The sequence below is a fragment of the Phocoena sinus genome, chromosome 3 (assembly GCF_008692025.1).
Source record: "Phocoena sinus isolate mPhoSin1 chromosome 3, mPhoSin1.pri, whole genome shotgun sequence".
NCBI classification, from domain to species: Eukaryota; Metazoa; Chordata; class Mammalia; order Artiodactyla; family Phocoenidae; genus Phocoena; species Phocoena sinus.
In genome coordinates this window covers 77,708,920-77,853,098 of record NC_045765.1, presented here as the reverse complement: position 1 = coordinate 77,853,098, position 144,179 = coordinate 77,708,920, and the positions used below count along the sequence as shown (strand labels likewise).

General features: G+C 39.9%; 3 protein-coding genes and 1 long non-coding RNA gene across 8 annotated transcripts; all 4 read right to left on the bottom strand.

The window, feature by feature from the left end:
* Positions 1–9,609: 9,609 nt before the first annotated feature.
* Positions 9,610–33,267, bottom strand: FEM1C (fem-1 homolog C). Of its 4 annotated transcripts, none has more exons than XR_004349290.1 (4): positions 31,254–31,419; positions 29,685–30,402; positions 19,492–19,634; positions 9,610–14,277 (listed from the first exon to the last, which is right to left on the bottom strand). XR_004349290.1 is itself a non-coding variant. In XM_032627506.1 (4 exons), the coding sequence occupies exons 3-4, from the start codon at positions 30,226–30,228 to the stop codon at positions 12,971–12,973; spliced, it is 1,851 nt and encodes a 616-aa protein (XP_032483397.1). In that variant the 5' UTR covers positions 30,229–30,402; positions 31,748–31,887; positions 33,123–33,267; the 3' UTR covers positions 9,610–12,970. The 4 variants fall into 4 exon arrangements, 3 of the variants coding, with proteins under 3 accessions (XP_032483397.1, XP_032483395.1, XP_032483394.1); XM_032627506.1 differs by lacking the exons at positions 19,492–19,634; positions 31,254–31,419 and adding exons at positions 31,748–31,887; positions 33,123–33,267; XM_032627504.1 differs by lacking the exons at positions 19,492–19,634; positions 31,254–31,419 and adding exons at positions 31,748–31,859; positions 33,123–33,267.
* Positions 33,268–45,586: 12,319 nt separating this feature from the next.
* LOC116750385 lies at positions 45,587–68,824 on the bottom strand. 2 transcript variants are annotated; one of them, XR_004349004.1, is made up of 3 exons: positions 66,904–68,824; positions 66,242–66,454; positions 45,587–46,024 (listed from the first exon to the last, which is right to left on the bottom strand). It is a non-coding gene; the product is annotated as an uncharacterized LOC116750385 (long non-coding RNA). The 2 variants fall into 2 exon arrangements; XR_004349005.1 differs by having other exon boundaries at positions 66,242–66,373.
* Positions 68,825–81,575: 12,751 nt separating this feature from the next.
* On the bottom strand, positions 81,576–96,173 carry TICAM2 (toll like receptor adaptor molecule 2). The gene is made up of 2 exons (XM_032626112.1): positions 96,091–96,173; positions 81,576–83,029 (listed from the first exon to the last, which is right to left on the bottom strand). The coding sequence occupies exon 2, from the start codon at positions 82,972–82,974 to the stop codon at positions 82,267–82,269; it is 708 nt and encodes a 235-aa protein (XP_032482003.1). The 5' UTR covers positions 82,975–83,029; positions 96,091–96,173; the 3' UTR covers positions 81,576–82,266.
* Positions 96,174–107,347: 11,174 nt separating this feature from the next.
* TMED7 (transmembrane p24 trafficking protein 7) lies at positions 107,348–129,373 on the bottom strand. Its single transcript, XM_032626113.1, has 3 exons — positions 128,824–129,373; positions 123,538–123,783; positions 107,348–113,707 (listed from the first exon to the last, which is right to left on the bottom strand). The coding sequence occupies exons 1-3, from the start codon at positions 129,016–129,018 to the stop codon at positions 113,471–113,473; spliced, it is 678 nt and encodes a 225-aa protein (XP_032482004.1). The 5' UTR covers positions 129,019–129,373; the 3' UTR covers positions 107,348–113,470.
* Between the last annotated feature and the right edge of the window lie 14,806 nt (positions 129,374–144,179).

Here is a 144,179-nt window from a genome sequence, read left to right as displayed (position 1 = left end):
ATATTGCTCACTCTTCAATGGCAAGTTTGTATTATTAATCTTTATATCCCCACTCACTGCAGGGTCAATGAATTTACTGACTGTGTGAGTTTACATGATAAATTACTCCCAAATTTATTTCCCTTCAGTCCTAAGGACTCTCTCCCCTAAACTTTCAGTAGATTGGTAGGCTAGAGAAGTTTAAACTTTGATCTCATGTCATTGTATGCAGATGAAGTATTGGGGCCTAAAGAAAAGCCAGTGCATTCAATATGGATCCTATAAGGTGTTATGGTGGTTACCAGCTACTCTCTTATTTTGGCTTTTAGCACAAATAATTAAGGTGTTTCAGTATTTAAACACAGAGAATAATTTCCGGTTTTTTTTTGATTTTTTTTTTTTCCACGGCAAGCCGGCCTCTCACTGCTCTGGCCTCTCCCGCTGCGGAGCACAGGCTCCGGACGCGCAGGCCCAGCGGCCATGGCCCACGGGCCAAGCCGCTCCGTGGCATGTGAGATCCTCCTGGACCGGGGCACGAACCCGTGTCCCCCGCATCGTTAGGCGGACTCCCAACCACTGCGCCACCAGGGAAGCCCAATAATTTCCTTTTAATAATTTCCTTTAATTTTCCTTAAAAAGATAATTAAGACTCTTTCCTAACCTTGCTCCCATTTACTTCTAACGATCCTCAAACATCACTTCATTTTTAAGGCCTACTCAAAATATCAGAAGATGAATTTCACCAACAGACATTCTGATTCTATTTCAGTAATCTCAACTTATAAATTTAACATTAAAAAAAGCTAGAGAATCAGCAAAAGCAGTGAAAAGATACTAGAGTCAGCTTTGTTGAACAATCAGCTGAGACAGGAAGGAGAGAACAATTTTAGTTAGAAACAGGTTAAATGTATATACTTTTACTTTAAAACTTTATACATTATGTCTTTGAAACATTTCCCTGTTTTTTTAAATAACAATTCTTTTTTTAAAAATTTATTTATTTAATTTATTTATTTTTGGCTGTGTTGGGTCCTCCTTGCTGCACGCGGGCTTTCTCTAGATGCAGCGAGCAGGGGCTACTCTTCGTTGTGGTGCACGGCTTCTTACTGTGGTGGCTTCTCTTGTTGTGGAGCATGGGCTCTAGGCACATGGGCTTCAGTAGTTGCAGCACGCAGGCTCAGTAGCTGTGGCTCGCTGGCTCTAGAGCACAGGCTCAGTAGTTGTGGCGCATGGGCTTAGTTGCTCCATGGCACGTGGGATCTTCCTGGACCAGGGATTGAACCTGGGTCCCCTGCATTGGCAGGCAGATTCTCAACCACTGTGCCACCAGGGAAGCCCCATTTCCTTGTTTTTGATGGTGAGCTATAGCTTGTAGTCAGAACTTTACTCTCTTTGATGCTTATTACACAATAGTCATTAAAAAAGTTTTGTTGGGGTTAAAAGGTGCTGCCTTAAGTAATCTTAGAAAATGGTGTTTTGACTAAATACTGTAAGGCTAACAACAGAAATAGAAAAAAAGAAATATACATAAGCACTGTACTTGTAGGTAAATTTCTCACCAGGATCCCAGGTTTAGCAATTCTAAAGCGACTTTAGGTAATAGGGTTGAAAAAATAAGTAAATAAATTGTAGATAAGGGGAGTTAGGTTTGTCACTTACAGAGAAAGAAGCCACAAATAAGCAAAGGGAGAAGGCTGTAATGAATCCTGTAGTGCTAGACTGGGAGTAGGAGATGTCAGTATGAACTCAGATTTATTTTAAATACATACAGATACAGAAATAATTATAGGTATGTGTATTTACATGTGTTAATATACGTTCAACAAGTACATCCAAAATCAAATCTTGGATTCTAAATACCATTCTCCAACTAAAGCAACAGGGCTCTAGGGACTTCCCTGGTGACGCAGTGGTTAAGAATCCGCCTGCCAATGCAGGGAACACAGGTTTGAGCCCTGGTCTGGGAAGATCCCACATGCCACAGAGCAACTAAGCCCATGTGCCACAACTACTGAGCCTGCGCTCTAGAGCCGCAACTACTGAGCCTGCGTGCCGCAAATACTGAAGCTCACGTGCCTACAGTCCGTGCTCCACAACGAGAGAAGCCACTGCAATGAAAAGCTTGCGCACCGCAGAGTAACACTTGCTCGCCGCAACTAGAGAAAGCCTGTGCGTAGCAACGAAGACCCAAAGCAGCCAAATAAATAAATAATTTTTTTTTTTTTTTTTTTGTGGTATGCGGGCCTCTCACTGCTGTGGCCTCTCCCGTTGTGGAGCACAGGCTCTGGATGCGCAGGCTCAACGGCCATGGCTCACGGGCCCAGCCGCTCCGCGGCATGTGGGATCGTCCCGGACCGGGGCACGATCCTGCATCCCCTGCATCAGCAGGCAGACTCTCAACCACTGCGCCACCAGGGAAGCCCAAATAAATTTTTTTTTTAAAAAAAAGCATGTTTAAAAATAAAAAAGCAACTGGGCTCTAGAGAAATGTATGATTCTAGGGCTGGGACAGAGAAAATACAAGATGAGCCTAGAGTATATTTATAGAAAGTAAGGAAGGCTAAGGAGGAAAAGTGGGGTCATGTCAAAATACCATGGCTCCCAATGGCCAAAGATGAAACAACCCGAGCAAGAAAACAAACAATTATAGTATTTAATTATAATACACAAAAATAAAATATAAATCCATGATCCTATACTAAAAAATGATTGATTGAGGGAGACGGGACAAATCTTCCTTCCATTAGAATTCCACATGGATACCCCTGTCTAGGAAGAGGAGCGTAATTACTCTCCTCTTCGAACAAGGGCTGGACTTAGCAACTCACTTGCAAAGAATACCCTATGGAATAGAAAAATATAACTCTCAAATAGAGAAAGAAACCCACCAGATACCATCTCAACCAAGTGATCAAGGTTATTATCATCAGTGTGGTACTGTTGGTATCATGTACCCTTGACATGATGTAAGGAGAAGGGCACCTCACCTCTGGTGGTATTCCTCCCCAGAAAATCACAATCCCAATAAAATCACGAGAAGATATCAGATAGACGCGAACAGAGGAACATTCTACAAAATATCTGACCAGCACTCTTCAAAAACGTCAAAGTTTAGCAAAGATCAATAAAACTAAAAGCTGGTTCTTTGAGAAGATAAACAAAATTGATACACCATTAGCCAGACTCATAAAGAAAAAAAGGGAGAAGACTCAAATCAATAGAATTAGAAATGAAAAAGAAGTAACAACTGACACTGACACACAAAAGATCATGAGAGATTACTACAATCAACTCTATGCCAATAAAATGGACAACCTGGAAGAAATGGACAAATTCTTAAAAATGTACAACCTGCCAAGGCTGAATCAGGAAGCAATAGAAAATATGAGCAGACCAATCACAAGCACTGAAATTGAAACTGTGATTAAAAATCTTCCAACAAACAAAAGCCCAGGACCAGATGGCTTCACAGGCGAATGCTATCAAACATTTAGAGAAGAGCTATCACCTATCCTTCTCAAACTCTTCCAAAATACAGCAGAGGGAGGAACACCCCCCAACTCATTCTATGAGGCCACCATCACCCTGATACCAAACCAGACAAAGATGTCACAAAAAAAGAAAACTACAGACCAATATCACTGATGAACATAGATGCAAAAATCCTCAACAAAATACTAGCAAACAGAATCCAACAGCACATTAAAAGGATCATACACCATGATCAAGTGGGGTTTATTCCAGGAATGCAAGGATTCTTCAATATATGCAAATCAATCAATGTGATACACCATATTAACAAACTGAAGGAGAAAAACCATATGGTCATCTCAATAGATGCAGACAAAGCTTTCGACAAAATTCAACACCCATTCATGATAAAAACCCTCCAGAAACTAGGCATAGAGGGAACTTTCCTCAACATAATAAAGGCCATATAGGACAAACCCACAGCCAACATTGTCCTCAACGGTGAAAAACTGAAAGCATTTCCACTAAGATCAGGAACAAGACAAGGTTGCCCACTCTCACCACTCTTATTCAACACAGTATTGGAAGTTTTAGCCACAGCAATCAGAGAAAAAAAGGAAATAAAAGGAATCCAAATCGGAAAAGTAAAACTGTCACTGTTTGCAGATGACATGATACTATACACAGAGAATCCTAAAGATGCTGCCAGAAAACTACTAGAGCTAATCAATGAATTTGGTAAGGTAGCAGGATACAAAATTAATGCACGGAAATCTCTGGCATTCCTATACACTAATGATGAAAAATCTGTAAGTGAAATCAAGAAAACACTCCCATTTACCATTGCAACAAAAAGAATAAAATATCTAGGAATAAACCTACCTAAGCAGACAAAAGACGTGTATGCAGAAAATTATAAGACACTGATGAAAGAAATTAAAGATGATACAAATAGATGGAGAGATATACCATGTTCTTGGATCAGAAGAATCAACATTGTGAAAATGACTCTACTACCCAAAGCAATCTACAGATTCAATGCAATCCCTATCAAACTACCAATGGCATTTTTCACAGAACTAGAACAAAAAATTTCACAATATGTATGGAAACACAAAAGACCCCGAATAGCCAAAGCAATCTTGAGAACGAAAAAAGGAGCTGGAGGAATCAGGCTCCCTTACTTCAGACTATACTACAAAGCTATAGTAATCAAGACAGTATGGTATTGGCACAAAAACAGAAATATAGATCAATGGAACAGCATAGAAAGCCCAGAGATAAACCCACGCACATATGGTCACCTTATCTTTGATAAAGGAGGCAGGAATGTACAGTGGATAAAGGATAGCCTCTTCAATAAGTGGTGCTGGGAAAACTGGACAGGTACATGTAAAAGTATGAGATTAGATCACTCCCTAACACCATACACAAAAATAAGCTCAAAATGGATTAAAGACCTAAATGTAAGGCCAGAAACTATCAAACTCTTAGAGGAAAACATAGGCAGAACACTCTATGACATAAACCACAGCAAGAACTTTTTTGACCCACCTCCTAGAGAAACGGAAATAAAAACAAAAATAAACAAATGGGACCTAATGAAACTTCAAAGCTTTTGCACAGCAAAGGAAACCATAAACAAGACCAAAAGACAACCCTCAGAATGGGAGAAAATATTTGCAAATGAAGCAACTGACAAAGGATTAATCTCCAAAATTTATAAGCAGCTCTTGCAGCTCAATAACAAAAAAACAAACAACCCAATCCAAAAATGGGCAGAAGACCTAAATAGACATTTCTCCAAAGAAGACATACAGACTGCGAACAAACACATGAAAGAATGTTCAACATCATTAATCATTAGAGAAATGCAAATCAAAACTACAATGAGATATCATCTCACACCAGTCAGAAAAGCCATCATCAAAAAATCTAGAAACAATAAATGCTGGAGAGGGTGTGGAGAAAAGGGAACACTCTTGCACTGCTAGTGGGAATGTGAATTGGTACAGCCACTATGGAGAACAGTATGGAGGTTCCTTAAAAAACTACAAATAGAACTACCATATGACCCAGCAATCTCACTACTGGGCATATACCCTGACAAAACTATAATTCAAAAAGAGTCATGTACCAAAATGTTCATTGCAGCTCTATTTACAATAGCCCAGAGATGGAAACAACCTAAGTGTCCACCATCGGATAAATGGATAAAGAAGATGTGGCACATATATACAATGGAATATTACTCAGCCATAAAAAGAAATGAAATTGAGCTATTTGTAATGAGGTGGATGGACCTAGAGTCTGTCATAAACAGTGAAGTAAGTCAGAAAGAGAAAGACAAATACTGTATGCTAACACGTATATATGGAATTTAAGAAAAAAAAATGTCATGAAGAACCTAGGGGTAAGACAGGAATAAAGACACAGACCTACTAGAGAATGGACTTGATGATATGGGGAGGGGGAAGAGTAAGCTGTGACAAAGTGAGAGAGTGGCATGGACATATATACACTACCAAAGGTAAAACAGCTAGTGGGAAGCAGCCACATAGCACAGGGAGATCAGCTCGGTGCTTTGTGACCACCTAGAGGGGTGGGATAGGGAGGGTGGGAGGGAGGGAGACGCAAGAGGGAAGAGATATGGGAACATATGTATATGTATAACTGATTCACTTTGTTATAAAGCAAAAACTAACATATCATTGTAAAGCAATTATACTCCAATAAAGATATAAAAATAATAAAAATAAATAATAAAAATTTTTAAAAAATAAAATAAAAGAGAAAAAAATATTTCTTTTCTAAAATCCAAACAAAAACAAAAAACAAAAACATCAAGGTCTAGGAAAACAGGACTGAGATACTGTTAACAGACTAAGGGAACACAATGACTATATGCAATGTGGTGGCTTAGATTTCATGCAGGAACAGAAAAAGGACATTAGTGGAAAACTGTGAACTCTAAATAAAATCTATAGTTCGGTTAATTGTTTTATACCAATGTTAATTTCTTGGTTTTGACAAACTAAGTTTTGATAAACAGGTACCGTGTATGTGAGACGTTAACATTAGGGGAAGCTAGATGAAGGGTATACAGGAACTCTCTGTACTATCTTTGCAACTTTTCTGTAAATCTAAAATTACTCCAAAATTTTTTAAAGTTTTGGAGTATTCATAGAAATAAAAATATTCTACAACTTTTACTAGTTTGTATAATTCATCTGTAAAATAAAATTTTCATAATTCAAATATATCAAGACTTGTTCAAAGTCAGTGATGTAGAAAAAGAACTAAATATGAGAAATATCAGCTTATTTTTAAGATTATAGAAAAATCAGAAAGGTTTAAATGTATTATATAAGCTCTTTATGTGTAACTAAAGCTTCCATAATTTCTTTAATAAGTTGTATTTAGATGAATAGAAGCTATCCTAACATCAGCTATTTCAGAGATAAACAGGAAGGAATTGTTACCTACTGACAATGCATGTGGACTTATTTTGCTAATTGATTTTTTCGTGAAGATTACCCTGAAAGAGCATGGAGAATATGCCTAATTTTCCCTTAATACTCCATTATAAACAGGTCACACTCATCTAAATTCATCCTTGACCTAATTCTATTTTTCGAATTTTAGCTACCACCTATTGCTTTAAGAATTTGTCTTGAAAGAACTTAAGGTTTAAAACAGAACAACAACAAAAAAAGAAAACACCTAAGCATTAACCATGTATAACTGAGAGGTATGAGATAGGTGGTTTTCTTTTACTTTCGAAAAGCTTCTACAGTGAATAGAATAATCATTTGACACAGTGTCTGTTACTGCAGGAATTCAGTATTATTGACTGAATACTGAACTGGTATTACTTCTGCTATTAAAGAATCAAGGTGATCGATCGGAGCTGCCCTTAAAGGAGTGGGACGTACCCGAGCTGGGGCGCCGAAAGCCTGTGGGCAAGAGGCCCCCGTGGGGGCATCCCTGGTGGCGCAGTTGTTGAGAGTCCGCCTGCCGATGCAGGGGACACGGGTTTGTGCCCCGGTCCGGGAAGATCCCACATGCCGCGGAGCGACTGGGCCCGTGAGCCATGGCCGCTGAGCCTGCGCGTCCGGAGCCTCTGCTCCGCAACGGGAGAGGCCACAACAGTGAGAGGCCCGCGTACCGCAAAAAAAAAAAAAGAGGCCCCAGTAGGAGCTGGTGACCCCCAGGAAGTCTAGGGACAAGGGAATTTCTGCCTACCCTGAGTCAGTCCTTTCCACATGGGTGAGGTCCATCCACGGAGCAGCGGGAACAGTCTGTGAATACCAGAGCTCTCTGTCTCTGCGGTTCTGGGCGGCTTCCATCGCAGCGCCTGCGCAGTGAAGCTCCTCAGCCCTATACCAGCGCCACGTGGATGCGAGGCTCACGTCGGCCTGGACATCTCCGAGAACAAGTGGGCCCACCTGTGTGACATCAGGACCACCTGTTCTCCGTGCAGAACCGACTAGAACCCAACCTCGACAGCTCTCTGAACACACATGCTCCTAAGTTCTAGAAATACCCACAACCTGTAAGTAACCTGCAAGAAAGTCTAGTTAAAGCAGGTCTCCCTGTGAGAACCCTGACTCCAGCTGTCCAGCCTCTTTCACTGTTGCCTTGGTTTTCCCTTAGATGGTCTGTCCTTTCTTTGTTATCTTAAGCTGTGGTGTCATTTTAGTTTTGTTTTTCAATTGTCTTTAGTTAATCCCTTGTAATGAATATGTTAACTACATTTTGTTTAGAAAAAGAAAAATCAGGTGCAGAGTTTTTGAACTAGGTATTATCACAAGTATCCTTTATAACTTTATAATCTACAAACCCATTCGTTTATATGGATGAAAGGATTTTAGAAATAAGTATCAATCCTAGGATCAATTGGTACTATAATGTAAACAAGAGGGGAACCTGCTATTAACAAAATTTTCTTTTGGAAAAGGAAAAAATTAAATTAATAAAATAAGGCTCAAATTATGTCTAAAATAAATCAAGTAGACCTCACTTTAGAAGAGACATTACTGGGAAGTTTTGTTAATGTTTTTATAATAGACTATCTTTTTTTAATTCATCTTTGGCAATGTGAAATACTTTAAACCACTCCACTCCTTGACTTACAAATCCCTCTTTAATGTGAACATATGTATCTGAAGTGTATCCCATTTTAAAGTTTCAATTTTTTAAGGCATGGAACTGTATTGTTTTATTTTTAAATCAGACATTCTATATTAAGAAACTAAATTGAGATAATTATTAAAAGCTGAGTTAATTTAGGGAGAGACAATCTTATTTAAAAAAGCCTTATAATAAACAAAACGTAAGGTAACATGGCACACAGGAACCAATTCACAATTCCCACAACCCCATATTACTCATGAAAGAACATTCTAAATGTGCAGAAATGGAGGGGAAAAAAAGGATATAATAACTTTTTTTTTTCTTGCTCAAATCCTTAAAAATATTCTTAGCCTTATATATTTGCTAAGATTTCCTTTTAAATATTGGTGGTGGTAGTTGGGAACAACCATAGCACCAAGGGTAAAGAAGACTAACGCTTCAAAGGGTCCTGTGAAAACTATGACAAAGCCTGTATTTGTTATGGATAAGTTAATGATTCAAAAGGGGAAAGCCCATACAATTGAATATTTCAATTTATGCCTGGAGTTTAGAAATTATGCATTTTCTGGATCTGTTAAAACTTCTTATATTAGGAAACTTACAGATAAGGAAAAGACAAGGACTACTTACATTTTGCAATTTAAAAGTGATGAAAATAAATTCATAAAATTTACCTTCATAGTAATATATTTATGATATACTTCTGATACTTAATATCAAACTCAGTTAAAAAACTGAGTTAGACCAGTTAAAAAACAAGAGTTAAAAGCAGTCCCTCTCCCATGCATCCCACAACAAAAATCTTCCTGTATCTTTAGTTTCTGTGCTCTTTACTGGAAAAAAAAATTAGAATAAACTACATAAATCATCTTTGTTTTTTACATACTAGTATAATAATAAATGCTAACTCGTGAGTTCTAACTGACTATAAATTACCAGTAGGTGTTTTTGAGAAAGGAGTCCACTATCATATGCCTTAAGATAACATCAGTCAAGTATTGAGTTAATAAGAATACACTAGTGTTTGGCGCAAATTTAATTTTATTAAACCTTACAATGAATGTTGTGGCATATCATTTTCCATTGTGTGACAGTTTATTGGCTGGCATCTGAATACAGTACTTTTTGGAAAAATACACAATGGGAATTGACAAAAGGGAGAGAAACTAGTTGCTTAGTGATGTATGAGGGCAAAAAGAAAAAGATGACAATCAATTAATTTTAGTTTTCTTAGTAACTAAAATGGTTAAAGTTCCAAGCAATAATGCTGCTGTTACAGTGCACAGGAAAATGGTTATTATCTCATCCGGCCCCCACAATTCTGGGGAAATTAAAAGGATTATTATACCTGTAAAATTCAACCTAAGGCTTCTGCTGGGTAATATTATTTTAAGGAGCTACTTTTTCAAACATAACCTCAACAGTTTTCCCAAGTCACAGGAGATGGGGGCCTCGAAAACATTATACATTAAGTCACTTTACAAGTGAGCAGTCACTTAACTGCAAAATCATAATGGGCACCAAATTACCTTTGGTTGATTTGGGCTAATGTCCCTGTCAGATTTATGGATAAGAAAATGACTATTTTTAAAATCTGTAATCCACTTGTCTTTATAATGTAGACTGGCATCTAAATAAAATGACCATTTCTTTTACAGAAATGATCAAGAGTGGAACATCTAAAATTCAGCAGGCCTTAACAGGGGATTTTTATGGAAATGCAACCAAAACTTATACATTAGCTCCAGCCAACATTACCATACTACAGTGTACAGTTGAGAGTGAGAGTACAATTAGCTCATTATTAAATTACTCATCTGTTGGTTAAAAAAAATAACACAAACTTAAGTTTTTCTTTAAATTCAGTCTCACAATTTTGTGAATACTTCCTGACAAAGGCCTTAAACAGTGTCTGAGGGCACATTTATGAAACAACCTCCTCTAAAATAAAATGGACAATTTTGAGCTTTTAAACTAAGTGATTTTTCAAGAGCTCCTAACATCATTTGGGGAGATGGCAAATAGAGAACTGTATCTTAATTGAAATAAGGCATTTCAGTTATCAAGACTGAGGAATAGTTCTAAGTTATCTATATTCAGTGGTGGGAAAATGCTATGTAAAGAAATCCTTATTTTATACTAGAGTTGCACAATTCAAATTCACCTATAAAATAGTGTGAGATGTGCCTTACTATAAGAGCATGTAAGCCCTCCTACACCCTCCCAAAAAAAGGAATATTATATCACTTAAAATCCAATTGCTCACCGTTCACCCCAAAATTATTGAGATCAACTAATGTAGATTTACTGTGCTTGCAAAATTTTCCTTTCTTTAAAAAAAAAAGGCTGTTCACGCATATAATTCTTATTCCAGAAGGTCAGAGGCAAATGATTTCAAAAATTGATATCTGATATTTCTAGAATAATTATCTGAATCACAAACTATTCTTAATTTATGTGGCAGTTCAAATATTTCATCAAATTTTCCTATAGTAAACAAGATATTAAAATCTCTTCATCAAAAGGTTGCAGAGCAACCATTTATATCCAAATCACCTTTTTCAATGGTGAAGTTAAATATACAACCTAGTAAAATGAGTAAGGATATCTTTTAAAAAATTAAACTTCAATTATTTAACCAGAAAGTAAGTCTAATGCTTTTTTGTTTATTTACTATTCTTCATTACAAGTTTTTTACTAAGTAAAGATGAAATAAACCTAATGTGACTGTTTGCAATGATGACTCCTTAAATACCCCTACATCAACCCTCAGAATAAAATGTTAACACAAAAATCCAAGTGATCAGGCTCATTAAACTCACAGGTAAACTGAGTTTTTCCTCAAACCAATAAGGAGCTTTTTATTCAGAACAATTTCATTAAGACATTTGCAGGGCAAATATGCCATCATAAATTTTATTCTGAATAACAATAAAGTGCTGAATAATAATTACCTGAATCTTTTTTAGTACTTTTCACTTATTTTTTCTTAAGTTAAAAGAGCCCTTTCTGTGGCATTAGCAAAGCTGTGAAAAAAAAAATCAAAAAAAGAAAACAAAGAAGGGAGGGAGAGAGGAAAGAAAGAAAAGAAAGGAAGAGAGAAAGAGAAAGAAAAAGAAAAGCTAATTTTCAGTAAGGGAAGAGGAAGCACTGCAACCTTTTGTGTTTAATTAGGGTGACAAATAATTGAGACCAAAGTAATTCATGCAAGTTATCTTCAAAGGTATACTTAAGCTTGAAGAAAGAAGGAACACTGTTACTGACCTCTGATACTATGGCAGTAAATTGCATACTAAAAATACCTTAATTATCCTAGATGCCTAGATCTGGCTTGGCAAGCATCATGCCACTGACATGCTTCAGCTCTTTTTTGTAAATAAAAGTGATTTGCAGTTCAATTACTGAATAGTTCAGTGTGACTCATTAAGCTGTGTGATAAAACTTTGAGGTTAAATTTAAGCAAATTCTCTATACCTAATCACATCATCAGCACAAGCAGGACAATGCTGGCGCAGCATGAAAGGTGGGTCACTTTATAAAAGATTCTTCCTTTTACTGCATGATATATTAAGACGACAGACCTAAATTTCAACTGGGTTAATGAGTTAGAATAGCTTTGTTTCCCAAATTTAGCACACGATAATTTCAGTGGATTAGAGAAAGAAACTTCAGATGTAAAGAAAAAAACAACAAAAAAGCTTGAGCTCTGGTAGCTAACCTGTAGCTCTAAAAATTGTCATGCTACAAGAGTACTTTCGTAAAATAAACTTTGTAACATACTTAGCAGTGTTTCAGAGTTGAAGGTGACCAACTGCTGCATAGAAAATATGCTAACATACAACAGTCAAGTTGAAGCCAGTGCATAGAGAAGATAAAGCACTTATGGTAACTGCAAATGGTAACAAGTCCATAAAGTTTGTACAACCTAACATGGATCCATAAGGGGAAAGAAACTGATAAGTAGAAATGGTTAAGTTAAAAATGAGGTGGAAACAGGGGAGAAGCTCAGAGAAGAGAAGGAAGAAGCACAAAAAAGACATTCAATTGTATAAAATTCACAAACCAGAAAAGTATAAAGACACCACTGAAAAATGGTTAACTCTGTCCCAAACACCCAACAGCAAACAAAACCAGAATGGATAAGCCTTTGGCAGACAATTTTAGAAATCTGAATATGAGATTACATTTCTCAATAATTCACAAACAATATATTATATGGTATATTTATATTAAATACTGGGAAACCAGTCCTGTAAATTTGATGCTTACAATGCTTTAGCCAATGAGAGCACGATGAAATCAAGCTAAATGAATGCTGGTGTTACCACAACAGTGCTCATTTATGAAACAACTGTTACCAAGTCGTGCTTCAACAGTCAAATTATCATCTATGAAGTGAAACGAAGGTCTCTAGCTTTTCTGGGATATGCCCTTTATAGTATATTCTATGATTCACTATGACACGAGCAGCTAGACACTGCAATGTGGTATGATTTATAGGCTGGATCAAATTTTTAGCTATTTCCTTCTCGTCCAGCAAGTCACTAGCAGTTTGTTTGTGCAAGTTTGTGGCATCAAAATGTGCACCTGATTTAATAAGGAGATTCATGATGTCTGGATGGTTGTTCAGAGCAGCGATATGGAGGGGACTGTTGTCATCCGAGTCTCTGACGTTCACATCAGCACCACATTCTATCAGTATCGCAGTAACTTGCAGAGATGGAAATTTACAAACAGGGTACTGCCCTACACAGGTAGTATTCTTGTCCACAGCCAGATGAAGAGGGCTGAAGTTATTCTTTCCCCTTGGATGCAGCTTAAGAAACCTGTATATAGTTTGCTTTTTGAAATGATCCTGTTCTAGAGTACAAGGAACTTTTTCTAATATGCAAATCAAGTGCAAAATAATGGAAAGAGCCTTATTTAACTGTAATGGGTCTGCTGGACACTGAGTTTGTTTGATCGCTCGCTCTATTTCAAGGACACTTTTGCACAGTATGCCCATAAGATCATCAAATGTAACAGTGGTTCCCAGACCTTTAGCCCTATACTGTAGCATAAAAGAGAACAGTTCTGCAAAAGATAATAAGCTGCTGGCGGTCATCGGGCTTAGAGGGTCCAAATTGTTCTGCTGCATATCCAAAGCATACTTCCATAGGTTGATGCATCGTTTGAAATTTCCAGAGTCTGCATAGACAGCACCTCTATATCTAATGTAGTAAGAGGTGTCAGGATGAGAAGGACCGAGAATACGTTCTCTAATTAATAGTGCCTGCATTCTCATCTCATCAGGATCAGCAATAAGACCTTCTAGCTCTTCTGCGCTGTTTACCTCCTTGGCATAATCATAAGCCATTATTAGTGTCTGTGGTACTGGTTTGCTAATTATATTAGTCCTATCACTGTACCTCATGTTCATTGCCTTTTTCCAGTATTTCAAAGCCCCAAGGAGATCTCTTTTTTTGTCTACAAATGTGGCTCCCAGAAGCTCTAGAGCATTGATCCTTTCTGTCTTGCTGGTCTGTGCATGGTGAGTCAGGAAATCCACAATATTTGTATGACCAGTCACACTTGCTGAGAGGAGGGGAGTCATTCCATAACCATCCTTTTCCATCTTGGCACAATACATAAGAAGCATCTTCATGATGTCCAAACTTCCAGATTCTGCGCAATCATGCAATGCAGTATTACCTTAAGGAGGAGGAAAAAAAAGAGATAACATATTTGAGGGACCAGGATATAATGTAATACATATGTATACTTTAGAATCTAAAGAAAAGCAGGCAGCTCCAAGCTGCCCTCAATGGGACATACTTTAATTTGATTACAAATAAGAAAAAAATGATCCCCAGCACCTAAAGCTAATGTCTGACACACAGCAGGGGGAAAAAATATTGGTTAAATTCTTTGAATAAACGAAATGACAAAATAAGGCATGAAAAGATATTCAAAGTCACTAAATGAAATTCAAAATTAATCCACGGCCTCTTGATATTTTTCAGTAATGTTTTCAAGTGTATATTCTACAACTAAAAACTGATGAAATGAAATTAACCAGCTATTTACAGTTTTGCTGACAGTCACTTAACTTTCTGGGTCAGACTCCACATTTATAAATAAGAAATCTAGTCTGTAACACCTAAGGGTCTCCAATTTGATTCTAAGAGCCAGAAATTATTTTTTCAGTATTTCTGATTACCAAGTGAACCTCAACTGTTACAAAAATCTTGGTAACAAAGTACAATACTTTCTTCAAAAAACTCACATAAGAAAAACAAGTCCACTGAAACCTAAAAAATATGTGGGTGGTTCAACATGAACTTTAAAAGGAGACATCTGAAGTGTCCTTTCATAATGGATTATTTCCCACTGTAATTTAATTTTCTTAAACATTCTTTTTAAATGTACTAAATGTTCTAACACCGTCCGATTCTTCCCACACATGCATTAAAACTGACAATAGACACTGGCACATTAGTAAAAGGCTGTGTGGATGGAACATACTAAGACATAATCACTCATTTTAGCTACCTAAATTTAATCTAAACATTCTACTAATGATCAAAACAGAAATTATCATGCAGACCTTTGATATCTACATACAATGTTTACAGAAAATTTCAACAGTCTTATTAGGCATGTGTGTGAAAAATAACTAATATAGCTGGCTGAGACAGCTATCTTTAGAAAGACCTGCTTGCAAGGATGGCCCTGGGCTGGCATCTAGAATGTTGTCTGGTAAACAGTTCCAAGATATAAAACTTTCCCTAAATGATAAGGGTGGCTTTTATGCTGACTACCTGCTTTCCTTCTGGGACTCTGGAATTTTGCGTATGTGCTCAGCAGAGGGTGCCTTTGTGACCAGTGCCCAATAAAAACCTGGACATTGAGTCTCTAACCATTCTCTAATCAACCAAAATGGGTTTCCCTGGGCAGGAATATTGCACACATGTATTTATGTTGCTAGCGGAAGACAGCTCTTTGTGACCTCACAGGAAGGAGAGAGCATAAAAAAGCCTGCACAAAGATTCCTCTAGGCCCCAACTGTGCCTTTCCTCTTATGATCCAGGTACATGTCCTTATTATACCACTGTAATAACTCTTAGCCATGAGTACAACTGTATGCTAAGTTACCTGCAAACATGGGGGTGGCCTTGAGGACCCCTGACATAGGATGTGTACTAGAAAGTTGTTTAAACCTGAATACTTCATGTAACAGGTCTACAGATAAAATTCCAAAAAGCACAAGTTGTAATACATTAGGGCTTTAAATCTCTTCACAAGTTTATCCTGTTTATTAGTCTTCCATGATATCTATAGGGATTATATTAAAAAATCTGGATATGTTGTGACCCAGGATTCCAGTGGTCTACGATGGAAGGGTGTCTGATAGAATGTTTTAGCAATGTGTATGGTAACCAACCACTAAGAGAGCCCAGAACTTCTGACTACTAATGTTCATTTGCTCAAAATAATTTCAATTAAACATGACTACTACTAAGTATATTTTTAAAACTCTTTTGAATTATGGATCCCTAATATTCCCATTTTCTCTAAGAAATAGACAATATAATAGAAATATAAAGAGAAGGCTTAGATGGCATTCTTCTCTATTCAGAATAATAAAATCAAGAAAAAGAATGCAGCAAAGCCAGTTTTTTAAGTAACTGAATTGACATATTAGAAAAATGCAGAATATATATATTTTGAATACACCATATACTGAAAAAATGTTCTGTTTTGTTTTGTTTTTTGTTTTAAAGGAATAAGAGACTCTCACATCTAGTATTGGCAGAGGTAGCATGATTACCCTCCCAATCAGAACCAGAAAAGCTGAAAACTGCATTTAAAAAAAATCTGTATGACCGCCTGTAAGAGCTCACAGGGAGACAACATCCAGGAGAATAAAGAAAATTAGTTAAGTAAAGTCCAGAATTTGGGGAAGCTTTCCCCAATGACCTCTACTGATTCTGGAATAGGCAGCTAAAAAACTGGGCAGAGCTTTTGACCTTTCAGAGCTAGAGGAGAAAACTGGAGTCCAAAGCCCATTAAGAAATCCCTATACACTTTAGGTTATAGCTCTGAAGGGCTGCTCTCTAGGAGTTAAGGTGAAGTGCAAAGAAACCAGCGTTCAGAGGCACTGAAATGCAAGTTAAAATCATCTTTATATTGAATTAAAGTAATCCAGAACTGCTAGTATATATGTAATCAAAAGCCAGAAGCAAATACAAATACTACTTAGATGAAGATATTATCATACAAGAGCTCAAATTATCTTTATATATTCTTCATATATAATGTTTGGTATCCAATCAAAAATAATGGACAGAAGAGAAAACAAGGAACCACAGCACAAAAACCAAGGATAAGAGCTAAGAGAAAAGCCCAACAGAAGATCTAGATAATACAGTTATCAGACACAGACTTTAAAGTAATAATTATGCTTAGAGTATTCAGATATTTTTTAAAAATTTGAGAATTAGACAGAAAACTGTGAACTACAAAAAAGAACCAAATGGACATTCTAGAACTGAAAAACTCAATGGGTGGCTTTAAAAGCAGACTACACATAGCTGAATAGAGAATTAGTGAACTAGAAAATTAAGCCAGATGAAAATACATAGAAAGAAGCATGCAAGTGAAAGAATGGAAAAACAGGAGACTATAGAGACAGAGGAAACGATGTCAGAAGGGATAACATGCTTAAAACCAGAATTATAGACTAAGAAAATAGGCCCAAAGCAATATTTAAAGAGACAAAGTTTGAGAATCTTCTGAAGCTGATGAAAGATTAAGCATAAATTTAATAAGTTTTATAAACAACAAGGATAGACAAAAAAAGCCACACCGAGGCACTCTACAGCAGAACCGTTAAAAACTAAGGACAAAGAGAAAAATCTTAAAGCCAAAGAATAGGTGGACATGACCTGCCAAAGAACAATTAGACTGACAGCAAAGTTCTAATCAGAAACAAGAGAAGCCTTAAAGCACTAAAGGAAAATAAATGCCAACTTAGAATTCTGTGAAGTAAAGGACCGTTTCAGGTGAGAAAGAAAAGATGAGCCACGTGGAAGCCTAGAAAGGAGAGTATCAACATTGACAGAAAGGGTAAATTTGTGAGATATCTAAATAAATATTGACGTTAAAAATAATATCTTGTAACAGGGTTTGAAACACATATAGAAGAAAAATGCTTGACAGCAATAGCATAGAAGTAAAGAGGGTAATTGGAGTTGAAGTATTCTAAGATTTCTGCCTTACTTGGAAAGAGGTAAAATAAGAAATTTATGTTAGCCTTTGATAAGTCAAAGTAGTACTATCTAGAGTAACCACTAAAATAATAGAGGGTATGCATGCATATAATTACTATATCCTCTAATATAGAGAAAAAATGAAAAATAATCCAAACAAAGACAGAAACAAAGCAAAACAGGTAGACAAATAAAAATCAGTAAGTAGCTAGGAGATTAAAGCCCAAATATATAAGTAGTTACATTAAATACAAGCAAACTAAATGTTCCATTAAAAGACAAAAACTGTCAGACTGAAAATACAAACACACATAGAACTCGACTACATGCTGCTTACAAGAGAAATACCTTAAATGTAAGGATAGAAAAAGGTTTAAGTGAAAAGATGAAAAAATATATATACTTTATGCAAAAATTAACCATTACAGATAAACATTTTATAATGACATAAAATTCAAAACAACAGAAAGATATAATTCCAAATTTGTTTTCACCTAAAAACAGCAAAATAAATAAAGCAAAAATCAACAGAACTACAAGGAAAATCAGATAAATCCACTCATAATACATTTGAACACACCTTTTTCAGTTTAGGAGACCAAAACCAATAAGGATATTGAAAATTAAATGAACACTATAGAATTTAGTTTTTTTCTAAGGACACATGGAGCATATACAAATGCTGACTACATTCTGGGCCATAAAATGAGACTCACACAAATGTCAAAGGACTGAAATCACTGAGTATGTTCTAAGTCCACAATACAAGTTAGGTTCTAAGTCCACAATACAAGTTAGATTAAAAACAAGCGGGAAAAAAAAAAAAAAAAACCTAGAAAAATCTCCACATATTTGAAATTTAAAAATATACTTTTAAATAGGCCACAGGTCAAAGAAGGAATCCCAATGGAAAGCAGAAAATATTTTTATCTGGATGGTAATAAAAATGTTAAATAAAAAAATCTTGTGGGATATGGCTAAAACTATGCTTAAATGTACATTAGAAAAGAATGGCTTTTTGAAAAAACAGCTAAGTTTCCATCTCAAGAACTTATAGGGGAAAAACAATATATTAAACCTAGAGAGACTAGAAGCAAATAATAAAAAACAGAAATAAATGAAGAGAAAAGGTACCAGTATGCTAGCACGGCATTTTTCCCCTAAATTGTATTAACTATTGCGAACTTATATTAATAACTATGCAAAGTAGAGAAGATAAACTTGTTCTACAAACAGAAACCAGAGAAACTGGTAGTAAAATAAAAACCCATGTCTCCCAATTGCCATTTCAGTGTATTGCTCATTACTAAGGTCATATTTTAAATGCTAGTCATACTACACTCCAGTGAATAAGTTATTTCTAATATAAACCAAGCATCATAATAAAACTTCCACCAATCATATTACTTTCCAGCTCAAAAGCTTTCATGCTTCCTCTAAAGAAATAGCTGAAAATCTTTAAGATTTCAAAATTCTACAGCATTGATTCTCAAAGCACTATCTGTGTGAGGATGAGAAAGCAACAAGGCAGAAATCTATAGTTTTAGAAGGCATGTCATGTGAAGTAAAGCTTAATCTTGGTAGTGGGAACACACATAAGAAGATATACTCTGGGAAATAGATTTTTAAAAAGAGAAATATTTCCCTAACCTACCTCTCTAGCCTCATTCGTTGTCATCTCCAGTATGAATGCTGCTCTGTGAATCTAGCCCAGGAGCCAGCAAACTTCTTCTGTAAAGGGTTAGATAGTATTCCAGCTTTTGCAGTCCATAAGGTCTCTGTTGTAATCACTCAACTCTACCATATAACAAAAAGTATCCATAGGCAATTGGTTAAATTAATGGACATGGCTGTTTTCCAACAAAACTTTACTTATGGACATTGAAATGTGGCTTTTGTGTAATTTTCACATGTCATGATATATTACTCTTCATTTGATTTTTTTTTCAACCATTAAAAAATATAAAAAATATATCTTAGTTCTCAGGCAGTACAAAAACACGGGGTGGGCAGGATTTGACCTCTGGGCCAGAGTTTGCCAACACCTTCTCTAACCCAAAAGACATCATCAATACCAGCCACACACAAGGCAAAGAAACTGCTTAGGCTTCCCATCACTGTATTCTAAGTTACCTCTCCCAGTTCCTGGAATAGTCCCACTTACTTCCACCTCCATGCCTCTTCTCTTAATTTTCCTGTCAATATACTCTTTCTTCTTTGCCTTTTTAACTTCTTCTTCTCCAAGTTGCACCAGAAATTTCAGCTGCTCAAAGAGGCCTTCTTGGTTATACTATGTCAATTTATCATTTTGAGAATGCCTGGTGAATAAATGTTTCATTCATCCTGGTAAGTACTCATGTTATATCTATCTACTATTATAATCTTACGTAATACCTTACATAATATGTTAGTGCTTCACAAATAGGTTTTCTTACCTAAACTGTCTATTCCTAAAGTACACAGAGGCTATGTTATATTTCCTTTATATCCCAGATAGCAGTTAGCACAATATCAAAGCTAAGGTAGATTCTTAAATTTTTAATACTTGATATCACAAGAAATGATTCAAATAAGGACAAAATAATTTTAAAAACTAAAATCTTAGGGCTTCCCTGGTGGCACAGTGGTTAAGAATCCACCTGCCAATGCAGGGGACACAGGATCGAGCCCTGGTCCAGGAAGATCCCACGTGCCGCAGAGCAACTAAGCCCGTGCACAACTACTGAGCCTGCGCTCTATAGCCCATGTGCCAAACTACTGAAGCCTGCATGCCTAGAGCCCATGCTCTGCAACAAGAAAAGCCACCGCAATGAGAAGGCTGTGCACCACAATGAAGAGTAGCCCCTGCTCGCCGCAACTAGAGAAAGCCTGCGCACAGCAACGAAGACCCAACGCAGCCAAAAATAAATAAATAAAATAAATAAATACATTTAAAAAAAAAGTAAAATCTTAGCAGGAGGGGATCACCTTTATTATTCTAACAGGTTAAGTATATAACCGCCACACTTTCATGCCCTGGAAGCCCTAAAAAACTTCTGAATTATAACCTAGACCATTACTTAAAAGTTAAGAAAACAGAGGTCAAAAAAAAACCCCAATACAAAAGCATAATTTTACAGCAACTATGTCATGTCTCCAAGTGTCTTTACATAGTATATTTTGATAAAGTTGTAATCAGAAAATATACAACTGTTTCCTGCTTTTCACCTACATCTTAGTCATTTTGTCATGTTCCATGTATATAGTCTACATGAACTATTTACACAGATACTACATAATCACTCTTAATGGCTTTATGGTTAAAGTTCAAGTAAGGAGGCATGTCATAATTTACATAAACACTTCTCTGTTGATGGACATCTGCATTCCTTCAGAATTTTCACTATTAAAATTAATGCCTAAAAAACTGTAAGGACAGATAACAGACCAGTGATTGCCAGAGGGTGGGTGCTGAGAGAATGGTTAACTGCAAAGGGGCATACAGGAAGTTTTCATTCCACCTCTATTGTAGTGGTGGTTAAATTACAGTTTATGTTTTTCAAAACTTAGGGAACTGGGCTTCCCTGATGGCGCAGTGGTTGAGAATCTGCCTGCCAATGCAGGGGCACGGGTTCAAGCCCTGGTCCAGGAAGATCCCACATGCCGCAGAGCAACTAAGCCCACGCGCCACAACTACTGAGCCTGTGCTCTAGAGCCCGCGAGCCACAGCTACTGAACCCGTGTGCCACAATTACTGAAGCCCGCACGCCTAGATCCCATGCTCTCCAACAAGAGAAGCAACCGCAATAAGAAGCCTGCGCACCTCAACGAAGAGTAGTTCCCACTCACCGCAACTACAGAAAGCCCACGCGTAGCAACGAAGACCCAACACAACCAAAAAAAAAAAGTAATTGTGGTGATGGCTGCACAAATCTGTGACCATACTAAAAATCAATGATGGGTGTTTTTTAAATGCGTGAATGGTATGTGAATTATGTCTCAAAGCTGTTTTAAAATCGAAGTATTTGTTTTTAGTAAAGTATAAGTTTTGACTGATAGAAACAGCAATTAAAAGGTTTTTTATCATAACAGATATGTCTGGAAATGCACAAAAACTACTTATTGTAACAGGGAACAGCCAATTTTGACTCCATGTTGGATCTGTTTCTTTGACTTTAGCCTTTACTTTTCGTTGCTTTTGTTTTTATAATCATACATAATTGCCTGCCTCAGGGAACCCTACCCACCTGTGAATCGCTGCAAGAAAAAAGAAATTAACACATCCCCCCTCCGGGAGGCTGGCCATTCCAGAGATGTTCTACAAGACTGATGGCCCTTTTAAATTTACTTCCTCCCCACCTCTCCCTCTCTATTCTGCCTTTTTACTTTACTTCCGATTCTGTAAAAAAAAACTGGCATCCAGACCCCATAAGGTGGTTTTTTGGGGGACCCTAGTCTGCCATCTTCTCAGTCTAACAGCTTTCCGAATAAAGTGGTACTCCTTGCCTCAACACCTCGTCTCCCGATTTGCTGGCCTGTCGTGCGGCGAGCAGAGCCAGCTTACACGACAGCTCCAGCTCGCTCATCATCTCTCCTCTTTAGCCTGCTGTGCTTGGCATCCATTCTTCTACCTTGCAGCTGGGGCTAAGCCGAGTCTTTAAGAGAGGTCCACCTATAAACATGGGGGCCGGGGGGGAGGGGTGCAGTTCAACTCCATAACAAGGCTGATTCCAAGCATTTTACTCCTGGAATAGCTAATTGGTATGTGTTAAGGGAGCAGGCGGGAAGGGGTAAAGAGGAAAACTTTAGGATATCAAAGGAGCACTAGAAGATTCCTCTGCTCAGAATATTTTCCTTCCCCATGTATGCTGTAACACCAGAGATACTCAAGGACAAGAGTTTGAAAAAAAAAAAAAAAAAGGATCAAAAATAGGATAGGGGGCTTCCCTGGTGGCGCAGTGGTTGAGAGTCCGCCTGCCAATGCAGGGGATAGGGGTTCGTGCCCCGGTCCGGGAAGATTCCACATGCCTCGGAGCGGCTAGGCCCGTGAGCCATGGCCGCTGAGCCTGCGCGTCCGGAGCCTGTGCTCCGCAACGGGAGAGGCCACAACAGTGAGAGGCCCGCGTACCGCAAAAAAAAAAAAAACTACTGGTATCAAGATTACCACGTGCCTTCCCCTCATTAATTCTTTATATAAGGCAGTGAGCTAGGAAACACAGAGAAATTTAACAATACAGGTCCTTGAGCTCAATACAAAGTTAAATGCTAATAAATGCTCAAGATGCATTTATGTGACTCAAGGGGGATGAGGACTTGCCTTTGAAATGGGTCTTGATAGCAAGCAGTAATATCTGAGCTAAGGGATCAGGACTAAATTCAACTAATAATAGTATAATTTGATGAAAATTACACAACATAAGTTGATGAAAACATCAACATTACAATTCAGATTTACATTCTAGTTCAGACTCTCTATTCAACTGCAGCTCTACCCAAAGGTAGGGAAAAAAGAGGAAAAGAGATATTTTAATCAAATTTGCATCCATGTGACTTCTTTACCTGGGCCTCTCCCCAACTCTTCCACCTCTATCTTCCAACACATGCATTCCCGATGTCTCAGTAGCATACATCTTTAGAATGCCATGGGCTTCCTAAATTTTCTTTTAAACAAATTTAATTTAATCAATGTGATTAAAATCTCATAAAGATGAACTCAGTGAGGGAACTACATGTAGCTAAAAGATCAATAAGTAAAACTTAACCACTGCCTTAAGTTTGTGTTGCTGGGGATGACTTTGAAATAACAGTAGTGTTCAGGATCTACTCATTTTCACCATCTTCAGTTCAATCTTGTGAGGACACAGTCTACAATCCAATCTTCAGGGACAGAGGAACACAATAGATATTTCCCTACTGCACTCAATAGACACATCATCTACAGTTTAGCTTCCCCAACTAGGATGCCAAGTTTCCCTGAAGACACAGAGAAAGTGTGCCAGGAGATACAGGAGGGAAAAGGATGAACAAGAAAAGAAACAACTTGCAGGAGCAACTTGATCTGGGATTAAAATGTTAATGAATTCAACTAGTTAAACATTATTATTATAACAAAATAAGTATGGAATGTTACAGAGTAGAAAGAAATTTTAAATCCCTCTCTTTCACTCTTCTCTGCTACTAGGTGTGTTCTGAGGTAACCAAGAGCTGAGCTAGAGTTCTCAAAGAAGAAAAACAGAATTTCAGCTTCCAACACTCTCAGTCCTGAAGTATACAAATAAACTACCTACATGACAATAGTCATTGTCCATTCTCTTAATACCAACCATTCTTAATTTACAGTGGAGATTTTCTTACATGAAATTCCTTTGGATTTACAGTGGATAAGAGAAAAAAAGGATTTCTTTTTTTTTAACATTCTCTTGATTGAAATACATCTATACCCTAAACTGCCTATACTATAGGAGAGAAAGAATGCCTGGGGTTTGCTTCAAGCTACTGCAGAGAACAAAAGGAGGGAGAAACATATTTTTTAACATATATTAGCAAATGTGAATAAATGTTGAAGCAAGGTGATAAATACATAATGGTTCAAAGTATTCTTCTCTCTTTCTCCACTTACATATAAGTTAGAAAACTTCCATAATAAAGAGGCAAATAGGGGCTTCCCTGGTGGCACAGTAGTTAAGAATCCACCTGGTGGGCTTCCCTGGTGGCGCAGTGGTCAAGAATCCACCTGCCAATGCAGGGGACAGGGGTTCGAGCCCTGGTCTGGGAAGATTCCCACATGCCGCGGAGCAACTAAGCCCTGTGTGCCACAACTACTGAAGCCCGCACGCCTAGAGCCCGTGCTCACAAGAGAAGCCACTGCACTGCAACAAAGAGTAGCCCCCACTCGCCACAACTAGAGAAAGCCTGTATGCAGCAACGAAGACCCAGTGCAGCCATAAATAAATAAATAAGAGATTTATTTATTTTTAAAAACGAGGCAAAAAACTGCCTGATCTAGCTCTCTCAAACCCTTTTAAAGCTAACCATATTTACGAGCCTACATGGTTTTCTCCCTTTTCTAAACTCCTATAGAGTTCTACCTGTACCACGCACTTCACAATCACTGTCTTAATGTCTTCATGTACGTATTTCTGTACTACAAGGACCAGAAAACACAGTTCTTGCCATCCGAGAGCTTATAATCTTTCCTCTCCTAAATGCAACACATTCATTCAACAAACTCATTTACCAATTGCCCCCTGCGGGCCAGATTACTCTTTCTAACACATGGATACAAACACCAGGTCTCTAGCCTCAATGAGCTCACAATGTAACAGAATTAGAATGTACTAAGATGGGTTTCTCTAAAAAAAAAAAAAACAAACACCTCAGTCATTCCTCTGCTGAAAACATTCACCGACTTACCTACCACTGCATAAAGAATAAAGTCAAACTCCTTTACCTGGAAGTCAATGTCCTTTTATACTCTAGCCCTGACTGCCCTTTGGTCCAAATATGCTACTTTCCAATTTCTGTACCCTCCAAGCATATTTCTCAATGTGCCTTTCCTTATGCCATTTCCTACGCCTTAAAAACTGGATCAAATCCCTTCTGCAGATCTCAACTCCAACAATCCTTTCAAAGCCCAGTTAACTCCATGAGGCCTTTCCAGTCAGTACACTCTTCCAAAATCCTATATAATGAATTTATACCATTCCTTTAGCGGTGAACAAATGCGATGTGCTGTATCTTTTCAGAGCCTCCACAATGTCCAACACACTATCTGGCCTACAGAAAATGCACAGGAGTTATCCTATTACTGATTTACTTCATTACCTTGGTATCTAAAATAACTGACCCATGCGTGAGGACAGCCTGTCCTCTGGGGCCAGTCTCCCCACTCCCAACTCAAAGAGCTGTTCTACGTAGGTCTGTAGTACTCAACCAATCACTTGCAGGTGCTCAATTTCCAGTCGAATTTGGGTGTAAAAGCAGAATTGAGGGTTTAAGTAACTTTTCCATAGATATGCAAAGTCCTATTATGAGTCAAAACATAAACAAACAAACAAAAATACCCTCAAATATAAAAGAACCAGGGCTTCCCTGGTGGCGCAGTGGTGGACAGTCCGCCTGCCGATGCAAGGGACACAGGTTCATGCCCCGGTCCAGGAGGATCCCGCATGCCGCGGAGCGGCTGGGCCCGTGCGCCGTGGCCGGGCCCGTGCGCCGTGGCCGTTGAGCCTGCGCGTCCGGAGCCTGTGCTCCGCAACAGGAGAGGCCACGTCAGTGGTAGGCCCGTGTACCACAAAAAAAAAAAAAAAAAAAAAAAAAAAAAACAAAGAAAGCCAAAGATGACTATAGCCGTGAAGTACTGAGATCAGTGTTATGGCCCTAAGATGGGCTTGTCTAATCACTCCTGAATAGCAACCAACTTTCCTGTCTCAAAAATGAACTGTTGTGTTAAACTGCAGCAGCATTTCTAAATATCTCAGTTTTTCTCCCCCTTTTGAATGGCATGGGAAAAAATGGAACCCACTGTCCCCTCAGGTAATGAGTTAGTTGGGGATAAAGCATTTCCAAAAATCTAAAACAAGAAAGCACTACTGCTGCGTTTACCACAGTGTGGTTTAAGTATCTGCTTATGAACCTGTCTCTCCAAACAAGCCATGAGCTCCTGAAGAGCAGGAAATCAAGGACTGGATATCTTGTCTTACTCATCTTTGTATATCCTAAGTCAAACAGTCTGGCACACTCAAGGGACTCAATAAGTGCTCTCTTGATTAATGAATGAATTCCACCTTAGGTTAAAACATGTTCAAAATGCCAACAGCCTGTTAAAAAGTAATGGAAAGAGGTTAGATAATATATTCAAATGTCAACTGCCTGTTAAAAGGTAATGGAAGGTAGAAGTCACATGCATTTTATATTTAAGCAAACCAAGCATAATATACTGACATTTTCCTTCTTCAGAACCAGTTCCAACAGTTTACATATAAAATTTCTTAAGAAATTATTCCATTTTATCCCTCATCCCATCAGTCTTTTCCATTTTTTGCATGGGGGTAAAAATGTGGGGGAAAAAAAAATCCTTTCTTGACACTCTACCAGATCCTTCTCCAGTGTTCCTGCCTCAGTTTCAAATAGTTCCTGTTTTTTTATTACCCCCCAAACCCATAAAATAAAAAAAAAAATCTGAAAAGTCGATGAGGGAGTAATTATCAAAGAATGGAAGCTTCAGGACCAGAGTGGGGGGAGGTACATACGTACTTTAATCTGCCCCCAATATTTTTTAAGACTCACTGTCAAATTTAAAAGGCACTATGCAAAAGTTAAAGTACTGCACACAAAGTGATATATTATATATACATATACTACACACGTATGTATTATGTGTATATATGTATGTATATAAAACTGAAGCTATATGAAAACAATTTTTGGTATAAATTGTTTTCTCTTATGTGTACTTCTTTAAACAGCATAAATACTAGATATTGATACTGAGGTTAAAAAAAAAAAAACCTCTAGAATTAGCCAGAAGAGGGAGTATACACATCCTCAAGTACAAAACTATATGATGATGGTGTTAAAAGGTTTTATTACCTCTGAAATAGCAAAAGTAATCAAGTTAAATATTGTTCACAGTTTACTAAGGGAAAATGCTCACTAAAATTTACAGTATAGTTCTCCCATACATTATATCTCTAGAAGTATAAAGAACTTTGAAAAAGAGAAGGAAAAATAGTACCAGTACTAATCTCTCCAGTGACCTAAGTTTAAAACATGCCCCAATTTGATTTAAATACGTGAGTTTATCAACAATCTCTACATCATTAGGCTGATGAATAAAAAGCCCAAAACAAACTAAAAATTCAACAAGCCTAAACATGCAGCCATACCTTTTAACCCTTTCTCTTCTAGGTATGATTTCAAAGCATTCCCAATACTAACATGGTCAATTAAGCAGTAATTTGTTCTTTTAAAACAAACATTCTTTAAAACAATGGTGATTGTTTAAAAAAAAGAAAGTCATGCTGTCCTTTTACCCAACACCTACATCAAAGATTATCAGAAACAATAAATCATTCATAAGAAAGAATGTTTACAGAAACATTTCTTATAGTGAGAAGGCAGAAGCAATGTAAAACTCCATTAGTAGAAGAGTATGCAGCTACTGAAACTAAAGAGCTATTATTAATGACACTAAGGATAACATTTATTAAGCTAAAAAACAAGTACAGAAGAGCATATAAAATATCATACATATATCTAAATGCAAAATTCAGTATCTTTGGGAGGATTATCTCTAAGTGCTGGAATTTTGTGAGATTTTATATTTCCTCAGGAAAATAATTTACAAAAAAATCACAATGTGGCTGTATCATTTTTATGACAAACCTTTTTAAAAAAGATTATACTAACTTCAGTAAATATGTCCAGTAACTATGTGGTGCCCCATAATTGTGTGGTTTAGCCACTCTGAGAGGCAATCAGTCACTATCACAATGATAAACTGCACATTCACTTTGATTTAGCAATTACACTTACAGGTATTTATAATACAATTATTTTCACACAAGTGTGCAAAGCCACAGATTTGTTCAAGAATATTCACAGCAGCATTGTTTATTTTGGATGTGACCTGTCTGTCAACAGGGACTAGGTAAATTATGCACACTCATACAATGAAATACTGTGTAGCCATGAAACAGAATGAGGTAGCACGTGTGTTGGAGCTGAATGACATTCAAGATAAATTAAAGTGAAAAAAAAAGAAAGAACAGTATGCATCAACTAACAAAGAAGAAAGAAGGAGAGATATACAGACAAGTATACTTGTATTTGCATAGACTATCTTGAGGACACACAAAACACTGTAAACAATGGTAGCTGGTGGGTTGGAGGTCTAGAAATGAAGGGTGTTAAGACTTACTTTTCATACTAAACACTGTAAACCAATTTGTATTGTGTGATTTTTTTTTTACCATGTATGTATGCTCCTTTAAGTTTTATAGTTTTTTAATATTACGCAGTGAATTACTTTGCTGTTGTATAAACAAATATGCTTAAGGAAAATAATGTTAATGCTAAGTATTAATATTATACTATCAAAACACTTGTTTTTAAGGGTTAAAAAAATCCTAAACTATCATCTGAACAGTATACACGACCATAAACCTGAACTCTTCTTCTGGACAAAGAAGTTTACATTGTTGCTAGTCAGCAAATCCACATCTGCTTAACCTAGTCCTTGTTTTGCTCTGGGCATTGTAGCAGTTTAAAAAAATCTTTTCTCTCTTGCTATATTTAATGAAAGGATTTTCTATTGGCCACACAGTAAGTATGGAATAAGGGAACAGATTTTCTCCTTTTCATGGATATTAATCCTCCCGGGTCAGTATGGCCTAGCCATCCCTGACAGAATAACAAATGAAATGCCTACATAAGACAAACATGACAATGACTCACTAAATATAGTAGTTTCTACTCCAAGGGTATTCTAAGAAAATAAAACTAAGAAAAATATATTAAATCAAAGTATATTCTTAAGTAAACATAAGTCTAATGGCTCAGATCAACTACCACTAACATGCTCTAAACTTTGGGGAACCCACTTCCCATAAATTGGAAGTTACTCCAAATAAAGAGAGAAAATGCTGCTTAACACAGTGATAGAGGGTGTTTTTTTTTTTAATCACATTTGTCCCATGTACTATCAAATACCAAAAAAACAATCAACAAGGTTATACTGGAAGGGAGACCTAATCAAAATAGGTCTGTCAATGTTGGCTTACTCAACACCACTGCTTATAATTATGTATCAAACTTCCTGAAAATAAGTGGTAAACACTTAAAAAATTAAAATGAATATGAACTCACCTTTAACACTTTTTCTATTAACATCTGCCCCCTTTTCAAGTAAATACTGAGCAATCTCTTTGTGTCCTTTGTAACATGAGATCATCAAGCATGTATGCCCATGTCGGTTTGACACTTCCAAATCAGCTTTGTGTTCTACCAGGTACTTGACTATTTCCAAATGGCCATCGAAACAGGCAGCTCGAAGAGGAGTTGAATTGGTTAAAGTCGTGTTGTTGACAGACGCTCCATGATTTAACAAAGACTGAACCACCTTCAGATGTCCTGCTGCAGAAGCGGCCCACAAAGGGGGAGCCCCCTCAATGGTTTCGCCATCAAAATTGACTGAGCCCCCGACTTCTATGGAGGCACTGCACTGCTCTAGGAGAAATTCCACCATGTCAAGGTGCCCATACCTGGCGGCCATCAAGAGTGGGGTGGCCCCATTTGTTTTTTCAGAGATCAAGGAGGAAACCTCCTCTTTAGATTTGCTTGCCAACAATTTGGTGAGAAGCCTGAGTTTGCCATCTCGAGCTGCATTAAATACTGCTGTCTTTAGATCCATTTATGTCCAGTTGAGAGGCTGTGCTTTATTTATCCTTCAAAGCAAAGCTCCAGCTTAACTCTATTGACACAGGCAAGGGTTACAGGAACCAAAGTTCAATGTTAATCACGGCGCCCCAGAACGGATGTATGTTCTGTCTATTGCCGTCCAACACATGACAACCAGAGCGCCAAACTAGAGAAAGAAAAAAAAAAAGTAGCGGTTTTGAAATTTCCATAGGTAAAGGCGAAAACACTAGGTTTTCTTAATTTTTACTCCTGGGGGCGGGGGGAGCCACACTTTAGGGACTACTCCGCCTCGCCAAAAAAGGTGGGAAAGAAGAATACAAAAGATACACACAGAGACCCAAATGTTATGGTGGGAGACAGTCCCTTCTCTGTATACGGTAAATTTAAACACTACAGGCAACCGGTTTTCTCGCCTCCTAACCAGCCAAGCTTTGGGCTAGTTTTGCTTTGCACACGCCCAGAGAGAGTACAACCCAAAGAGGCAGGAGACGCGGGTGCAGAAATGTTTCCCCTTCTCACATCTGCAGAGGAGAGCGGGCCAAGGGCGCGAGGCTGCAAGGCCTCGCTGTGGCCAGGATGGCTTTCGAGAAGGAACAAAAAAGGTCGGACCCAACAAACCGCGGCCAGCTAACGCCAAAACCCTCACCCAAAAGGTTCTCTCTCCTTTAAAACTACTCGAGGCTCTCAGGAAATCCGGCCGCCTTTTAGCTAACTTCGCCCGCCCCATTCTGATCCCCCCCCCCGCCCCGCAAAGGGGTCCGTAGGTTCCCCAAACCACAGCCACCCCTACACAACCTTCACCTCTACCTTTTCCCGATAGGGGCAGCCCCCTCCCCAAGCTCCTCCATCAACCACGACCCCCTCCCGCAGGCCGATCAGCCTGTGGCCTCCAGCCCGCTGCCCGCCTTCCGTTCCTTTGAGCGCCCTCCTTCCCCTTCCCGCCCAGGCCTCCCCGCGGGAGCCTCAGGCCGCGGCCCGGGCTCGGCCGACCACCGCCGCCGCCGCCGCCTCCACTACCTGCCACGGGGCTAGTCCTCCCCGCCGCCGCCGGCCGCTCGGGCTCGGGCTGCCCCCTCAAAATGAGACCGCTATCCGCGCCGCCGTCCAGAACGCCCAGCTCCGCCTGCGGCCGCACAGCTTCTCCATACCCCGCGCCACACAGGAATGAATCCGGCCGTGCCGCTCGCCCCGCCCCGCCCCGCCCCGCCCCGGCGAACTGCCTCCCGCCCTCCCAGTCTGCGCGGGGCAGCGGCTACAGCAGCAGCCGCGGCGGATGGTGTAATGGACTGCGGGACGGGGGCCGGACGTGCCAGAGCACTGCTTCACATCACCGACGCGGCAGCCTCGCCATTGGGCCGGGGGAGGGCGGCGGCTGCTGCGAGCAGCCGCCTAGGGGCGGGGCGGGGCGGGGCGGGGCCACGCTGGAGGCGGCCGCCGAAGGTTGGCGGAGAGGCTGCCGAGGTGTCGGGGGCTGCTCCGCGCTCCACCTTTCGGGCGCTGGTTTCCGGTACCTTTGGGTCCCAAGGCTATAACCCCCCAGAGGGGTGGTAGCCATTCTTTCTTTCTCGCAGACATCAACTCTCTCAAACTAGTCTCTTCTAAGGCTCCTTCCTTTGGTGGGTCCTGGAATATACCGAGCTCGTTGTGAGGCCTCAAGAAAGCAAAACAAGAAAAACGCAACAAACTTGAGAAAAAGCTTAGTTTTGGAGGCTGCCAAACATGGCTTAGTTTATAAAAATATGAACTCTAAGAAAATATAAAGCTATAAGGAATGATAAAGCTTAACAGCAGTGTAAGTCATCGAGTTCTTCACTCTGAACAGTAAAACCAGGAAATGAGAGGAAGCTAAAAAGTTAATATAAATGAAAAGAATTACTACTTTGTGCAGCAGGAAATAAACTTGTGGAATTCATGACGTTAACACATGGGATGTTTTAAACAAGGTTGAGGAAGAGTTTAAATATGTTTGGAGACTTAACACCCATAGTGAATCATGATGAGAAAATAGTTTTGAAAAACGTAGTTTTCACTCTCTTGAACACTTTATTTTGGGGGACTTAAACTCACACACAGTTTTTTGGTACCGTTAAGAGAAAGAGAATGTTAGATTAGACATTATCTGACCCCCAGCACCATAAGTGTAATTAGCATTATTACTTAAAAAGTAATGCAACATTAAAGACATTTTATTTAAAAATCACTTCATTTTTGCATATTTACTTATAGTATTGTCCAGAATTTTATGTAGTTTTGTATAATAGAAATAATAATTTTCATACAACTACATATTTTGCTTTTTTACCTTACTATAAAGATTTCTCATTTTTTATGGTCTTAATAATCATTTTTAAGTGGGGCACTATATTTGCCTCAGGCAGTCAGTATATAGGCTCAACATCAGTACTCCAAAATTGAAGTTAAGGTTACTACCACTGAGAAAAAAATAAAGAAGGGCAGAATAGAAAGGATGAGGGTAGCAATCTATAAAAATCAAACAACCAAGAGGAATTGGCTGTTTTATCCCTAGTGTTAAAGGTCACAGTTCTACACTCCCAAGGTGTAAACACCAGAGTACAGTTTCCCAACCAAGGCCTAATGTGAGCTGACCTATCTCTCTTATCAAATTCAATAAGATGATGTAAAAATTTACATCAGTGGTCTTCAAATGGACATGAGCATCCCCCAGGGGATTTTCAAGGGGTAGGTGCACACTTAATTTTAAGGCCACCAGTTTCTGAATCTTCAGCTTGCATCTGTATCACTTCCTAAAACTGATCTGCTGGTAAAGGAATGCAGTATGGCATCTCCCTGTTTCATTGCCCAGCTCTTTTACAATAGCCATATATTTCCCAAATTGCAAAATATAAGGACGTAACTTTCACTCACTGAGAATCTTAAAATGGTGCATTGTTCCAGGTATAAAACCTCAGGCAGGGCTTCCCTGGTGGCGCGAGTGGTTGAGAGTCCGTCTGCCGATGCAGGGGACACAGGTTCGTGCCCTGGTCCGGGAAGATCCCACATGCCGCGGAGCGGTTGCGCCTGTGAGACATGGCCGCTGAGCCTGCGCGTCCGGAGCCTGTGCTCCGCAACGGGAGAGGCCACAACAGTGAGAGGCCCGCGTACCGCAAAAAAAAAAAAAAAAAAACCTCAGGCAACCTTTGTCAGTTCTTTATCAATTTAAAATATTGGACTGTACAGAGAAAGTATACTCCTAATGACTGGATAACAAATTCTTTTGCAAGCTAGGTGATTTCCAAATAATTACTTTCAACAAAGTATGACCTCAAGATCACTAAGTGAGTTTATAATTGGAAGGAGTTCAAAGAATTGAGTGAATTGATGTGACAACACTTCTTACAGCCCCATATACTTATTAGTGTAAAAAAACTTTCTTAGAATTTGTAAAAATGAAAAATTGAGAAAAACATTGACGCTTAACTCTGTCTCATTCTTGTAAGATGTAGTATTTAACAACAAATGTATGCACTAATTGTAAAAAATTACATGTTTAGTAATTATAAACATCTGTAATATATTTTGCATTGTTTAGAATACCTGATCATTTCTAATAAATATAACAATATCTTAATCTAGAAGAAAATGTTCTAGCACATAGTCTTTCAGTCATAGGAAATTTTAAAATTAAATATATTTATATTTTCATCACAGATAAATATAATAGGATGATCAATAAAATACTTTCAAACATAAAAATACATTAAACTAGGATATGATCCTGAGGATGGGGAAGTGGAATGGAGCTATAACGTGTGAAAAAGAAAAATAAATTACATAAAATATACTGAAGGTAAAGAAGAGCTTGTTCATATATTTTGTAAATAGCTGATAATAGGCATAATTGCTATGGTATTTAGATTTCATTGGATTCACTTAAAAGAGTGACTATTCTAGCTTAAAATGTCATTTTTACAGTATGCAGGAAATTGTATCCTTTGCAACTGCTCAACTTACGACGAAAAAATTTTAGATGTTAACCTAGAAATATGCAAGAGGGTAAATAATATTCCATGTATGTGAACAAAAATATTTGAAGACTACTGATTTACTCATTAACCTCCTATTGGAGGTTGTCTCCGTTTCTACAGATTTTGGCAGTATTTGTTCTTCCAATCTTTGTTTTTAGTATTTTTATTTTCTTAAATAGAAACTCAACTAAAATTCCGTTTTCTGTTTTGCTGAAAGATCTTACATTGTGTTTCTAAACACCCATCTCCTAGGGCACCTTTTTTTTTTTTTTTTTTTTTTTTTTTTTTTATGCGTTACGCGGGCCTCTCACTGTTGTGGCCTCTCCCGTTGCGGAGGACAGGCTCCGGACGCGCAGGCCCAGCGGCCATGGCTCACGGGCCCAGCCGCTCCGCGGCATGCGGGATCCTCCCAGACCGGGGCACGAACCCGTGTCCCCTGCATCGGCAGGCGGACTCTCAACCACTGCGCCACCAGGGAAGCCCTAGGGCACCTTTTATGATTGGGGAGGAAAAGTTTTTCGTTTGGCTTGCTTGGTTCGACTTGGATTGGTTTGGTTGCTAAGGCTTTGGACTCTGGTTTAATCAGCAATTACTGTGGTCCTGAAAGCCTCAGAATATTTTGGGGGATATAACGAGGAGAACCATGGACTCAAGGTCAAGGAGTCTGCAGGTGGTACAGGTGGGAACTAGAGAGGTAGAAAAGGGGGAAAGGACCAGAGGGAGCCTCTGAATAACCCATTCTGGTAAGTGCCCAGGGGATGGCAGGCAAAAGAGGAGCCACTTTCAGGAGCCAAGGCAAACACCCAGTCTACCTCTGAGGGGAAGTCTTGTGTCACTGCATTCACAGCTCTGACTCATTGGGCTTCCCTGACACCCAAGGCACTACAAGTCCCTAGGAGGGCACCTCTCTGCAAGACCCCCAAGACACTGTAAGCCCAGAGGGGTCACTACCCCCTACCTGAAAGGGTGGTGGGAAGGAACTGGACTAGCAGAGATGGGGCACCCTTATTACTAGAACAACAAACATTTTCAAGTTGTCTAAGTTGTTTTCTTCTTTTCATGTATTGCTTTGGGATAAATTTCCAGGAGTTGGATTACGGAACATCTTTCTGGCTTCTCATACATATTGTATCACTTTCCCAAAGAGTTAGGCCAATCTGCTTATACTAGTGGCAAGAGAGTGTGCTGAATTCGCCGAAACTTGTACCCACTAGATATTATATTTTTAAAATTCTTGCTACTTTGGTATGTGTAAAATAGTATATCAAAATTTCCCAAATTTGCCTGACCACCTTGTGATTTTTTGGCGTCCATATAATCTCCTATAATTAGTAAACTATTCCTTCTTAAGTTTTCCTTCTGGGGATTTTTCAATGTTTTATTCTTGCTGGTCTCTGCTTAAACCAGAAACCTCAATGAAAGATTCTGCTTGCACAGTTTTGGTAAACTTTGTTAACTTCATCTAACTTCAGGAAAGGATAGGATGAATGAAAAAATACTTCTTGGGGCTTCCCTGGTGGCGCAGTGGTTGAGAGTCCGCCTGCCGATGCAGGGGACACGGGTTCGTGCCCAGGTCTGGGAGGATCCCTCATGCTGCGGAGCGGCTGGGCCCATGAGCCATGGCCACTGGGCCTGCGCGTCCGGAGCCTGTGCTCCGCAACGGGAGAGGCCACAACAGTGAGAGGCCCGCGTACCGCAAAAAAAAAAAAAAGAAAAAATACTTCTTGTTTTTAGTAACTAACTGAGCACTGGTTTAATTTTAAAAAGTGTGAAAGGAACCTACTTTAATGACTAGAACACAAAAATAGTATAGCAGTGTGTATGCTTCCCAAGCTATTTAGAAATGCCTCTCTTATAAAAGAAATCTATTTTATTAACACTGATAATTTGTTTCGCCAAAGTAGTTTTTCATAAATTCATACATCATGTCAATAGTTACTGAATCCTATTGTGTACTATGTTAGATGCTAAATGGATATGATCCCTGCTTTCAAGGAATTCATCGTCTGTGGGAGAAATGTAGCAATAAACAGATCAAAGTGAAATATATATATAAACAATCGTGAGAGCTCAAACGATAGAGCCACTAACTCTCCTTGGGGCAAGCCTGGAAAGGAGGTGATGTTTTAAACTGGATCTTCAAGGATTACTGGAAGGACAGCCAGCCAAAAGGCAGTGGGAGAGAGCAGAAGCCCCATCAAGAAACAAAGAGCTGAAAAAACACAAGAGGTGGCCCTTTCTTTCTTTCTTCCCCACTTCCCACCCAGGTACAGAGTGGAAAACTAGGCGACCTTCTGAATGTACAAAGATTTCACCCCATCCCCATAAGATGAAAAATCCATCTCCACTTGCTGCAGCAGAATGAGCCTCTACATTATTGTTTCTTATAATGTGGCCCACAAACCTCAGGAATAAGAATCACCTAGGAAACTTGTTTAAAATGAGGATTTCTGGGACACACTCTCAGAAATTCAGATTCACTAAGTTTAAATGTGAAGCACAAGAGTCTGCATTTTAAACAAATCCTAGAAATCATTTTATGCCCATAAAGCTTGAGAACCAGTCTTATAAGTCCCTGTCATCCAATTTCTAAAGAGAAGGTGAGGGAGATTGGTTCAACATGGCAGAGTAGAAGGACGTGCGCTCACTCCCTCTTGTGACAGCACCGGAATCACAACTAACTGCTGAACAGTCATAGACAGGAAGACACGGGAACTCACCAAAAAAGATACCCCATATCCAAAGACAAAGGAGAAGACACAATGAGACAGTAAGAGGGGCGCAATCACAATAAAATCAAATCCCATAAGCGCTGGGTGGGTGACTCACAAACTGGAGAACACTTATACCACAGAAGTCCACCCACTGGAGTGAAGGTTCTGAGCCCTGTGTCAGGCTCCTCAAACTGGAGGTCTGGCAACGGGAAGAGGAATTCCCAGAGAATCAGACTTTGAACGCTAGTGGAATTTGATTGCAGGACTTAGACAGGACTGATGGTAACAAACACTCCACTCTTGGAGGGCACACATAAGGTAGTGTGTGGATCAGGACCGAGGGGAAAGGTGCAGTGACCCCACAGGAGACTGAACCAGACGTACCTGGTAGTGTCGGAGGGTCTCCTGCAGAGGCGGAGGCGGGGGCAGCTGTGGCTCACCTCAGGGACAAGGACACTGGCAGCAGAAGTCCTGGTAAGTACTCCTTGGTATGAGCCCTCCCGGAGTCCAAACATTAGCCCCACCAAAGAGCCTGTAGCCTCCAGTGCTGGGTTGCCTCAGGCCAAAAAAACAACAGGGAGGGAACTCAGCCCCACCCATCAGCAGAAAAGCAGATTAAAGTTTTACTGAGCTCTGCACACCAGAGCAACATCCAGCTCTACCCACCACCAGTCCCTCCTATCAGGAAGCTTGCACAGACTCTTAGATAGCCCCATCCACTAGAAGGCAAAGAGCAGAAGCAAGAAGAACTACAATCCTGCAGCCTGTGGAACAAAAACCACATTCACAGAAAAAGGGGCAAAATTAAAAAGGCAGAGGACTATGTACCAGATGAAGGAACAAGATAAAACCCTAGAAAATCAACTAAATGAAGTGGAGATAGGCAACCTTCCAGAAAAAGAATTCAGAATGATAATGAAGATGATCCAGGACCTCAGAAAAAAAATGGAGGCAAAGATCGAGAAGATGTAAGAAATGTTTAACAAAGGCCCAGAAGAATTAAAGAACAAACAGAGATGAACAATACAATAACTGAAATGAAAAATACACTAGAAGGAATCAATAGCAAATAACTGAGGCAGAAGAATGGATAAGTGACCTGGAATACAGAATGGTGGAATTCACTACCACGGAACAGAATAAAGAAAAAAGAACGAAAAGAAATGAAAACAGCCTAAGAGACCTCTGGGACAACATTAAATGCAACAACATTCACATTATAGGGGTCCCAGAAGGAGAAGACAGAGAGAAAGGACCTGAGAAAATATTTGAAGAGATTATAGTTGAAAACTTCCCTAACATGGGAAAGGAAATAGCCATCCAAGTCCAGGAAGTGCAGAGACTCCCAGGCAAGATAAACCCAAGAAGAAACACGCTGAGGTACATAGTAATCAAATTGCCAAAAATTAAAGACAAAGAAAAACTATTAAAAGCAACACGGGATGAATGACAAATAACATACAAGGGAACTCCCATAAGGTTAACAGCCGATTTCTCAACAGAAACTCTACAAGCCAGAAGGGAGTGGCACGATATATTTAAAGTGATGAAAGGGTAGAACCTACAACCAAGATTACTCTACCAGGCAAGTATCTCATTTAGATTCAACAGAGAAATCAAAAGCTTTACAAACAAGCAAAAACTAAGAGAATTCAGCACCACCAAACCAGCTCTAAGACACATGCTAAAGGAGCTTATTTAAGTCAGAAACAGAAGAGAAGAAAGGGACCTACAAAAACAAACACAAAACAATTAAGAAAATGGTAATAGGAATATACATATCAATAATTACCTTAAATGTGAATGGATTAAATGCTCCATCCAAAAGACACAGGCTGGCTGAACAGATACAAAAACAAGACCCGTATATATGTTGTCTACAAGAGACCCACTTCAGACCTAGGGACACATACAGACTGAAAGTGAGGGGATGGAAAAAGATATTCCATGCAAATGGAAATTGAATGCTGGAGTAGCAATACTCATATGAGACAAAATAGACTTTAAAATAAGGAATGTAGGGCTTCCCTGGTGGTGCAGTGGTTGAGAGTCCGCCTGCCGACGCAGGGGACACGGGTTCGTGCCCCGGTCCAGGAAGATCCCACATGCCGCAGAGCAGCCGGGCCCGTGAGCCATGGCCGCCGAGCCTGCGCGTCTGAGCCTGTGCTCCATGGCGGGAGAGACCCACAAACAGTGAGAGGTCTGCGTACCGCAAAAAAAAAATAAATAAATAAGGAATGCTACAAGAGACAAGGAAGGACACTACATAATGATCAAGGGATCAATCCAAGAAGAAGATATAACAATTATAAATATATATGCACCCAACAAATAGGAGCACCTTAATACATAAGGCAAATGCTAACAGCCTATAAAAGAGGAAATCGATAGTAACACAATAATAGTGGGGGACTTAACACCTCACTTACACAATGGACAGATCATCCAGACAGAAAATTAATAAGGAAACACAAGCTTTAAATGACACCATAGACCAGATAGATTTAATTGATATTTATAGGACATTCCATCTGAAAACAGCAGATTACCCTTTCTTTCTTCTCAAGTGCACAAGAAATATTCTCCAGGATAGATCACATCCTAGGTCACAAATCAAGCCTTGGTAAATTTAAGAAAATTGAAATCATATCAAGCATCTCTTCCAAGCACAACACTAGGAGATTAGAAATAAATTACAAGGAAAATAATGAAACACAAACACATGGAGGCTAAACAATACGTTACTAAATAACTAAGAGATCACTGAAGAAGTTAAAGAGGAAATCAAAAATACCTAAAGACAATGACAAACAACAATTTAAAGCCCATGGGAGGCAGCAGAGCATTCTAAGAGGGAAGTTTATAGCAATACAATCCTGCCTTCAAGAAACAAGAAAAATCTCAAATAAACAATCTAACCTTACACCTAAAAAAAATAGAGAAAGAAGAACAAACAAACCCAAAGTTAGTAAAAGGAAAGAAATCATAAAGATCAGAGCAGAAATAAATGAAATAGAAACAAGAAAACAACAGCGAAGATCAATGAAACTAAAAGCTGGCTCTTTGAGAAGATAAACAAAACTGATAAACCATTAGCCAGACTCATCAAGAAAAAGAGGGGAGAGGACTCAAATCAATAAAATTAGAAATGAAAAGGGAGAAATTACAAAGGACACTGCAGAAATACAAGCATCCTAAGAGACTACTACAAGCAACTCTATGCCAATAACATGGACAACCTGGAAGAAATGTACAAATTCTTAGAAAGGTATCATGTTCCAAGACTGAACCAGGAAGAAATAGAAAATATGAACAGACCAATCACAAGTAATGAAGTTGAAACTGTGATTACAAATCTTCCAACAAAAATCCAGGACCAGATGGCTTCACAGGTGAATTATATCAAGCATTTAGAGAAGAGCTAACACCCATCCTTCTCAAACTCTTCCAAAAATTGCAGAGGAAGGAACACTCCAAACTCATTCTATGAGGCCACCATCACCCTGACACCAAAACCAAAGATGCTACAAAAAAAGAAAATTAAAGGCCAATATCACTGATGAATATAGACGCAAAAATCCTCAACAAAATACTAGCAAATAGAATCCAACAGTACGTTAAAAGGATCATACACCATGATCAAGTGGGATTTATCCCAGGGATGCAAGGATTCTTCAATATACACCAAATCAATCAATGTGATACACCATATTAGCAAATTGAAGAATAAAAACAATATGATCATCTCAATAGATGCAGAAAAAGCTTCTGACAAATCAACACCCATTTAGGATAAAAAACTCTCCAGAAAGTGGCAAAAGAGGGAAACTACCTCAACATAATAAAGGCCATATATGACAAACCCACAGCAAACATCATTCTCAATGGTGAAACACTGAAAGCACTTCCTCTAAGATCAGGAACAGACAAGGATGTCCACTCTCGCCACTATTATTCAACATAGTTTTCGAAGTCCTAGCCATGGCAATCAGAGAAGAAAAAGAAATAAAAGGAATCCAAATCGGAAAAGAAGAAGTAAAACTGTCACTGTTTGCAGATGACATGATACACTATACATAGAAAATCCTAATGATGTCACCAGAAAACTACTAGAGCTAATCAGTGAATTTCGTAAAGTTGTAGGATACAAAATTAATTCACAGAAATCTCTTGCATTCCTATACACTAAGAACAAAAGATCAGAAAGAGAAATTAAGGAAACAATCTCATTCACCATTGCAAAAAAAAGAATAAAATACCTAGGAATAAACCTACCTAAGGAGGTAAAAGACCTGTACTCAGAAAACTATAAGACACTGATGAAAGAAATCAAAGATGACACAAACAGATGGAGAGATATACCATGTTCTTGGATTGGAAGAATAAATGTTGTGAAAATGACTCTACTACCCAAAGCAATCCACAGATTCAATGCAATCCCTAACAAATTACCAATGGCATTTTTTACAGAACTAGAACAAAAAGTCTTAAAATTTGTAAGGAAACAGAAAAGACCTGGAACAGCCAAAGCAATCTTGAGGGAAAAAAACAGAGCTGGAGGAATCAGGCTCCCTTACTTCAGTCTATACTACAAAGTTACAGTAATCAAGACAGTATGGTACTGGCACAAAAACAGAAATATAGATCAATGGAACAGGATAGAAAGCCCAGAGATAAACCCACTCACCTAACGTCAACTAATCTATGACAAAGGAGGCAAGGATATACAATGGAGAAAAGACAGTCTCTTCAGTAAATGGTGCTGGGAGAACTGGACAGCTACATGTAAAAGAATGAAATTAGGGGCTTCCCTGGTGGCGCAGTGGTTGAGAGTCCACCTGCCGATGCAGGGGACACGGGTTCATGCTCAGTCCAGGAAGATCCCACATGCCGTAGAGTGGCTGGGCCCATGAGCCATGGCCGCTGAGCCTGTGCGTCCCGGAGCCTGTGCTCTGCAATGGGAGAGGCCACAGCAGTGAGACTTCCGCATACCACAAAAAAAAAAAAAAAGAATGAAATTAGAACACTCCCTAACACCATACACAAAAATAAACTCAAATGAATTAAAGACCTAAATGTAAGACCAGACGCTATAAAACTCTTAGAGGAAAACATAGGAAGAATACTCTTTGATGTAAATCACAGCGAGATCTTTTTTGACCGACCTCCTAGAGTAATGGAAATAAAAACAAAAATAAACAAATGGGACCTAATGAAACTTCAAAGCTTTTGCACAACAAAGGAAACTATCAACAAGACGAAAAGACAACCTTCAGAATGGGAGAAAATATTTGCAAACGAATCAATGGACAAAGTATTAATCTCCAAAATATATAAACAGCCCATGCAGCTCAATATCAAAAAAACAAACAATCCAATGAAAAACTGGGCAGAAGACCTAAATAGACATGTCTCCATAGAAGACATACAGATGGCCAGGAGGCACATGAAAAGCTGCTCAACATCCCTAATTACTAGAGAAATGCAAATCAAAACTACAATGAGGTATCACCTCACACCAGTTAGAATGGGCATCATCAGAAGTCCTACAAATGCTGGAGAGGGTGTGGAGAAAAGGGAACCCTCTTGCACTGTGGTGGGAATGTAAACTGATACAGCTCCTATGGAGAACAGTATGGAGGTTCCTTAAAAAACTAAAATAGAACTACCATATGACCCAGCAATCCCACTACTGGGCATATACCCAGAGAAAACCATAATTCAAAAAGACACATGCAGGGCTTCCCTGGTGGCGCAGTGGTTGAGAGTCCGCCTGCCGATGCAGGGGATACCGGTTCGTGCCCCGGTCCGGGAGGATCCCGCATGCCGCGGAGTGGCTGGGCCCGTGAGCCATGGCCGCTGGGCCTGCGCGGTCCGGAGCCTGTGCTCCGCAATGGGAGAGGCCACAGCAGTGAGAGGCCCCGCATACCCGCAAAAAAAAAAAAAAAAAAAAAAAAGACACATGCACCCCAATGTTCATTGCAGCACTATTTACAATAGCCAGGACATGGAAGCAACCTAAATGCCCACTGACAGACGAATGGATAAAGATGTGGTATTATATACAATGGAATTTACTCGGCCATAAAAAGGAATGAAATTGGGTCATTTGTAGAGACAAGGATGAACAAAGAGACTGTCATGCAGCGTGAAGTAAGTCAGAAAGAGAAAAAACAATATCGTATATTAACGCATACATGTGGAATCTAGAAAAATGGTACAGATGAATCGGTTTGCAAGGCAGAAACACAGACACAGATGTAGAGAACAAATGTATGGACACCAAGGGTGGAAAGTGTGTGTGGTGGGTGGTGGTGGTGGGATGAACTGGGAGATTGGGATTGACATGTATACACTGATATGTATAAAATAGATAACTAATAAGAAAAATAAAAAGGAATCTTTTCTTAACCAGAAAATTCAGAAAAAATAAATAAAAGATAAAATAAAGAGAAGGTGACATCACAGGTGTGGGTCTCAGCCATGTTTCCTCCAATTACAGCAGTGTATTTTCAGTAGGACCCATTGAGCAGAAAACCCAAAACTGCTATAGAATTCTTTAGCTCAGGCGTAAGGATATGGCTTTATGGCTGATGGATTACCCCAGCAGTGTTTCGAGAATGGCTTATTGGGAAATTTTCCAACCTGATTTACAGCCCGATGAGCCCCACCCTAAGTGAAGAACCCCATTGTTGAGTTCTCTGTCACCACCCAGACTGGTATCAGACAGGCCAGGTTCTTGTCAGTTTCAAGCATATGAGACCCCACCCAAGTCTTAGGAGCCACACTTTATTGGAGAGGGAGGAATCAGATGGCTTCTAACCCAGTAGTCCACCTAGGTCCCCTGTTGCCACACAACCTGAGTCTAGGGCACTCCTGCCCTCTCTCCCAGCCCTGGGAACAGTGCCTCAGACACCACTTCGAAGTCCCTGTTGGCCAGGCCCTAAACACCCAAATGATCTTCTGGTGCCTTACTTCTCACAGAACCCAGGAAATGAACTTTGCTTTCACAACCCTCACTCCTTTGGTGTTTTCACAACCTGCATCAGTTCCAGACTCTTACTTCAAAGCTGCCTTCTTTCATGCCCACCTTCCCCACTCAGGAGCTCCCAGCCACCTCCTTGGATGCTCAGCTTAAAGGACCTTTTTGCTCCATCGGTTGGGATAAATCATTACTGATGATTCTACCTCTGCCAAGGTGTTGACCCCAAATTCCAGAGCTCCTTCAACACCTCCCTGGTATATACAGTCCTAGGAACTTCATGCCATCAGCCCTCCCAGTGGAATCCACTATGTCCTAGTGTAGAATTCTGGAAGGTGATTCTGCTCTAGGTTCAGCTCCACCTCATTTACTTTCCTTCTGACTTCCTGTGCAGCTAGTGACTGTCTGCTGATTCTGTGCCTCCCACTCCACCTTTAGCTCCTTTCTCCGTGGGCCCAGTGTGTTCTACTGCTGACCCTCTCTGAAGAGGCCAGTGCCACAGCAGAGTCACTTTCCCTGTCCCCAATCCTACCTGTTTCTGTCTTCTTTTTCCTGCCACCAACTGGCAGGCCCACCATGTTTGGGGCCTGCCCCCGCCCTGAATTCAACCCTGATGGTGAGGACCCTGTCACTTTGACTCTTTCTTGTTAAAGCCACTCAACACACCTTCAACCTTTCAATACTTCTGATTGGAAACCCCCTTGCAAGTCGCTGCCCCAGTTGTGACTGAGGCCGAGATATTCCTTGGTAATAGTGGCTCCTGTCTGGTTCCTCTACTGGCATTATTCTCCACAGCTAAATTGGTTCTTCAAAGCCAGTCCCACACTAGTAGGTAGGTTCTCATGCTAAGTCTCAGTCTCTCCTCCTGCCCCGTAAGGCCAGAGTAGCCCACCATACTTACATCCAATCTTGAGTTATGATTCCTAGTCAGAAGGGGATAAGGCCTTTAGCATCAGTTTTGTAAGTTCAGTACTCTTGTGGAGCACCCCTGAGAAACTGTCTGAAGACCCACATTGGTGGTAGATCTGTGTTACAGACATAAGGTTCTCCCTTTAAGAAATATAGATGCAATCCTCAGGAGAAGGCTGGCAGATGTGTCCTTGAAACTGAGTACTGCTGTGCATCCATCCTATTGAGGCTCAGTACAATCCATCAGCTTACCGTGATTTATTTTATTTTGGCTAAGTCAATTTACTATTTTATTTATTTTATCATTTTACTTAAGTGTTTTCCCATGCCTTGGGACAGGTTTCAATTCTTTATTCTACCATACCCAATCCAAGAACACCAAAAGCATCCCTCGCCTTCTAGGTCCCTATTCAAAACAGCCCTCTGTTGGTCATTTGCGGAGGACAGGCATATTTTGTCTATCCATTCATTCACTGATTCACTCATTCTTTTTTTTTTTTTTTTAACTTATTTGTTTTTATTTATTTTTGGCTGCGTTGGGTCTTTGTTGTTGCATGCAGGCTTTCTCTAGTTGTGGCGAGCAGGGGCTACTCTTTGTTGCGGTGTGCGGGCTTCTCATTGCGGTGGCTTCTCTTGTTGCGGAGCATGGGCTCTAGGTGTGCGGGCTTCAGTAGTTGTGGCACTCGGGCTTCAGTAGTTGTGGATCACGGGCTCTAGAGTGCAGGCTCAGTAGTTGTGGCGCATGGGCTTAATTGCTCTGTGGCATGTGGGATCTTCCCGGACCTGGGATCGTACCAGTGTCGCCCGCACTGGCAGGCAGATTCTTAACCACTGCGCCACCAGGGAAGCCCCAGTCACTCATTCTTTCAACACATATTTTTTGGTGACTCTGTGCTATGCCCAGTAATGAGCCTGGGAGCACAGTGTATGTGAGCAAGGTCATGTCTCATGTGTCCTCCTGGAGCACTGGAAACACCTAATTTGGGCTGGGGGGACAGGCTGCAGTGGAAGGGGGGCCTACCAGAGGCAGTGATGATTAAGCAGAAGTCTGCAGGGTGAGGTGGAGTTTTCACAGATGAAGAAGTGGTAACGAAGAAAAGTTCAGGCAGACCGGAAACACTCAGAAGCAAGAGAGAGCCTGGCTGCCGAAGAGCTGAAAGAAGTTCCATAGGGCTGGGAACCAACCTGCAACAGGGACTGGTGAGACATGAAGGCAAGGAGTTATTGAGGAGTCAGGTCATGGAGCATCTGAGGAAGCCACATAAAATAATTTGAACTTGATGGCATGGCCATATAACTTTCCTCATGTAGAATGCGAATCTAAACAAATGGGGCAGAGCCAGGTCCAGCTTCTGCTAGCCTAAAGGGTGCCAAGTAAAAATCAGCTTCCACTTTTACTGAGAGCAAGCTGGACACGATGCTGAGAACTGTCTGATTAAGTCACTGGCTCCACAGCCAAGAAGCTATCCTGAGAACAAAGCTTTTGCTTAGATTTCAAGGTCTGGCTCCTGGATCAGTGAGTAAAAACAGCAATTTGTCTATGTTCTACCTCCCTCTCAAAAACAACAAGCACACATCCAAACTCTAGTCCAGTGCATCTATTCAGTAGGTTTCGGCGCTAGAACCCCATATTTTTCCTGCTCAGAAGAGCCCTACCTGTTAGAGTTCTGCCTCAGCTGAACTCACAACACACAATAACATCCACAGTGTGTTTTTTTCATAAAATTACCAGCCTCGGTCCCTTAGTTACAATAATGTAATTTATCTCTGAGTGTAAGTCTATGCCAGTACCAAGTTGGCCTTGGGCAGGAAGGACTCTGCCCTAGTTCCCAGACCAAACCAGATACAGAGCAGACAAATCCAATGTTCTTAGTCTACTCATCAGAAAAACAGGAGCCTCTGACCTGGGGGTAGGTATATGTGAGCTGAGACCTGAAGGCGATGGAAGCTGTAGCCAGTTGTAGAGGAGGGAGAAGGGGCTCCAGGCATCTGGAGCATCTTATGCAAAGCGCGGCCCTTGAACGCTAGCACTGAGGGTTCAAGTGCTGACCATGGGTTTCCAATTTGTTCCTCAGTTTTCCTCTGTTGATAATTAGTACTATAATTTGCTGCTACTGACAATACACTAGGCATTTATTTAGTGCGTCTGTGTGTAAGGGGCTGTGAAAAAAGCTTTAGGATTGTTGCTTTATTGAATTTTTATAACAAACACAGTGAGTACTATTACACAGATGGAGAAACAGAGGGATTGAGAGGTTGAGTAACTCAAGCAAAATCACATGGTCAGTCAGCAGCAGGTGGAATTGGTATCCAGACAATCTGACTCCAGAACTCAAGTTCTGAATAATGGTGCTACATGCCTCTGCCATGTACTTCCTCAGTAATGGGTGTTTGCTTTCCAAGTTGCCGCCCTCCTGGCCCCCCGGGTCTCTGGGTCCTGAAGCTGAGCTTCTGCTTATAGTTGGCTCCTATAAGGACTCTGCCTCTCTGGGACCTGTCCCACAGCCTTTAGCTAGCAGGCCTGTCCCTCCACCACTGGGGAAACACCCATGAGAGCAGGCCTCCACCTGGGTCCTGCTCATGGTTTGCATCCCTTAATTGCTTCGCATCCACCTTCTCACCACTCCTGGCTCCTCCAGGACTCCTGCTTCTGGATTTACTGCCCCTTTGTAGACTGATTTGCCCTGCAGATCTGACATGTGACCATGTCCCATTGGAACACCTGTGGCTGGCTCATATGGATTATGGTTTGCACCTACCCCTTTCCTTCTGCTGTTTCTGGCTTCTTTGAGTAAATACCACACCCAGGAAATTCCACTCTCTGAAACTTGCCCCTTTTGATAGGCCTCCATGGAGTGTCCACGCTAGCATAGGGCCTAGATGTCTGGCCTTGGTTGGTGGTCAGTGTACATCCGGAACATTTTTTGCCCAGGTCACTTCACCCACAAGGTGAGAAGGGCCTAGGGGCCAGATGGCAGACATCATGGTAGAGGTACTTGACCTTTTCTGTGCTTTGTTACCTATTCACCAAATCTGTGCAGAGCAGCAGTGACAGGAACACAGAAAACATGCAAAAAACTATTTGTCCAATTTCTGTTGTTATTCTTTGTGCTCTGGGAGGGGGCACGGGGGAGGAAATTAGCGGAAGAGAATTTCTACACCAATTTTCTATGTGGTATCCATGGAGTTAGTTTCTTATCAAAAAGAATTTGCACGAATGAAGAATTTTGAGAATGAATTCCTCTGAAGAGGACATAGGTCCTTTCTAGAAGGTCTTCTAATGCTAAAACTCTGCACTCTCTCTGTCTCCAGGCCCTAATAATGTCCCTGCCACATTTTTATAATGTTTCATGGCTACTAAGCTTAGGAAGTTAGCACATCATGCCAGATACAAGCACAGGTTTTAGAGGCCACTGATTCAGTTCAACACACATGTATTGCCTGCACTAGGTTCGAAATAAGATTGAATCCCTCTCCTTGTGACTTTATAGTCTGGTGTGGGCAACAGACACTCAAACAGGTAATTTCAATTTAATGGGCAAGCTGTGAGAAAAGTATGCAGAGTGCTACAGAAGCAACCATCACTGACTAATTGTGTGTCCTTGGGCAAAGAGCAACCTCTCTCAGAGCCCCAGTTTCTACAACTATAAAATGGGGTCAAAGTTCCTACTGCCTAAGGATTGCTTTGAGAACTAAATGAGACAACATTTATAAAACACATAACACGGTGTTTTACACACAGGAGGTACTCAATAAATGGTGTCCATTAGATTATCTAGTAGGCCAGAACCCAGAGTTCTTGTTCTATCTTTGCTTGCTAAGGGTGTCTGATTCTCCCACTACCAACTGGGTTTTCACACAACCCTCTCACTGTAGTAATTATAACAATAACCCACTGTAATACTTGCCCTTGTTCACAGGAGAGACTAGACAAGAAATGATGACTGTATTGGCCCAAATCTACAACTGCAACTTGAAAAATGCCTCAAAGAACGTTCTGTGCTCACAGTGGGCCTGGACCATTGTTTTAACATGTGAAGAATGAAACTGTCTACATTATCACTATAACTTCTTCCTCACCTTGCCTCTGTCTGCTACAAATCATTAGATCTTTTCTCCCTTTTGCCCATATCAGCCTTCTCATGACTTTGTCTAAGGGTCACACTCAGGACAGCCTTGTGTGGAAGAGGTCTCTGAGGTTGTATGATTTCAATGCCACTGCCAAAATAATCCCAAAGAGTCATCCATGTGCTGGACACTGGGCCTATATTAGGTCTTAGGGAGCTCTTATTTTATATTAACAATTTGACTACCCAAATACATGACATTTGGTTGGCTTTTTCTTATTGATGACATTTGACTATTTTAGAGAAAACTTGGCTTAAGGAAATGCTAGTAAGCTTTGTTTCAAGCATTTATTGTAAACTTTTTTTTTCTCAGTTCTTTGATTTCCTCATATTTCATCACTGAGATAATCGTCTATCAGATGACCATTCCTAATAGATGCTCCTTACTCCTAGAAGTCATCATCTTATGAGTATGAGCTCACTGCTTGGGAAATGACTCATAATCTACCATAGGGTGGTTAATATCATTGTGCTTAAAAATTGGGGTGCCATTTTATTCTCTTCATAAACATTTGGGGACTTACCTGGTGGCGCAGTGGTTAAGAATCCACCTGCCAATGCAGGGGACATGGGGTCGAGCCCTGGTGTGGGAAGATCCCACCTGCCACAGAGCAACTAAGCCCATGAGGCACAACTACTGAGCCTGCGCTCTAGAGCCTGCGAGCCACAACTACTGAGCCCACGTGCCACATCTACCAAAGCCCGCACGCCTAGAGCCTGTGCTTCGCAATAAAAGAAGCCACCGCAGTGAGAAGCCCACACACTGCAACGAAGAGTAGCCCCTGCTTGCCACAACTAGAGGAAGCCTGCATGCAGCAACAAAGACCCAGTACAGCCAAAAATAAATAAATAAAATAAAATAAATATTTGGGTTATGCTTACTAATATATCATGTATCCTCATGTATCAGCCATGAATTCCTCAAGATACTTGAAATGAAGTCTACACAAAAAAAATCAAATCATTCTTACAGTAGCATTAGTCTAAGAATGATACTCAATGACCCTCAGAGGCCAGAACCAAGAGCCAAGAGAGTAAAGCAAAGAGTCAAGCAGAATTATTCTCAGGCTTTCAAACCTAATGAGCTGGTCCAGCTGGATGTCAAAACTGCTTTGAACTGATAACTCCTTTGTGCCTTCCATTTACATGCTTTTTGAGTGAAATGCCTATAACAGTTACCATGCCTGTCCCACCATTGTTTGTTGGGAGTGTGGGGACAAACAACTTGTCTCTGTAGTTCTACAGGCTCACAGATAGAGAGGAACTGTGCTCCAAATGAATTACTCCCAGGAGCCTCACCAGCACCTGATTTAGATGATGGTATTTTGGGCTTTTGAGCTGATGATATTTAGATGAGCTTTTGGACTCTGAACTGATGCTGAAAAGGGATAAGGAAGGCCCTTAGGAACCTTTGGAGGAGGTTCATGTATCTTGCATGTGGAACACATGTGGACCACTGAGGGTGACAGGGTAGATTGCAGTAGTCAGAGTCCTACCCCAATGTCTTTCAATCTTATATATATAACCAAATTCTCTCCCCTTTCAGTGTGGATGTGATGAGATATCATTCCCATGATTATGTTATGTTAAATGTCAAAAGGGAGTTTACTCAGCTGGGCCTAATCATGTAATTACATGAGCTGCGCAAAAGCAGGGAGTTTCCTCTGGCTGAAAGAAACAGAAGTCAGAGAGACTCAGAGCATGACAGGATTCAATGGATGACTGGAGATTCTCCTGTTGGCCTTGAAAAATTCTGCTGCTGCAATGCTTGAAGAGAGCCGGTGAAGGGAGACCTTCAAGATGGTGGAGGAGTAAGATGTGGAGATCACCTTCCTCTCCACAAATACATCAGAAATACATCTACATGTGGAACAACTCCTAAAGAACACCTACTGAATGCTGGCAGAAGACCTCAGACCTCCCAAAAGCCGTGTGGCTGACAGGGTCTTGGTGCTCCGGCTGGGTGTCAGGCCTGTGCCTCTGAGGTGGGAGAGCTGAGTTCAAGACATTGGTCCATCAGAGACCTCCCAGCTCTATGTAATATCAAACGGTGAAAATCTCCCAGAGATCTCCATCTCAACACTAAGACTCAGCTCCACTCAACGACCAGCAAGCTACAGTGCTGGACACCCTATGCCAAACAACTAGCAAGACAGGAACACAACCCCACCCATTAACAGAGAGGCTGCCTAAAATCATAATAAGGTCACAGACACCCAAAAACACACCACCAGACACAGTCCTGCCCACCAGAAAGACAAGATCCAGCTTTATCCACCAGAACACAGGCACCACTCCCCTCCACCAGGAAGCCTATACAACCCACTGAACCAAACTTACCCACTGGGAGCAGACACCAAAAACAACGGGAACTACGAACCTGCAGCCTGCGAAAAGGAGACCCCAAACACAGTAAGTTACGCAAGATGAGAAGACAGAGAAACACACAGCAGATGAAGGAGCAAGGTAAAAACCCACCAGACGAAACAAATGAAGAGGAAATAGGCAGTCTACCTGAAAAAGGGTTCAGAGTGATGAGAGTAAAGATCCAAAATCTTGGAAATAGAATGAAGAAAATACAAGAAACGTTTAACAAGGAACTAGAAGAACTAAAAAGCAAACAAACAGTGATGAACAACACAGTAGATGAAATCAAAAATTCTCTAGAAGGGATCAATAGCAGAATAACTGAGGCAGAAGATCAGATGAGTGACCTGGAAGATAAAATAGTGGAAATAACTACCGCAGAGCAGAATAAAGAAAAAAGAATGAAAAGAATTGAGGACAGTCTCAGAGACCTCTGGGACAACATTAAACACACCAACATTCGAATTATAAGGGTCCCAGAAGAAGAAGAGAAAAAGAAAGGGAGTGAGAAAATATTTGAAGAGATTATAGTTGAAAACTTCCCTAATATGGGAAAGGAAATAGTTAATCAAGTCCAGGAAGCATAGAGAGTCCCATACAGGATAAATCCAAGGAGAAACACGCCAAGACACATATTAATCAAACTATCAAAAATTAAATACAAAGAACAAATATTAAAAGCAGCACGGGAAAAACAACAAATAACATACAAGGGAATCTCCCTAAGGTTAACAGCTGACCTTGCAGCAGAAACTCTGCAAGCCAGAAGGGAGGGGCAGGACATATTTAAAGTGATGAAAGGAAAGAACCTACAACCAAGATTACTCTACCCAGCATGGAGAAATTAAAACCTTTACAGACAAGCAAAAGTTAAGAGAATTCAGCACCACCAAACAAGCTTTACAACAAATGCTAAAGGAACTTCTACAGGCAGGAAACACAAGAGAAGGAAAAGACCTACAATAATAAACCCAAAACAATTAAGAAAATGGTAATAGGACCATACATATTGATAATTACCTTAAAAGTAAATGGATTAAATGCTCCAACCAAAAGACACTGACTGGCTAAATGGATATAAAATAAGACCCATATATATGCTGTCTACAAGAGACCCACTTCAGACCTAGGGACACTTACAGACTGAAAGTGAAGGGATAGAAAAAGATATTCCATGCAAATGGAAATCAAAAGAAAGTTGGAGTGGCTATTCTCTATCAGACAAAATAGACTTTAAAATAAAGACTATTGGGGGGGACCTTGAAGATGGCGGAAGAGTAAGACGCGGAGATCGCCTTCCTCCCCATGGATACACCAGAAATACATCCACACGTGGAACAACTCCTACAGAACTCCTACTGAAGGCTGGCAGAAGACCTCAGACCTCCCAAAAGGCAAGAAACTCCCCACGTAACTGGGTAGGGCAAAAGAAAAAACAGAGACAAAAGAATAAGGACGGCACCTGCACCAGTGGGAGGGAGCTGTGAAGGAGGAAAAGTTTCCACACACTAGGAAGCCCCTCCGCGGGCGGAGACTGCGGGAGGCGGAGGGGGGAGTTTCGGGACCGCGGAGTAGTGCACAGCGACGGGTGCGGAGGGCAAAGCGGGGAGGTTCCTGCACAGACGATCGGTGCTGACCGGCACTCACCAGCCCGAGTGGCTTGTCTGCTCACCCGCCGGGGCGGGCGGGGCTGCGAGCTGAGGCTCGGGTTTTGGTTTTGGACGGAGCTCAGGGAGAGGACTGGGGTTGGCGGCTTGAACATAGCCTGAAGGGGTTAGTGCACCACGACTAGCCGGGAGGGAGTTCGGGGAAAAGCCTGCACCTGCCGAAGAGGCAAGAGACTTTTTCTTCCCTCTTTGTTTCCTGGTGCGCGAGGAGAGGGGTTTAAGAGCGCTGCTTAAAGGAACTCCAGAGACGGGCACGAGCCGCGGCTAAAAGCGCGAACCCCAGAGACGGGCGCGAGCCGCGGCTGAGGGCGCGAGCCCCCGAGACGGGCGCGAGCCGCGGCTGAAAGCGCAAACCCCAGAGACGGGCGCGAGCCGCGGCTAAAACCGCGGACCCCAGAGACGGGCGGGAGACGCTAAGGCTGCTGCTGCCGCCACCAAGGGGCCTGTGTGCGAGCACAGGTCACTCTCCACACCCCTCTTCCGCGGAGCCTGTGCAGCCCGCCACTGCCAGGTTCCCGGGATCCAAGGACAACTTCCCCGGGACAACGCGCACGGCGGGCCTCAGGCTGGTGCAACATCACGCCGGCCTCTGCCGCAACGTCACGCTGCCTCTGCAGCCGCAGGCCCGCCCCGCACGTAGTGCCCCTGCTACCCCCATCCCCCAACCCCCGGCCTGAGTGAGTCAGAGGCCCCGAATCAGCGGCTCCTTTAACCCCGTCCTGTCTGAGCGAAAAAACAGACGCCCTCCAGCGACCTACACGCAGAGGCAGGGCCAAATCCAAAGCTGAGCTCCTGTGAGCTGTGAGAACAAAGAAGAGAAAGGGAAATCTCTCCCAGCAGCCACAGAAGCAGCGGATTAAAGCTCCACAATCAACTTGATATTCCCTGCATCTGTGGAATACCTGAATAGACAAGGAATGATCCCAAATTGAAGAGGTGGAATTTAGGAGCGAGATCTATGATTTTTTTTCCCTTTTCCTCTTTTTGTGAATGTGTACGTGTATGCTTCTGTGTGAGATCCTGTCTGTATACTCTTGCTTCCACCATTTGTCCTAGGGCTCTATCCGTCCATGACTTTTTTTAAAAAATTCTTTTTCTTAATAATTAAGTTTAATTGTAATAACTTTATTGTACTTTACCTTCGTTCTTTCTTTCTTTCCTTCCTTCCTTCCCTCCTTTAGACAACGAATCACCCCAAATTGAGGAGGTGGTCTCAGGGAGCAGGATTTATGATTTTTCCCCCTTTACCTCTTTTTGTGAAGGTGTATGTGTATGCTTCTGTGTAAGATTTTCTCTGTATAGCTTTGCTTCCAACATTTGTCCTAAGGTTCTATCCGTCCCCTTTTTTTTTTCTAAATATTTTTTAATTCAATAACTATATTATACTTTATTTTATTTTTACTGTATCATCTTTCTTTCTGTCTTTTTTCCTTCTTTCCCTCCTTCCTTCCTTCCTCCCTCCCTCCCTCCCTCCCTCCTTTCTTTCCTTCTTTGCTTCTTTCTTCCTTCCTTCCTTTCCTCCTTTCCTTCTTTCTTTACTCATACTTCTACTAATTCTCCCTACTTTTTCTCCCTTTTATTCTGAGCTGTGTGGATGAAAGGCTCTTGGTGCTCCAGCCAGGAGTCAGGGCTCTGCCTCTGAGGTAGGAGAGCCAACTTCAGGACACTGGTCAACAAGAGACCTCCCAGCTCCACATAATATTAAACGGTGGAAATATCCCAGAGACCTCCATCTTAACACCAGCACCCAGCTTCACTCAACGACCAGCAAGCCACAGTGCTGGACAACCTATGCCAAACAACTAGCAAAACAGGAACACAACCCCACCCATTAGCAGAGAGGCTGCCTAAAATCATAATAAGGCCACAGACACCCCAAAACACACCACCAGACGTGAACCTGCCCACTAGAGAGACAAGATCCAGCCTCATCCAGCACAACACAGGCACTAGTCCCCTCCACCAGGAAGCCTACACAACCCACTGAAACAACCTTAGCCACTGGAGACAGACATCAAAACAACGGGAACTACGAAAGTGCAGCCTGCAAAAAGGAGACCCCAAACACAGTAAGATAAGCAAAATGAGAAGACAGAAAAACACACAGCAGATGAAGGAGCAAGATAAAAACCCACCAGACCTAACAAATGAAGAGGAAATAGGCAATCTACCTGAAAAAGAATTCAGAATAATGATAGTAAGGATGATCCGAAATCTTGGAAGTAGAATGGACAAAATGCAAGAAACAGTTAACAAGGACCTACAAGAACTAAAGATGAAACAAGCAACGATGAACAATGCAATAAATGAAATTAAAATCACTCTAGATAGGATCAATAGCAGAATAACTGAGGCAGAAGAACGGATAAGTGACCTGGAAGATAAAGTAGTGGAAATAACTACTGCAGAGCAGAATAAAGAAAAAAGAATGAAAAGAACTGAGGACAGTCTCAGAGACCTCTGGGACAACATGAAACGCACCAACATTCGAATTATAGGGGTTCCAGAAGAAGAAGAAAGAAAGAAAGGGACTGAGAAAATATTTGAAGAGATTATAGTTGAAAACTTCCCTAATATGGGAAAGGAAATAGTTAATCAAGTCCAGGAAGCACAGAGGGTCCCATACAGGATAAATACAAGGAGAAACACGCCAAGACACATATTAATCAAACTGTCAAAAATTAAATACAAAGAAAGCATATTAAAAGCAGCAAGGGAAAAACAACAAATAACACACAAGGGAATCCCCATAAGGTTAACAGCTGATCTCTCAGCAGAAACCCTACAAGCCAGAAGGGAGTGGCAGGACATACTGAAAGTGATGAAGGAGAATAGCCTGCAACCAAGACTACTCTACCCAGCAAGGATCTCATTCACATTTGATGGAGAAATTAAAACCTTTACAGACAAGCAAAAGCTGAGAGAGTTCAGCACCACCAAACCAGCTTTACAACAAATGCTAAAGGAACTTCTCTAGACACGAAACACAAGAGAAGGAGATGACCTATAGCAGCGAACCCAAAACAATATATAAAATGGAAATAGGAACATACATATCAATAATTACCTTAAATGTAAATGGACGAAATGCTCCCACCAAAAGACACAGATTGGCTGAATGGATACAAAAACAAGACCCTTATATATGCTGTCTACAAGAGACCCACTTCAGAACTAGAGACACATACAGACTGAAAGTAAGGGGATGGAAAAAGATATTCCATGCAAATGGAAACCAAAAGAAAGCTGGAGTAGCAATTCTCGTATCAGACAAAATAGACTTTAAAATAAGGACTATTAAAAGGGACAAAGAAGGACACTACATAATGATCAAGGGATCGATCCAAGAAGAAGATATAACAATTGTAAATATTTATGCACCCAACGTAGGAGCACCTCAATACATAAGGCAAATACTAACAACCATAAAAGGGGAGATCAACAGTAACACATTCATAGTAGGGGACTTTAACACCCCACTTTCACCCATGGACAGATCATCCAAAATGAAAATAAATAAGGAAACACAAGCTTTAAATGATACATTAAACAAGATGGACTTAATTGATATTTATAGGACACTCCATCCAAAAACAACAGAATACACATTTTTCTCAAGTGCTCATGGAACATTCTCCAGGATAGATCATATCTTGGGTCACAAATCAAGCCTTGGTAAATTTAAGAAAACTGAAATTGTATCAAGTATCTTTTCTGACCACAACGCCATGAGACTAGATATCAATTACAGGAAAAGATCTTTAAAAAATACAAACACATGGAGGCTAAACAATACACTACTTAATAATGAAGTGATCACTGAAGAAATCAAAGAGGAAATCAAAAAATACCTAGAAACAAATGACAATGGAGACACAACGACCCAAAACCTATGGGATGCAGCAAAAGCAGTTCTAAGGGGGAAGTTTATAGCAATACAAGCCCACCTTAAGAAGCAGGAAACATCTCGAATAAACAACCTAACCTTGCACCTCAAGCAATTAGAGAAAGAAGAACAAAAAAACCCCAAAGCTAGCAGAAGGAAAGAAATCATAAAAATCAGATCAGAAATAAATGAAAAAGAAATGAAGGAAACAATAGCAAAGATCAATAAAACTAAAAGCTGGTTCTTTGAGAAGATAAACAAAATAGATAAACCACTAGCCAGACTCATCAAGAAAAAAAGGGAGAAGACTCAAATCAATAGAATTAGAAATGAAAAAGGAGAAGTAACAACTGACACTGCAGAAATAAAAAAAATCATGAGAGATTACTACAAGCAACTCTATGCCAATAAAATGGACAATCTGGAAGAAATGGACAAATTCTTAGAAATGCACAACCTGCCAAGACTGAATCAGGAAGAAATACAAAATATGAACAGACCAATCATAAGCACTGAAATTGAAACTGTGATTAAAAACCTTCCAACAAACAAAAGCCCAGGACCAGATGGCTTCACAGGTGAATTCTATCAAACGTTTAGAGAAGAGCTAACACCTATCCTTCTGAAACTCTTCCAAAATATAGCAGAGGGAGGAACACTCCCAAATTCCTTCTACGAAGCCACCATCACCTTGATACCAAAACCAGACAAGGATGTCACAAAGAAAGAAAACTACAGGCCAATATCACTGATGAACATAGATGCAAAAATCCTCAACAAAATACTAGCAAACAGAATCCAACAGCACATTAAAAGGATCATACACCATGATCAAGTGGGGTTTATTCCAGGAATGCAAGGATTCTTCAATATACGCAAATCTATCAATGTGATAAACCATATTAACAAATTGAAGGAGAAAAACCATATGATCATCTCAATAGATGCAGAGAAAGCTTTCGACAAAATTCAACACCCATTTATGATAAAAACCCTCCAGAAAGTAGGCATAGAGGGAACTTTCCTAAACATAATAAAAGCCATATATGACAAGCCCACAGCAAACATCATCCTCAATGGTGAAAAACTGAAAGCATTTCCACTAAGATCAGGAACAAGACAAGGTTGCCCACTCTCACCACTCTTATTCAACATAGTTTTGGAAGTTTTAGCCACAGCAATCAGAGAAGAAAAGGAAATAAAAGGAATCCAAATCGGAAAAGAAGAAGTAAAGCTGTCACTGTTTGCAGATGACATGATACTATACATAGAGAATCCTAAAGATGCTACCAGAAAACTACTAGAGCTAATCAATGAATTTGGTAAAGTAGCAGGATACAAAATTAATGCACAGAAATCTCTGGCATTCCTATATACTAATGATGAAAAATCTGAAAGTGAAATCAAGAAAACACTCCCATTTACCATTGCAACAAAAAGAATAAAATATCTAGGAATAAACCTACCTAAGGATACGAAAGACCTGTATGCAGAAAATTATAAGACACTGATGAAAGAAATTAAAGATGATACAAATAGATGGAGAGATATACCATGTTCTTGGATGGGAAGAATCAACATTGTGAAAATGACTCTACTACCCAAAGCAATCTACAGATTCAATGCAATCCCTATCAAACTACCACTGGCATTTTTCACAGAACTAGAACAAAAAATTTTGCAATTTGTATGGAAACACAAAAGACCCCGAATAGCCAAAGCAATCTTGAGAACGAAAAAAGGAGCTGGAGGAATAAGGCTCCCTGACTTCAGACTATATTACAAAGCAACAGTAATCAAGACAGTATGGTACTGGCACAAAAACAGAAAGATAGATCAGTGGAACAGGATAGAAAGCCCAGAGATAAACCCACGCACATATGGACACCTTATCTTTGATAAAGGAGGCAGGAATGTACAGTGGAGAAAGGACAGCCTCTTCAATAAATGGTGCTGGGAAAACTGGACAGGTACATGTAAAAGTATGAGATTAGATCACTCCCTAACACCATACACAAAAATAAGCTCAAAATGGATTAAAGACCTAAATGTAAGGCCAGAAACTATCAAACTCTTAGAAGAAAACATAGGAAGAACACTCTATGACATAAATCACAGCAAGATCCTTTCTGACCCACCTCCTAGAGTAATGGAAATAAAAACAAAAATAAACAAATGGGACCTAATGAAACTTCAAAGCTTTTGCACAGCAAAGGAAACCATAACCAACACCAAAAGACAACCCTCAGAATGGGAGAAAACATTTGCAAATGAAGCAACTGACAAAGGATTAATCTCCAAAATTTACAAGCAGCTCATGCAGCTCAATAACAAAAAAACAAACAACCCCATCCAAAAATGGGCAGAAGACCTAAATAGACATTTCTCCAAAGAAGATATACAGAATGCCAACAAACACATGAAAGAATGCTCAACATCATTAATCATTAGAGAAATGCAAATCAAAACTACAATGAGATATCATCTCACACCAGTCAGAATGGCCATCATCAAAAAATCTAGAAACAATAAATGCTGGAGAGGGTGTGGAGAAAAGGGGACACTCTTGCACTGCTGGTGGGAATGTGAATTGGTTCAGCCACTGTGGAGAGCAGTATGGAGGTTCCTTAAAAAACTACAAATAGAATTACCATATGACCCAGCAATCCCACTACTTGGCATATACCCTGAGAAAACCAAAATTCAAAAAGAGTCATGTACCAAAATGTTCATTGCAGCTCTATTTACAATAGCCAGGACATGGAAACAACCTAAGCGCCCATCATCGGATGAATGGATAAAGAAGATGTGGCACATATACACAATGGAATATTACTCAGCCTTAAAAAGAAATGAAATTGAGCTATTTGTAATGAGATGGATAGACCTAGAGTCTGTCATACAGAGTGAAGTAAGTCAGAAAGAAAAAGACAAATACCGTATGCTAACACATATATATGGAATTTAAGGGAAAAAAATGTCATGAAGAACCTAGGGGTAAGATAGGAATAAAGACGCAGACCTACTGGAGAACGGACTTGAGGGTATGGGGAGGGGGAGGGGTGAGTTTTGACAGGGCGAGAGAGAGTCATGGACATATACACACTAACAAACGTAGTAAGGTAGATAGCTGGGGGGAAGCAGCCGCAAGGCACAGGGATATTAGCTCGGTGCTTTGTGACAGCCTGGAAGGGTGGGATGGGGAGCGTGGGAGGGAGGGAGACGCAAGAGGGAAGACATATGGGAACATATGTATATGTATAGCTGATTCACTTTGTTATAAAGCAGAAACTAACACACCATTGTAAAGCAATTATACCCCAATAAAGATGTTTAAAAAACAAACAAACAAAAAAAAAAAGACTATTACAAGAGACAAAGAAGGACACTACATAATGATAAAGGGATCAATCCAAGAAGATATGACAATTGTAAATATTTATGCACCCAACATAGGAGCACCTCAATACATAAGGCAAATACTAACAACCATAAAAGGGGAGATCAACAGTAACACATTCATAGTAGGGGACTTTAACACCCCACTTTCACCCATGGACAGATCATCCAAAATGAAAATAAATAAGGAAACACAAGCTTTAAATGATACATTAAACAAGATGGACTTAATCGATATCTATAGGACATTCCATCCAAAAAACAACAGAATACACTTTCTTCTTAAGTGCTCATGGAACATTCTGCAGGATAGATCATATCTTGGGTCACAAATCAAGCCTTGTTAAATTTAAGAAAACTGAAATCATATCAAGTATCTTTTCCGACCACAACGCTATGAGACTAGATATCAATTACAGGAAAAAATCTGTAAAAAATACAAACACATGGAGGCTAAACAATATGCTACTAAATACCCAAAAGATCACTGAAGAAATCAAAGAGGAAATTAAAAAATACCTAGAAACAAATGACAATGAAAACACGATGACCCAAAACCTATGGGATGCAGTAAAAGCAGTTCTAAGATGGAAGTTTAGAGCAATACAATCCTACCTCAAGAAACAAGAAAAATCTTTCTTAGGTCAGTCTCCCAAGACAATAGAAATAAAAACAAAAATAAACAAATGGGACCTAATCAAACTTACAAGCTTTTGCACAGTAAAGGAAACCATAAACAAAACGAAAAGACAACCTACAGAATGGGAGAAAATATTTGCAAATGACACAACTGACAAGGGCTTAATTTACAATATATATAAATAGCTCATACAACTCAACAACAAAAAACAAAACAATCCAATTAAAAAATGGGCAGTAGACCTAAATAGACATTTCTCCAAAGAAGACATACAGATGGTCAAGAAGCACGTGAAAAGCTGCTCAACATCACTAATTATTAGAGAAATGCAAATCAAAACTACAATGAGGTATCACCTCACACCAGTTAGAATGGGCATCATCAGAAAATCTACAAACAACAAATGCTGGAGAGGGTGTGGAGAAAAGGGAACCCTCTTGCACTGTTGGTGGGAATATAAATTGATACAGCCACTATGGAGAACAGTATAGAGGTTCCTCCAAAAACTAAAAATAGAATTACCGTATGACCCAGCAGTCCCACTACTGGGCCTATACCCAGAGAAAAACATAATTCAAAGAGTCATGTACCACAATGTTCACTGCAGCTCTATTTACAATAGCCAGGACATGGAAGCAACCTAAGTGTCCACTGACAAATGAATGGATAAAGAAGATGTGGCACATATATACAATGGAATATTACTCAGCCATAAAAAGAAACGAAATTGAGTTATTTGTAGCAAGGTGGATGGACCTAGAGTCTGTCATACAGAGCGAAGTAAGTCAGAAAGAGAAAAACAAATACCGTATGCTAACACATATATATGGAATCTAAAAAAAAAAGTTCTGAAGAACCTAGGGGCAGGACAGGAATAAAGACGCAGACGTAGAGAGTGGACCTGAAGACATGGGGAGGGGGGAGGGTAAGCTGGGGTGAAGTGAGACAGTGGCATTGACATACATACACTACCAAATGTAAAATAGATAGCTAGTGGGAAGCAGCCGCATAGCACATGGAGATCAGCTCGGTGCTTGGTGACCACCTAGAGGGGTGGGATAGGGAGGGTGGGAGGGAGGGGATGTGGGGATATATGTATACGTGTAGCTGATTCACTTTGTTATATAGCAGAAGCTAACACAACAATGTAAAGCAATTATATTCCAATAAGGATGTTAAAAAAAAGAGAGCCTGTGAAGAGGAATGCAAGTGGCCTCTGGGAGTGGAGAGTGGTCCCTGGCTGACAAAAGGAGGACCCCTGTCCTATAACCACAAGGAACTGACTTCCGTCAATAACCCATATGAACTTGGAAGCAGATTCTTCCTTGGTCAAGTCTCCAGAGGAGAATTCAGCCAGTTGACGCTTTGATTTCAACTCTGTGCAGCTCCCAGCAGTGGACTAGCTATGCTTTCCAGACTCCTGACAGACAGAACTGTGAGCTAATAAATGGGTGTTACTTGAAGACACTAAGTTTGTGGTAATTTACCGCACAGCAAGAGAAAACGAACACAATTTCTAAGTATGTATTGACTATGTACAATGTTAAGTATGCCTTTCTATAACTGAAGTCAATTATTATTCATATCATCAATTTCTCATTGTCCTATTAGCTATGATGACAACAGCTAACAATCACATACTCCTGCTTTCAAACTCAATCAAATCACACAGTGCTGTGTCCTTCGAATTCCCAAGGGAACTCTAATTCATTACGGTCATCACAGCAATAGAACTGAGTGAAATCAGAGTTCTGTAGGTGGTAAGCTTCACAAGGGACTTAGGTGATAACAGAACATGGCAGGCCAAGAATGGCTGATGCAGACAGACAAAGGCTGGCAGGCACTGTAAGCCACGTGGGTGTGGGAGGCAGGCTGGAGGGAAGGCCAAGAGAAGATGCTTCAAGGGTCCAGAGTCCAGGCTAAGATACTAGAGAAACAAAGGGTCAGGGACATGAGCAAAGAACCTGCCAAACTAGTCAGGATCCAGCCTAAGAAGATGCCAAGCCTCAGGTTCTAGACAAGAGGTCCAGGAAACAGAAGCTAGCAACAAGAGGGGAAGTGAGATTAGGTCACCCCCAACTTATCTCAGCATGTTGAAAGGCTAGATGGGAAGGGAGGAACCTATAACTCACACAGCTGGGGGTTCAACAGATAGAAATTTATCAACAAGAGTCAAGGTTTTTTAAAATGTGGTTCCTCCCTCCTACACTGTTGGTGGGAAAGTAAATTGGTGCAGCCGCTATGGAAAGAAGTATGGAGGTTGCTCAAAAAACTAAAAATAGAACTGCCATATGATCCAGCAATCCCACTCCTGAGCATATATCCAGACAAAACTGTAATTCAAAAAGATACATGCACCCCGATGTTCATAGCAGCACTATTCACCATAGCCAAGACATGGAAGCCACCTAAATGTCCATCGACAGAGAATGGATAAAGAAGATGGGATACATATAATATATAAAATGGAATATTAGCCATAAAAAAGAATGAAATAATGCCCTTTGCAGCAACATGGATGGACCTAGAGATGATCATACTAAGTGAAGGAAGTCAGAAAAAGACAAATACCATATGATATCACTTATGTGTGGAATCTAAAATATGACACAAAGGAACTTATCTGTGAAACAGAAACAGACTCACGGACATAGAGAACAGACTTATGGTTCCCAAGGGGTACGGAGGATAAGGGAGGGATGGATTGGGAGTTTGGGATTAGCAGATCCAAACCGCTGTTTTATATAGAATGGATAAACAACAAGGTCCTACTGTATAGCACAGGGTAACTATATTCAGTATCCTGTGATAAACCATAATGGAAAAGAATATGAAAAAGAATATATATATATGTATATATCCATATATATATATATAACTGAATCACTTTGTTGCACAGAAGAAATTAACACAACATTGTAAATCAACTATACTTCAATAAAACAAATTTTTAAAATATAATAAAATGTGGTTCCTGTATCAGCAGTATCAGCATCACCTGGGAATTCACTGGAATTGCAATTTCTCCAGCCCTACCTGAGACCTAAGGAAACAGGAACTTTTGGGTGTAAGGCTCAGCAACTGATGTTTTAACACACCCTCTGGTCATTTTGATGCACAATGAAGTTTGAGAACCCCAGCAATAGTGTCTTCACTCTTACCTTCCCCTGACAAGCATCTTGAGAGCCGTAGAACCAAACCACTAGCCTAGCTTTCTCTTCCCTCATTAGCCAGCTTCCTCTATTTTCACACTAGAACCTCTCTGTCAGGACATGTGGAAGGGCAGCAACAGTCAAATGCTGTTTATTTTCCTTTTCATCTCGGGTATATCATAAAGCAGATTATTGTTGAGCTGCATGTATGCATATTAATTCAAGACAGGTTTATAATAGATTATAAATTATTATTGTGGAAACGAATCTGAATTAAATATACTCCAGAAGAGAAGGGGAAAAAACAATCAGGAAATTACTAGCGCCAGGCACAAAAGAAGGAAAACAAAGCAATGAGAAAGCTTGCAGGTAATCCTCACCCTTGAGATCTCTCACATGAACAAGATTTTAGAATATGAGTGTTTAAACAGTTTTTCTGAATGAAGAAGATTGTTTTTGCAATGTAAATGAAATAAGAAAATCCTGTCTAAGTTAAAAATCACATATATTAGGAGTGTTGCCTGTGAGAGAGATTTTTGTGTTTATTTTGAGGCAGTAGCTGAACATCTATTCTCTTTATCATCCAAGCACTATTTACTTTTTTTTTTCAGAAATGACACTTACTAAAATGCCTTCATTAAGTGTCTCCTAGACTTTTCCCTGTATTTTCCAACTTTTAATACAGAATCTAACTGCAGCTTTTATCATTATTCCTACCCCTATGTCTTCATGGTTTATTTTCAGTTTGTAACTGGCCACGTGGCATTAAAATATTTCTAGAACTGAAACACATCAACTGAAGCTCATCTTTACTTATAATACCATTTCCTGTACATTGCTTAACAAGTTATCATCATTATCATGGTCTTTTGTAACCAGTTGTTAAATATATAAACAAGAATAGATAGAAAGGGAGAGACCAAGGACAAAGGTCTTTTTAAAAGTAAACACCAGGGACTTCCCTGGTAGCACAGTGGTTAAGACTCTGCACTCCCAGTGCAGGGTGCCTGGGTTCGATCCCTGGTCAGGGAACTAGATCCCATATGCATGCCGCAACTAAGAGTTCTCATGCCACAGCTAAGCAGCCAGCGAGCCACAACTAAGGAGCAGGTGAACCGCAGCTCAAGAGCCCGTGAGCTGCAACTAAGGAAGCATGCCTGCTGCAACTAAGATCCGGGGCAAATAAATAAATAAATATTAAAAAAAAAAAAAGTAAGCACCACATTTAAAAGAAAAATAAGAATGATAGCTGGGATTTGATTGCCAAAAACTAAATGTGAATGAATAAAACATAAAGTAGAAATTCCTTTTCTATCTTTTGTCTTAGGATGAAGGAAGATGTGGCCAGTCTGAGACTACATCGTTTCTGAGGAAGTATTTTCCTGCTATTACTGGGGTATTCCTAGTCTAACTTCCTTACATCAGCCAAAAAGAATTACAGAATTTTCCCAGCATGGACCATTAATAGAAACAACAGTATTTTGCTCCCTTTATATTAAAGTACCATCTCCATATTGTTTTTTGTTCTGGATTTCAAAACACAGCATTACATACAGAAAAGCGTGTGTGTGTCTAATATTGTTGCATTTTGAGTTGAGAAAAAAACAAAAATGACAGCCGCTGACATCTAAAAACTTAACTTATACTCACAGCGAGGCCATGTTATTCTCCTGTTAGACATGAATCATCTCACAGAACATCAACTTCAGGCAAGGTTACTCTTAAGACCATAATAAAATGAGATCAAATAATGTCCCTTCATAATTTTGTCTAAGCACAGACAGCAACAAAGGCATTGTGTTACCTGCAAAATGCCAAATATCTCCTTACTTGGCCAAGATGACTGATTGCTACTTATTAGCCAATTACAACTCTACCCTCTATCTAATCTCTCCTCTCTATAGGTAAGATTTATTGATGACCAGTCATAGAATTGCTCCTGCTTTCTTACAGCCTCTGATCTGGAACAAACCCCACCTCCTTAGAGCCTCCCCTAAATTACCTAACCAAAGCCCCAATCCTATAATACATTCTTTCTAATATCCTTTTACTGAGATGCTCCATCATTCTCCATGATGTATGTTCTCCCTCTCTGCAGTGAGTAATAAAACCCACCTTGTCTAACTACAGGTGTGTTCTCATTTTTGCTCATAAACAACAGAAATGTATTTCTCACCATCTGGAGGCTGGAAGTTTGAGATCCGGGTGCCAGCATGGTCAAGTTCAGGTGAGGGCCCTCTTCCAGGTCGCAGACTGATGACTTCTCCTAGTATCCTCACGTGCTGGAAAGTGGAGGTCCAGGTGCATCCTTGATGGTCAATTGTACGTTATTTTAATTTAAAAAGACAAAAGCCTCTTCATGAGGATGCCTATAATCCTTTAATGCAAGCTTTAGAATGGATATGGAAAGCAATTAATGATTGACCCAGCAGCTCATCTAATAGTTCAATGCTCTGTGCCAACTCACCTAGTTCTTACTTTGCACTATGCTTAATCCCTTGAGAAGTCAAATAGCATCAATGATTTTGTTTATATATTACTTATAAGCTTAGATTTGGTCCATCTAGAAATATTATTAAAAAAGAGAGAAAACTCCATATCTTACTAATGATCAAAAGCTACAAACTTTTTAGATAACTTTGACCAAGAAGATTATAAGACCCTCTATCTTGAGCACTTACTCTATGCAGGTATTATACTAAGTGCTTTATACAGCTTAGCTCACCTAAAACTCAATAAATTTGGAGTCACAGATGTCCAATTAAAAGTGGTTTAAATAAGGAAGAAAATGCGCTGTCCACATAGCTCCATGATGTTAACACAGACTCCTCTGCTTACCGCCATCCAGAAGCTGTCCTCAGTGCGTCCATGGCGGCTCTTTTGGATTGCAAGTTGGCTAGAGTAGTATTGGGCTTCACACCGCAGGAAATGAAAGTAGATTCCTAGCATTAATTTTTATTAGAGATGAAATGTTCCTCCCATTGATTTCCCCCTCAGGTCCCATAGGCCAAGACTCGGTCATGTGTCCAGGCTGTGGTTACAAGGGCAACTGAGAACATAAGCATCTGGAATTTTCAGGCTTAATAATTGGAGGTGAGCTCTATCAGCATGGAAGGAAGGAAGGAGAGGTAGCTGTCAGGTAGGAAGCAGACAGCATTGTTCACAGGTGTTATTATTATCGCCATTTTACAAAGGAGGAAAGGAAGCTTAAAGAGGTGAAGTAATTTACCAATTAATACTCAGCTAGAAGGTTTAGTGCAGAATTCAAATCCAGTATGCAGAATTTCAAAGCCCAAACTTTTTTAAGGGCTTGGACTCTAAATCAGATGGACCCAGGTTTGTATCTAGACTCTGCATCCTGTTTCCTCATTTGTAAAAGGAAATTATTGTATCACTTACTTCTTTGAACTATGGCAAAGCCTAAACAGATAATGTATATATAAAGTGTTGAGCACAATGTCTGGCCCTGTTATCACTGTTGTCTTTGCTATCAATCAGCAGCAGCATTACTACCCCATTCCACTGAGAATGCCACTCACTGGGTGAAATTTCTAGGTGGTTATTCGGAGTCCAAGTGCTCTTCTTCCATCCTTCACACTACCTGGTAAATGGAGTTTACTCTGTTACTATGACCATACTCTTACCTGGCTTGTGCCCGTCACTCATCTGAACCGTCCTGGGAGCAGGGATCATGTCTCATTTATCTTTATATCTTTAGCCTCTTGCACAATGTGTAATGCATAGTATGTGCTCAATAAAAGATTCTGAATGAAGGTGTAGGTGAGGGTGGAAATAATTCTATACTTCAACAATTGAGAACTGAGTCCTATTTCTCAACCTCAGAAATATCATCATTTCCTAGAAAAACATTTGATTACAAAAATCTCATCTGGGAAGGTCTAATTGACAAGGCTCAGCACTGAATAAAAACCACATGTATTTAAAGAAAATTTTTATTTTCCCCAACCCCCAAAGGGTTGCTGCTGTAAATCTTCTCTCATTTTAAACCTTGATGTTCTTTCATTGATTAAAATTTACACTAATGTGTCAACAAAATTTCAGCTCACAGTAATTACTCAAGACTCCATAAAAAAATCTATGTGTCTTACAAGGTGAAGTTCTTAGAAAATTCAGGAATAACATTTAAAAACTCAGCAATAAGATACTTTTGGGATAAAAGGAAAATGCATTCCATAAATATTTTGAATAGAACCAACTGAAAAGAAATGTTCATTTCTTAGGATTGAGTTCAAGTAAGTTTCCATGTTTCCTTGTGTCTGAGGATAGTAAACGAAGCACAGGATTAGCAGCAGACAGTTGACAACACTCACCCTGAGAACATATAAACACGCTATGGGAAGCAGGTGCTGCTGTACGTGAAATAGGAATTTCAGTGGCAGTAAAAACAGGGCAAACATATGTTGGTGTCCTCACCTGCTCATGATCCACATCACAATCATGTAATTAGCCTCTTTTTCTTCTCGCTAATTTATAAATGGTTAAGACTTTTTTTTGACAGTAAAATTGTAACAATGGTTGATTTCTCTATCATTGTTATTTTGTTTTGTTTTACAAAAAGTGTGCAGTCAAGCTACTGGCAAATAATAAAATTGTCCAATATCCCTTTTCATTCTAATTTTGCACATTTAATTTTACTATTGTGTTTCTTAAACATTTTTTCTATAAGCCACCACTTTTTAAAATAAATTTATTTATCTATTTATTTATTTTTGGCTGCATTGGGTCTTCGTTGCTGCGTGCAGGCTTTTTCTACTTGCAGTGAGTGGTGGCTTCTCTTGTTGCAGAGTACAGGCTCTAGGCACGCAGGCTTCAGTGGTCATGGCATGCAGGCTCAGTAGTTGTGGCGCACGGGTTTAGTTGCTCCACGGCATGCGGGATCTTCCCGAACCTGGGCTCAAACCGGTGTCCCCCGCATTGGCAGGCAGATTCTTAACCACTGTGCCACCAGGGGAGTCCTAAGCCACCATTTTTAAAGCTATATTTTTATATATCAGGTACTCAATAGTGGAACCATGATTCCAGTAAGAGTTCTTTCAGGAAGGCGACTATGTCATAAAGTGGAGGATCATTCAGCATTTATAGGCTGCTCTGATTTCAGAAAATACTTTTCAACCACTGATACACTTCCTATGCCTGTTATTCAAACACAACCTTGTTATGAAAGCTAATTGTTAAGGATTTCATTAAGAATTACATTATTATAACATAATACTGCTTCTTGTAGAAAAGGGGGAAATACAACAAAACACAGAAAAATTAAAATTATGCACAATCCAACCCTGTAGCTGGCTAATGCTAACATTTTGGTTTACTGCCTTCTTGTCTTTTTTCAAAGAATACATAATATATACACATTCAACTTTTAAAAACAAATTAGAGGGCTTCCCTGGTGGCACGGCGGTTAAGAATCCGCCTGCCAATGCAGGGGACACGGGTTCGAGCCCCGGTCAGGGAAGATGCCGCAGAGCAACTAAGCCCATGTGCCACAACTACTGAGCCTGCGCTCTTGAGCCCATGAGGCACAACTACTGAAGCCTGCGTGCCTAGAGCCTGTGCTCTGCAACAAGAGAAGCCACCACAATGAGAAGCCTGCGCACCACAACAAAGAGTACCTACCGCTCGCCACAACTAGAGAAAGCCCGCTTGCAGCAACGAAGACCCAACGCAGCCAAAAATAAATAAATAAATATATTTTAAAAAAAACCAGGGCTTCCCTGGTGGCACAGTGGTTGGGAGTCCGCCTGCCGATGCAGGGGACGCGGGTTCGTGCCCCGGTCCGGGAGGATCCCGCATGCCGTGGAGCGGCTGGGCCCGTGGGCCATGGCCGCTGAGCCTGCGCGTCCGGAGCCTGTGCTCCACAACGGAAGAGGCCACAACAGTGAGAGGCCCACGTACCAAAAAAAAAAGAATAATTAGAAACATGCTAATTATACTTTGGTTTCTTGCTTTTTCATTTAAAATTATAACTGGAATTTTTATGGTAATAAATATTTATGAAAAGAAAAATTTTGACTCAGTGAATGGTATTTTAAGATAAAGATTTCCATAATTTAATCAAGCCTCCACTGGTGTACATCTACATCATTTTCAACTTTTGTTGTTATAAAAAATACTATAGTAAGCATCCTTGCAGATAACATTTCTATATATCTCTATTTTCTTGCTTTGGAACACTACTAGAATATGAATTTTTAAGGTCCTTAATATATATATTTAAATTTAAAATGCTTACTATTAATTTTAGAGATATAACCATAACACAGAGAGTCAAAATGTCCTAAAGTAAAAATTACTGGCACTTGTACAAGGTTCACTTTAGAACCTTGGCACATAATGCATACGAAAGCTTGTCATTTTTGTTAAAAGCTCCCAGAACAGTACATCCATGTTGCTCTTTGGCATAAGATATTGCTAGACAGGAAGACACACATGATATCTTTATCATCAAGATACCAAATCTTCTTATCATACTAAGTGAAGTAAGTCAGACAGAGACAAATATCACGTGATATCACTTGTATGTGGAATCTAAAAAAATGATACACATAAACTTATTTACAAAATAGAAATAGACTCACAGACATAGAAAACAAACTTATGGTTGCTAAAGTGGGAGTAGAGGGATAAATTGAGAGTTTGGGGTTAACTGATACACACTACCATATATAAAATAGATAAATAACAAGGACCCACTATATAGCATGGGGAATTATATTTAATATCTTATAAAAACCTATAATGGAAAAGGATCTGAAAAAGAATGTATGTAAATATATCTGAATCACTTTGCTGTACACATGAAACTAACACATCATTGTAAATCAGCAATACATCAAAAAATAAAGATATCAAATCTTCTTAAACTAAGCCATAATGTAAAAGTACAAAAGGATTTTTGAAGCAATATAAACATATTTTAATAGTAATATGTTAAAATTAATATTTCATACTCATGAAATATAATATAGGAAAAGAAAATTCTGAAAATGAAAAGTAATAAGCATCGATTAGCTTTCTCAGATATTAAAGCATATTATAAAGTGCCAATAATTAAAACAGTATGATAAGTATGCATGAACAGATTGACAGATGAACGGGAAATACTACGAAGTCCAGGAATAGACCCAAAATTCGTACATGAACCCTTATTATATCATAAAAGTGGAATTTAAAACTATTGGAGAAAGACAGATTATCACAAAAAGGTGTTAGAGCAACTAGAAAAAAATTACCCCAACATCTCACACTTTACACCAAAATAAATTCCATAGTGGTCAAAGACTTTTAAATGTGAACAACAAAACCATAGAGGTATGAGAAGAAACCACAGGACAATTTTTAATAATCTTCACATGGGGAAATCCTCCCTAAGCATGAAAAAAAAAAGAAAAGAAAAAATAAAAAGCCCAGATAAAAGAAAAAATTTTTTAATTCTATTATTTTCAAATAAAAAAGTTTCCATGGGAAAAAATAAGCAAAGTCAAAACCTACACTCAGAATAATATTTGCAGCTTAAATCATAGACAAAGGCTACTTTATCCCACACATAAAGAACTCCTATGAAATCCATAGGAAAAGACCAATAACCCAATAGAAATTTGGGCAAAGGGTGTACACAGATAGTTCACAGAAAAGGGAACACCAAAGGCTCTTAAACATATGAAAAGATGTTCAGCCTCACTTTTTTAAAAACGCCAACTTAAACTTGGACAATACTATTTTTTTGAGATGCTATTTTTTACCTATTAGATTGGCAAAGACCGACACATTTGGTGACACATTCTCAGAAGGATCTGGGGAAACAGGCCCTCTCACATAATGTTGGGGGCAGTATAAATTGATGCAACGTTTGTGGAGAGCACTTTGGCAGTAAAAAATCTACAAAAAACGTTCATTAACCCAGCAAGTCAACTACTAGGCTTTAATCTTACTGATATATTCATTCATACATGTACAAAATTTCATATATACAAGGTTGTTATAAGAACATTGTAATGGAAAAGACTGAAAACAACCCAAAAGTCCATCAACAGGGGCTGGTTAAAGGAAATGATACAACGAAGCAATGAAATATTAGACAGTCAATATGAATAACGAAATGAGGAAGCTCCTCATGTATTGAAATGGGATGACTGCTGATACTGATTGGTAGGTATGATAGATGTAAAATCATGTACATATGCACATGTGTTATTGATTGTATATGCATCGAGTATCTTTGGAAGAGAACAAAGAGGTGACGATATTAACTGGCTTTGAGAATGGAAACTGGAGTGCTTCATTGTACCCTTTGAATTTTTAAGTATTTGAACATATTATGTATTTTTAAAATTAAATAGAACTACATTAAATTTTTAAAGTTGAGTAGGTTATAATCACAGAAAACAGCTTGGGTCCTAATGAGTTAGTACAAAGAAAAATAAAAGAAATATCTTAGCAAAAGGATAGTAACCAGGACCTATTGTTCTTCTAGGTCCCCAATTGTTGGGTAGTCTGAATTATCTACTCCCCAAGCCAACCATGTAGCAGAGCACTAACCAATGCCAGAAGCTCCCCAGTGGTTCCAATCAGGACTAGAGCTGCCCTCACCTTCCTCTCTTTGCTTGAAGAGAAGAATGAAGAAGCTACTACAGCACACACTTAGACTGACCAGTGAATGAATGGCTGGGAGCCTTCCCATTCTTCAGCCAATATAAAACACAGTGAAGCAAAGAAAGTATTAGAGTCACTGGGTCAGTGACTACTGATCCTTTTGTTACCTCCCCTTTAGAGCCCAGCCTCTGAGTCTGACAGCCACCCAGGCAGGGCTAGAAGGAGGCATGTAGATGAGGCCCACAAAGATGGAGTTCACCTTTACAGACGTTTTTTAAGTTAAAAGCAATAAATCTGTTCTTGTTTAAGTGGCAGATGGATTGTTCCCTGGCTTTAGGCAAACTTATCAAAGGAAAGTGAACCAATATGGTCTGGAAGGAAAAAAATAGAGCAACTATCAAGATCTGGATCTAATTGCTTAGCTAATAGCTTAGCAGTCAGCCTTGAATAATGGGCTAAGTCAGGATGAAAGAGTTATTCCCCCTTTCTTAAGCACTTTACCTGTATTAACCCATTTATTTTTATTTGATTTTATTTTTTGCGGTATGCGGGCCTCTCACTGTTGTGGCCTCTCCCATTACCGAGCACAGGCTCCGGACGCGCAGGCTCAGCAGCCATGGCTCACGGGCCCAGCCGCTCCGCGGCATGTGGGATCTTCCCAGACCAGGGCACAAACTCATGTCCCCTGCATCAGCAGGCGGACTCTCAACCACTGCGCCACCAGGGAAGCCCCAACCCATTTACTTTTTACAACAAATCTAAGATGTAGTCTTTACTATGATCTCCATTTTACAAATGAGGCAACTGAAGCATGGAGAGTTTAACTAATTTGCCCAGGTACCCAAGGAGTAAATAGTAGAACCAGGATTGAGCCCAGGTAATGTGGCTCCATAGGCTGCACTCTCATCAAAACACACGACATTCTATGTCATAGTAATTTTACCTATAGTATGATCCAAGCATTACAAAAATAATTTTTGTTGGAACTAGGCCCTTCTGAAACTCATAGACCAGAGTGTATGTATTTGTTTCCTTTAGTCAATGTTTCATACATTGCTGAACCTTTTTGCTTTAAAGACCCAATAAACCACATAGTTACATGTATCCAGGAGCTCTGCAACACTAGTTTTCCCGAAATAAAACTGATCCCCACTTATCAGTCCCTCTAATTTTTTCTTCTTCCCTTTAAATCAAAGCAGTGTTTCATTTACCATATTTAACACCTAGCGCGAGCAAAGAAAGCAAATAAAACAAAGCAAAACAAAACAAAAGTCCAAAGCAAAACTTAGGTCAAAACCTCCATCCTAAAGACTGAAGACTGGAAACATTAGCTAGACAGCAGCACAGTGAGTTAGGACATGTATCTCCTGACTCCCAGTCATGAGCTATTCATACCAGGCAAAGAAGACTAAAAATAGGGCCACCTCACCATGTCACTTCTTGTTTTTACTTAGAAATTGCCATGGTTTTCTCTTTGTACTACAGACCTCTCCTAAGATTCTCCACTTTGAGAAAACAGACCCATTGAGATGCCGCATTATGGAGCCTAAGAGCAACCAAGACTTGGAGCCAGACCAGTTGATATTCCAATGACTTCATTAACTACCAGCCCCTGATCTTGGCTTATGACTTATGTCTCCAGCTTCAGCTTTCTGTCACTCATATTGGACATAATAAGACCAGCCATATAGAAACTGGGGAATATTGGAGATAATGGAAGTAAAGTGCCTGCCACAGTAGGTGACAAAAAATGAAGCCTATTAGTACCAGCATATGATTGATTGATTTCTCTGTTGAGTCTTCCTCTTTTTTCCACTCCTCAAATCATTGCACGTGTAAGGAAATTCTCTAGCACTTAACATGACCATCAGTATGTGTGAACTTAAAAAATGATTAACTATTTCAAACATACAGAAAAGCATGGAAATAATATACCACCACCTATGTGTGTCTCCATTAAAAAAATGCCACCTTGCATTTCATAACTTTATATAAATGGTATGTTTGTCCATATTATTCTACAACTTGCTGTACCCTCTCCAGCATTATGCTTCTGAGATTTACCCATGTTGATATATGTAGCTGTTAGTTATTTTAAATGCTCTATAGTATTCAACTGTATGAACCTTCCATCATGTATTTCTGATAGAGACACAGATGTAGAGAACAAATGTACGGACACCAAGGGGGGAAAGTGGCGGGGGTGGAGATGGTGGGATGGATTGGGAGATTGGGATTGACATGTATACACTAATATGTATAAAATGGATAACTAATGAGAACCTGCTGTATAAAAAATAAACTAAATTAAATTTTTAAAAATTACCATATGATCCATCATGTATTTCTGAGTTCTCCTACTGATGGACATTTAGATTGTTTCCAGTTTTTTACTATTACAAAGAATATTGCAGTAGACATCCTCCTTACATGTGCTTCTTTGGGTACCTGTGAGAGGGTTTCTCTAGGGTACAAATCCAGAGGAGGGACTGCTAGATTCACAAGATACTGTCACTTTCAACATCACTAGCTATTGCCAAATTGTTTTCCAAATCACTACAGCTCTTCGTTGTTGCACCTTGTGGGGTTTTGTTTGTTCATTCTTTACTGAGCAATATTTTATAGACCATAAAATTTACCCATTTAAGGTGTACAGTTCAACAGTTTTTAGCATGTCTGTGAAATTGTGCAACCACCAGCCCAACATAATTTTAGATTCATGTGATAGTGTTTTTATTTATAAAATATACTTAAGCAATCTGTAAAGTGGGTTACATGTCCTATCCAATGTAACCACGGAAATCCCCTGGGAGAAGCTCGTTTGTAGAGATTGCCTTGTTTGAACCCTGTTGTTTGAGGCGGTAGCTGGAAGGCACATTCCCAATTAGATTACGAAACTGATTAAACGCAAGTTCTTGTTATTTGCTAACAAAGGCATTCCTATTTATTCACCTCAGAGTAAAATGACTCAGAACTGACTCTATTTGGAGAGAAGGGAGGCATGCTATACCAAATAAAGAAGCTCTTTTCCCCCAGAACTTTTCTGGCTCCTGCCAGAAAGGGAGGGAGGTGTGAACCAGGGTAGAGGATGGAGTAAACAGTTGTGGAAGCCAGGGTACTGGCAAAGGGGAGGAGGAGCCACCACCGTCTTTTATTTTCCTCCACAGGTTAACTTGCTGTGCTTTTCATCAAATCATTTTTGTACTCTGAGTTATTAATTAACGGCACTTTCAAGTATTATTTACTCCATCTCATACTTAATGTGTTAATTGTCAACGCAGGTTGCCAAGTATGACTTGGAATACAAATTTAGGTAAGAATATTGTTCCCACCCAGCCACTAAGTGTTCAAAACCTAACACATTTCTTTCTACTTGGAATCTCCTGAGAAACATCGGTTTCATGGACAAAAACACTGGTCTCCTGTATTCATTCATTCCTTTCAGTCATTGCTTTAAGGACGTCAATTTTCAGATACTATGGTTTCATTTCATCAGGTGCCTGGCAGCTTTCTGAACTCTCCTCCTTACCCTTCAGCCCTTCCCACAAGTACAGAGTACACAGTCATGTTCCGTGATAGCCCATCAGGTGACACAGACTGGGCAATGTTAGAGTGTGACGTGGAGGAGAGGCACAGACACGGGGCTGACACCCAGGGCAGACGTGTTAGATCTCACCTCACCAGCTACGCAGGCCTGTGATTTAGGAATGAGCTGCATGGGATGGGAGGACCCAAGGAAGTTGTTTCTGTAACTACTTCCCTTGCTCCTTACATGAGGAGGCCTGAGGCTCTGACAGGTTTTCGGTCCACTCCAAGGCCCGACTAAGGCTTTAGGACCCGCAAAAGTGAACAACATGGGACTGAAGTGGAAAACAGCCCTGACTTGCACCGGAAGGGATTAAGGCCAGCAAGCAACCTGGAACGCAGGGTCGAAATCCAGTTAGTCAGGACAGGAAGAAGCAAAGCAGATGAGTGCTTGTCTCACTACCCCTCCACCCACCCCAAGGGGAAACAGTCTAACCAGGCTTCATCCAGCCTGTATCCCCAGCCAAAACAAAATTATCTGCCAGTTCCTGAGCCCCAGGAGAGGGCTGAGTTAAACGGGTTACCCTGCTCAAATGCAAATATATGCAAAATGTACCTACCTCTTCTGAGCACCAAGAGCAAACAAACACAGCTGAAGTCATCCGCACCTGGGCGGGCCATTCCCCTGAACAGGCTTCAGAGCTGGTCTACTTTCCTGCTTTTCTAGTCTATGGCCCAACTTCCCTAACTTGTTACAGTCATGGGGCCCCGCTGCCGCGTTTTCCCTGCCCCCAGCTTCCTCCACACCAACAGCTATAGCTCACACATCTCCTGCAGATCAGGGTGCTCCTCTCAATGTTCAGTGCCTGGAGGGAACTGTCCTGCACATGGAAACGAGGCCTAGCATCTCGCTTCCTCTTTGTTTAAAAATCTATTCCCTACGAGCTACAATGGTTCCAAGAACAAGGCTGCAAGTAATTATATTTTCCCTCTGCCCCATCCCATGTTGCAGAGTCAATGTGTGTAGGCCACAACAATAGTTCTAGTAGGATAGAACTGGTATGGTAGTTATGTGTGAGGCACTATTTGAGCACCTCGCAGGTATTATTTCATCTAATCCTCAAAATAACCCTACCAGGGAGGCATTATTATCTTCATTTTTGGATGAGAACACTGAGACCCAGGAAGATTATGTGTCTTGTATAACATCACTATTTATAGACGACGCAGGTGGGATTCAAACCCCAATGTTCACTGCAGGACTATTTACAATAGCCAAGACATGGAAGCAACCTAAGTGCGCATTGACAGGTGAATGGATAAAGAGGATGTGGAACATACATACAATGAAATACTACTCAGCCATAAAAAAAGAATGAAATAATGCCATTTGCAGCAACATGGATGGGCCTAGATATTATCATACTAAGTGAAGTAAGCCTGACAGAGAAAGATACACATCATATAATATCGCTTATATGTGGCATCTAAAAAAAAAAAAAAGATACACGTGAACTTATTTCAAAACAGAAAAAAAATCATAGACATAGAAAACAAACTTATGGTTTGTTTTCAAACAGGAAAGAGGAATGGGGGGAGGGACAAATTAGGAGGTTGGGATTAACATATACACACTACTATATATAAAATAACCAACAAGGACCTACGGTATAGCACAGGGAACTCTACTCAATATTCTGTAGTAACCAATATAGGAAAAGAATCTGAAAAATAATGGATATATGTATATGTATAACAATCACTTTGCTGTACACCTGAAACTAACACATTGTAAATCAACTATACTTCAATATAAAATTTAAAACATTTTAAAAAGATATCTGTAAAGATGAAAATGTAAATACTCAAATACCATAAAACTGAAATAAAGATACACGGTGAACATCAAAGAAAAAAACACCAGGGCATCTGACTCAACAGTGTGAGGGAGGGGGAGGTGATGGGAGAAGTCCGCCTGGATGCAGGTGGAGAGAATTTAAAAATAATAATAAAACCAATTAGAAGTCAGATGGCTTTTTATTATCACCATAAGCAATTTTCAACAATGCAGTGAAGAAATATTTTTCCTCACTTGGGTGAACCACTCCCACTGTCTTATTAGGCTGGATGCTTCAATATCTGTGCCTAACACTGGTGCAGCCATAGTACAACTCTAAGGAAAGTCCAGCTGGTAAACTGAGGATGGCAGAACAAAAAGATGGAAAGACCATATGTGGTTTTAAAAAATTACTGTGGTAAAATATACATAAAATTTACATTTTAACCATACAATTCAGGGGCATTAAATACATTCACAATGTCATACAAACACCACCACTACCCTCTTCCAGAACTTTTTCATCATCCCAAACAGAAACTTTGTACCCATGAAACATGACTCCCTATTCTTCCCTCTCCCCTGCCCCTGGTCACCTCTCTTTTTTTTCCTCTACGAATTTGCCTCATATAAATGGAACCATACAGTATGTATCATTTTGTGTCTTTTTTCACTTAGCATTGTGTTTTCAAGGTTCATCCACGTTATAGCATGTATGAGAATTTTATTTCTTTTTAAGGTGGCACAATATTCCACTGTATATAAGAACTGGGTTTTTAATGACACCTTTTTTTTTTTTTTTTAAATGTATTTTATTTTAGTTTTGGCTGTGTTGGGTCTTCGTTTCTGTGCGAGGGCTTTCTCTAGTTGTGGCAAGTGGGGGCCGCTCTTCATCGCGGTGCGCGGGCCTCTATCGCGGCCTCTCTTGTTGCGGAGCACGGGCTCCAGACGCGCAGGCTCAGTAGTTGTGGTCCACGGGCCCAGTTGCTCTGCGGCATGTGGGATCCTCCCAGACCAGGGCTCGAACCCGTGTCCCCTGCATTAGCAGGCAGATTCTCAACCACTGCGCCACCAGGGAAGGCCCTAATGACACCTTTGAAGCACCATACCTTAGGGGACCTAATGTTAGGTGAGATAGTAAGTTTACCTTATAGTGTAAAAGTCACATGGCATCGGCTTTTCTGTTTCTTACAGCTGAAAGAATCCTGACACACAAGGCACAACTCAGGTTCTTTTTTTTTTTTTTGCGGTACGCGGGCCTCTCACTGTTATGGCCTCTCCCGTCGCGGAGCACAGGCTCCGGACGTGCAGGCTCAGCGGCCATGGCTCATGGACCCAGCCGCTCCGCGGCATGTGGGATCCTCCCGGACCGGGTCACGAACCCGTGTCCCCTGCATCGGCAGAGGGACTCTCAACCACTGCACCACCAGGGAAGCCCATAACTCAGGTTCTTCTGTGAAGCTCCAGGGTGGGCAATGAGACCCACAGACAACCAAAATGGATGCTCTCCAGCATGTGGCAAAATTTTACAGAATTTCCAAGTCTGAATCTATACACGTGTACACGTGTATACACACACTCACACGACTAGCGTCACACCTTTACCTCTTCTCATCCTCAGTTTAGCTATTTTGATAATCCCTTATTACAACGGTTAATTTCAGCAGTTATTCAGTACTTAACATTTTTATTCATCATAAAAATATATATATGTAACTTCAAATCGAGTGAGACATTGTGCCTGGTGCTCTGTGGAGTACAGATTGATGCCTCTTTTCAAAACACTTTTCCACAGTCTTCACTGGACTTGGAAATAATCAAGCTTAGTCAAAGGTAAAAAACAAAAACACTTATTTAAAAAATACCATCCAGCATTAAATGTGCCAACTTTGACAGGCAGGCAGGGTGGGTGGTTAATGTTTTATTTGTATATGAAATTGGAGATACAGGAAGCAGTGTGGCAAAAAAAAAAAAAAAAAAAAATGCTTATCATTAGAACTGAAAGAAAAAGTGAGTAGTATGCTAATATGATAGAAGGGAACTTTGAGTCACCACACAAAGAGAAGAATCTCATCTTTGATAAGTACTAGTAGTGGGGGAGGTTTGACTTATTTGCAGGATTATGAAACGTGTTGATTCATGACTATGAAGAGGCAGACTGTAGAAAGCTGTGAGCAGACCCTAGTGTTAGTAGGGGATATGGAGAAGTGGGAATAAAGAGAAAGAAAAATAGGGCAGAATGGTTTTGCTCAAGGGTCCCTAGAAAAAAATTTTAAAATTAAAAAAAAAATCTGAGGGGCTTCCCTGGTGGCGCAGAGGTTGAGAGTCCGCCTGCAGATGCAGGGGACATGGGTTCGTGTCCCGGTCAGGGAAGATCCCACATGCCGCAGAGCGGCTGGGCCCATGAGCCATGGCCGCTGAGCCTGCGTGTCTGGAGCCTGTGCTCCGCAACGGGAGAGGCCACAACAGTGAGAGGCCCGCGTACCACAAAAAAAAAAAAAAAAATCTGAGTAAGCACGTATTGTAGTATTTTTCTGTGACTATAAAAATGTAATGGGAAGCATTAGAAATCAATTACACTGTAAACATATACAATATCCTTTCATCCTGAGCATATATATGAAGCCTCCTGCAACTATTATAAAATCACGTTATAAAATTCTACCTTTTTTTTGCTTGCTCCCTTTTCTGGTTCCTAGTTATTCACATTCTGGGAGAGGACAAAGGCCTTTACAGATTCATCAATCCAATCCTTTCTTTTCATAGATAAAGCAGGGTAAATAGCTTGCCGGCGGTCCCATTCATCCTCAGTGAAAGAGACTGGACTAGAACAACCAGGTCTCCTGATTCCCATCTGGTGCTTTTCTCATTACAACATGACCTGATTCACACTCCGCCTTGTCCCTGGTCTGTACCTGGTGGTTCTCCCTCGATCTCAGCTGGGGCAGAACGGCTGTGAAAGACAGGACCCGGTCCTCTTGGGGCCTCTGGTTTGCTATGAGTGTGGGGCACTAGAAGAGAACGCCAGAAAACGCATCGCCCACTTCTATCCCAAGTCTGAAAGTGATCTACAACACACACACACACACACACACACACACACACACACAGAGTCAGGCTCTGTGATCACCTAGTTGAGAAATATTTCCTTGATAGGGCATTGTGTGAGAGAGGAATTTTTAACAGCTGCCATAGGAGAGGTTATTGATTTTAAAGGAGAACATCTGGCCAAGGATACATACACCTTTCAGAAGCTCCTGGTCACACACAACGGGCAACAATGGAGGGCTTCCAGCTCCAGGAGTCATGTCAATACTAGGCACGAAGTCCCTGACCACAATACCATCTAATGGGCCACTAATCAGTGGTGGGAACTGCCTCCAAATATGCAAATTCAAACAGAAAGGAAACACATTTGATTGGATTCCCCCGGATTCCCCCCCCCCTCCCCCCCGTACGCGGGCCTCTCACTGTTGTGCCCTCTCCCATTGCGGAGCACAGGCTCCGGATGCGCAGGCTCAGCGGCCATGGCTCACGGGCCCAGCCGCTCCACGGCAGGTGGGATCCTCCCGGACCGCAGCACGAACCTGCATCCCCTGCACTGACAGGCGGACTCTCAACCACTGAGCCACCAGGGCAGCCCCTGATTGGATTCTTTTAAAGAGCCCTACCATTCTCACATCTATTTTGGGTTTCATATTTATCAGCACTCAACATTCTAAATGTTCTAGTCTGGCTATCCCTATTTCTGGGTGACAACACCGGGAACACTTTGTTGCAACATTCATGAGAGGTGCCTCGAAAGTGAGGGCGCTCGGATCTCTCGAGGCCATTTTTTTCTGCGGTTCCTTTGAGAACAAAATCAGTGTTATTGTATTTTTTAAATGTCTATCATATAAGGTTTTGATCAAGTTCAATACGAGGAATATGAATTTAAAATATCCTTTGTTGTAATCATGAACTAGGAAAACTGAGAGGAAACAGAGTTCTTTTTTTTTTTTTTTTGGAAACAGTTGAAACTGACAATTTCAAGTTTATGGAAACATTGAAAAGTACCACAATCCTATAGACTGTCCTGCAGAAATTTATCTTTCTTGGGCTCCATAAGTTTCTGTAAGAGTAAGGTTCTCTTTCATCTAAACTCTTCCTAGAAATTTGCTTGCTCAAGTGGAGATAAATCATTTGTTTTACAAAACAAGAGCCTGCTGTGTGTTCTGTGTTCCGTCTCAAGCAATAAATTGCCTTTGTACCGTATTTCTGGTCTCTTTCCATATAGCCTGCTGTATCCTATATACAGAATCCTGAAAAATCCTTTCCACTTGTGTAGGAAAGCCACGACTTTCTTCCTCCAGGGCGTTGATGGTTCGCAGAGCAAAGGGAGTCCTTTCTCGGGGCAGGGGGTTGTTCAGAGGCCGCATGGGGATGACGGAGTTGTACTTGTGCTGCCTGTTAACAGAGTTCATGAGGGACGTATAGAACTGGAACTTACACCAGGTATCTCTTAAAAAGTTTTTGGTCAATAATAAGATTGTCCAGGCAGACCCATTGACAGCATCATCCAAATTCTGTAAATGCTGCTTGCCACCTGGCATCTCAGCAAAGATTATTCCAGGTTTGATGCCGAAGTCATTTTCCAGCAGATTCTGGACTCGGAGGGCTTCGTCTGTGTCTTCTTCAGCATGCAGTATCACAAATTTGAGGAACACCTCTTCTTCTGCTTCCTCTTCTGGCATCTCCTCCACTCCCTTGGCTCCCTCCTGCTCCCCTGTTGGCATCTCTGCTGTATTGCTATGAGCAGCAGTGTCACTCAGGGACATTTCTTCAGATTTCTTGGAATCTGACTTGTGCTGTCTTTGACTCGTATCCACACTGTGGCTTTTACCCCAAGAGAGAGAAAGAGGGCAGGGATCCGTTTTAGACTTTCCAATACCCATTATAAAGATCCAAATCAGAATAGGAAAGCTTTATTTCTCAGCATTTCATTTCATTCTAAAAGGAGAAATAACAAAGCAGAAGAATACCATAAACTTAATCAAAACATTAAAAATGGAAAATTTCATTCACCCCGAAAACCTCAAAAAGATTATAATATAAAGTTCTCTAAGAAAGAATTGCCAAACAGATCATTGGGAAAATCACTGGTCTTTTTTGAGCTTCACAAGGGCTACCACAGGTAGTCAAGGGTAAGTTAAACAGAGGGTCCAGTTTAATATAACAGGAGACATTTGGAAATTTTAAATAGTATTATAACCACACTATAAACTTCCAAATTAAAATAAATTACTTTGGTATTTTAGAGAAAAGGTACCATATCAACTCTACCTATATGGAGTTTAAATCCAACCTCTCCATAACCAAATTACTGTGTAAGCTAGAAACAGGAAAAACCTAAAGAAACCAAATATTCCAACATTAAACATAAAATTTGTTTTTGTATCAAACACAAATACAAAACAGAATACAAATATCCTAAAGGTGGCTAGCAGGCAGCTCTACTGACTCAGAACAAAGAGAAGATCTGAAATGTCAAATGACTTGTTGCCCAGAATTCATGGGTTCAGAGCTTTTTTGTTTGTCTAGGATCAGGCCATGTTGTAGTGGGGCTGGTGCAGAAACTATAATAAGGATTGTGAAAAGTAAGGAATATATTTTCCAGCTAATCTTGGGAATACTTAAGAACACATTTATTCACGTAGGGAGAAATTAACATCTTGGTTTAGAAGTGAAATCTGGAAACAAAGCCTTGTGATTTTCACCAGTGAAATTAACAAATAATCATTGTAGTCTATACTTGTTCTTTTATTTTAAAGATTCTAAATTCAGAGTGTAAGAATTACATCAGCTGTGAAAGAAAGGTACTCCATGTAAATCTAATTTAAATAAATCTTCAGATAATGTCTGCAGTGTTGTTAATATAACCCCCAAACAGGCAGTTTCAAGGGGGGTTCTTTTTTATCAAAAGACAGAAAATTTAGAATAGATAATTATAAATTCCATGTTTTCAAACTATGGGCCCATAGGCTATATTCTAAAACATTTTTATTTATTGTTCATTGGCAAAGACCAGAGCTCAAGAAGAAATCAGAATTTTATTCATTATGACCTAAGTAACATAGCTACATATATCAAAATATTTCAGGTTTAGAAGAAACCATTCAGCAAAAATGGTGAAAAACTGTTATGGGAAGAAAAAACAAGGGAAAACACAGAATTGTTTTCTAATGTATATACGGAGTGAAAGGGTTTGCTACTGCCTCTGAATAGTGAGGGAACTGCTGGCTATTGCCTGTCATTTATTCTGTCTGTACTTCAGGTTCTGATCCACAGTATACTGCGCCAGCCACCAAGTGGTAGTCTAAGGCATGACAACCCTCCAATGCTATTGATATCCCAATTAATAAACCTAAATGAACTCAGACTCTCTTCACTGGTTAGGATTAACTGCTGACTTTTTTATTGTATCATGAAAAAAGTTTTACCGTGCAGAATTGTGAAAGAAGGTTCCCCTGAATTAAAAAAAAAAAAACTATCCAGAGAAATCTATTAAAGCATCAATTAAAATGATCTTCACTTATTCGTTGAGATAGGTTTGTTAAACCAACTTAACTTCATTATCTTAATCACTAGTTGCTGCAGATGAGTGCATGTGAAGTGATATAAAAGGTTTTCACTAAAAAGTGTTGAAAACTTCTAAGGTAAAATGGTGTGTTGAGTCAGAACACAGAATCTTTTGAGATAAATAAAAATAAACCACCAAAGAATTACATTATGAATAAAAATTACAATTTTACGTCTCATTTTTCTTAAACACTGGTCAGCAAAAAACAGCAAAATACTGCAGAAATCTACGATGTGCTGTTCCAACTTCCAAGCACTCCTGCCCACCCCCCCGCCACCGGAAGCAGACCAGCGAGAAGAAAATTAGTGACAATGTCTGAAAACTTCACCATAACCTTCTAATTTGGAGAGGAGAGTAAGGAGTTAGCCAAGGGGAAAAGATGCGGGAAGTTCTGCGCTGGAGATCTGCCTTTCCCACCACCACGTGAGTCAGAGATGGGGAAGTGGTCCAGATTCTTCACAGGGGTTCTCAAGGCTGGAAGGAAGCGGGGAGAACCTGACTGTGCTCACCCTGAGCTAATTAACTCCATCAACAAAGAGAACAGAAGGAAGGCAGGGAACGCAGAAAGAAATAGGGGAGGGGAGAAGGCTGTCACAGAGAATCCTGCAAAGCCTCTTCGATGTCCTCCTCCTCCAACAGGGACAGTTAGCATTAGGGTTAAAACACAGAGATTTCAGCTCCTTCCCCTCATCTAAGCGGGAGGAGAGTGAAGGTGGCTGCAAGGGAGAGGCACACAGGACCACTGTTCACAGGAATAAAAACGTGTGTGTGTGTGTGTGTGTGTGTGTGTGTGTGTGTGTGTGTGTGTGTGCATTTTTTTATTTACTTTTTTAGAAGGGTACACTTTGAAAATATTTATATTGCAAAGTCCCACTCCCATCCTTGTCTTTCCCATCCATCCTGGTGCCCCCATGGCCTCTTACTGGTGACCGCTTTTATTAGTTTTTCCTATATCCTTCCAATATTTCCTCATGAATACATATATTTTTTCTTTCTTTTAAAAAAAGTATTAATGTATATATACACATACACTGCCAAACAGCAGTAGGTAGGTAAGTAGATAGACAGATAGATAGTAGATGGCTTTTTCCCTTAGTAATATAACTTCAGAGCCTTCCATATCAGCACACGGAGAACCTGCTCTTGTTTACGTAATCTCGTAGCATGTGAATGTACCATAACTGTCCCGTTCTTCAGTATGTGATTTGTTTCCAGTCTACTACTATCAAGAGCAACGCGGCAATGAATAACTTTGTACAAAGGTCATTTATGTGCAAGGTCATCGGCAGAATAACTGCCCTAAACAGGATTTCTGTATCTAAGGACAAATGCATTTGTCATAGTGATAGATTTGGCCAAATCGCTCTCTGTAAGACTGAACCTTTTCTGGTTTTGGTTTTGCTTTTCACTTGACAGAATGACACCTTCACCTCCAGCCCTTGCCCCAGAAAAGATCTAAGACCAAAACTACCAATTACTATTGACCACAGCCCAACTGAGCTAATCACATCCCTTCAGGGCAACAGAAATGTGGAAAGATACAACCCATCAGAATGGAGCCCTTAAACTGAAGTTCTGAAGGGAAGATCAACAGGTCCAGGATAAGAAGTAAAGAGTCCAGAATGTATTCACTCTATATCTAGGCAAAAAAGGTGCCAAAGGAATCCCCCCACATCCAATAGGAGTAAGATGAAAAGAACGGCACGGCATATATGCACACTGGGCAAGCGCGCACATATGTTACAGGAAATAAGAAAGAAGATAAAGAAGAATCAGAGCATGCAAGAGACAAATAAAAAATTCCATTCTCATTAAGACTACGTGCTCTGGAATCAGACTGCCTGAATGTAAATCCCAGCCCTACTATTAAAAAAACTGCAAGACTTTGTACAAATTACTGTACGTGTATCCCTGCGTTTGATTTCATCATGTGTAAAATGGTGATAATTATAATACCTACCTTTAAGGTTTTTACAAAGATCAAATGGCTTAGAAGAGTGCTCCATAAATGTCAGCAGTTAATACTGTTATTAAATACATAACAAAGAAGCTAAAGAAAACTTTACGGTTTCATTTTAGTAGCAATAAGAGAAGGCAGAACTAAGCTGTGTGCCTACAGGGGGGTGAGTGGATGTGGCAGAGGACACCTGCAGAAGTTCCCTTTGACTGTTTCATTGTTCTCAGTAAAAGAGGAAGCAAAACCCCTTCCTTAGGACTGCCCCAAACCCCAATCTCATTTTGCAGTATAAATGATACAGGATGGAGGCTACTGGGGTGAGATTACCATGTCCACAAGGTTATTCTTCTTCCTCAGCCCCACCCAATGCTGATTAGTGTCTCTGTGTACTCTTGCTCCCAGCAGAAGACTTCTGTGGCTGCAGGAGAGTGAGGGCAGCACCCGTTGGGTCCTATCCCAGGACAGCCCCTCTCCATGCAGAAATTTCCCAGGAGGTTCCTCAGGGTGGTTACAGCCATCAGCCCTCTCTCCCCTGTCCCAAACTAAAAACTGAAACTTCAGTGTGAATTTCTCTTTCATACAAAGTTTACTTTCCTCACCAAGACCTTTGTGAGAGTCAATTGTATGTGTCAGCTGGGCTAGGCTACCGGTGTCTAGTTGTTTGGCCAAACACCAGTCCAGATGTCGCTCTGAAGGTATTTTTTAGGTGAGACTGACACTTAAAGCGGTAGACTTTAACTGTAAAAATAATGAATCACTCTGCTGTATACCTGAAACTAATATAATACTGTATTATTCAACTATATTTCTATTTTTTTAAAATAAATAAAGCAGTAGACTTTGAGTAAAGATTACCCTCCGTAGTATGGGTGGAACTTACTCAATAAGTGAAGGCCAGAGCAATACTGAGGTTCCTCAAAGAAGAAGGAATTCTGCCTTGGGATGGCAACATAGAAACTCCACCTGAGTTTCCAGCCTTCAGACTCAAGACTGCAGTCACCTCCTGTCTGTTTCTAGCCCTGCAGATTTGGGACCTGCCAGCCCCGCCAGTCACATGAGCCAATTCCTTAAAATGAATCTCCCACCCTCCCTCCCTCTCTCTCTATAAAACCTACTGGTCCTGTATCTCTGAAAAACCCAAATACAGCCCTCCTTAAAAGTTTGTTGCCCTAGAATTAAGAGTTACTGTTTCCATTTTAAAAAAATTTTGACCACTTGGGAAGAGAGGGTCCCAAAAAGCAGTAAGTAAAACAATGATCAGTACTAATCTGATAATAAAATACATATGCATAAACCATTTTCAACCTGTCCACGCATTTACCACAGAAAAAGCTTATGTGTTTAAATCACTGCCTCTGAAATTTCACACATTTAACGAACATTTAGGCATCTAGTACTTGGATCCTTTAGCCCTGGAGAACTTTTCAGTTGTCTGTCCTATCTGAATAGCACCATCTTGTGGAAAATACATACAAAATTAATAGTTTCTTCCCTTAATTCAATTAATAAATAGGTTTTGTCATTATTAATAAGGGTTGATGAAAACTTACTCTGCACCAAGACCTGCTGGGTTTTAGGGATGTGGACCCAGGATAAGCAGATGATTAAGACTCATTGCACTGCTGCTTCATTCAAATAACGGGTGCTACCAGAGCACTCAGGATGGACATGCAGTGGGGAGCACTGCATCAGTAAGGCCGAGAGGCGGACAGTTTCCAGGCAGTGGGAGCGGCACTTGCAAAAAAAAAAACCACTGAAGCACCAGAGGGGATAGTGTATTAGGATCATTTTGCACCAGGTGTTTAGATGGCTCAAGTCCAAATATGCAGGGGTGTGAGGGGAGAGGATAGTGATGAGAGATAAGGATGGAGAGATAAAAAGAATTAGAGTGAGTAAGGAACCTAGTTTACTTGGTTCAGGACTTTGAACCTGATCGTGTTGGCAGACAGAGAGCCCCTGGTGGGTTATTAAGCAGGGGAGTGACACAATCTGACTTGTTTTAGACAAGAGTAAAGAGACTAGGCTTAAGGACTGTAAGGCCCTGGATGGGAGAACAATCAGTTGAGAGGCTGTCACAGTAACCTAGATGAGAAAGCAGAGCCCCGAACTAAGGAAGTTATGGTGGAGATGAAGATACGTTAGGAGGTGCCAGGGGTTGGGAGGGTGACAGAGAAAGAAGGATCAAGTACGCTTCCCAAGTCTATGCCTTGTTACATTCGCTGAGTCGTTTGCTGAGACAAGCAGGGTGTGGGGGTTGGATGTAGCTGACCAGTTAATCCAGTTTGGGACACAGGGAGCTTAGGGTGCCTGTGACCTGGAAGAGGAGCTGTCCAATAGGTACTTACACATGTAGGTCCGAGGCTGAGGAGAGCATCTTGATGGGAGAGAAAACCTTGACACTAGCTCAAATCTGTGAGTAACTGAAAACAAGTAGAAAGAAAAGAGAAGGAAGAGAGCTGAAGACAGAATCAATGCCTGAGGGGCACCTGGAGGAGGGGGACCCATAAAGGAGAGGGAGGAGTGGCACCCGAGCAGCAGGAAAATCAGGCACAGAATCCGGAAGCCAAGGCAGGAGAGTACCTCGAGCAGTGGTCGGCGTCCAAGGCATGGAGCCCCTTGAGGTTCACCGGAGCAGTTACAGGGGATGGTGGGAGTCACCAGTACGCTCAAGAGTCTAGAGGATGAGGGGGCGGGGGAGGGGAAAGCTTAGCTAAGAAGGAAAGAACCCAACAGCTACAAACGAACATAGGGTGGGGAGAGGATTCCATGAAGAGAGGAGGAACTCAGAATGCTTGGAAACGGAGGGAACTGGCTAGTAGAGAGAAAGGATGAAAAGTATGGATGGGAGCTTCTTAGAGCTGAGCTGTTCTCCTCTTGGTCACTGGGCAGCTCTCTCTCCTACTCCCCCTTTCCCTGGGAGAGGAGAGAGGCCACCTAACTCCTGAGGGTACTAGGTCCCAGGGTAATGTCTGTGATGAATACTGCAGATGATGTGGTGACCTACAGAACTTTGGGTTTTAGCTTCTTGGGAGAAGGTGAGTGCACTTTGCTTTTTTTAAAATCAGGGATGGCTGCATTATATTGTAAGAGAGCACATTTCTTGCTGGAGGTTTAAGTATGGAAAGAAGGGAAGGTATGGATATTAAGTAGCCAAAGGGGCGTTCTGTAACAGATCCTGCAGATTTGCTCACGCAAAACTTATTCCAACTTCCTTTTAGTGAACCTCCCTGTACTTCCTGTGCCACAAGTACTAAAAGCTCTATTTCCTAGACTTCCTTGAAGCTAAGGTTCTGGATGTAATTTAAGTTCTGCCAATCAGATGTACTTACTAGTGTGACTTAAATATGAAGGGAGGCAGAGCCTGAGGCAGTGACTTTGCTGGTTAAGGCTCTAGCAGAGTTGGTGTGATTCAGAGCTGGCAGCTTGCTGACCTGGCGGGAGGTTTCATGGTTGTGGCAAAAGCTCCAGCTCCGGACTTCCCTGGTGGCACAGTGGTTATGAATCCGCCTGCCAATGCAGGGGGCACGGGTTCAAGCCCTGGTCCCGGGAAGATGCCACATGCCGCGGAGCAACTGAGCCTGTGCGCCACAACCACTGAGCCTGCGCTCTAGGGCCCACGCACCACAACTACTGAGTCCCCATGCCACAACTACTGAAGCCCGTGTGCCTAGAGCCCGTGCTCCACAACAGAAGCCACCGCAATGAGAAGCCCGCGCACGATGACGAAGAGTAGCCCCCACTTGCCGCAACTAGAGAAAGCTCGTGCGCAGCAACGAAGACCCAACGCAGCAAAATAAATAAATAAATTTTAAAAAAGCTCCAGCGCCACTACACCAGTACGGTAGGTGGTGGTCTGAGGTATTCCTAGAAACTCAACGTGGACTCTAGCTCTTCAACTTACCCAGTAATATTGTACATTTTGTAATATCCTCTAATGCACACTTTTCTGCTTAAACTAGCTATAGTAGATTCTGTTCTCTGCAACAAAACTATGATTGATACAACATCCAAATCCAGGCCAGGGAACTACAGCAGGTCAGCAGCAAGACATGGTGTGCCACCTGTTTTTATAAGTAAAGTTTTACTGGAAGACAGCCATGCCTATTCATTTCTGTATTGCCTATGGCAAATGTCATGCTACAGAGGCAGAGTTGAAGAATTCCAACAGGAGCCGTGTGGCCTGTATCACCCGTGGTATTTATTGTCAGGACCCAACAGAATAGACCTGAGCAGGCCAGACAAGGAACATGCAGACTTTTCTTTCAGACTTCTTCACACTGGAAATATTTTATTAAAATAAAATCCCAACTACGGTGATCAATATCTTCAGGAAGAGGATGGGTAGAATTTGAATCCACCTGTTCTTTATTGAAATAACATTATTGAGAGTCCGCTGTCATTTATTTATCTTCTTCTTTTGGGACTTGCACAGAATCCATAAGGATAGCAAAGGCCCAGTATAAAGAAAAGGATTAATTATCAAATATTACCCATTGATACTTACAGTCTAACTAAGCTAGTGCCTGTGTTTTTCATTTTAGGTACCAAAGCTTGCATTAGAAATGTTAAAAAAAAAAAAAAAGAAATGTTAGGGATCTGTAGGAGTCTAAAACCCTGTATCTTCCCTTCATGGCTCTAGTCACACTACAATTAATTACATGTTTGAGTATCTGCTTAGTTTCTCATCTTTCCCATTAGACTGTAAACTCTATCAGAATAACACCAAATCTGTCTTGCTTGTCACTGTATCTCCAGAGTCTTGCACATAGTCAGCATTCAGCAATACCTTCTGAATGAATGAATGAAATTAGACAATTCCAAATATGAGACCTAACAGTTTTTCAAGTTGAGAGACAGCTGAACAGATAGCTCTTTATCATCCTTAGCATATAAATTATTGACTCAATCAAAATAGGGACCAGCTTATCCAAATGTATGGATTTTTTAATGAGCAATTACGTTACATTTTTAAAAACTCTGTGAATATAAATATGGTACATTCATTTCAAGATACAGCTCAAGGGTCATATTTGGCAGAATGCTTTTCCTTTGATCTCCAGGTTAAGTACTCCTCCTCCGGCTGCCCATAATATCTTGCTCATATTTCTTATAATATGTGTCGTACAGCACTTTTAACTTGTCTTCCTTGCTGGCCTGGGAGGTAGCTTCCACCTCATTTTCCCAGACTTCTCCACCATGGAAAATGGCGCCATCATCTGCCCAGTTACAACAGCCAGAAACCTCAGGCATCACTGACACTTTCCCCTTCCACTCATACACTTTCACTTCCAAGCTGTCAGCAAGCCAACCTGTAAGACACATCTCAAAATGTTCCACTTCCCTCCCCACTGCATTTTCACTCTAGATCAACATCTCTCCCCTAGTCTACTACACTGCTCCTTCCTAATCGGTCTCCTACAGCCACTCTTGGTCATTCTAATCCATTCTCCACTCAGCAGCCACAACGATCTTTTTAAGTACATACAACTGATCAAATTACTACCATTTACACCCTGCAATGGGTTCCTACTGCTCTTAGAATCAAAATTTCTTAATATGGCAAGGATGCCCTGCATGATCCAGCTCCTTCAGCTCCAAGCTTATCTCATGCTTTTCTTCCCTCTGCTCCCCCAGTTCCCTACATGCGTGTCTTTTTTTGTTTCTCAAACTTGCTCAGCTTTCTCCTGTCACAGGATCTATGGAAACATTTTATTGCAATTCTGAAGTATGAGTTACATGACTATATTTTATTATTAGAGAACTTGTACATAGTATCATAGGCTAGCCAACATTCTATTGGAGGTACACAATCAAAATGTTCAAAAAGTAGGGAATGGCAACATAAACTATGTCATATTATTCATATGGTTGAACCCTATTAAATCATCAAAATGTTTATGAATGTTACGAATTATTTTAACGACATGAGAAAATGCTTCCATAACAATAAGTGGAAAAAATAGACTATAAAATAAAATATACTGCAAAACTTTGTAAAAACAAACTATAGAGAAAATAGATTGGAATGAAGTATACCAAAAAGTTAACATTGGTTAGCTGTGTATGGTAGATGTGTGAATGTACATGTATCTATATCTATACACCCTTTTTCTACGATGATAATGTAATCTGGAAAAAAGAAGATTTTTTAGTAAATACATTATTCTCTAGATTTTGTGTTTTTAAATAGAGGTCACATTCACTCAATGCCTCAAATAGTATATACCTTACGTGTCATATCTGCACATTTTGGATGGGTTGAGCTCACCTCCAGGTTTAACTGTTTGATCTCCTGTTTTTGATTTTTTTTAATCTACATGAAAATTTTCCAATAGTCTGGATTTGCTAACTCTAAACCCAACAGAGGTCCTCCGATATCTTACTTAATTACACATGCTGGAAGGCAGAATATTCATCTCCACAGTACCTAAAACAGGTCCTTGAGCAAGTAAATGTTTAATTAATTTTTTAAAAATTGCTTCTATCAGGTAGAAAAACAAAAATACACAAACTGGTCTTCCCCTGGGCACCGTCTTTTTCTCCTGTGGATCCTGTCTCTTTTCTCAGCTGCTAGGAAGGTCCAGGTCCATGAGTGCTGTCTAATCAACATACAGAAGCTTGGGGCAGGAGATTTGATCATGATTTTACTCATGGCTTTCCTTTAACCCTCCTACTCTTTGTTCCATATTCCAAATCCCTTTATTTTAAAATTTTATTTAAACTTCTATTGTATATGTTTATTCAAGTATCTGAAATCCCAAATCTGAAATGAGAAAAAAAAAATTGTTTCTGTTCTTTTAAAAGAGAGGAAGGTATTGGGTTGGCCAAAAAGTTCCTTCAGGTTTTTCTGTAAACTTTTTGGCCAGCCTAATAGTACCTATTCTACTGGTAACATCACAGAACTAGTTCCTTGGGATTAAAATGACAAATAAACATTATGTAAATTAAACGGTCTTTTATTCCCCAACAGCTTTCCGTGAAGATGAAAATATTGTTTTTCATTTCCATTCCCACATATTTTAAAAAGAGAACTTAATCTTGCTATGAATCTTGTTATTCTGACACTGGCTCAGTCACTACACAACTTAAAGACGTGTATAATATTCTCTGAACAAGTGCCTTCATTTTTCTTCTTCCCATTAAAACTACCTGTTTTTGGTACCACTCAACAACACTCTGAATCAGAGACTACTGCTTCCCACTGAAGCAAAGGAATTGAAAAAAAATACTGCATATTCCTTCCAGTAAACAGAGTATTTTCCTTTCATTTTCTATATTTAAGAATGAGAACTAGCCTTAAAGGGCAAACCTTCTCCAAACCAGGAACAACATTTTATAAAAACACAGACGGTAAGGGCAAACTTGTACATTTTATCAAAGTGAGACTCAAGAGAAAGCTGCTTGTGCACTTTCAATATCAGAGAGTCCTAGCAACCAATAAGGATTTAACGGTGCCATAAGCTTCGTGGAATATTAGAGAACAGCGCTCAGTATCTAACAGCCACCAACCCAGAGGATCAGTGACAAGAAGATGTTACCAGGCCTAAGGCAGTAACCCCTGAGACAGTATGTGAACAGGGGAGTGAGGAAAGTGAAGGTGTACAGCCTGCGATGGCCTAGCAGAGGCCTGCTGCAGGCAAGGAGAACAGGAGCAGGATCAGAGCCACTCCAGCTGAGAGGTCGGGGCCGGGGGCGGGGCGGGGGGAGGCAGGTGGGAAGCAGAAGATAAGACCAGGGAATCAGTCAGGGGTGAGATGACACAGGGCTTTGAGCCATGGTAAGAATTTGGTTTTTATGATTCTGATAAGAAGCCACCAGGTTTTGAAGCGAAGTGAAAGTTCTGATTAGATATTTTTTAAAAAAACACTGCTGTTTGGAGAAACACTATAGAGAAGCAAGGGTAGAAGCTGGAAGACCAAATCAGAGTCTTCACTGTCGTCCAGTAAAAGAGAATTGTGGTTTGTGTTAGAGAGGGCCCATAATATGTGGTCGAACTTGAGCTATCTTTTCAAGGTAGAGTCAACAGAGTTTGCTGGATGCTTGGATGTGCGGTCAGAGCTGAAAAGAGGGGTCGATGATGATCCCTAGAGTTTCAGCCTCACTGAATGGCAGTAACATTTCCTGTGATAAGGAAGGTAAGTGAGGGGCAAACAGAAGAGGACTGGGTGGGTGTGTATCAGTAATTCTGTTTGGACATACTGCATTTAAATGCTGATCAGACTTCCTAGTGGAGATGTTGAGCAAATAGCTAAACACATGCGTCTAGAGCTCAGGACAGAAGTAAAACTAGAAAGAAAAATTTGGAAGTCATCAGCTTATAGATGTTATTTATAGTCATGAAATATGGCTTGGGATTGAAATTGCCTTGGGAGAAAGTTATGGCTCAAAAGAGAATATGGCCAAGAACCAAGCACTGTGGCAGTCTAACAGTGGTTGAGAAAAGAAGGAAAAGCCTGGAGACACAGAAACAGTGACCAGTGAGGTGAAAGGAAATGTAGAAGAAGGTGGTGGTGACCTGGAAGCCAAATGCAGAAAAAATATCAAAGAGGAAGGAGCGAACAACTGTGTCACAGGAAGTGGAAATGTACACAGACACTGGATTTCACAAATGACATGGGGGTGATGGAGACAAAAAGCCTGAGATGAGAGTGTGGAGGAGAAAACAGGAGGAGGAGAAATAAAGGCTTAGAGGCAAGTCTTTCAAAGAGCTTTCTCTCATTCTCTTTCTTTTCTTTCTTTCGTCTTTTTAAGTAAAAGGGAGCAAAGAAATGGGTGGGACCTAGGAGGAGACGTTTGGTCTAGTGGGGATTATTTAAAGGCGAGTTATCAGCAGGTATTTGTTAAACGAATAAATTTAAAAATACCACAGGGAGCCAATGATTCAACTGATGAGGTGCAAGACGTCCAAACATACAGCTGGAACTCTGAGTAACATTTACTTTGTTTCAGGAGAATGTAAGGCATTATTCTATATGTGACCATCTACTTTCTGATTTCAGTGAGATATAAAATGGAGTTGCTTATCTCTATTTATAACCAACGCACTATTTAAGATTATTTTTAAAGACTTTTAAAACCAAAGTTTACTGCCATGAAAAACTGGAGAGGTCCTAACTAACAAAATTCTGAAAACGAGCTCACAGCTGCCAGCCCAAATTATTTTTAGCCAAATTAGCTTTGCGACAAGATCCCAAATCAGCAAACCAAAACCAAAACTTTCTGCACTGGCTCAAGTGTGCCTGGAGGAGGCTCCCACAGAACCTTTAAGCCCTCAGAGGCTGGGCTCTTTGCTTAGGGTTCTGAGGTTTCTTTAAAAGATAGGTTTCCTAGTCAAAATCAAACTTAAAAGACAGGCAGAGAGTTGGCGGGTGTGCTCCCTTCAGAGCAAGGCAACTCTGCTGGAAGGACGGCCGACTCGCCCACCCCCACGCCTGCCCGGCCCCCAGCCCACCCTCCCGGACGCCCGCTACTTGCCGGGGAGGCGGGCGGCGCGGCAGCTCCTCCGTGGCTCCGTCCTCCTCGCCCGCCGAGCGCTGCGCGACTTCCCGTGGGCGTCGGGAAGGAGAGGCGGCCCGCCCACTACGCGCCGCAGACCCCGCCCCACGCCCGCGGCCCCGCGCCGCGCGGAAATCAAGGGGCCGCCGAGTCCCCTCCCCACGGGGACGCGCCGCCACTTAACCCTTCAAGGCCGGCCTCGCCGGAGGGAGTACGGGTTTTACGAGGCTGGAAGTCTCTGGGCGGCGGGAAGGAGAGGCCGGGAGGGCGGAGGAGGGGAGCTCGCGCAGGGTAATTGTCCCTGCGGTACTTTTTGTTTGTTTTCTCTCTTTTTTAATGTCCCTTGAAGCCCGCCTTGGAGGCCAGGAAGGAAAGGGACTCAGCTGTCTGTTCCTTACAGACGTGAGTGCGGGCTTGGGAGCTGCATTCGCTGCTTCCGCGCCTACCTAGTGCGCCCAGCATTGAGCCTGCAGCAGAGCCCGGGGCTCCCAACAGAAGCCCCTAGACTCTAAAGGGAGGAAACAGCCAGTCTCACCCAAACAAACCCTCTAAGACCCTTCCCGAGGTACAGCGACTCTCCGGGCCCTCCAAGTTGGTCCCTTGGCCCTTTCTTTCTCTTTGGGGTTCTCTCACTGACTACTGCTGCAGTCTGCCACATCCCTGGTTGGGGGTGGTGGCGTATCAGTACCTCCCCACTCTGAACACCAACCAAAAGCCACCTTGAGAAAGATTCCTTTCTCAGATTCTTTTTCACAGCCGAAATTGGAACTCCGCTTACTATTTAGGGAGAACAGAAAAGCAACCGAGTAATTCTAAGAAGGATAAAATGCCTGATAAAGCCAAATATGTTATCCTATCATATCTATCTCAGGCTCCCAATCCCAGTCATTCCCAAAGAACCCAGTTCAGAAACCACATACCCCCCCCAACCCCACCCCACCCCCGCCTTCTTTTCAGGCAATCCCTACTCACTGCCAAAGGAGGAGAACCCCATTACTAAACATCAGAGAAGACAATGAATAGTACATTGGAATTGAAGGTCCATACCTGGATCTCAGAGGCTTACTACTGGTAGAGCTAAGTTATTTTCTCTTCCTCTCCCCACTACCTAACATGAGGATGGGCCATTGAAGGTGGCACTGGCAGACAGTAATTACTTGGTGAAATGCCCAATTAACCATCATGTCAATACAATTCATTATCCACTGACAGCTGGTTTCTCCTCCTCCCTCTATTGACTTTTCAGGTAAACAGTGGCCTCCCTGTTACTAAATCTGGTACTTTTTGTTGCCTTCATTTCCCCTTCATTTCCTAATCTCCCTTTGGCAATTGACAAGGTTGATCATTGTCTCCTCCAAATACTCTAGTTCCTTGATATTAACAACCCATGGGGCCTTCACGCTTATCCTACTTGTTAAAATTCTTCTATTTCAGTCTCTTCTGCCTGTTCCTCTTCCTCTGGCAACCCTTCATACCACTGCTTTCCAAACTTCTTCATTGAAATATCACTAATGACAAATGCGATAAACATTTACTTCCCCATTCATCACCCACATCACATGCAAAAGTGAACCTAAAGTCACTAATGTCACGGGCAAATTTACTTGAATTGTCTCATTTTATGTTTTAAATTGCTCCAAATTTTGCACTGTTCTTCATAAATATTCACATGTTGTACTAAAAAAAATTGCAAATTGGTTACAAGTTAAATTTTTCTCCCCAAATTATCAAGTATACATGTCAAGAAAATGCACCAATCACTTATGCCACAAATATTTAGTCTTCTAAAGGCACTAGGGATATAGTGTGAACAAGACAGAGATGGCCCCAGTCCTCATGGAGATTTTGCAGTCTAGAACAGGAGACAGAGGACAGACATTATGCACAATTTCAGATCCATTCATTGAAAAGAATGAATGGAAGAAAGCAGAGTAAAGTGGGGAGGAGTGCTAATTAACTCAGGAAAAAGATGGCTTCTCTGACATGTAAAACCTCTTTCCTGTGGCTTCATACCCTTGAAACCCTTGGCATTCAATGCTCATGTTTTCAGGGTCTTGATCCACTGTCCTCTTTCACTTACTCTACCATTTCCCTGGATTATTTTACATATGTCCATCAGACTCACAGCTCAATCACTAAGGATATAAATGATTTGAACATGATTAATGAACTTGACCTCATTGACAGATACAGATTATGGCACCCAATACAATTTCAGAACACATATTCTTTTCATGTACATATGGAACATTAACAAAATCAGACCATGTTTTTGGCCATTGAGCAAGTCTCCACAAAGCAAATCAAAACAAATCCAAAGACTGAAATAATATGAATGTGTTCACTAACCACTAATCTGAAAAACAAAAACAGAAACGAGAAAAGCCCCTATATGTCTGGAAATTAAATGACACATTTCAAAATAAGCCGTGGGTCAAAAAATAAATCACAATAGAAATCATAAAATATTTTGATTTGAATGTTACTAAAAATACTAAATATCAAAACTCGTGGGATATAGCTAAAATACAATGAGAGGGAAATGTCTGGTCTTAAATGGGCATATCAGAAAACATAGCCAGAAAGTCAACTGTCTAAACAACCACATCAAGAAATGAGGGAAGGAAAAAAACCCCAGGAAATGAAATCCAAATAAAAAGATAGAAATAATAAAAATAAGACCAGAAATTCAAGATTAGAAAAAAAATAAGAGGATCAACAAGAGCAAAAGATGGTTCTTTGAAAAAAACTAATAAAATTAATAAACAGCTGGTAAAACTAGTCATCAAAAAAAGAGAGAGAAGACACAAATAACAATACTAGAAATAAAAAGGAAACATCACCACAGATCATGACATTTAAAATATGAAAGATATTAACAACTTCATTCCAATAAGCTATTTAGATGAAATGAACTGGGAGAGACAGTTATCCGTGTGTCTCTTATGTTCCTCTGTGTCTTACTGAGTACGTGCGAGATCCTGACTACTCACCTGAGCCATTTCTTAGGGTAGCATTTACAGTGAGCAACCCTGAGATATGAGGTACTGTCTCCTTCCAGGAGAGAGAACAAGCTGGCTTACTGCTTGCTATAAAAGTGGTGGATTCCTTAAGCTCAGTGTTCCTCAGATGTGACACAGACCCAATGCACGTGTAGCACGGACCTGGGCCTCGTGTCACCCACAGGGGGCTTGTGAGCAAGAGGAACCATTGCAAATATGCTGATAGTAGTGCCGCTTGCTGTGTCATGAGTAACGAAATCCTTTGTCTCTGATCCAGGAGTTTTGTGTCTTCTGCCAGAATCCATGAAACAGTAATAGGCTAACTTAATAGATTGTAAGTGGGGTAAAATCAAATCCCAGACCTGACAAAATGGATAGGACGGACTGCTAGTGACAGTGAAGATATCATCAAATTCTCTCCCCCCCACAAACAAATATAAACTGGACAAAATTGTCAAAAACAATCATTTGAGGGCTCTGGAAGTTGACCAAAGGGAAACAACAAATTGAGAATCATTTATTCACTTTAAAAAACTCTGCTGAATTTTGGGTAGGAGTAGTGGGAATCTGCAGCATTCTAACCAGAAGCTGCTCTTATCTCCCAACCCCCACATACTCCTCAGCTTTGTTGGGGCAACAGTGCTACCAGCATGAGGCCAGCAATGAAAGCCAGGAGCCCCACAGCTGGAGGCAGCCAACTTGACTTGGTAGAGTAGAGGGCAAAAAGTCCATACCTAGTGATGCTGTCAAGAAAAACTGCACACTGGGGAGGAAATAAATGGAGAAAGCCCATAGCTGTTAGCCTGAAGTCGTGATCTCACGTGAGGTGTGCAGCAGACCAGTGGATTTAAGTTCTCTTTTGGCCAAAAATTTAACAGGGAGATCCTGGAAATGAGAGAGCCACTGAGGGTCAAGATAGGCTCTTCACTTATCTCTGCGTGACTGGGAGGCTACATATACACAGGGAGACACAAGCTTGCCCCTACAAGCCTGCCCCTGCAGATATCTGCATTTGAACCCTGGTTCTAGCACTAATTGTGTGACCTTTGTCAAGTCAATTTAACTGTTCTGTGCGTCAGTTTCTTAATCTGTAACATGGGAAAAAGCAGTTTTTTAAATATAATAGTTATAATAAATATAATTTATTTACTTGAGAGAAGTAAATAAATTACATTGAATGCAGAACATAGTACAGCAGGCAATAGTATTACAAAAGTATTTACTATTATTACTTCTCAAAATGTGGTTTAAAAACACTTGCCTCAGAATTCTGGAGGAAAGTCCAAGATTCAATCCAGGTGTACTGAATCAAAGTCTCAGGTTCAGGGGAAGGAACCTGAGAAAGATCAGTTTTTTACAGGTTGACTAGGTGATTCTTATACCGCCAATGCTTGAGAACTATTATTTTTAGGTAAGATTTCTAGTTTTCTGTTTGGGGTCTATGTGCACATGCTTGAAGGTATAAATTATCATATTTACTTCAGTATCCTCATTGCCTAGCACACAGCAGACATTTAGTCAAACATCTATTAAATAACAGAAAGATTTAAAGCTAATCAATGTCCAGCTCTGCAATTCCCACAATGTGGAATAAATAACAAATTAGGCTTACAATTCAAACCTTTATATTAATATAAAAGAGCTAAAATTACTCTAATATCATACAGAGCAGGGATTCTTTAATAAAACTTTTTGAGTCATGGACTCCTTTGAGAATGTGATGAAAACTACAAACTCTCTTCAGAAGACTGAAGATATATGTTAAACCTTGCAAATAATTTTAAAGGGTTCACCTCAGGTTAAAAACATCTCATATGAAAACTGGCTTGTTGTCTGTCTCCTAGAACAAAACACTAAGTTCTTGTTTATCACTGAATCTCTATTTCTAGAAAAAAGGATAGCACATACTTGGCACTAAATAAATATTTGCTGAATGAATAAATGAGTCACTGATAAAAGGATGCTATCTGGAGGTTATCTGGAACTCCCTGAGTCACCCAAGGGTGATGTACAGTAGAGAATGAAAGCACAGATGTTGTATATCTTATTCATGACCAAGATGTAACCTTGAATTTCTAGAGGTGGGTAATGAAAAAACAGGTCACTTGGACCAATGTTTCCACTGAAGATGAAATATGAAGAAACACAATAAGCACCTTGAAGACATAAGACAGAATTTACCTCATCAAATTCAGGAAGAGGTTGAGTTCAGGAAGCTAATTTTGCCCTTCGGGTGGCTGCCAATCTAGAGAAATAAGTTGAGAAGCAGAGTTGTACTGTCATTAACAAGAGTTGGAAAGACAACAGTTGGGTTTGGTATTCACCAAAAGTGGTGAAACACCCCTTGCTCTAGACTGAAGGCCAAGGGCACTACCCTGGAGTGAGGGTTGAGGGTACAAACTGCAGTGCAGTGGACCCTCTGGAAGGCCATAAAATCTAAAGCCTAAGCTCCAGACTGCTAATGACCACAGGTACACAGCAGAAAGAAACAAAAACCTCTTAGGGAAGAGAAAATCATCCTAGATCTTACATTATTTCTGTTTTTTTTTCACGTTTCTAATGCAAACAATCAAAGATAATGAGGTAGAAGAATAACCAAGACAACATTAATTAGAAGCAACATGAACTACAGACAGCAGAAACAGAACCAAAGCAGGCTATAGATATTGGGATTCTCAGACACAAAGTGTAATCCATGGAAATAAAATCCTCACTGAAAAATGCAGCAAGGGACCGGATACCATAAAAAGTAACAGAGCAGATAAGAAAAAGAATCTAACAGAAAAACAGAATTAAAAAATATAAAAATAGAAATTATGAACTCAATGAATGAGTTTCACGGCAAATTAAAAACACCTGAAAAGTGAAGTTTTGATTTAAAAGCTACATAAGAAGAAACTATCTAGGATGATCAGAGAAAATAAATATAGAACATATAGAAGAAAAATGAAGAGATATAAGAAATACACCAAGAAGGTCTAACATGTTTACTCAGGGCCCCAGAAGACCGGAGAGAGAATATTGGGCAGAGGCAATATCTAAAGAAATTATAGTTGAGAATATCCCAGTACTGACATGTCAGCTCATCCAAGATGCCTAATAAAACCCAAGTGGGAAAATACAATGAAATTTTCACTTAACACAGCATAATTAAACAGCAGGAAATCAAATACAAAGACAAAATCTTGAAGGCAGCCAGAGGAAAAAAGACAGATTAGTTTCAATGGAACAAAAGACTGATAGCTGATTTCTTCATAGTAACAAAATGGAAGCCAGAAGACAATGAGAAGATATCCCCAAGTGAATTCTATGTCCAGCAAAGATCTCCTTCAAGAATGAAGCCAAAATGAAGACATTAAAAAAAACCCAAAAAAACATGCAATTGCAACCAGCTGACTGGCACTAAAGGAAATTCTAAATGTATTCTTCAGGTGGAAGGAAAATTATTCCAGATGGAAGCTCAAAGACGCAGCAAAGAACAAAGAGCAGGACTTCCCTGGTGGTGCAGTGGTTAAGAATCCGCCTGCCAGTGCAGGGGACATGGGTTCAAGCCCTGGTCCGGGAAAATCCCACATGCCACGGAGCAACTAAGCCTGTGCGCCACAACTACTGAGCCGGTGCTCTAGAGCCCACGAGCCACAACTACTGAGCCCATGTGCCACAACTACTGAAGCATGCGCACCTAGAGCCTGTGCTCTGCAACAAGAGAAGCCACTGCAATGAGAAGCCTGTGCACCGCAACGACGAGTAGTCCCCTCTCACTGCAACTAGAGAAAAGCCCACATGCAGCAACAAAGACCCAACATAGCCAAAAATAAATAAATAAATAAATTTACTTAAAAAAAAAAAAGAACAAAGAGCAAAGAAGCTGGCAAATCCATGGGTAAATCTAAATGAATATTGGCTATATAAGACAATAGTAATGACTTCTAGATACAGAATATATGACAATATACAAATTGAGAGGGTGGTAAATGAACTAATAAAGCAATTGTCAAAAAATTCCAAAGAATTTAAATCATATACAGAATATATTATCTGATCACAATGCAATTATGTTAGAAGTCAATAATAAAAGAGAACTTAAATACTTATTTTTGGAAAGTAAGAATTATAGTTCTAAATAATATCTATGGCTCAAATTAGAATAATGAAATCAGAAAATTCTTTGAAATTGATGAATAACTAAAACAGATATCAAGACTTGTAGAATGGAGTTCATGGTAGGTGGAATTCTAAGATGGTCCCTGAAATCCCTCCCTATCTCCATATCCATATCTTTGTGTGGGCAGAGCCTATAACTTGCTTCTTACCAAAAGAATATGGCAAAGGTGAAAAGATTTTGAAGATGCAGTTAAGGTCCTTATTCAGTTGACTCTAAATTCATCAAAAGGGAGATTATTTAAGGGTAGGGCCTCTGATCTCATCAGGTGAATCCTGTCAGGCCTTCCCTGAAAGAAGAGACTCAAAGCAACATATTTCCTCCTGCTGGCCTCAGTCATGATGTGAAATGCTTATGGAAAGGAGAAGCCTCCAGTGGCTGAGGGCCTCAGTTCTACAGCTGCAAGGAGCTGAATTTTGTCAACAACCTGATGAGTTTGGAAGAGGACCCCCAAACTCCAGATAAGAAGGCAGTTCAGGTGACTACTTGACTGTAGCCTTGTGAGACCCTGAGCATAGGACTTAGCTAAGCTGTGCCAAGACGCTTGACCTATAAATACTGTGCAATTATAAAAGTATGCCGTTTTAAACTGGTATGATTATGGTAATTTGTTATGTAGCACAGAAAATGAACATGGAGCTAAAGTACAATAAGAGGTAAATCTATAGTTTTAAATATGCATTAGACTGGAAAGTTAAAAATCTGAACTAAATATCCACTACAAGAATATAGAAAAATAATGACCAACTCAACCTAGAGAAAATCATAAAAAGCTGAAATCAATGAAACAGACAAGAAAAACAACTGAAATAGTGGCCCTTGTATATATACAATGGAATATTACTCTGCCATAAAAAAGAATGAAATCTCGCCATTTGCAACAACTGGGTAGACCTAGAGGGCATTATGCTAAGTGAAGTCAGAGAAAGACAAATACTATATGATTTCACTTATATGTGGAATCTAAAAAACAAAAAAATGAACAACCATAACAAAACAGAAATAGTCATGGATACAGAGAACAAATAGGTTGTTGCCAGAGGGGAGAGGGGTGAGTGAAATAGGTCAGGGGAATTAAGAGGTACAAACTCCCATACAAGATAAATGAGTCACAGGGATGAAATGGATAGCATGGGGAAGATAGTCGATAATAACATAACATCTTTGTATGGTGACAGAGGGTAGCTAGACTTACCATAGTGACCATTTTGTAATGTACAGAAATATTGCATCACTATGTTCCAGGAACTGGCATAGTGCTGTAGGTCAATTATATTTCAAAAACCACCAAACAATCTCATAGAAAAAGAGATCAGATTTGTGGTTACCAGAGGTGGGGATGTGGGGATATGGGGATGAGGGGTGAGGGGGAAATGGATGAAGGTAGTTAAAGGGTACAAACTTCCAGTTATAAGATAAATAAGCACTAAGGATGTAAATTACATGATTAATATAATTAACATTGCTGTATATTATATATGAAAGTTGTTAAGACAGTTGTAAGAACTCCTAAGAGTTCTCATCACAAGGAAAAATTTATTTTTCTTTCACTAAAATTATCGTGGTAATCACTGCATGATGAATGTAAGTTAAATCATTCTGCTGTACACCTTAAACTTATACAGTGTTGTATGTCAATTATATGTCAGTAAAACTGGAAGTAAAAAAATACTGGCTCTTTGAAGAAAACAATAAAAGTGATAAGTCTCTGGTAAGACTGGTCAAGTAAAAAAGAAAGAAGATACAAATATTTTACATAATACACAGTGGTATAAATTTGTATACTACAAATAGCAGTAATAGGAATGAAAAGAACATCAGTACAGATTTGGCATATGATAAAAAGTGGGCAGGGATAACCCTGTGCTAATAAATTTGAAAATGCAGATGAAATGGACAGATTCTTGGGACTATTCCATTTACCAATATTATATAAGAAGTACTCTTATTAATAAAAAAACTGAATCAGTATCCCACAGAGACCAAACCAGACTCCAACCAAACACACTTCACCCCAGATTTGTAACAAAACATTTAAGGAAGAGTAATGTAAATTTTATAGATGCTGTTCCAGAAACTAAGAAAAGAAAGCCACTCTCCAGCTCACTGTATCAGGATATATAATCTTGATATTAAGCAAAAATATTAAAACAAACCAAATCCAGTTATTAAAAACAAACAAATCACATCATGACTAGACTGGTTTTACCTCAGAAAAATGTTGGTTTAATAATAGGAAAGCAATTCTTTGACCACATAAAAAGAATAAAGAGAATAAAGACGGCAAAACAATCATTTTTCTCAATAAATACAGAAAAAAATTTTTTATAAAATTCAACATCATTTATGATCATAAAAAAAACTCTTAGCAAACTAAGAATAGAAGGGAAATTTCTAAATTTAGTAAAATTACTGTAAACTGTCTACAGGATACTTTGAAAGCATTCCTAGAGAACAGGAACAAAACAAGGATGCCTATTATGTGACCACTTCTATTCAGCACTGTACTGGAGGTCCCCGCCAATGTAATCAGACAAGAAAAAGAAAGAAAAGGTGTGAGGAATAGAAAGAAGAATCTGTCCCGACTTGCAGATGGTACAACTATATACACAGAAAATCCAAAAGAATATACAAATTACTGGAATTGACAAGAGAATTTAGCAAAATTGCTGAATAGAAGAATCAATTTAAAAGTTGTATTTCCACGTACTAGCAACAAATAAAAAATTTAAAGATTATAATAGCATCAAAAATATAAAGAAAACAATATTAATTTAACATGGGACTTCCCTGGTGGCGCAGTGGTTAAGAATCTGCCTGCCAGTGCAGGGGACACAGGTTCAAGCCCTGGTCCGGGAAGATCTCACATGCCGTGGAGAAACTAAGCCCGTGTGCCACAACTACTGAGCCTGCGCTCTAGAGCCTCCAAGCCACAACTATTGAGCTCACGAGCCACAACTACTGTAGCCCATGCACCTAGAGCCTGTGCTCTGCAACAGAAGCCACTGCAATGAGAGGCCCGTGCACCACAACGAAGAGCAGCCCCCACTCGCCACAACTAGAGAAAGCCCGTGCACAGCAATGAAGACCCAACACAGCCAAAAATAAATAAATAAATAAATTTTTAAAAAGATTAATTTAACAAAAATATACAGAATACTTCTATGAAGAAAATTACAAAACTTTATCAAAAGATTTAAGGAAGACCACAGCAATGGAAAGATGGGTTCATTCAATGGAAAATGCACTATTATAAAGAGGAAATTTTTCACACACTAAACACAATTCCAATCAAAATCCTAACAGATTTATTTTGCTTTGTTGAAACTTGTGCTAACTCTAAACTTTGTATAAAAATACAAAGGACAGATGACAGCCAAAATCTTGAAGAACAAGGTATAAACACTCGTTTTACCAATATTAAGAATTTTAAAAGCTTTAGTAATTAAGAAAATATGTTACTGGTGTATGAACAAACTGATCAATGGAATAAAACAGACAGCCCAGAAACAGACTCAGGTAAATATGGGCATTTAATAGGTGAAAGACTTGGCATGGCAAATCAACAGAGAAAGATGAGTTTTTAAGGAGGGGCGGGGGGGAACCTGGACACCTACCTTATCCCATATACAAAACTCAATTCAAGTAGAAGACAAAATCATACATATTTAGAACATAGTACAGGAGAAGATATTCATGACCTCAGGATAGAGAAGTATTTCTTTAACAATATATAAAACACCAACAATATGGGAAAAGACTGATATTTCACTAGGAGCAGAAAGATAAACACAAACTGTGAGAAGGTATTTGAAATAGTTATAACCAAAGGATTAATCTCCTCAATATATAAAGGAATCCTTTTAACCAAAGCATCCAATTATTTTTTAAATGGGCAAAAAATGTGAACAAGGACTTCACAAAAGAGGAAATCCAAGTGGTAGATAAACCTGTGAGGAAAAAAAAATTAACCTCATAGAAAAGCAAAGTAAGCAGCAATGAGGTATAATAGCATTTTCTTTAAAAATATACACATATATCTACAAAAATAACTGAAACACATCAAAATGCATAATGGAATTACGGGTGGATTTTATTCTGTGAACCATTATTTCTCAAATTCTTAAGTGTTGCTTTTACGACATTACAAACTCAGGAGATTTTCTGAAGTTCTAAAGTCTGACAACACGAATTTGGAACTCTCCATTGTTACTGGTGAAAGCACTGATTGATACAATTGCTTTAGAAAAGTCAGGTGTCACCTAGTAAAGATGAAGATATACGTACTCTATCAGCAAACAATTCCACTCCTAGATTTACTCTCAAGGGATGATACATATGTGCAACAAGGCATAATATACAAAAATGTTCATAGTGGCTTTGTTTATAACAGCAAGAAACCTGGAACAATCCAAATGCCACCATAGTAGAAAAGACACATAACTTTGGTATATTTATATGATGGACTACTATGCAGTAATGAAAACTATAGCCATACGCATCAACATGGATGACAGCAAAACAAAGTCACAAAAGAATATGTGTAATAACTAATTCATTAAATAGAATATTCCATTAAACTTTATTTGTTCAGGTTTACTTTTGCCTGATTTTCTTAGACGTTTTTCAGGAACATAAACATCAGTACTATTCAAAGTATGGTCCAACAACCATACTGAACTGTCAGTGGCTGATGAAGAGAGAAGCACATAAAGTGAGAGTAAGCATGCATAGAAAGTAAGCATTTGGAAAGGTTGATAGCAATTTGATATTACCAAAACATTCAAGCACAAGATTTTGTATTTACAAAATTATGAGTTTGTGATTACTTGGAAATTTTTTTTTTTTTTTTTTTTTGTGGTACGCGGGCCTCTCACTGTTGTGGCCTTTCCCATTGCGGAGCACAGGCTCCGGACGCGCAGGCTCAGCGGCCACAGCCCACGGGCCCAGCCGCTCCGCGGCACGTGGGATCCTCCCGGACCGGGGTACGAACCCGCGTCCCCTGCATCGGCAGGCGGACTCTCAACCACTGCGCCACCAGGGAAGCCCGGAAATTTTTTTTAAAGTAGTTTGAGAAGAACTAGTATACATAACTGGTAAAAAGAAAAAGAAAAATTATTTTCATTACAAGCAGAACATTGGTTATCTCTAGGGAAGAAATTGAGAGATGTGATCAGGAAAGGATACATAGAGCCTTTTATGGTGCTGACAATATTGCATTTCTTAACCTGAGCATTGGTTATTATGAGTATGTGCTTTATAATTTTATATCTCTTTAAATTGTACATGTTTAATACCCTCTTCTGTATTATCACAAATTTCACAAGTTTTAAAAGTTTACAAATTTGTTATAAACAATACCAATTCTTTAAAAATATATACATTTATCTATGGAAAAACTGAAATACATCAAAGCAGATGGTGGATTATTGGCAGATTTTACTCTTCGAACGATTATTTCTCAAATTCTTGCGTTGTCTTCTCTTTGTAAGGTAGTAGCAGTCACTAGTAATTACCAGCACTAAAAACAGACTATGCCAGGCCTAATATATGTTGATTTCAGCAAGGAATATAATCATCCTAATGATGCTATCTTATGGATAAAATGGAGAAACACAGACTGAAAAATAGCACATTTGGTGGTTTAGGGATAACATCCCTATATTTTCCTCCAGAATTTGGAAACAACTGAGATGAAGTTATTCAGATCAAACATCACCTTTACTAGTAACAAAGTTAAAGAACATGTTTCTTGATCTGTACCGAGGAGTCCACACCCCTGAATTAGGGATTAATTCACTCAATTGCTGGCCTAGCTAGACAACTATGCACCACTCCCCACACCTGGAGAGGACAAAGTGAAATTCCTTAGGGAACAAGTCTTTTGATCTATATATTTTCTCCCTCCTCTAGCATCCTATAAAGGTCTTAGAACCTTCAAGTCCATTCTGCTTCATGACTTAACATTAGTTTCTTACACAGCTATTCTGTCTCCCCCAACAATTATGTACCTGAAGGTCAGATTATCTTACTCATTTTTGAAACTTCTAGCAGTCTATTATGTACATGATAGACTTTCATATTTGTTACATACTATTTAAGAGCCCATATGAGTTGAGGCTACAGTAAGAACTTTAAGAACTAAAGAAAGATCAAGTGATTAAATTGGACCAATGACAAAAATATAGCTATTATTTATTAAGGGCTTGTATATGATAGGCACTGACCCTAAGTGTTTTATGAACATCTCATTATATTCTCATTATAGTAGATATTACCTTAGTAATACATGAAGAAACAGAAATGCCGAGTTAACAAAATCATTTGTGTGAGGTCACCGACCATGATCTTAACTTGACTATGACTCCAAAGCCAAAGCACTAACCACTATTTTTTTAATTTAAAAAATTTATTTATTTATTTTTGGCTGTGTTAGGTCTTCACTGCAGTGCGCGGGCTTCTCATTGTGGTGTCTTGTTGCGGAGCACAGGCCCTAGGCGCCTGAGCTCAGTAGTTGTGGCTCATGGGCTTAGTTGCTCTGCAGCATGTGGGAGGCGGATTCTTAACCACTGCGCCACCAGGGAAGCCCCTGAACTGCTACTGAGGTATACTGAAATCAAGACTGCTAAACCTTTGGAGATCTATCCTTAAGTGGTGTTTGTAGGTAATTACTGCATAGTGGTTGAGAAAGGGGTGTCTGGAGCCAGACTGCCATGGTTCATATTCCAGATTTTGTTAATTACTGTGATATAGGCAGGTTTCTTAACCTTTCTAGGCCTCCCTTTCCTCATCTGTAAAATGGGAATAATATCCTTACTTCATAGGATTATTGCAAAGATGAAATGTGTCAATACAAGCAGAAGACTTATCACAGCAGCTGGCACAAGGAAAGCATTCAATAAGTGTTAACCCATTGGATTGGCCAAAAATTTCATTTGGTGAATGAATACGTTGCTCAATTTAGTTCCTGGTGAAAATGAAAAATGTCTTTTTACTTAAAACTGAACGAACATTTTGGCCAGCCCAATATATTATTATTTCTCTGCTACTTTTGTACTTGTGCCTAGGAATCAGAACGTCCCCTGTAACATTATAATGGGGAACAAAGTTCAGAAAACTTGGCATTATACAACCAAAGGTTAATTTACCTAAAAACTAAGAGCTTTTTAGGGAATTGAAGGCTTAACTTCCTTTCACCAAAAGTTGCAGTAAGAAAAGGAAAAGTAAGGTTAAAAGTGAGGTGTTTACAGGTTGTATTTCTCTTCTTTAACTTTCTTTCTTGGTCAGTCCCTGAGATGTTCCAATGAAATATCAAGTAAATTATCACTCTCTTGCTACAAAACTATACTCCAAGCTGCAAGCTGATAAGGAGCTTCAAAAAGATTTAAATCTTGACAGAAATAAGTGAAGTCAGTTTGTTGAAATATTTTTTTATTCTACAAGAATTGATTGGTGCAATCCTGCAGAACCAACATTTTTAATTTAGAGAAATTTTTCTTTTCAAAAGTAAATGAAAACCCCCTTTTAATAATTTATATATCAATTTGTTTAATTCTTGAAAACAATAGTCATAGGGTCTGCTTTGTCCTATTTAACCATAAATGTTACACATTTACAAACTGAAGCAAAAATGGATAGTACAGAGATTTAAATGAAATCTTTCAAAGAATAAAATTGCTTTTCAGTCCACTGTGTTTTCAAAGTTGATTATCATCAAGCCAGGATGAAAGCTGTGAACCCCAAACCATTTGTTTCTTTAATAAAAAATGAATATTTAGATTATTAGCAAAGTAATATCTTAAAATGTATCTTCACACAGTTGGAATTTTAGTATAAACTTATATATCAAGTCCCTTTCCATTATTTATTCTACTTTAAAAATATATACAGCTAATGATGTTTAAATATGTATTCTGAGCCATATGTCCAAACGTAAATATTTGGGGAATTCAAACTGTTGCAACAAGTTTTGAAAGGATTAAAGAAAAAAGATGAGCTACAAATTATATAGGGGAAGGAAGAAAAAAGTTCTTACTTAATATTCATGTCTAGGTAGATATGTATTTTCTAATTTTAATATACATACCTAGTTGAGTATAGGCAAGCCATCAAACTTTAACCAGTTACAAAGAGACTAGACTAAGTCAGTACTATTTTCTACAACAGGTAACAGTGGTGATTTAAAAAATTTTAATATATCTCAATAGTTTCACCGCAAGTTATCTGTGGTAATAATCTTTAAATATCATGAAGTTTTGATAGGCACAGATTAAATAACTGCATTATCTATGCCAAACTCGGCACACTTATGATACCCAGCTCTGCTGAATTATGGTGTAACTATCTGAATACAACAGAGCAGACAGGCAACCAGAAAAGAACATTTAACATACTCCCATGTTTATCACTTTAACATTAGTGTTTAAAATTTGCAAATCTAGAGGGACACTTAAAAAGCTACAGGACAACTCCAATACAAGAACCCCAATAGATAAATCTGCAGAATCTTAAACTTCAGTTCTTAATCCACTGGTATATATTGTTGAAGGAGTAGCTATTTGGTCTTCAAAAATTTTAGAATTAAAACTCTGAAAATATGTTCATCCCTTGCTACACTGTAGCACTTGAAATTAGCAAGCAGGACAACCTGAATTCATTTTGCTCTTACATGCAGCAGTGTATACGCGTCTTAAGACAGCTTAGAATTAAGAGTTAACTTCTAGTCAGTAGTGGTAAGTGACTAGAATTGCTATCCAATCAGTATTCTGTGGTACCACATATCAAAGTTCTAACAATATGACAGTCACGTTCAGCACTCATCACTTTTAGGTGGGGGATAGAAGCATGGCAAAAAGCAGTTGCAATTTTTTTTTTTTTAACAGCATAAAAGCTTTAAACCCAATTTTGCATCATCTTGTATTCCATTCTAGAATACTTGGAATCTTATTTCAATCAGCTCAATGTATGCAAGTTATAAAACACAAATACAGTCTAAACCCTATAGTCTACAGAAAATGCACTAATATTCGTTAAATGCAGTACAATCAATGAAGATTATCAAATAAGAAACACATACACGGCATTCTAAATTTTTAAAATCTTAGGGCTGTTAACCAGAGATTGTACAAATTACATGTGCAAGACAAAGAAACCAAAAAAGAAAGAAAGAAAGAAAAAAACCAAAGTAACTAATTTCTCAGTGCATCACACCCCTTAGGATAAAATGTATGGCACTTTTATAATACTATATTACAACTCTCAATTTAAGCTGGGAGTGACTCAGACATTAAAGCCACATAAGAGCAAGAACTAGCCAATCCAAATGTTTAAAATGAAACAGATCACCTTTTTTCTTTGTAAAAGCACTGAAAATGTAATATGTGCAGATAACTCACTAAAAGTCTTCTCATTTCATTTGCCCCCCCATTGTAGTGTCTTAAATTATTCTGTAATTATTCTACCTGTTACAATAGTCTGACTTTTAAGGCCTGTGTAAACTCTATTATGTTACTGAAACATACTATTTTCTGTGTGGTAAAAATGTCTTTATGAAAAAAAATAAGATATCTGGTTATAGATCATAGAATAAACCCAAACAATAAAAACGATATTTTCCAAGCTACTGAGAAATAAATTAAACCATGATGTATCAATTTAAAATTATATCAATATTAACTAACTAACACTTCTATGGTAGATTTTTTTCCTCATAAAATTAAACAGTGCAGAATAGGGCTTGGGCTATAGCTAATCACATCTGGTTTTCTTAAAAACAAAACTTCATTTCCTATAAACAACTGAAAGGTAATTTTCTTCCTCCACAACACATGTAGACATTAAATTGAAGGTTTTAAAAATCTCCACTACTTACAAGAAAAGTATTTTTAAATGGCTAAAAGGAACCAAAATACCAAATCAAAATACTTTAGTGTGCGAAGAGCAGATAGAAACAACCAAGAAAGAGTAGATCATTGTGCTGAATATTTATGAATAAGCCCAAAATAAGTCCCAAAGTTTTTCTACCTTTACAAATAAAAAAGGTGTCCTTTCCACAGCTTGGGGAATGCATCGTACATCCCTCCACAACAAGTGTATGAGTAAGATTCTAAAAATGTTGCCAATATTAAGTTCTTCGGTACCTAAAATTAATTAGAGGACAGCAATATTACAGCGGCAATGGTGGATCAAAACGTAGTTACGATCCAACACGAGTTGTCGTGGTTCTTTTATCTGAGAAAAAGCTTTTCAGAAGAAATACCTGCCCTATGCTAACCACCAGAAGAATGAGGGCTTCTCCTACTGACCAATAGGCCACTCTTGTATTTAGATCCTCAGCTCGGCTTCGGCCTTGGGCCTCTCTCAAACGGAAATGAGTCTGATAGTCAATGACAGATTTCAGAGCTTCGTGAATTGAAACACAGGCAGATTCCATCTAAAGAGAAAGATTTTCAGTTAGTATGTTTTAATACTTTCTGTACAATCCATCTAGCATATTCATCTTTTCTTTTAATTTGATCGCAATTCCTCATCTGACTAACATTCTACTAAACTGGCACTCATTCATTCACTCATTCGTGTCAATGGTCCTGGCAAAGCAACGCTTCTACGCATTCTCACTAGGATGACTGGTAAGGCTAGAGATCCCATGAAGGAGCTATTGCCCCAAACTGGAACGTCCCAACTGTGGCATGTGTTAAGGTGGCAGATGGAACATGAAGCTAACAGTAGGAGAAATACTAAGCAGTTAAGGTTGGTAGCTACCGAGTTTCAAGGCCAGGTTTCTTAAAGAGGAAGAATTAGGAGGAAGGGAATGGCAGGTCAGTAAATTTGACCAATTATAATTATATGAATCAAAGTCCAAATATATACAAAAACAAACGAAATATGGCATAAAAGTAGATTGTTAGTCAAAGTTATTTCAACTATCTTAAAAGCAGTTGAAACTGAAAAGTGATAGGTCAGAGTAGGAATTTTTTTTTTCACATTTACCACTTTGCTAAATAAGTCTTCCTCATGCCACTCAACAAAACTAATATATATGTTCTCAACAGGACGTAAGTTTCATTTTCACTGTGTAATGAGTTTGTAGGCCTTCATCTGATGACACCATAGCTTTTTCTAAATTACACTATCTGCTTTGAGATAGGTTAAGAGTAATTTTTTTTGTTGTATACCAGTTTAATGTTTTTCTACTGCTGAAAACTTAATCCTGGTGATGAAATATATGCTTTATTATACTTATTTTATATCACAAACCATGTATTCGTTTTTTATTTCAATTTTTGTTTGTTGTAATTTTAATAATAGACATTAGAAAATAATTTAAACACTTAATAAAGTTCTACCAAAGTAAGTATGAAAGGAATAGTTATAAAAATATTTTATTAAAAGTTCGTTTAAAAAGTATGAGAGATGAAGACTGGCGTCCCTCACTGCCACCCACACTGGGCCTGCAGCAGCTCTTCTGTCCTGTGCTACAGACTCTCCAGAAGAAACAGTGTTTTCTTTGCTGCTTTAACAGTGGAATTAGATGTTAAGTATGTTGACATCGGTGCCCAGCATCCTGGTGAGGTAAGGAACAAAAGATCTTGGAATGAGGAGACCTACAAGATGGCAGAGGAGTAAGACACAGAGATCACCTTCCTCCCCACAAATACATCAAAAATACATCTACATGTGGAACAACTCCTACAGAACACCTACTGAATGCCTGCAGAAGACCTCAGACTTCCCAAAAGACAAGAAACTCCCCATGTACCTGGGTAGGGCAAAAGAAAGAAAGAAAAAACAGAGACAAAAGAATAGGGATGGGACCTGCACCTCTGGGAGGGAGCTGTGAAGGAGGAAAAGTTTCCACACACTAGGAAGCCCCTTCACTGGTGGGGACAGTGCGGGGGGAAGCTTCGGAGCCATGGAGGAGAGCGCAGCAACAGGGGTGCAAAGGGCAAAGCGCAGAGATTCCCGCACAGAAGATCGGTGCCGACCAGCACTCACTAGCCCGAGAGGCTTGTCTGCTCACCCACCGGGGCGGGTGGTGGCTGGGAGCTAAGGTTCAGGCTTTGGAGGTCGGATCCCAGGGAGAGGACTGGGGTTGGCTGCGTGAACACAGCCTGAAGGGGGCTAGTGCACTACAGCTAGCCGGGAGGGAGTCCGGGAAAAGGTCTGGACCTGCCAGAGAGGCAAGAGACCATTGTTTTGAGGTATGCGAGGAGAGGGGATTCAGAGTGCTGCCTAAACGAGCTTCAGAGACGGGTGTGAACCGTGGCTATCAGCTTGGACCCCAGAGATAGGCATGAGACGCTAAGGGTGCTGCTGCAGCCACCAAGAAGCCTGTGTGCAAGCAAAGGTCACTATCCACACCTCCCCTCTTGGGAGGCAGTGCAGCCTGCCACTGCCAGGGTCCTGTGATCCAGGGACAACTTGCCCGGGAGAACACACAGCCTGCCTCAGGCAGCTGCAATGTTACACTGGCCTCTGCCGCTGCAGGCTTGCCCTGCAAACGAATTATGACTACCATACCCCTTCCTCTCCCCAGCCTGAGTGAGCAAGACAGCCCTAATCAGCTGCTACTTTAACCCCGTCCTGTCTGGGTGGGAACAGACACCAGAGGGCAACCTACACACAGAGGCGGGGCCAAAACTAAAGCTGAGCCCCAGGAGCTGCGCGAACAAAGAAGAGAAAGGGAAATTTCTCCGTGCAGCCTCAGGAGCAGCGGATTAAATCGCCACAATCAACTTGATGTATGCTGCATCTGTGGAATACCTGAATAGACAATGAATGTTCTCAAATTGAGGCGGTGGACTTTGGGAGCAACTGTAGACTTGGGGTTTGCTTTCTGTGTCTGATTTGTTTTGGTTTTATCTTTATCTTAGTTTTAGTGCTTGTTATCACTGCTGGATCTGTTTATTGATTTGGCTGCTCTCTTCCTTTTATTTATTTTCATTAATTTTTTAAATTTAATTTTACTTTTATTCCTTTTTTTCTCTTTTTGTGAGGGTGTATGTGTATGCTTCTTTGTGTGAATTTGTCTATTTAGGTTTGCTTTTACCATTTGGTTTGAGGTTCTACCTGCTAGGTTTTTCTCTCTTCCTTTTCTTCTGAGCTGTGTGGCTGCCAGGGTCTTGGTGCTCTGGCCGGCTGTCAGGCCTGAGCCTCCGAGTTGGGAGAGCCGAGTCCAGGACACTGGACCACCAGAGACCTCCTAGACACACGTAATGCCAATCGGTGAGAGCTCTCCCAGAGATGTCCATCTCAACACTAGGACCCAGCTCCACCCAACGGTCAGCAGGCTCCAATGCTGGACACCCCATGCCAAACAACTATCAAGACAGGAACACAATGCCACCCATTAGCAGAGAAGCTGCCTAAAGTCATACTAAGTTCACAGACACATACCAAAACATACCACTGGACACAGCCCTGCCACCAAAAGATCCAGCCCCACCCACCAGAGCACACACACCACTCCCCTCCACCAGGAAGTCTACACAAGGCACTGAACCAGTCTCACCCGTTGCGGGCAGACACCAAAAATAATGGGAACTACGGACCTGCAGCCTGTGAAAAGGAGACACCAAACACAGTAAGTTAAACAAAATGAGAAGACAGAGAAATACATAGCACATGAAGGAGCAAGGTAAAAACCCACCAGACCAAACAAATGAGGAGGAAATAGGCAGTCCACCTGAAAAAGAATTCAGAGTAATGATAGTAAAGATGATCCAAAATCTTGGCAACAGAATGGAGAAAATACAAGAAACGTTTAATGAGGACCTAGAAGAACTAAAGAGCAAGCAAACAATGATGAAGAACACATTAAATGAAATTAAAAATATTCTAGAAGGAATCAATAGCAAAATAACTGAGGCAGAAGGATGGATAAGTGACCTGGAAGATAAAACAGTGGAAGTAACTGCCACAGAGCAGAATAAAGAAAAAAGAATGAAAAGAACTGAGGACAGTCTCAGAGGCCTCTGGGACAACATTAAACACACCAACGTTCGAATTATAGGGGTCCCAGAAGAAGAAGAGAAGAAGAAAGAGTCTGAGAAAATATTTGAAGGGATTACAGTTGAAAACTTCCCTAACATTGGAAAGGAAATAGTCAAACAAGTCCAGGAAGCACAGAGAGTCCCAGACAGGATAAATCCAAGGAGAAACATGCCAAAACATATATTAATCCAACTAACGAAAATTAAATACAAAGAAAAATTATTCAAAGCAGCAAGGGAAAAGCAACAAATAACACACAAGGGAATCCTCATAAGATTAACAGCTGATCCTTCAGCACAAACTCTGCAAGCCAGAAGGGAGTGGCAGGACACATTTAAAGTGATGAAAGGGAAAAACCTACAACCAAGATTACTCTACCCAGCAAGGATCTCATTCAGATTTGACAAGAGAAATTAAAACCTTTACAGACAAGCAAAAGTTAAGAAAATTCAGCACCACCAAACCAGCTTTACAACAAATGCTAAAGGAAGTTCTCTAGGCAGGAAACACAAGAGAAGGAAAAGACCTACAAAAACAAACCCAAAACAATCAAGAAAATGACAATAGGAACATACATCTCGATAATTACCTTATATGTAAATGGATTAAATGCCCCAACCAAAAGACACAGACTGGCTGAATGGACACAAAAACAAAACCCGTATACATGCTGTCTACAAGAGACCCACTTCAGACCTAGGGACACATACAGACTGAAACTGAGGGGATAGAAAAAGATATTCCATGCAAACAGAAATCAAAAGAAAGTTGAACTAGCAATTCTCATATCAGACAAAATAGACTTTATTACAAGAGACAAAGAAGGAGACTACGTAACAATCAAGGGATCAATCCAAGAAATAACAACTATAGTCATTTATGCACCCAACGTGGGAGCACCTCAATACATAAGGCAAATGCTAACAGCCATAAAAGGGGAAATTGACAGTAACTAAAAATCGACAGTAACTACAAATTACTGGCACTACTACAATAATAGTAGGGGACTTTACACCCCACTTTCACCAATGGACAGATCATCCAAAATGAAAATAAACAAGGAAACACAGCTTTAAATGAAACATTAGACCAGACAGACATAATTGACATTTATAGGACATTCCATCCAAAAACAACAGAATATACTTTCTTCTAAGTGCTCATGGAACATTCTCCAGGATAGATCATATCTTGGGTCACAAATCAGGCCTTGGTAAATTTAAGAAAATTGAAATCGTATCAAGTATCTTTTCCAACCACAACGCTATGAGACTAGATATCAATTACAGGAAAAAATCTGTAAAAAATACAAATACATGGAGGCTAAACAATACACTACTTAATAACGAAGTGATCACTGAAGAAATTAAAGAGGAAATTTAAAAATACCTAGAAACAAATGACAATGGAGACACGACGACCCAAAACCTATGGGATGCAGCAGAAGCAGTTCTAAGAGGGAAGTTTATAGCAATACAATCCTACCTGAAGAAACAGGAAACATCTCGAATAAACAACATAACCTTGCACCTAAAGCAATTAGAGAAAGAAGAACAAAAAAACCCCAAAGTTAGCAGAAGGAAAGAAATCATAAAAATCAGATCAGAAATAAATGAAAAAGAAATGAAGGAAACGACAGCAAAGATCAATAAAACTAAAAGCTGGTTCTTTGAGAAGATAAACAAAATTGATAAACTGTTAGCCAGACTCATCAAGAAAAAAAGGGAGAAGGCTCAAATCAACAGAATGAGAAATGAAAAAAGGAGAAGTAACAACTGACTCTGCAGAAACACAAAGGATCATGAGAGACTACTACAAGCAACTATATGCCAATAAAATGGACAACCTGAAAGAAATGGACAAATTCTTAGAAAAATACAACCTTCCAAGACTGAACCAGGAAGAAATAGAAAATATGAACAGACCAATCACAAGCACTGAAATTTAAACTGTGAATAAAAATCTTCCAACAAACAAAAGCCCAGGACCAGATGGCTTCACAGGTGAATTCTATCAAACATTTAGAGAAAAGCTAACACCTATCCTTCTAAAACTCTTCCAAAATACAGCAGAGGGAGGAACACTCCCAAACTCATTCTACAAGGCCACCATCACCCTGATACCAAAACCAGACAAAAATGTCACAAAGAAAGAAAACTATAGACCAATATCACTGATGAATATAGATGCAAAAATCCTCAACAAAATACTAGCAAACAGAATCCAACAGCACATTAAAAGGATCATACACCATGATCAAGTGGGGTTTATCCCAGAAACACAAGGACTCTTCAGTATACACAAATCAATCAATGTGATACACCATTATTAACAAACTGAAGAATAAAAACCATATGATAACCTCAAAAGATGCACAAAAAGTTTTCGACAAAATTCAACAGCCATTTATGATACAAACTCTCCAGAAAGTGAGGGAACCTACCTCAACATAATAAACGCCATATATGATAAACCCACAGTCAACATCGTTCTCAATGTTAAAAACTGAAACCATTTCCTCTAAGATCAGGAACAAGACAAGGTTGCCCAATCTCACCACCATTATTCAATATAGTTTTGGAAGTTTTAGCCACAGCAATCAGAGAAGAAAAAAAAATAAAAGGAATCGAAATCAGAAAAGAAGTGAAACTGTCACTGTTTGCAGATGACATGATACTATACACAGAGAATCCTAAAGATGATACCAGAAAACTACTAAAGCTAATCAATGAATTTGGTAAAGTAGCAACATACAAAATTAATGCAAAGAAACCTCTTGCATTCTTATACACTAATGACGAAAAATCTGAAAGAGAAATTAAGGAAACACTCCCATTTACCATTGCAACAAAAAGAATAAAATACCTAGGAATAAACCTACCTAAGGAGACAAAAGACCTGTATGCAGAAAACTATAAGACACTGATGAAAGAAATTAAAGGCGATACAAACAGGTGGAGAGATATACCATGTTCTTGGATTGGAAGAATCAATACTGTGAAAATGACTATATTACCTAAAGCAATCTACAGATTCAATGCAATCCCTATTAAACTACCAATGGCATTTTTCATAGAACTAGAACAAAAAATTTCACAATTTGCATGGAAACACAAAAGACCCTGGATAGCCAAAGCAATCTTGAGAAAGGAAAATGGAGCTGGAGGAATCAGGCTCCCTGACTTCAAACTATACTATAAAGCTACAGTAATCAAGACAGTATGGTACTGGCACAAAAACAGAAATATAGAACAATGGAACAGGATAGAAATCCCAGAGATAAACCCATGCACATATGGTTACCTTATCTTTGATAAAGGAGGCAAGGATATACAATGGAGAAAAGACAGCCTGTTCAATAAGTGGTGCTGGGAAAACTGGACAGCTACATGTAAAAGAATGAAATTAGAACACTTTCTAACACCAAACACAAAAATAAACTCAAAATGGATTAAAGAGCTAAACGTAAGGCCAGACACTATAAAACTCTTAGAGGAAAACATAGGCAGAACACTCTACGACATAAATCACAGCAACATCCTTTTTGACCCACCATCTAGAGAAATGAAAATAAAACCAAAAATAAACAAATGGGACCTAATGAAACTTAAGCTTTTGTACAGCAAAGGAAACCATAAACAAGACCAAAAGACAACCCTCAGAATGGGAAAAAATATTTGCCAACGAAGCAACTGACAAAGGATTAATCTCCAAAATATACAAGCGGCTCATGCAGCTCAATATCAAAAAACAAACAACCCAATCCAAAAATGGGCAGAAGAACTAAACAGACATTTCTCCAAAGAAGATATACAGATGGCCAACAAACACATGAAAGGATGCTCAACATCACTAATCATTAGAGAAATGCAAATCAAAACTACAATGAGGTATCACCTCACACTGATCAGAATGGGCATCATCAAAAAATCTACAGACAATAAATGTTGGAGAGGGTGTGGAGAAAAGGGAACCCTCTTACACTGCTGGTGGGAATGTAAACTGATACAGCCACTATGCAGAACAGTATGGAGGTTCCTTATAAAGCTAAAAATAGAACTACCATATGACCCAGCAATCCCACTACTGGGCATATACCCTGGGAAAACCATAACTCAAAAAGACACACATGTACTCCAATGTTCACTGCAGCACTATTTACAACAGCCAGGTCACGGAAACAACCTAAATGTCCACTGACAAGATGAATGGATAAAGAAGATGTGGTACATATATATAATGGAATACTACTCGGCCATAAAAAGGAACGAAATTGGACTATTTGTAGATGTGGATGGCCCTGGAGTCCGTCATGCAGAATGAAGTCAGTCAGAAAGATAAAAATAAATATCGTATATTAATCGATATATTCCACGCATATATGTGGAATCTAGAAAAATCGTACAGATGAACCTATTTCTAGGGCAGGAATAGAGATGCAGACGTAGAGAACAGACATGTGGACATGGCTGGGGGCGTTAGGAGGGATGAACTGGGAGATTAGGTTCGACATAAATACACTACCACGTGTAAAACAGATAGCTAGTGGGAACCTGTGGTACAGCACAGGGAGCTCAGCTTGGTGTTCTGTGATGACCTAGACGGGATGAGGGATATGGGAGGGAGGTCCAAGAGGAGGAATATATATATATATATATATATATATATATATACACACACACACAGCCGATTCACTCCGTTGTACAGCATAAATTAACACAACAATTAAATAAAAAGAATAGAATAAAATGTGATACAAATAAAGGAGGTTAAGCGGTCCTAAAAGCGTTTATCTATGTAGGTTTTTATCTACCTATCTATCTTGGCTACACCACGTCTCAGTTGTGGCACGTGTGATGCTCGTTTTGACATGTGGGATCTTTTTTAGTTGCGGCATGCGGACTTCTAAGTTGCGGCATGAGGGCTCCTCAGTTGCGGCATGCAAACTCTTAGTTGTAGCATGCATACGGGATCTAGTTCCCTGACCAGGGATTGAACCCAGGCCCTCTGCATTGGGAGCGTGGAGTCTTACCCACTGGACCACCAGGGAAGTCCCTGCTTAGGTTTTTAAAGCAAACTACCTTATTTTAAAAATTAAAACTTATGAAGGTTAAGTTATAAACAATGGCCCCAAAGAAAAATCTTTTTACAAAGTGCTGTTCACACATAGTGCTAAAATAAAGAGAACATTTCTAAAAATAAGAACATTTGAACACATCTTATTAATGCTTACAATAGGTTTATGAATTAAGGCTCTTACACATTCTTAAAAACTGCCTCTATCACTACATGATTTTGACCAAGAGACTACCTGGAACCTGGAAACAATGAAATCCAATTTAAGGTTTTAACAAAAAGGTGATAAATAATTCCTTTGAATACCAAACTACCTTTTAGACATACTCTAAGCTCAAAATGTATCTTAACTAGAAATAAAACAGCCCTTCTCATCACCTGAGCAGTATTTGTTCACTGACTAAATTTCTTTTGCTATCTTTCCCTCATTAAGCTATTCTTCAAAATAAAATCCAATTTAGTTACCTTAACTATTTTTGTTAGATGACTTACTATTTTTTTTTTTTTTTTTTTTTGCGGTACGCGGGCCTCTCACTGTTGTGGCCTCTCCCGTTGCGGAGCACAGGCTCCGGATGCGCAGGCTCAGCGACCACAGCTCACGGGCCCAGCCGCTCTGCGGCATGTGGGATCTTCCCGGACCGGGGCACGAACCCGTGTCCCCTGCATCGGCAGGCGGACTCTCAACCACTGCGCCACCAGGGAAGCCCAGATGACTTACTATTAATCTTTACTAGTTTACCTTCAGTTACAGCAAAAGTTACTGTAACAGCAGTTTGAGTAACACTAAACACTGGTATAAAAGTATATATATTAATTAAAGCATCATTTTTGCTTCCAGTTATACCAACCTGCTAAGTTATGGTAGCAACATTCCTCCATGAATTATAGAAAATGCTTCATAATGCTAGAGTACTGTTTAGACTTTTAAGCTTCCTTTGGCATTGATGTTTCTACTTAAGTGATCCCCCTATTTCAATGTCTATTTTCTTTTCATAAAATCCTTTAACACTCTTCTTCACTAAAAAAGTCTGAAGTTCTCTGTGAAATGCCTAATCTACTGTAAGAGTTAAAATACTTCTTAAAGGTTGTGTTAAAGTCACAAAATTCTGTATTCCATCAATGAGTTAATGAATATTAAATTACGCTTTTTTTCCCTTTAAACATATCAATGTTGTGTTACTGACTTTTTATTACCTGGGTAAGAGCACTGACTCGGTTCTCACTAGGAAACAAAGGTGGGTCTTCTCCAACTTGAAAATCAAAATACACGGTTTTATGTGTGAAAGTAGAAAATTCATTGCTGAAGCAAAATTTGTATGTCCCATTTTTGGAGGCTGTGAAGGTAAAACTATCATACTGTTTCTTCATCTCTTTGTATAACACATTACCATCAGGATCTTCTAATCGACAATCTACATCATAGTGACCACCAGTAATCACCTACAAAAGAGAAAAAAACAAACAAAAAATGAAGAGATCACTGCAACTAACAAGTTTGAGAAATCAACCAGGTTTCCTGTTGAAATGGCTATAAGGATTTTTTTACCATCACAGGCAATTTTACATTTCTTTTTTTTTTCTTTGCGGTACGCAGGCCTCTCACTGTCGTGGGCTCTCCTGTTGCGGAGCACAGGCTCAGTGGCCATGGCTCACAGGCCTAGGCTCTCCGCGGCCTGTGGGATCTTCCCAGACCGGGGCACGAACCCGTGTCCCCTGCATCGGCAGGCGGACTCTCAACCACTGCACCACCAAGGAAGCCCCATTTCTTGATTTCTACCAGTGGATGGAACTTGGGAGGCAGATCTCAGTTCAACTAAAGCTTTACAGAAACTGAACAAATTTCCTCATGACAGGAGAGAGGGAACTAACCAACAATCCAGACAACTGTTCTAGTTACTAGAGGCCTCTTACATCACTTAATTCTCCCAACAACCCTACAAGACAGTATTTTTCCCTCAATTTGACAAACTGAGTTAAAATAAGTAAGTTACCCAAGATTTTTCACCTAGTAAGTGGTTGAATGCCAAATTCATACTCTTGACCCTTAAGCTTACTACCATGTAGTATTTTCCTTCCTCAAATTTTTTCATCTAGTTTCCTATTAGCATCATCTGAGCACTCTCAGATAGTACAGTGAAGCACTTAAGTAGGTCAGTCCTTAGCCTAACACCCCATGCATACTTCTTTTAGAGAACTTAAGCTCATTTTACTGCCAAATTACAAACAGTGTTTCTTAAGTTCTTTTATAGGTCAGTTATATGGAATTTGATACATACTTTGTTTTGAATTACATTTTGAGCAGAATAGACTTGTGGCCTGTTCCAAGAATATACCATTATTTACAAACTTGTTTCCAAGAGAAACATAAATGATTAAACTACATTGTTTTAACCCCTGTGATTAAAGCAAAACCAAAACAGAACAACACGAAGGCAAATAAATGTTTTGTTCCTCTGCACAGTCTGTGTTTAAGGCAAAGCATATGAAAGGAAAGCCAGGGGTAGGTGAAAAGCTTCTGAAGAGGATTTTGGAGCTATTGTCAAAGGCTTATGCTTAATCAGTTACAATTTGAGCCATCTGAGTTATACAAATGAAGAGAAGAGGGAGACATTTTTCCTGAGGTTACTTGGCAAGCATAAGAGAGGAAGAAGGAAAAGGATTAAAGAGGAGAAAAAACTCCTTATATGAGAAAACACTGACTGGGAAAAAGAGGGAGAGGAGACGGAAGAAACATAGGGTGCCTGTATCCACCTGAGGTAATGAGGAAGAGACATTGGGTTTGGGGGTTTCTAACCACCATGAGATGTATTTTCAAGCTTGAACCCTCTGGGTTAGCATAATATTGACATTCTACATTTGTGGAACACAGAGATCAAACTTTGGACTTCAGAGAAGATTGATTATTTATATGACCTTTTGTCACTAAAGAGATACGATAAATAACTGAACTATGTTAAAAGATCATTTTGATAATTAAATGAAATATAACTAGGCACTGAGGAAACCGTAGAATACGCAAATATTAACATACAGATACAACGTTTGACATAAAAACAGTGTCTTATCAATTGGGCATTTACCCCTCCCCACCAAAAGTCGACAACCTTTCTTCTAGTTGAAATAATGACTTCATTTTATATACCCAATTATTCAGACTTAACCATAGTACTTTGAATAATCAAAACATACATACAAACAAAAATATAGAACCAGAACTGATCCTCATGCCACTTTTCTTCTATCAAACTTTAAAACAAATAATCTTACTTCAGATAAAAATCGCCCTTAAAACCTATCTGGTCACGTAAGAAAGAAACTGGGGATCATCTCAAATTATGTGTCTACCTGTCCACTTAGTCACAGAAACCTCTCGATATTATTGCCTCTCTCAAATTCACCCCATCTCTTCCATTCCCAATCCACAATCCAGATGGGACTATTGGCTCAACTTCCTAAAAGGTCTTCCCATAATCCAATATCTCCTCCCTCTAATCCAGGGTTTCTTAACCTCAGTTATTAGATTATCTGGGGCTGGGTAAGTCTTTCTTTCAGGGGGCTGTGTTGCCCTGCGCACTGTAGCATACTTAGCAGCATCTCCAGTCTCTAACCACTAGATGACAGTAACACCTCCCTCCCCACATGTCTCAAAACCTTTTGATAATTCCTGTGGCCTACAGAAAAATCCAAACCTGTTAACAACAGCATACCACACCCCCGTACTTCCTCAAGGAAGTCTCAGCACCTTTTACACCCTTTCTCACTCTATGTTCCAAAAATACCAGAATGCCAGAAATTCTCTGAACAAGTCTGTGCTCTACATCTGCACTAATAGTGACAAATTACACGGGGTTTGTTTGCTGAAGAAGAATCACAGGACCCCAAGTGACTATGCTTATAAATCTACAGTTTATGAGAGAGAGAGAATACGATATAAAACATCACAGCCAAAAGCTGTCTCACAGCAAGAGGACAGAAGAGATCAGGTATGGGCTCCTTTGTTCTCCCTCTGTGAGGGATGTGGCCAGAAATATACCCTCTCAGATCAGGAACCACCCAAATGTGCAAGGAACACCTTGGAATCAGTGAGCCCAAAGTAGAGTCTTAACTGTTTTTTTTTATATTTTGCTTTTTCACATAAGCATATTTTTGCCGTATAACTATTCTCGGTAGCAGACTCTCTGGGGGTCTCACTGAGACCAGGTACAAATCATTAATCTCACTGTCATCAATGAACAATGCTGACAAACTGGCACAAACCTCCCCCTAAAGCCCTCAGACCCACAGTTACAAAGCAACACTGTGATTCAGTATTTTCAGTGCCGACTCAGGTTAATTTTCAGGCTTGCTGGAATTAAGTCTCACAAACATAACGTATCTGCTGAGGAAGTCCCTCCCACCTCTGCCACCCTGTGGAGTAACTTCTATTTATCCCTCTAGATTCAGCTCATACATCAGACCCTCAGCTAAATTCCCCCTGATGATCCTCCGTCATCAGCCAGCACTATATCTAGTGGGTACTTTCATTATTGCATTTAACATTACATGACTATGTAAGGTCCCTGAAGTCAAGTTCAGCCTTATTTGTCTTTGGGAGGTAGTAAAATTAAGTGGTTAAGAGTTTAACCTGGGTGGGAGGGAGGAAGACGCAAGAGGGAAGAGATATGGGGATATATGTATACATATAGCTGATTCACTTTGTTATAAAGCATAAACTAACACACCATTGTAAAGCAATTATACTCCTATAAAGATGTTAAAAAAAAAAAAAAGAACTTAACCTGGAACTGCATACTGATTCTGCTACCTGTTACATTTTGTAACCCTGGGTCTCAACTTACCGAAGCCTCAGTTTCTTCATCAGTAAAAAAATAATAAAAACTCTCTAATAAACCCATCTCATATCGAGTTGTCCTGAGAATTAATACACCTGAAATGCTTGCTATACTGTCTGCCACATAATAAACGCTAATTTTTTAGCCCGCAAGAGTAGTATAGTAGTACTCTCACCAACAAGCACAGCATCTGCACGTAGAAGTCAAGAAATGTTTGTTAAATTAAAACAAATAAAATTTTCACTGACACTTTATATTACAATTCTTGCTATCATCTTTTCTGTCTCCTGGTCCTAACCCATGAAGTTAAGCAAGCCTAAAAGTCATCCTTGGCCTCCCTCCCTCCCTCACTGTAGCCAAATCATCACCAAGTTCTGTTGCTTTTACCTAAAAAGTATCCTTTTCTTTCACTCTTCTCCTTCCCCAGTGCTACCACCATAGTCTCAGCCTGGACCACTACAATAGCCTCCTAATCAGTCTTCTACATCTACTTGGCAACACTCCATAATACCTTCTCTACCTGCACAAGTTAACATCCGTACAGCTACCAAGAATACTTAGAACTTGTCACTGCACTGCTTACAACCCTATGATAGCTTCTCATACTCTTAGGAAAAACTAAAATCCTTTACCTGGCCAGCTGGGCACTACATGGTCTGGCCCCTGCTGACCTCCCTTCTTCTGGCTCCTTATTCCCTGCTATAGTGGACCTCTCTGTGTTCTTCAAATTCCCAGTCACTGTTACCACAGTGACTTGCAAAGGCCATTCCCTCTTCCCCCTCCCCAAAGCATTTACAACTCATCTTTTACAGTTCAGCATCAAATCACTTCTTAAAGGAAGCCTTCCCAGATTCCAATGACCAGACCGTATATCACCTATTCTCTGCTCTTAAAGCACAATTCTGATGAATGAACAGGTACTAATTAAGAAAAGAACCGTAGGATGGGTAGGGAATCAAGAATGATGGCAGCGACCCTATCTATTTTGTTCACTTCTCTATCACCAGCACCTAGTACTCAACAGCTGTTCAAACACGTTAAGTCTACCAACAAAAAAAGAAACAGTAAAGACTGTTCTAACCAATTTAAGAAACTACGTTCTGTTAAACAGGCACTTTTTATATAATCCCTCAAATGAAAAGGGGCTTCTCATTTATCACAGCAATTCCTTCTACAAATCCTTTGGCAGATGGTCATCCGGTCTGGAATAGAGCTCTTCCAACGACAGGAACCACATTAACCAATAATCCTAATATCAATGGAAAAACTGAAAAGCAACTGAGTTAGATACCGGCAGCACTTGAAATCTGATTAAAGTGGAGGTGCGGATTAGACAGCGGCGGACTGACGTTGGGCACTATGGAACAGGAATACATTTTTCTTTTAAAAGGAAACTCTTAAAGAAGAAAGTTCAAAATGACGGACATTAGAGAAAAGACGGAAAAATCACAGCCACAGGAAGCATTTCTGGAATTTATATACCTTAACATCTGGTCTTAAATGTCTAATGCGCAAGGTTTCGGAGAGGAAAGCCAAATGGCCTGCATCAGCTACCTAGATGTGATTCCTGAATCAGCCAAAGAATGAGAAAACAGCCTTGACCCTGGAACCGCGAGCTGGGGCCCGCGACCGCCTGAGCCCGTAGTACCTGGAACTCGAGAGTGCACTTGGTGCCCTGCGTGATGTCCTCGTAGAAACACTGCTTGGCATTGTCGGGCAGCTCGAACGTGATCTCAGAGGCGCCGCAGGGCCCCGGCACCAGCAACAGCAGCAGCGCGAGCAGCCTACAGCCCCAATGGCCCGCGGCGGCAGCCCAGCGGTGCGCGGACCCCAGCCGGGGCATCCCGAAGCAGCGGCGGCGGCGGCCTCAACCGAGCTGCGGGGAGACGCGGGCTGACGTCTCCACGGACTCACGGCGCGCGGCAGGCCTCACCCCAAACGGCACCGCGAAGACGCACCGCAGAGTTGCTCCGAGCCCCGAGAGATTCGAGATGCGCAGCGAGTCGCTGGTTACAGGGTAGGGGTGCTGAGGGACCAGGGCCTAGACGCCAGAGCGAGCTGCGGAGCGCAAATAAAGACAGCAGAAAACAAGCGGAAAAGGCTTGAGATAGCCGGAAGCTGGGACAAGAGACTGGGGAAAGAGGCGGGGCCTGAGGCACCTGCTCCAGCGACCCGGATGTGCTCTCCCCCGGCCGCGGGGAGAGACGTTGGAGTGAGTACGTGGAAGCTAGCAAGGCGTCAGCTAGGCCTCCGACAGCGCCTGGGCCGAGAGGCGTGGCCAGCATGGTGAACGTGGAGGGGCGGGGCGAGGAGAAGGGGTGTGGCCTGTGGTAGGAGCTGCCGGCCCCTGAGTGTTTCTGCCAGAGCTAAACGCTAGGGAGGCTCAGAGGGAGTGATGAAGAGCCGATATTGCTCTAGAGGGCTACTCACCGGTGGTAGAGCGCTTTGCAATTTGCAGAGAATTTTCTTGTAAATAATAAGTTTGGGGGGAAGCAGCTTTGCTAGGAGCGCGAATTCTGTGACCACCAGACTGCAGTTGTTCTAATCCCTACTCTCCTGGTTACTGGCTGTGTGACCTTAGACCAGCTACTTAACCTCTCTACTTCCATCTTTGAATCTGAAAAATGAGAAAAGTAATAGTACCTAACCCAGAGGGTTACTACAAGGCTTCACTATTTGAAAAAAAACCCTAGAAGAGTGGTTGTCATACAGGAAGCATCATACAGTAAGCATGTATGTAGGAGCCAGGCAGGGAAGTCAGAGGGTGGTGGGAAGGCCGGGTGGGGAGGTGGAGGTGTTTGATGAGGGGGGTGATGAAGGACCTTTAATGGCCTCAGGTGCCCAAAGCCTCTGCAGGGGGAAAGGAGCCCCCAGGAGATGAGATTTGGGGGAGATTGCACCTTCCTGAGACCAAGTGAAACAGAGCAGGACCCTATGGGGCCTTCCCAGGACAGAAAACCCCATGCCCTAGCCGCCCCAACAGTGCCATGTCCTCAGCCTGCCTTTTGTATGTAGAAAAACTTTAGTCAAAGAATAAATTTAATCAAGAAGTGAAAAACTGCAGAAGCAAAAGAAAACCGTCAAACAAGACAAAACAGCAATAGTCATTAAACAATGTCAAGGACATTTAGTTCCTTCTCAAGGGCTATAGATAATATTCTGAGCCATATCCTTTGAGCAGCTGTCTTGTAGATAATGAAATCCCCACCAGGTAGAAGGAATTAACTACACGATGACCAGACTGTAGCCATGACATAAGCTACCACAATTCCGAGAACTGGCCTCAAAGAACTGGGAACAAACTGACCCTGGAACTGAAGACTAACTGTACTTAAAACAATCGAGGTGACACTGGTCAGACCACTGCATGACCAATTGCAGGACAACTGTCAGAGGTGACTGTGCTGTTTCTGCTTGTAGCCCCCTCCCTCCACCTATACACACCTGAAACTCCCCTTTAAAAGGTCTTGCCCACTGATTGATTGTCAGTGGAGAGTTGACCTTCGGAGGTTGCCGGCCTCTGAAATAAAGCAGGCTTTCCTTTCCAACCAATCTTGCCTCTCGATTATTGGCTTTCGAGCAGCAAGCAGCTGAACCCACTTTTGGTAACGCTAGGCCAGAAAAAGAAGTGGTTTTTTTGTGTGTGTCTGTGAGTGGAAAGAAGACTGAATTTCAAAGTAGAAAGCTTGGGTTCTATTTTCTAACTCTTGACTCTTGGCAAGAAACATTGCTCTTTTAAACCTCCATTTCTTCATGCATCAAGTGGCAATACAAACAAAGAATGAATGAATGAATAAGATTAAGACCATAATGCAATACAGTACACACCACCAGAGAGGCAGATAGACAAATTTTTAAAAATACAACAATACCAGATGTTGGGAGCAAATAGGACAACAAGATCCCTCATACATCGCTGGTGGAAATGTAAATTGGCCCAACGGCTTCGGAAAACAATGTGGCATTATCTAATAAAGTGGAAGATACATATATGGCCTAGAAATTCCACTTTGCATATACTTATAGTATGTACTTTACAGCAGTGGTTCTCAAAGTGTGCCCCAAAGACCTTTGGGAGACTTTGAAACCCCTTCAGAGGATCTGAGATTATCTACTGGACGTTGGATTTCCATCATACATCTCAACCAAAACAACATACAATATATCGAATGTAAAAGCAGATGAGCACCCAGCTTCTTGTATGAATCTAGATATTAAAGAGACTCACACAAATGTAAAGCAATGTGATCCTTACCACTAAATTTTCATTTGGACAATATTTCTCTTTTTCATGTTAAAATGTATTACCTATGTTAACATATGTAGTAGGTGAAACTGTGTACCCCAAAAAAACATATGTCCAAATCCTAACTTCCAGACCCTGTGAATTCGACCTTGGAAATAGGGTTTCTGAAATATAATTAAGTTAAACATCTCAAGATGCAATCATCTTGTATTTAGAGTGGACCCTAAATCCAGTGACTGGTGTCCTTATAAGAGAAAGGAGAGGGAGAACTGAGACACACAAACACAGACACACAGGGAGAATGCCACGTGAAGACAAAAAGATTGGAGTGATGCATCTATGAGCCAAGGAATGCCAAGGATTGCCCACAGCCACCAGCAGATAGGAGAAAGGCATGGAACAGATTCTCCCTCAGAGCCCTCTAGAAGGAACTGCCCTGGAAATACTTTAATTTCAGACTTCCGGCCTCCTCAACTGTGAGAGAATACTTTTCTGTTGTTTTAAAACACCACATTAGTGGCAGTTTGTTATGGCAGTCTCAGGAAATGAATACAACACATAATGGGTTTATTATTGTTATTTTATTTGTTTATTTTTAATTGAAGTATACTTGATGTACAACTTATGTCAGTTTCAGGTGTGCAACATAATGCTCTGACAATCAAGTACATTGCAAAATGATCTCCACACATCCAGTAACCATTTGTCACCATGCAAAATTGTTACAGTATTATTGACTATACTCCCTATGCTGTATATTACATCCCAATGACTCATTTATTTTATAACTGGAAGTTTGTGTCTCTTAATCCCCTTCACCTATTTCATCCAATACCCACCTACCTCCCCTCTGGCAACCACCAGTTTGTATTTTGTATCTATGTCTGTTTCTGTTTTGTTTGTTCCTTTGTTTTGTTTTTAGATTCCACATATAAGTGAGATCATATAGTACTTGTGTTTCTCTGACTTATTTCATTTAGATGACTACCCTCTAGGTCCATCCATATTGTTGCAAATGGCACAATTTCATTCTTTTTTATGGCTAATATTCCATTGTGTATATATTGTTATTTTAAATAAATTATTCAATAAATATTTTGTCTCAAATCTCTATAATTTAAATTTTTCATTAAATAATTTTTATTTATTTTATTTTATCTGATTTTTAAGATTCTGGAATCAAAAATTTGAGAACCACTTATGTACAGGTATACCACGATACATAGGCAAGAATACTTAAAGCCAAAGTCTAATAATAGTCCCAAACTGGAAAGAGCACAAATATCCATAAATTTGAGTGCAGTCTGAAATGCAACATTACATAGCAATGAAAATGAACAGATTATAGCTACACAGGACAACATGGGGGAATCTTATAAACACAATGAAAAAGAAATCATATAGAACATAAAGGCTGACATCAGGCAAAACTAAGTGATACTGTTTCCCCTAATACACAGTGAAACTATGCAAAGAAGCAAGGGAATGATTATCTCAGAAGTCAGGATAGTGGGGAAGGATAGGGTGATAGGTGAGAAGCAACATTGGGTGGAGAATGGGGCAGCTTCCTTGGTGTTGGCAATGATCATTTTCATAGCCTAGGGGGTGGTTACATATATTTTCACTTTATAATTACTTGTTAAACTTATTTATTTTTATATGGTTTTATTTTTATATGCTTTTCTGCATGTGTGTTATATTTCACAGTGAAAGAAGGAAAACTTAATATGCTGGATGCATCACTTAGCCATTATTGTGGTAAAAAACACCTCAGAAAGTGTGGCTTAAACAATATGTATTTATTACTGCTCGAGAGACTATAGGTCAGCTGATGGGTCTGCTCTCAGGTGGGCTCAAGCATTGTCTCTGGTCAGCTGGGGGTTGGGTAGGCAGCTGTGCTTATCTTGGTTGGGTTTGCTCTTATTTGGGTGGGACAGCTGGTTATAGGCTGGTCTAGAATGGCCTTGGCTAAGACAACTGGGCTCCCCTCTGTGTAGTAGTCTCTCATACTCCAGCAGGCTAGCCCTGGACGGTGCACGTGGCAGTTACAGAGTTCCGAAAGAATGTGCAAGGCTTCTAGAGGCCTAGGCTCAGAAATGGGCCCTGTCACTTTTGCTTCATTCTATTAACCAAAGCCAATCTCAAGGCCAACCCAGATTAAAGGGACAGGGAGGAACTGCAAAGACATTGTGTCAGTCAGGGCTCCATTAAAAGAAGCAGGACCACTAGAAGAAAAAAATGACAATAACAAATATATAAATGAGTGTGTGTGTGTGTGTGTGTGTATATTTATTTATATATGTATATATAGTTATTGAATATAAATATATTTAATATTTCTATAAATGTAAATATATGTGTGTAGACATATAAGATAAGGAGTTGACTCTAGGAATTTGACTTTATTAATGTGGGAGCGGGTTAAACAGTCTATGGGAGGCTGCGGCTTCTTTGTCTGGTTCTGGAGCCTGAAGTCTGTAGATAAAGCAGTCAAAAAGGAAAGATGGATATGAAGTGGAAAAAGAAACTGGGCCTGTGAGGATGGGCCACAACCCACATCACTTTCTCACTCCCTCCAAGAGTCTGATTTCAGTGATGCGGGATCTGCAGGAAAAGCTGGTGTTCATCTTTACGCACCTGGCTCAGAATCAGAGAAGATTCAGGTGTAAAAAGCGATATCGTGGCTGCTTCATCCCTTCTGTCTTTCAGAATGTCTCTTGTGGTTCATTAACCTCCAACTATGTAGGGAATGGAATTCTAGGAAAGACTAGTTCTACTTCAGCTAATTTAATACACTACAAATCCACCATATACATTTTGCAAAAGTGTTGGGGGAGGTAGGTGTGAGAGAAGAATTTTGTTGATTTTTGCAATCAATCTACTCCACTGGATAAAGACAGAAAATGAAGAAATCTATATTCTTGTCCTTGGAAGGTTCATAAACTAGAAAGTAGAAATTTAATTGTGTTCCAGATTTTTAGTTTATCTTTTCACTTCTCAGGATTAATCTAAGAATCAGAAAGAATATATATGTGAAAAAGCTTCATAAAATACACAAAGTAATATCATCTTTATGTCAGGTATACCTCCTTACTAGGGACTACAAAATATTATTTAAAAAATTAACCATTATTTGTTTAGCTTACGGTGATAACACAGCAATGCAAATTTTGACTCAAACATAGTCTTTGAGCCTACATAACGTAGGAAGTATAATGTAGTGTAAGCTTGGGGAAATGACCTACCCTTTCTGATACCTAATTTCTTCATCCATAAAAAGGAGGTAATTATACCTATTTTGTAGGTGGCTGAGAGGACTGAATGAGATGAGATAATATCCATAACAGTGCATGAAATGCAGTAGAGATTCTCTATATAATTCTCCTTCAAAATGTTACTATTTAAAAAACCCTTTATTTTTCTTATTACTCCTATAGATGGGGGGGGCTCCTCTTATTTCTGTATGTTAAAGTATTAGATCAGATTAAGTAATTAGATTAGAAATAACATAAATCTAAAATCAAAGTTTCAAATGACAAGGTTTAGGCAGAGGGAAGGGACATTGCCGTAACCTCCTTGGCGTCAGCGTCAGATACAGATCAGGGAAGCTCTAGGATTAAGCATTTGGCCTCGCAGAGATGAAGATGGCGGTTTAGGCAGCCCCTGACATAAGGGAGCAGGGACCGGAAATGTCAGCATCTTCATGATTCTCCCTACAGCCTGCATTCCTCTTTATCTGAATCTGAAATATTCCTGAAAACATGTTGGATAGAAATTTAGGCACTAGAGTTAGCCTCTAATCTAGTATTTTTAGAGTGGTCTATATTCTAGTATTTTATTTTATTATTATTTTAAATTTTTTATTTTATTTATTTTTGGCTGTGTTGGGTCTTCGTTGCTGTGTGCGGGCTTTCTCTAGTTGTGGGAGTGGGGGCTACTCTTTGTTGCGGCGCGCAGGCTTCTCATTGCGGTGGCTTCTCTTGTTGCGGAGCACGGGCTCTAGGCGCACAGGCTTCAGTAGTTGTGGCTCACGGGCTCAGTAGTTGTGGTGCGCAGGCTCAGTTATTGCGGCGCATGGGCTTAGTTGCTCCACGGCATGTGGGATCTTCCCGGACCAGGGCTCAAACCCGTGTCCCCTGCATTGGCAAGTGGATTTTTAACCACTGCACCACTAGGGAAGCCCCTATTCTAGTATTTTAAATGGGAAAAATAACCATGCATTCCATATTCATACAAAAAATCCAACTAATTTTCCTAAATATCACTAACTACACTCTTTAACTTACATAACATTCCATTTATTGTATCTACATGAGATAAGCATTTAAAATACTGATCATCCTATCACTTATATGTGGAATCTGAAATATGACACAAATGCACTTATCTACAAAACAGAAACAGTCTCACAGACATAGAGAACACACTTGTGGTTGCCAAGGGGGAAAGGGGTGGGAAGGGATGGACTGGGAGTTTGGGGTTAGTAGATGCAAACTATTATATATAGAATGTATAAACAACGAGGTCCTACTGTATAGCACAGGGACTTTTATTCAATATTCTGTGATAAACCATAATGGAAAAGAATTTTTTAAAGTATACTTGTGTATAACTGAATTACTTTGCTGTACAGCAGAAATTAACATGACATTGTAAATCAACTGTACTTCAATAGAAAAAAATTTTTTAAATAAAATACTAATCATTCCAGTATTCAATACTTGATGGGCTTATCAACGGTATGTTTGTATGCAGCTCTCAAAGATACTATACAATATCAGATTTAAGTTGTGTCTTCCTTCTACATTGCAATGAACATGCACTGGAATGTGAACAAACAAGGACGAACTATGTTAAAAATACATACTAGATCTTGGAAACTAAAATTTTTATAAAATGAGGCAATTTAAAAAATAGTTCCTTTCCAATTGCCCAAGTGAGCTTCAGTGATGGGAGGGAAGGGGGACTGTGGTCTTGGTAGAGGTTTGGTGATGGGTAAAAGTTGAGAGAGAGTGAGCTAGTGAAGGAGTGAAGTAATGCAGTACATGCCACAGGTGTGTCCAGGTCTAAATTCAAGATATAGTTAGACAGTCTTCTCAGCTTGGCAACTGAGACTCAATGCCAAGGATTCTCAATTGAAAATCCTCACCTGAATCAAAAGGACAAATACTAAAATAGACAATAAAACAGCTCCTCAAAATGGATAACATTCCCTTATCTTGCAGTTATGTGGCTCCCAATAATAAGATTGTGCATGGGAATGCATTTCTGAATGTAATACTTCTGCTCATGCTATAATCACAGTTATTTATAACACTAATCATTTCCTGTGCGTGAGCTAAAATATCTTTTAAACATCTGGCACAGGGTATGCAGAGTTGCTCTTCTTCCCCTTTCTCTTTTTCTGACTAACAGTGAGCCCTAAGTTGAACAAGTTTCCTTTAAGTTCTTCAACATTGTCCCTATGTAACTATAGCCATATAAATATAAGGTTAGAGTTATATAAAGGCATATACTTAGCAATAAATACATTTGATTAGCAGCATCTGTGATTTTTTTGCTTGCAGTTGATCACTTCCCCAAAATGTTGATAGTTAGCAACTAATTGGCAGGGTTGGTTTCCTGGAAGACATTTTTACTTAATGTCTCAGTGCATTTGGGTACACTGCTACAGACTGGGTAGCTTATAAACAACACAACTTTGTTTGTTATAGTTCTGGAGGCTGGGAAGTCCAAGATCAAGGTGCCAGCATGGCTGCCCTCTAGTGAAGCTCTCCCTGGCTCATAGCCAGCGTCTTCTCACTGTGTCCCCACAAGATGGAAGGACCTAGGGAGATCTGTGGAGTCTCTTTTGTAAGAGCACTAATCCCATTCATGAGGGCTCCAACCTCATGACCTAATCACTCCCCCACCTCCTAGTATCATCACTTCTGGAGGTTAGGATTTCAGCATATGAATTTTGGGGGGGGGGTACACAAACATTCAAATCATAGCCCTTAATAATGTGAAGATGATATCTACAATGTACAACCCATGTAAACAGGGACAGCAAGGATTCATCCTATCTGGAAAAGGTCATTTATTACAGTGGGTTTTGATTTAGAGTGAATTTGGAGTAAAATTGTTTGCAATCTTCAGATGGTGAGAATTCAGAAAGTGAGGGATGCCTGTATTTTTGCCCAAGCTCATAGATTGCTCCCTAGTAAAGACTTAGCTGGTATCTCTGATATTTAAGAGAAAGTCAAATGGGCACATTAATTCATTATTCTTCACAGTTCCTTAATCTATTTGAAGAGACAGACACAGAGATAAGCAGGAAGGGTACTTATTCAGACTCTTGTGAATACCCAAATCTGTGAGTACTATTAAGGCATATAATTTTTCCACAGGAGGCAATAAATTTGAAATTTAAAAATTGATGTCACCTCTTCAGAATCTTGCTGAGATTAACTGCCTACTTGATAGTGAATAAAGAACAAAACCACAAGGAAATCAATCCTGTTGGTCAATCATGTAAATCATATCTGTGTCTCAAGGAAAGAACAGATTCAGAAGCCACTGAGTCTCTCACCAATGGCTGAATGGAAAACACGGAATCTTTGGAAGCCAGGAATCCACTCCACTATATTGTCAGCTCACCAGAAAGCTGTAGTCAGACCATGTTTTTCCCTCTCCAAAGTAATTTCTCAACATTGTAGAGTTAGGATTTCAGGTTATGAGCATGTTATGGGGCAATATTTTAAATATGCATTTGAAAAATGTTTTTGTACTTAAAAAAATTGAAGTTGGAGACAGTAACAAATACACCACCTTCCTTGGGAACATCAGTTCTGCATTCTCCAAAATGCAGGAAGCAATGGAGGAAGAATCTCCACTTGTAAATGGGCAAGCGGCCCTCTAACACACTCTGAGGTTTTCAGATTCACCTCTCACCCTCAACGCCCCACCAACACCATACTGACCGCTAGGGGGTGCTGCTCCCTTTCTAATACTTCTGCTCAGGTACAAACATTCAATTGTTTCTCTTTCATCTGGAATTTACAGCTGAAATATTTAAGCAAAAACTTTGCTCAAGGGACCAGGATAACAAAAGAAAGATGAGGATGAAAAGTGATTAGTGAATGTATTACAAAACTTCTGGAAAGTCATGTTAACAGGTTTGGACTTTTTCCCAGGGCAATGCAGAACCATTGAAAAATTTTAAGCATGAAAGAAGCTAATTAAAGTTGTATTTTCAAAAGAGCATTCTGGCTACCATAAAAACACTGGATTAGAGAGGTGAAAATATTGAAACAAGGAGACCAATTGAAAGACTATTATAGTACCCAAGATAAAAGATGGTGGTGACCAGAAATAAAATAGTGTGTCTGGTGATGGCTGACTGGCACCTGTTGGGATGGGTGTAGGATGGAAGAGGATATGAGTCAGTACAGTAGGAGATGAAGAGATACTGGACAGGAACAACTGAGTAGAATTCAGAAGATGCTGTGGGATAAAGTGAAAGAGCAATTTGACTGACTGACCTGATGGATTTTCTCTGAGATTGAGGAAAGCGTTCCCTAACTGAAGCCAAGCTACTCAGCTATTCAGAGACATCCTGGTGATGCAAAAGAAACTGGAGCAGCCTGGCAGTAGAAAGCAGAGAGCAATCATTTCTGGGAAGACAAAAATGTGGCATTCTATAAATGAGCATCTCTGTTTTCTAGGCACTGTGCTAGGTGTTTGAAATACACAGAAGTCAAGCATCCTTATTTTTATTATAATTTCCTCCTTAAAAAAATCACATTATAAGACAGAGAATTGTCTTCCCTTTGCTCCATTATTTGGCACATAATAGGTGGTAAATAAATATTGGCTGAAGGGATGGGTGGATAGAGAATACAAATGATAATTGTTTGGATACAGAGCACTGTATCCAGAACCGAGCTCTTTCCTTTTCTATTGTGGCAATCTTATTTTAGCCATTTGAAAATATTAGGATTATATATGTGTCATTTTCCAACAACTATATTGACTAGGTTACCCTTAATCAGATAATAATCATCATTTTCATTTGTAGGGATATCGCAGTTGGAAACAAAATTGCATTGACAAATGCAGAGGAACAGTTCCAGATAGGTGGTCAGGGCAGGAAGCAATTGGAGAGAACCTTAGTTCATTTGCATTGAGCTTAACTGGCAAGGCTTACAACACATCGTGTCTTACATATCATATTATATAATTGGGTAGCAAGAACCAATAATAAAACAATGTCTTTTAGCTTAACATTGGCACCTGGAAAATTCAGCCGTGGTCTTGCTGAATGAGACAGTCGATGCGTGTAATTAAGAAGAGCCTAGTTAGGGCTTCCCTGGTGGCGCAGTGGTTGAGAGTCCGCCTGCCGATGCAGGGATGCGGGTTCGTGCCCCGGTCCGGGAGGATCCCGCGTGTTGCAGAGCGGCTACGCCCGTGGGCCATGGCCACTGAGCCCGCGCGTCCGGCGCCTGGGCTCCGCGGCGGGAGAGGCCGCAACAGTAAGAGGCCCGCGTACCGCAAAAAAAAAAAAGAAGACCCTAGTTAGAATTTCCTTTGGAAAGGTCATCCTCTAAGACCCTATAAACTACAAATTACTCAGGATTATACTGCTATATAAGACACATTAAACAGAAAAAAGAATACTAGTCTGTTTCTGAGCAATAGCCTCATTCTATTGTTGTCACATCCATTCCCCTAGAAACCTGGGAATCATCCTTGATTTCTCTGTTTTCCCCAGTATTGCTTTGATTTAATATTTTGATAGTGAGAAGGAGCTATAATAACTCCCGTCTGGGGCTTCTTGCCATAATCTTCCTTTATGGATCAGAAGCCAACCTGGAAATGTTATCAATTGTTGTTATACCAACCTTATAGTCAGGAGCTGAGAAAATAACTACAGAATGTACCTTGGGCCCAGTTGGGCTTAAGGTGAAGCAGACTTGGATCAGAATCCCATTTATTACTTGCCCCTTATAAACCCCTGCTCTAACTGATGAATCACTGTGACGTTTAGAATTAGTGTTAGCTAGTTAGTATCCGATCATCCTTGAAATTAGAATTATTTCTCCAAGTGCATGATTTCCAAGGTAAATGGCCAAAATCCCTAAAAGGAAGGCAAGCTGTATGATCATGGAAAGGGCTTTTCTCAAGGACATTCAACTTCTTATTCAAAACATTCTAGGGCTGGGTAGACTCAGGTCTGAAAGTAGATGAGGACTGTGGTTCTCTGGAGTGGAAGTTCAGGTCAGATTTCTCCCAGACTTCACCCTACTTGGAGTCTGTGACTGTATAAATCAAGTAGGACCTTGGTAGGTTGCTTACCAATTTTATTCATGTGGACCCCATGAATTAACCAGAACCAGAAATCTCGGCATAGTATACCCTATTCTAGGTCTAACTCACAAACCCACTCTGGGAACTTCCCTGGTGGTCCAGTGGCTAAGACTCCACGCTCCCAATGTAGGGGGCTCGGGGTTCGATTCCTGGACAGGGAACTAGACACAACCCCTCCCACATGCCGCAACTAAAAGATCCTGCATGCCGAAACTAAGACCCATTGCAGCCAAATAAATAAATAAATATAAAACCCCAATAAGGCTTAGGAAAAAACCCACTCTGCTGCATGTTACAATGGGCAGAACCATATTTTTTATGATACGCTGTCTTTAGAGACCCTTCTGACCTCACTGAGCTCAGGGAGCCCATTTTTTTTTAGCTTTTCCTACCAGTCTTCTCAGCTTACTAAAGACAGCCAGTAAAGCACATTTTAATGGCAGTGGTGTTTTCCTCACCGATCTAATGATCATGGCAAGATGGAGAGTCTTCAGGGCTGAAGTGATGGTGAGAGGGTGGGTGGAAAGGATGCTTATAATACTAAATCCAACATGGATGTCCTCTGAAGTCTTTGAATTCATGCCTCCACCTCATGCAAAGGAATTTGTCCTCTTCGATATAATTTAATGCAATCAGTCATTCGTTGTAGGCTTGTATTCGTTAATCCAGTCAACACACTTTTAGGATCACAGTTGGTTTCCTGAGCCAGCTCAAAGAATGGCAACACTTGCATCGAAATATAATCTATCTGAAAATATTCCCTCCTCAACCAAGCATCTTCAAAATCCATTTTCATTAATATTCTAAAAAATTTTATTATGTGAATTAGTAAATTCCTGCAATCTCTTATCCTGTAATCCTCATTCTCCCCGCTCTGGTACTATGTTTCACTCTGAGGTTGAATTCCGGTTATCAGCCAAGCCACAGTGAAACTCAGGGGGCTTGATTGTTAGCTTTCTTCTGCAAGGGAGGTGAGCTTCCCTAGCACAGGCAAAGAGAGACGAGCACAGGCAAAGAGAGACAAGTATCTCAGAAGATTTGCGGGGGGACACGGTTTAGACTCTCCACGTCCTAAGTGTGTCCTAATAATTGCTCTTCTAATTGTCAGGATCCTAGTTTTTCCTGATCCTTGTCTTAATTGTTTTACTTAATCCTGATCATTTTACTTGAAAGACATAGTGAGGTTGTGAATTCAACTAATATTGTAATAAAGCAGCCCTAGAATTTATCTTTAGGTTTGATTTTCAGTGACTTCAGGCTCCATCAATCACTGGAAAGATTTGGAGTTTCACACTGTGCTTTGAGGAAAACTTTTTAAGATTTGAGAGTGCCTTTGAGAAAAATTCTCTTGCCTAGTACCCCAGAGATTTGCCCCAGGTGAACACAAACTGGAGATTACCTGTCCCACCACTGGGTACTGTTGGCTTCCCAGCCTGGAATCTGAACTTTTGTCACTGCTTCAGTTCGATTTTTTTCAGTTCGAATATGCATGAAGTATACTATAATAATCATTTGGGTCGGTGGGGGGCTTGTGATTTTAAAAAGTTGAACAAAGTGCTAAGTTATTGGGCATTTTGACATTTATGTTGACTATATGTGAGCTCTTGGACTTGCCTCCAAAGGCCCTGACAAAATGATGACAGGCCATCTCTTCAGAGAATATAGCTCATCAGATTGTGTGATAACACGTGCTCAGAATTTCATCTAATTATTGCCCATCTTCAATCCACTTTATAATATGACACACATAAGTTAAAAAGAACTCTGATAATTAATGACTTATATTTTTGTTACCTCTAGCTTTACACTGATGATAGCTTATTAAATTTCTGTGACTTGTGACATATGGAATCTGATCCCTATCAAGAAAAGGCACAGAGGGGGCTTCCCTGGTGGCGCAGTGGTTGAGAGTCCGCCTGCCGATGCAGAGGACATGGTTTCGTGCCCCGGTCTGGGAGGATTCCACGTGCCGCGGAGTGGCTGGGCCCGTGGGCCGTGACCGCTGGGCCTGTGCGTCTGGAGCCTGTGCTCCGTGATGGGAGAGGCTGCAGCAGTGAGAGGCCCGCGTACCGCAAAAAAAAAAAAAAAAGAAAAAAAAGGCACAGAGGGGTTATGTAATGCATGCCACATAATCACCTCCAGAATATAAGTATGATTAGACAACCCCACACTGACCTTTCTGAAGAGATAAAAGAAAACGTTCGTTGGCCATGCCCAGATGGCATCACTGGCTATCTGCCCAATATATCAATTTCTTACCATACAGCTGACTAGGCAAGAAGAAAAAAAAAATCCACCAGTAATTTGACAAATATTATATATAACACTGAGTGTTCATATTTCATATTTTAGGTATTCACTTAATTCAGATGGCAAATAGGGTAATCTTTAATTTTGAGACTTGTGATTTTCTTTGTGATAAAGATGAACCCATTCCTGGTTCCTCACTCACTGGTTACATGTGATGAAGTAGTTAATCTTGAGGGTGGGTGAAATTACTGAGCTTTCCTAATGCTAAACCATAATAAATTTTTATTTTATTTTGCTTTCAATTTTATTTTATTTTAACATCTCTATTGGAGTATAATTGCTTTACAATGGTGTGTCATAATAAGTTTTTAAATGGCTTTTAAAACAGGGCAGGGATGCAGTTTCTGAGTTAGGCTCCACCATATGTATGTATATATTTGGCCTGAAAATTTACTTCAGAGACAGGACAAGGAAAAAAAAATGACAAGATAGTGTGTCAAAGGTGAAGATGACAGAGAAAGGGCTAGGGTCTAGATAGTAATCTCACATCAGCTTTCTTACTACACAGGAATAAAAGATAATATATTATTTTTATATCACTGTGGTCTATGTTGTCTACATGTGCTACTATATAATACTGTGTTTTCCCTAAGCCCACACATAATGATGCTTTCTATATTTATACTCTTATAAATAAAGTATAAGTTATACTTTTATAAATAAGTATAAAGCCCATTTTATACTTATTTATAAAAAGAAGCCATGTTTCTAAGGACTAAATGCAAGAATAAATACTACAGTAGGTAGACTAGCTCAGGGGGCAGAAATCAAAATTTCCTGAGGAATTGTGATTACAATGTGAGGTCCTGCCACAAAATGTGACAAGGAGCTGCAAAGAGCAGAGAATTGTAAATCTTTGGGGAAGGTGGTATGGAGAATTAAGTTTGGGTATGAGATGCAAACCGAAGCATATGTATGAGGGGCAACCGTGAAGTGACGTGTCAGATTAAACTCATGTGCCACACCTAAGTGTGGTCCCCTCCACCCTCAGAATTGTAGCCTAAGGAATGCTTCACAGTGCAAAAGATTCTCTATAGGGCTCCTCCTTTGTGACTACCCATAGCATATTCTTTTGAATTTATTGGCATGGAAAAATTTTA

What these genes read in the sequence shown, in the direction of transcription:
- FEM1C (XM_032627506.1), bottom strand. Translation starts at nt 30,228, where the DNA reads ATGGATCTAAAGACAGCAGTATTTAATGCAGCTCGAGATGGCAAACTC. An exon ending in TAATAGAAAAAGTGTTAAAG is followed by an intron (nt 14,278 to 29,684) that starts GTGAGTTCATAT and finishes CTCCTCCTTAAG; the next exon opens with GTAATACTGCATTGCATGAT.
- TICAM2 (XM_032626112.1), bottom strand. Translation starts at nt 82,974, where the DNA reads ATGGGTATTGGAAAGTCTAAAACGGATCCCTGCCCTCTTTCTCTCTCT.
- TMED7 (XM_032626113.1), bottom strand. Translation starts at nt 129,018, where the DNA reads ATGCCCCGGCTGGGGTCCGCGCACCGCTGGGCTGCCGCCGCGGGCCAT. An exon ending in AGTGCACTCTCGAGTTCCAG is followed by an intron (nt 123,784 to 128,823) that starts GTACTACGGGCT and finishes TCTCTTTTGTAG; the next exon opens with GTGATTACTGGTGGTCACTA. An exon ending in GAGTCAGTGCTCTTACCCAG is followed by an intron (nt 113,708 to 123,537) that starts GTAATAAAAAGT and finishes CTTTCTCTTTAG; the next exon opens with ATGGAATCTGCCTGTGTTTC.